The 144,179-nt window shown below is 42.3% G+C and overlaps 3 protein-coding genes across 9 annotated transcripts; all 3 read right to left on the bottom strand.

Moving 5' to 3' along the window:
- Window positions 1–3,191: 3,191 nt before the first annotated feature.
- On the bottom strand, window positions 3,192–70,612 carry LOC129859150 (nebulin-like). Of its 6 annotated transcripts, none has more exons than XM_055928554.1 (79): window positions 70,523–70,612; window positions 63,689–64,185; window positions 63,484–63,558; window positions 61,777–61,845; window positions 61,375–61,476; window positions 60,541–60,651; window positions 60,120–60,230; window positions 59,821–59,931; window positions 59,340–59,450; window positions 58,841–58,948; window positions 58,498–58,608; window positions 57,925–58,035; window positions 57,420–57,527; window positions 57,044–57,154; window positions 56,826–56,936; window positions 56,582–56,692; window positions 54,785–54,895; window positions 54,515–54,625; window positions 51,972–52,082; window positions 51,249–51,356; window positions 50,770–50,880; window positions 50,310–50,414; window positions 49,892–50,002; window positions 48,457–48,567; window positions 48,187–48,297; window positions 43,200–43,310; window positions 42,892–42,999; window positions 42,466–42,576; window positions 42,005–42,109; window positions 39,402–39,512; window positions 39,178–39,288; window positions 38,096–38,206; window positions 36,690–36,800; window positions 36,073–36,180; window positions 34,943–35,053; window positions 34,513–34,617; window positions 34,202–34,312; window positions 33,929–34,036; window positions 32,950–33,060; window positions 32,657–32,767; window positions 32,274–32,381; window positions 31,085–31,195; window positions 30,836–30,946; window positions 30,591–30,701; window positions 30,067–30,171; window positions 29,710–29,820; window positions 29,495–29,605; window positions 29,077–29,184; window positions 28,614–28,724; window positions 28,346–28,456; window positions 28,042–28,152; window positions 27,508–27,618; window positions 27,268–27,378; window positions 27,046–27,156; window positions 25,007–25,114; window positions 24,631–24,741; window positions 24,436–24,546; window positions 22,491–22,601; window positions 21,715–21,816; window positions 19,157–19,255; window positions 18,361–18,474; window positions 15,650–15,754; window positions 15,417–15,521; window positions 14,217–14,324; window positions 13,959–14,069; window positions 13,630–13,743; window positions 13,373–13,483; window positions 9,963–10,067; window positions 9,757–9,855; window positions 9,414–9,518; window positions 8,956–9,048; window positions 8,287–8,376; window positions 7,761–7,865; window positions 7,058–7,235; window positions 6,749–6,790; window positions 6,510–6,602; window positions 6,166–6,315; window positions 5,395–5,516; window positions 3,192–5,147 (listed from the first exon to the last, which is right to left on the bottom strand). In XM_055928554.1, the coding sequence occupies exons 2-79, from the start codon at window positions 64,175–64,177 to the stop codon at window positions 4,971–4,973; spliced, it is 8,895 nt and encodes a 2,964-aa protein (XP_055784529.1). In that variant the 5' UTR covers window positions 64,178–64,185; window positions 70,523–70,612; the 3' UTR covers window positions 3,192–4,970. The 6 variants fall into 6 exon arrangements, with proteins under 6 accessions (XP_055784529.1, XP_055784527.1, XP_055784531.1 ...); XM_055928552.1 differs by having other exon boundaries at window positions 63,689–64,188; window positions 70,523–70,604; XM_055928556.1 differs by lacking the exons at window positions 18,361–18,474; window positions 70,523–70,612 and having other exon boundaries at window positions 63,689–64,177.
- Window positions 70,613–71,668: 1,056 nt separating this feature from the next.
- Window positions 71,669–117,360, bottom strand: LOC129859151 (LIM zinc-binding domain-containing Nebulette-like). Of its 2 annotated transcripts, none has more exons than XM_055928560.1 (4): window positions 117,193–117,360; window positions 110,846–110,940; window positions 80,981–81,065; window positions 71,669–71,959 (listed from the first exon to the last, which is right to left on the bottom strand). In XM_055928560.1, the coding sequence occupies exons 1-4, from the start codon at window positions 117,247–117,249 to the stop codon at window positions 71,669–71,671; spliced, it is 528 nt and encodes a 175-aa protein (XP_055784535.1). In that variant the 5' UTR covers window positions 117,250–117,360. The 2 variants fall into 2 exon arrangements, with proteins under 2 accessions (XP_055784535.1, XP_055784534.1); XM_055928559.1 differs by lacking the exon at window positions 117,193–117,360 and adding an exon at window positions 116,876–117,186.
- An 11,079-nt stretch (window positions 117,361–128,439) lies between these two features.
- hus1 (HUS1 checkpoint clamp component) lies at window positions 128,440–140,997 on the bottom strand. Its single transcript, XM_055928561.1, has 8 exons — window positions 140,803–140,997; window positions 139,943–140,070; window positions 131,306–131,482; window positions 130,392–130,499; window positions 130,148–130,222; window positions 129,823–129,922; window positions 129,544–129,672; window positions 128,440–129,119 (listed from the first exon to the last, which is right to left on the bottom strand). Exons 1-8 carry the CDS (start codon window positions 140,852–140,854, stop codon window positions 129,037–129,039), a joined length of 852 nt encoding a protein of 283 aa, XP_055784536.1. The 5' UTR covers window positions 140,855–140,997; the 3' UTR covers window positions 128,440–129,036.
- Between the last annotated feature and the right edge of the window lie 3,182 nt (window positions 140,998–144,179).

The following is a 144,179-nucleotide window of genomic DNA, read 5'->3' on the forward strand; positions in this document are numbered from 1 at the left end:
GCTATCACTGCATTCTCTATTGCATCAGGATTAAAACTGAATGTTTCTAAATGTGAAATCGTATGACTGATGACAAAGAAATATAAAATATTCCTGTAAAGGACTGTGTTAAATATTTAGGAATACATCTGTCAAAAATACCTAGTCAAACAACATATGAATTTCTCTCCTAAAATTAAGAAAACCAGGAATGTATTTAATAATTGGCTACAAAGGGATCTTTCTATACTTGGGAGAGTGCTTCTGTCCACCCCTCATTATCTTAATTTGTAAATCCCTCTACCTTGACTTCATCTGGAAAAAATAAGTCTCACAAACTAAAAAAGTCAGTCCTCTAATAAAAGATCTGAAGGAGGTCTGGAAGTAAATAGGTCTGACATAAATACTACTTTCCAGATCAATTGGATGAAAAGATGTTTAGTCAATACTGAATCAATTTGGTATTTCATTCCAAATAATGTGTTTAATAAGTTGGGAGGTCTTCAATTTTTACTGAAATGTAATTATATCCTGAAAGATTACCCGCTAAATTGGCTAGGTGTCACCAACAAGCTTTAATGGCCTAGAAAATATGTTTACTGCACAATTCTTCCCCACATAAAGGTATTTTGTGGAATAATTACAAGCCTGAGTCTGTAATATCTACATGTTTCAAGCAGACCACCATAGTCCCTGTGCCCTAGGAAGCGAAGGTAACCTGCCTAAATGATTACCGCCCCGTAGCACTCATGTCGGTAGCCATGAAGTGCTTTGAAAGGCTGGTCATGGCTCACATCAACAGCATCCTCCCGGATACCCTAGACCCACTCCAATTCGCATACCACCCCAACAGATCCACGGATGATGCAATCTCAATCGCACTCCACACTGCCCTTTCCCACCTGGACAAAAGGAACACCTATGTGAGAATGCTGTTCATTGACTACAGCTCAATGTTCAACACCATAGTGCACACAAAACTCATCACGAAGCTAAGGACCCTGGGACTAAATACCTCCCACTGTAACTGGATCCTGGACAAACACGACTCCAACACAATCATTAAATTTGCTGACGTCACAACAGTGGTAGGCCTGATCACCGACAACAGCCTATAGGGAGGAGGTCAGGGAACTGGCAGTGTGGTGCCAGGACAACAACTTCTCCCTCAATGTGAGTAAGACAAAGGAGCTGATCGTGGACTACAGGAAAAGGCGGGCCGAACAGGCCCCCATTAACATCGACGGGGGCTGTAGTGGAGTGCGTCGAGAGTTTCAAATTCCTTGGTGTTCACATCACCAACAAACTATCATGGTCCAAATACACCAAGACAGTCGTGAAGAGGGCAGGACAAAACCTTTTCCCCCTCAGGAGACTGAAAAGATTTGGCATAGGTCCACAGATCCTCAAAAAGTTCTACAGCTGCACCATCGAGAGCATCCTGACCGGTTGCATCACCGCCTGGTATGGCAACTGCTCGGCATCTGACCGTAAGGCACAACAGAAGGTAGTGCGTGTGGCCAAGTACATCACTGGGACCAAGCTTTATGCCATCCAGGACCTATATAATAGGCGGTGTCAGAGGAAAGCCCAGAAAACCCTCCATTTGTTTTGTACACTGCTGCTACTCGCTGTTTATTATCTATGCATAGTCACTTCACCCCTACCTACATGTACAAATTACCTCAACTAACCTGTATCCCTGCACACTGACTCAGTATATATTCGTTTTTATTGTTTTTTACTTTTTATTATTCAGGTAAATATTTTCTTAACTCTTCTTGAGTGGCACTGTTGGTTAAGGGCTTGTAAGTAAGCATTTCACAGTAAGGTCTACACCTGTTGTATTCGGCGCATGTGACAAAGTTTGATTTGATTTTGAATTGACGTCTGTGCGCAGTGGGTGGGATATATCACGCTCAAGCTGTTGAGCGTGAAAATTCCAGCAGCGTCGCAGTTCTTGACACACTCAAACCGGTGTGTCTGTCACTTACTACCATACCTCGTTCAAATGCACTTAAATCTTTTGTCTAGCCCAATCATGCTCTGAATAGCACACATACACAATTCATGTCTCAACTGTCTCAAGGCTTAAAAATCCTTCTTTCTCCTCCACTTCATCTACAATGGTTGAAGTGGATTTAACAAGTGATATCAATAAGGAATCATAGCTTTTACCTGGATTCACCTGGTCAGTCTATGTCATGTTGCTAATGTTTTGTACACTCAGTGTACGTTGCCCTAAGCGTTGTGCAAAGTTCGTAGAATCTTATTCAAAATTATTCACAACTAATGGCTGCCAAAGGTGCTTCCAACTCTGGGCTGTGAAGACATACACAATCAAGACATTCATTTGGAAAATGTTATAATTGTTCTTTCACTTTAAAAATGTGTAGTAGGTTGTGTAGATCGGTAGGAAATAAAATCAAATGTTTTCCCTTTATAGATTTAACCTTAAGGCAGCAAAATATGAAGTGCAAAGGGTGTGTAGCCTTACGAGCGAATATAATAAGCTTTTTAATTTAAAAAAAGCTCCTTGCTGTCCCCAGTCCACCTGGCCATGCTGCTGCTCCAGTTTCAACTGTTCTGCCTGTGGCTATGGAACCCTGACCTGTTCACCGGATGTGCTACCTGTCCCAGACCTGTTGTTTTCAACTCTCTAGAGACCGCAGGAGCGGTAGAGATACTCTTAATGATCGGCTATGAAAAGCCAACTGACATTTACTCCTGAGGTGCTGACTTGCTGCACCCTCGACAACTACAGTGATTATTATTATTTGACCATGCTGGTCATTTATGAACATTTGAACATCTTGGCCATGTTCTGTTATAATCTCCACCCGGCACAGCCAGAAGAGGACTGGCCACCCCTCATAGCCTGGTTCCTCTCTAGGTTTCTTCCTAGGTTTTGGCCTTTCTAGGGAGTTTTTCCTAGCCACCGTGCTTCTACACCTGCATTGCTTGCTGTTTGGGGTTTTAGGCTGGGTTTCTGTACAGCACTTTGAGATATCAGCTGATGTACGAAGGGCTATATAAATAAATTTGATTTGATTTGATTGAATAAGTCATGCTATTACTAACATACAAGCTCAATAACCTTAGACAAATGGTGGTCTTGTCAATACATTAATATTGTACATTTATGCACTGACCATGTATAATCCTTTGTAACAAATTTCAAAGGGTGTTTGAATTAGCCAAATACAAAATCATTGTTGACAAAGCGTTTTTATTTTTCACACGTGACACTGCAGCTAATGACAAAAAAATAAAACAAATGGTTAACTCAGGAAAAAGTGGCATCTCACTAAAACTCAGTGATGGTGTACAAACTGAGTAAAACATTTTCTTTTACAGAGACATTTCAAAACGGAACTACTCGAAGCAATAAACCACTGGACAAAAAAAATCTATGATGTTTCTTGCTGTCCCATTATTTTCTCTTCAAGGCCAATAAATATTACCATTTTATAACTTAGCCATTTCTGTTTATTAGCTACCACATTCCATGATAACATGTAATCTACAATAACATGTTAAAGAGATCCCCACCTACCATGTATCCAGAAACCATGTCATTGAATGGCCTTAGTAGGCCTAGTATTCAATAATCTTTGCACCCCTCAAGATATTACAGTATAAACTATTTATAACATGCACCAATACATGTACTGTCATTAGTGTCTACAATCCTGAAGAGTAAAATAGGATCATCACAATACTGTTCACAATAGTTCAGAAATGTCAAGATTGCAATCCAACTTCATACACCATTCTTGGGTGTTATTTGAAACTGTGTACATAGCAAAATATAACAACCATGTTGCCAGTTAGCTCTACATTATGTGGACATAATCTAATCAAAGCCTGTGTGAGGCCTAACTGGTATATGAGATGTAGATAATCCACTAAAATCACAGAAAGAGGTGAGATTGTGTGACTCGTTGACTATAGATTGTATCAACTATATTTACTTGTGGAGCTGGTTTAAACCAAACCCTTATGTCATCAGACAGAAACAGTACGAAGCAACGTGTTAATGAGATAACAAAAGCTAAACAGCTAACTTTCTGGCAATCACTGTCAGGATATTATTGAAACATAGATTTCTCCTCAACTCCCTCTCCCCTTCCCTCCTTTGTACATAAAACACAGTTAGTGTGGATGTCTAAATGCGAAACATAATAATAGAAATGAAATACAAAGGAGTATAAGAAGGCCCCATTCTGGTCCTGGAGGACTGTGTTGGGCTCTATTCAAGCAAACCCGCTAAGCACTTTTCCAAGATAAGTCGAACACATTACTGTTCTTGTGCTGCAAAACTGCACTTTTGGGATCATGAAGTCAACACAACACTGTTAACTGTGTGAAACTAAAAGAAACTGCACTGCCTAACCAAATTCAAATGTACTTTCTATTGTGTGAAACATGTTTTCGACAGCATTCCATTGAATATGTATTTTTGTCTGCTAATGTTGTCTATTTGAGGGTTGCAATTCTCTGATTGAATTATATAAACAATTTTCATGAACTCTGATCACGTGGGGCAAGCCACCAATGCCTTAAGTGAAACCAAAAGCAAAACGTATTACATGATTACTTTAACACATAATTTTCAGAGGACAGTGTGGCTATGATAGTTTGTGCCTGTAGTCTAGACAAGGCAAATTGAACAACTCCATTCAATTAATGTATCTTACTGATGCAGCTCTCCAGGACCAAGCTTAAAACAGACACTTGCGGAATGGACTCTGCCTACACCATGGTAAGGCTAGCCCTTGGGTGCATCTCAATAATCTAGAGTAGCCTCCTTTCCTCATCTCCTCTCCTTCATCTGTACTGACATGAAAAGAACTGGACTGGTGAAAGTCAATTTCCCAGTAGGCATCCAATCCACCTTATCCCTTCCACCTATTCAATCAGTGCAGATGGAGGAGAGGAGACAAGGGGAGAGGAAAGAAAACCACTTGAAGACTATTGAGATGGATCCCTTAGTTGAAGCACTCCACGTAGTTGGCGGGGAGCATGCCTGATTTGCCGGTCCTCTGCACGGTGCCGTACATCCAGCCCTCGTCGATGGGCTGAGCGTTGACGATGACGTCACCGTCGCGGAAGGACACCTCGTCGTGGTCCTGCGCTGAGTAGTCGTACAGCGCCCGGTACACTCTCTGAACGGGAGGAGTGGGAACAATGTTAATCATGTGGGTTTGTGTCTACAATGTTAATAGTACAACATAAATATCACGGCACACAAGTAGTTGACTGTGTGAATATTTTTTGGTTTCTTTTTTGTTAACAAATATTTTACTGGCATATTTTGGATAATTTCCTAATTGAATTGACCATGGCATACAAATAAGATCCTGTAGGAATTTTAAAAAACGACAATAATAGACCGCTTGCATTGGAACTCACCATGGTGACAGATGGAGGGGACTGCACAGACCTCACAGAGGACATGCTGGTCTGGTGCATGTAGCCATACCCATGCTGCTGCTGCTGAGCACTCTGATGGTACGCCCCAGGTAGCACAGGAGCTTGTAGTCAAAGACAGACAGGAAGACAGACCTTGATAACAACATTTTGAGACCTTTCATTTAGTGCTCAAAACAGATTTTTTTGAGCAGGAATACCATCTCCTTTGAGTCACACTGCGCATACTAGGTGATTGTTAGAACATCACAAAGAAATCTAAACGGAACCATGCCATCCCCAGTTGACCTGCAAATCAATCAAATAGTTATTGACTGTTAAGTATGTCTGTGGGCAGGGAAGAAAACTGTGAGAGAGTTAGAATTAAGACAGTTAAACATCACAACCATCATCAAAACCCTAGGAGGCTTTCAAGCATTGGATTAGGGACTCCTGTGTACCTCATGTCAGTGGGCTGTTGGTCAGGTTGTATAGTGAAGGGCGAGGGAGGCATTCTGTTGGTCAGACACGTGCTGGGAGAGGAGTTAGGTAAGAGGGGAATCAGGAGTCACACTGATAGTCAATGGGTGAATGAATGATGTCTACTCCTTCCACCGTATGTGTGTGTGTGTGTATGTATGTGTGTGTGTGTACGCACGTGCTTGTTATTGGTGTGTTGACTCACAAGTCCAAGCATCTGTATGACCTAATATTTCCAAAATCTAATTTCTAAGTGTCTATATGTTTACATTTTTCTGACTGAGCTCTGACTACCTCTGTCCTGGGACTGCAGTGCAGAGCTGCTGCTGCAGACAGACAGGCTTTTGTCCCACAGGTCAGAGGCAGAGGCCAGTGAACTCACTGACTGGGCCTGCGAGTGCACCGACTGCTGAGATTGCTGCCGGGTGAGGCGGCTTACACGCTCTGATGCACAGCCACAAGAGGGCAACAGAGACAGTAGGAAAAACAACAGTGAGGAAAATAACAGAGCGAGGCAATGGAAAGAAAATAAACAGAGAACGTAAGGAATGTAGAATGTAGAAGAGATGAGTGGAGCAGGAGGAGGATACAGGAAAGTGTGGAGGGAGATGAAAGCATGTTGTAGGGTTTTGTAGTACCAGACAGTCTGTGAAGACTTTTAGACTGAATGTTATCCTCCACAGGGTCAAAGTCAAAGATGGAGCCTGGGTCCGTCCGCCACACCTTAAGGTCTTTGACATGGGAAAGGTCAGGAAAGAGTCATTTAGACTTACAGAGAAAAGACAGGAAGAACACAGGAAGAACACAGGAATACAAAGTAACGGAAAACAGAAATCCACAGCTTAAGTCATGTAGATTACAGAGAGTAAACACATACAGTTTCGGGCCAGGTGAGTAGAGTCCAATGTGGAGCTTCCGTCTGCAGAGTGAGAAACTTGTCACAATGGATCTTTTCTGTTTCCACAAATGTAACGTGGACACATCTGGGCTTGGATTCATTTTGTCACTGACACTAAACAACCTCTAATTGCTAGACACTAGACAGCACATGTAATTGAAAAACTTTGTTCAAAGGACATCACAATTTCCCCTGACTCTTCAAAGATTAGATTAATTAATTTCCCTGACTTTAAGGTCAAATCCTTTTTGAGGACGTGTGGTGCCTGCCATTTTGTGTGCTGCTCACCTACGATGATGCCGCCGGGTCTCCTGTCCATCTCCACCACCTGTGGGTGCACTCCCTTGTAGGCTGCCTCGCTCATCATCAGCTTGTTCCGGTGGTGCATTCTCTCCATACTTTGGTCCTCCATCACTGGGGTGCAGCCTCGGCCCCTAGTCCGCTCAAAGTCCTCGTGATATTTCGCCTGTCAAAGCAAATATGGGTGGCACATTTTCAGCTTCACGATAACAAGTCAGAGTTTTATGTGGCAGCTTAATGAGAGGAACATTATTGATGTACATTAACACATTTGTGAAATCGTGTCACACCAGGCAAATCGTCTGTCAAATGCACAAAAACACATGTGCCGATGCGCACGCACGCACGCACGCACGCACGCACGCACGCACGCACGCACGCACGCACGCACACACACACACACACACACACAGTGTGCATTTTGGTCAGACAGAAAAGGGTGCATCTTGGTCAGTATGCAAAAAAACTCCACACAAGCAACCATGTAAAAATATTTTTATTAGTAAAACACACACTCACAGACACGCTCACAAACACACGCTCATTAGGCCTCCCTCATGAATGGTAACAGCCATGCTGTTAACTCTTTAGCTCTGTGGGTTAAAAGTGCAGCAGTCCCATCCGCAGTGTGCTTGACACGTGTTAACTCGCTCCATGGTCTGCGCAACCGCCATGGTAACCTGAGCTCTACCATGGAGATATCGTTCTGGGACTTCCTGACACGCCTTAGTTCGGGCGTGTCCAACTCGTTGCAGGACCGGCCCTTCATCTCTTTCATCCCGCGCTGGTACTTCACCTGGAACACACAAAAGATAAGCATGGTCATCCTCACCAGCACACTTCCACCTGGGTTTGGTTGAATCTCTAACGTAGTGCCATTTCCACGACATAGGGCACTGCTTGCAGTCAGAGCCCATATACATGTTGCACAGGAGGTTACTGACCGATTTTAAGTGTGGCCCCACAGACCTCGGTGAAGACCTGATGCGGCCCACGGGCCAAAATGAGTTTGATGCCCCTGATATGAAAGCTCATCTGACCAGAATCAGTGGCACCTTAATCGGGGAGAATGGGTTGGTGGTAATGACTGGATTGGAATTTGTGGAATGGTTTGACGTCATTCCATTTGCTCCGTTTCAGTCATTATTATGAGCCATCCTCCCCTCAGCAGCCTCCCCTGATAGGTTGTCATTTCAGGTGCATCCTATGTGACTTGCCGAGCTGATGTTCTCCTGGTTCTGACGGACTCTCTCCAACTCTGGGGTGACTCCCACACTGGTGGCCTGCAGCTGCTTTTTATACTTCACCTGTGGTCACACGACATTCACACAACATTTAAAGAACATTCACAAGTCAGAGTTGTCTCTACAACCAAAATATTACATTATTATGACGTCCCATGCCAGATTTTGCCTCCTGGGTATCATTAGTGATTGGCAGCTGGGTGAAAACAGTGTCCCGGTTCAGTTGTCATGGCTCCAGAGGTCCTGGGCTGCCTGGCTGGGGCCCTGTGTCCCTCCCGTCTGCTCTGCTCCCTCAATGGGGGATTGTTCAGCAAGGTCCACTAATGGCTGTAATGACTTAGACTAGACCAGGGCCAGTGTGAAAGGCTGTCTGTGTCAGGCGGGACAGGACAGAGTTTCAGACCAAAATAGTGTTCAATAACAAACCAAGGGCCTTTATCTTTTGAGGAGTTTAAATGTAATGCCAGGAGCAAATTCAATGGTAGGCATTGTATCAGTAACTAAATGGTTGTTCAGTGTGTCTGCTGTTTGTCATTTGTAGTTTGCAGCAATGAAGCTGTAGAAAACCCAAACAAAACCAGATGAAACCAGTTTTCAAAACAAGCCCTTCCTGTGAGGTCAAAAGTCAGACAAGGTTCTCACCGAGCTGATGTTCTGCTGGTTCCTGCAGACCCTCTCCGTGTCAAGGGTTTCCATGACTGCCGTCCCGCTCCCCACCCCCTCTCTGTATTTCACCTGGACATGGAACAGAGCCGTCATACAATCTTACAGCGGCACTGTTAACTTGCTCACCGTACAAATGTCATAAAAATAATTCCCATCAACACTCATCATAATATTGAAGACCTTGTTAAAATAAGAAAGCCAAGTACATAATAGAGCTAGGTTCAGATCTAGATACAGATCTAGATACAGATCTAGGTTCAGATCTAGGTTCAGCTCTAGATACAGATCTAGGTTTAGATCTAGGAACAGATCTAGGAACAGATCTAGGTACAGATCTAGGTACAGTCTAACCTACAGCAACATACTGTAGTTCATAAGGTCCAAGGACTATATGTACTTTACATGGTTGTGTAGAACAAAGGATTGCATCTTACATCACTGATTTTCTTTGTGTTCTCTCTGGCGAGGATGATTTCTGGCGTGTCGGTGACAGAAGACATCAGGCTTCTGTGGAGCTTTGAGTCCCAAGCGTACTGACACTGGAGGTTTAGAGCAAAAGGGCAACTGTGTGGACAGATAATACTGCATGTTATAAAAGTGTGTGTGTGTGTGTGTGTGTGTGTGTGTGTGTTGTGTGTGTGTGTGTGTGTGTGTGTGTGTGTGTGTGTGTGTGTGTGTGTGTGTGTGTGTGTGTACTGTGTGTGTGTGTGTGTGTGTGTGTGTGTGTGTGTGTGTGTGTGTGTGTGTGTGTGTGTGTGTGTGTACTGTGTCCCTCACTGAGCTGATGTTCCTCTGGTTGTTCTTCACTCTCTCCATCTCGGGGGTGTCGAACCCATACGAACCCTTCAGCGTCTCTGCTTCATCCTTGTACTTCTTCTGCATAAAGCCGAGAGATTGTCACTCCATTAAAGCACATACCCCATTCATTAGTGTAACATAAAGGGCTACTCATGGTGGCATGCAGTACTGAGAGGTAGCCCTACCTGACTGTAGATATCTTTCATGTAGGCGGCATGCAGTAGTTCTGGTGTGTCTGTCACTGTACCGTACGAGCTCTCCCTCAGCTGGGCTGTCTGCTTGTAGGAGGTCTGAAAAAGTCAAACACAGACTAACACTTACAGTACACTAACAGACTTAGGTTAGCTTAGCAACAACAGGATATTAAAAGCATCATGACAGAAACACTGGTTTTCATTTCCTGTTGCATGAGGTTTTGCTACTGTGTGCCCCAATGAACACGATCAAGGTCTCAAATTAAGGTTTTGTTTTAGAGTGAAACTAAATAGACACAATATAGTCTCTAAAATGAATGTTTTATGAGGTGGTTTCATAAGACAGCGATGCAGACCGGCGATGCTTAGGCCCATCTATAAGTGATGAGGGAGGACCATACGTTGTCTGTGTGTGTTGCGGTTATGTAATGGAGCCCTGAGGCTGGACAGGTCCATCTGCTGCCTGTTATTTTACCTGATTATAATGACTGTGGAGCTGATTAGTATTACTGTGGGCAGGTCTGTAAAAGAGAGCAGGTGTTCTCAGATGGAAAAAATTGCCACAAAGCAGATGTGTTACTGCTGCGTCACATTTGAAATATTGAGAATTTAAAATATGACAAATGTGACTGGTTCCATTTCAGCCTCTAACCCTTTGGTCTCTCCTTTCTAGTTCAGAAGAGGCTGGTGGGAGCAGTTATTGGAGGAGAGGTTCATTGTAAAGGCTGTAAAGGAATTAATGGAACGGGGTCAAACACGTGGTTTCCATGTGTTTGATGCCATTCCATTTATAGCATTCCAGTCATTACCATGAGCCCATCCTCCTGTAACTCACCCCACCAGCCTCCTAGGGTCTACATATACCAAAGGCTTTGGATAGTTGTATGCAATATGATGATGGCACTACCTGGACTCCTATTAAGACTAAGCAGAGCTTCCATGCTTTTACCTGTGCAGAACAAAGTTGTAGGGGCTAGGTAGAGAAATGGAGCTGGGCCTAACTAGTGGTATGGGTTGGGCCCTACCTGGCTGGTTAACTAGTGGTATGAGTGGTGCCCTACCTGGCTGGTTAACTAGTGGTATGGGTTGGGCCCTACCTGGCTGGTTAACTAGCGGTATGGGTTGGGCCCTACCTGGCTGGTTAACTAGCGGTATGGGTTGGGTCCTACCTGGCTGGTTAACTAGTGGTATGGGTTGGGCCCTACCTGGCTGGTTAACTAGTGGTATGGGTTGGGCCCTACCTGGCTGGTTCACTAGTGGTATGGGTTGGGCCCTACCTGGCTGGTTAACTAGTGGTATGGGTTGGGCCCTACCTGGCTGGTTAACTAGTGGTATGAGTGGTGCCCTACCTGGCTGGTTAACTAGTGGTATGGGTTGGGCCCTACCTGGCTGGTTAACTAGTGGTATGGGTTGGGCCCTACCTGGCTGGTTAACTAGTGGTATGGGTTGGGCCCTACCTGGCTGGTTAACTAGTGGTATGGGTTGGGCCCTACCTGGCTGGTTAACTAGCGGTATGGGTTGGGCCCTACCTGGCTGGTTAACTAGCGGTATGGGTTGGGTCCTACCTGGCTGGTTAACTAGTGGTATGGGTTGGGCCCTACCTGGCTGGTTAACTAGTGGTATGGGTTGGGCCCTACCTGGCTGGTTAACTAGCGGTATGGGTTGGGCCCTACCTGGCTGGTTAACTAGTGGTATGGGTTGGGCCCTACCTGGCTGGTTAACTAGTGGTATGGGTTGGGCCCTACCTGGCTGGTTAACTAGTGGTATGAGTGGTGCCCTACCTGGCTGGTTAACTAGCGGTATGGGTTGGGCCCTACCTGGCTGGTTAACTAGCGGTATGGGTTGGGCCCTACCTGGCTGGTTAACTAGCGGTATGGGTTGGGCCCTACCTGGCTGGTTAACTAGCGGTATGGGTTGGGCCCTACCTGGCTAGTTAACTAGCGGTATGGGTTGGGCCCTACCTGGCTGGTTAACTAGTGGTATGGGTTGGGCCCTACCTGGCTGGTTAACTAGTGGTATGAGTGGTGTCCTACCTGGCTGGTTAACTAGTGGTATGGGTTGGGCCCTACCTGGCTGGTTAACTAGTGGTATGGGTTGGGCCCTACCTGGCTGGTTAACTAGTGGTATGGGTTGGGCCCTACCTGGCTGGTTAACTAGTGGTATGGGTTGGACCCTACCTGGCTGGTTAACTAGTGGTATGAGTGGTGCGCTACTTAGCTGGTTAACTAGTGGTATGGGTTGGGTCCTACCTGTCTGGTTAACTAGTGGTATGAGTGGTGCCCTACCTAGCTGGTTAACTAGTGGTATGGGTTGGGTCCTACCTGTCTGGTTAACTAGTGGTATGGGTTGGGCCCTACCTGGCTGGTTAACTAGTGGTATGGGTTGGGCCCTACCTGGCTGGTTAACTAGTGGTATGGGTTGGGCCCTACCTGGCTGGTTAACTAGTGGTATGGGTTGGGCCCTACCTGGCTGGTTAACTAATGGTATGGGTTGGGCCCTACCTGGCTGGTTAACTAGCGGTATGGGTTGGGCCCTACCTGGCTGGTTAACTAGCGGTATGAGTGGTGTCCTACCTAGCTGGTTAACTAGTGGTATGGGTTGGGCCCTACCTGGCTGGTTAACTAGTGGTATGGGTTGGGCCCTACCTGGCTGGTTAACTAGTGGTATGGGTTGGGCCCTACCTGGCTGGTTAACTAGTGGTATGGGTTGGGCCCTACCTGGCTGGTTAACTAGTGGTATGGGTTGGGCCCTACCTGGCTGGTTAACTAGTGGTATGGGTTGGGCCCTACCTAGCTGGTTAACTAGTGGTATGGGTTGGTCCCTACCTGGCTGGTTAACTAGTGGTATGGGTTGGGCCCTACCTGGCTGGTTAACTAGCGGTATGGGTTGGGCCCTACCTGGCTGGTTAACTAGTGGTATGGGTTGGGCCCTACCTGGCTGGTTAACTAGTGGTATGGGTTGGGCCCTACCTGGCTGGTTAACTAGTGGTATGGGTTGGGCCCTACCTGGCTGGTTAACTAGTGGTATGGGTTGGACCCTACCTGGCTGGTTAACTAGTGGTATGGGTTGGGCCCTACCTGGCTGGTTAACTAGTGGTATGGGTTGGGCCCTACCTGGCTGGTTAACTAGTGGTATGGGTTGGGCCCTACCTGGCTGGTTAACTAGTGGTATGGGTTGGGCCCTACCTGGCTGGTTAACTAGTGGTATGGGTTGGGCCCTACCTGGTTGGTTAACTAGTGGTATGGGTTGGGCCCTACCTGGCTGGTTAACTAGTGGTATGGGTTGGGCTCTACCTGGCTGGTTAACTAGTGGTCTGGGTTGGGCCCTACCTGGCTGGTTAACTAGTGGTCTGGGTTGGGCCCTACCTGGCTGGTTAACTAGTGGTATGAGTGGTGCCCTACCTGGCTGGTTAACTCTGTGGCCTTCTTGGCCCTCTGCATCTCCAACACGTCACCGCTGATCTCCATGCCTTTACCCATGATGTCATTCTGCAGGTCCTTGCGGTACTCTTTCTAGAGGGAAAAGATTCAACACTGCTTAATTCTCACATAATGTAATGATGGTGTGATATTGTGTATCACAAAAGTGTGTGTGTGAGAATTCCAAGAAGTAAAAAAAACTGTGAAAGTGAAAGATGAGTATAGAAGCAAAACTGTACCTCATTGAGGATGTGGCTGGCGTTTTTAGCCCGTATGAGGTCTGGTGTGTCCTCCAATCCCAGCCCTGAGAGCCCCCTCCCCTTCACCTCCAGTCCTTCCCTCCTGTACTCCTTCTGTAGGCACCAGCCATATAAATATCATTACTAGAATGGACATTCCCAATCAAGCAAATGTTTTTCAATTCTAACTGAATGTATGTGTAGATGGTGCATATCAGCAGATGGCAAAATGGACCATAGACTTAAGACCACATTTGAAGTATAGAGACATTTGATTTTGAAATGAAGTATCCCTTTAAAATATCATAGAGGGCTATGTTGGCACAGACCTCACTCAGGATGTTGCTGGCATGACGGGCAGTCAGGTATCCAGGGGTCAGGTCAACGTCCACTAGGGCCTTGCCCCGGATGTGGCCATCATATTCTTTCCTGTACTCTCTCTGATGTCAGTGGGAAGAAAAAGGCACGCCATCATCCTTCTGTCATTACCACGCACGCACGCACGCACGCACGCACGCACGCACACACTCACTCACACACACTTCAGCATGTTACATCATTACAGTAAAGGCAGGTGTGTCACCCACCTCACTTTGCATTTTCTGAGCCTCCTTGGACACTCTGTAAGACTGTGTGTCCACAAACTCCATCTGGGACTTGCCTTTGTTTCTCTCATACTCTTCCTTGTATTTCACCTGTTAGGGAAGCACATCCATTAAACCACAAGAGGCAGACATATTGACGATCGATAACGTGCGTGGGAGTTATAATATACACTGCTCAAAAAAATAAAGGGAACACTTAAACAACACAATGTAACTCCAAGTCAATCACACTTCTGTGAAATCAAACTGTCCACTTAGGAAGCAACACTGATTGACAATAAATTTCACATGCTGTTGTGCAAATGGAATAGACAAAAGGTGGAAATTATAGGCAATTAGCAAGACACCCCCCAAAACAGGAGTGATTCTGCAGATGGTGACCACAGACCACTTCTCAGGTCCTATGCTTCCTGGCCGATGTTTTGGTCACGTTTGAATGCTGGCGGTGCTTTCACTCTAGTGGTAGCATGAGACGGAGTCTACAACCCACACAAGTGGCTCAGGTAGTGCAGTTCATCCAGGATGGCACATCAATGCGAACTGTGGCAAAAAGGTTTGCTGTGTCTGTCAGCGTAGTGTCCAGAGCATGCAGGCGCTACCAGGAGACAGGCCAGTACATCAGGAGATGTGGAGGAGGCCGTAGGAGGGCAACAACCCAGCAGCAGGACCGCTACCTCCGCCTTTGTGCAAGGAGGCGCACTGCCAGCGCCCTGCAAAATGACCTCCAGCAGGCCACAAATGTGCATATAATAATAATATAATTTCCACCTTTTGTCTATTCCATTTGCACAACAGCATGTGAAATTTATTGTCAATCAGTGTTGCTTCCTAAGTGGACAGTTTGATTTCACAGAAGTGTGATTGACTTGGAGTTACATTGTGTTGTTTAAGTGTTCCCTTTATTTTTTTGAGCAGTGTATGTACCTTACAGTACATTTTTTGTGTGTGTATGTGATCACTGCAGGAGGTGAACCTACAACCTTGCTGCTAAGGCCCCGCTTATCCAACAGAGCCACACAGGCCAGTTATCTTTTAAAAAAACATCCGGGAGATCATACTGGAGATCCACGCCGTTCCACCTCAGGCTCATTTAGATGTTTTGACCCTCAGCGTTGAAACATTGTTTCAGTAAACCCCATGGTAGTATAGACCACAGCGTGAGGAGTCTCTTACTATACCCACCTGGCTGTGCAGTACCGCATTCTCCCTGTGGTGGAGCTGTTCTGCGGTGTCCAGTGCTATATGGTAGTGTCCCTTAGACTGCTCGTACTTCTTCTTGTACTCTACCTGAATAGACAGAGGACAGGTGTATGTTAGAGCCGGGCTGGATCAAAAGCCTGCATAGTGCATATCCATCGGCTCTGTAGGAGGGTTACTAGACGTTCTGATCTGTATCAGGGAGAGGGAAACATTACGTTGCTCTGCAGCTTGCTGGCGTGTAGAGCGTGTTTCAGCTGTAGTAGGTTGGGCAGGTCCACAGATCCCTCGATCACCTGGTTCTGGTTGGTCTTATACTTCACCTGTAGAGAACAAACAAACACAGATAGAAACCTTCCTGAAATGAGTGAACTCCCTCTCAGTGCAAGGCATGGACGAGGAAGCAATGTGAGGATTCTGTGAGGTACACAGAGGATTCACCTCACTCATCCCCACGGGAGTGGTACAACTGGCTTGGGGTCAATTCCCGTTTTAATTCAAGTCAACAAAAATGGCCCATTGTTTTTACTGAGGACGCTTTCAAATGTCAATTCACCTCCTGAATTGACTGAATTGAGATGACATTAACATCCACCCTGTTAAATACACCACAAATCTGTTCTCAAATCCTAAGACTTCTGACATGGGAACTTTCATCCTCACAGTGCAGGCTACAGCTTCTCATCCAAAGGGCCCCACTCTCTTTAGTTTCAACCAAACCCTCCATTTGCCTTTAAAAGGTTCCCATGGAAACTGCTAACACGGCAGCCTGAATTTTAGCTAAGTGCACGTTGAAAGCAATAAAACATAGGAACCTCAATGGAACAAACCCAGGAGACGGGAGAGGAGCTGAGGGGGGTGTCCCATTGAGGTTCCATTTACAGGCTGTTTCTGAAGGGACATTTGAGGAGTGTACTGTAATACCCCACTACTGAGCCAAGCACAGCTGAGCTGCCACATTCAGTAGCCAAACGTTGTTGAACGTTGCAGATAGAAATGCTACAAATAGAGCCGGCGTGATTCCTTATTCTACATGTCAGAGAGGCATGTAGAAAAAACATGACTGTTCTACATAGCTTTTTTCTATCTGAAAGTTGCGTCCTCCTGAACATGCCCCAGGTTACGCATCCACCATAATGGCCAGAACTGTGTTGGAAAGGACAATGTGGGAAGAAAGTCAGAGTCAGCACAGCACAGTTTGGGCCGGTGCAATAGTGTGAAAAGGGTATACAGTTGAAGTCGGGAAGTTTACATACACTTAAGTTGGAGTCATTAAAACTCGTTTTTCAACCACTTCACAAATTTCTTGTTAACAAACTCTAGTTTTGGCAAGTTGGTTAGGACATCTACTTTGTGCATGACACAAGTAATTTCTCCAACAATTGTTTACAGACAGATTATTTCACTTATAATTCACTGTCTCACAATTGCATTGGGTCAGAAGTTTACATACACTAAGTTGACTGTGCCTTTAAACAGCTTGGAAAATTCCAGAAAATGATGTCATGGCTTTAGAAGCTTCTGATAGACTAATTGACATTATTTGAGTCAATTGAAGGTGTACATGTGGATGTATTTCAAGGCCTACCTTCAAACTCAGTGCCTCTTTGCTTGATATCATTGGAAAATCCAAAGAAATCAGCCAAGACCTCAGAAAAAAAATTGTAGACCTCCACAAGTCTGCTTCATCCTTGGGAGCAATTTCCAAATGCCTGAATGTACCACGTTCATCTGTACAAACAACAGTACGCAAGTATAAACACCATGGGACCACGCAACCGTCATACCACTCAGGAAGGAGATGTGTTCTGTCTCCTAGAGATGAATGTACTTTGGTGCAAAAAGTGCAAATCAATCCCAGAACAACAGCAAAGGACCTTGTGAAGATGCTGGAGGAAACGGGTACAAAAGTATCTATATCCACAGTAAAACGAGTCCTATATTGACATAACCTGAAAGGCCAATTAGCAAGGAAGAAGCGACTGCTCCAAAACCGCCAATAAAAAGCCAGACTACGGTTTGCAACTGCACATGGGGACAAAGATCGTACTTTTTGGAGAAATGTCCTCTGGTCTGATGAAACAAAAATAGAACTGTTTGGCCATAATGACCATCGTTATGTTAAGAGGAAAAAGGTGGAGGCCTGCAAGCCGAAGAACACCATCCCAACCGTGAAGCACGGGGGTGGCAGCATCATGTTGTGGGGGTGCTTTGCTGCAGGAGGGACTGGTGCACTTCACAAAATAGATGGCATCATGAGGGAGGGAAATTATGTGGATATATTGAAGCAACATCTCAAGACATCAGTCAGGACGTTAAAGCTTGGTCGCAAATGGGTCTTCCAAATGGACAATGACCCCAAGCATACTTCCAAAGTTGTGGCAAAATGGCTTAAGGACAACAAAGTCAAGGTATTGGAGTGGCCATCACAAAGCCCTGACCTCAATCCTATAGAACATTTGTGGGCAGAACTGAAAAAGCGTCTGCGAGCAAGGAGGCCTACAAACCTGACTCAGTTACACCAGCTCTGTCAGGAGGAATGGGCCAAAATTCACCCAACTTATTGTGGGAAGCTTGTGGAAGACTACCGGAAACATTTGACCCAAGTTAAACAATTTAAAGGCAATGCTACCAAATACTAATTGAGTGTATGTAAACTTCTGACCCACTGGGAATGTGATGAAAGAAATAAAAGCTGAAACAGATCATTCTCTCTACTATTATTCTGACATTTCACATTCTCAAAATAAAGTGGTGATCCTAACTGACCTAAGACAAGGGATTTTTACCAGGATTAAATGTCAGGACTTGTGAAAAACTGAGTTGAAATATATTTGGCTATGGTGTATGTAAACTTCCGACTTCAACTGTAAGTGCACCACGTGACTGAGGTATGTGTGGGGACGGACAGGGCGCGTTGGAGACCCACCTGGCTGGTGAGAGCATGGGCAGCCTGTGTGTGTTTGAAGGACACACAGTTGCTGGGGTTGTACTGGGGCTTCTGACCCTTGAACTCCCTCTCAAACTTCTCCTTGTAGTGCACCTGATGTGTGTTATGAGTGTGTGTGTGTGAGAGAGTGAGACAGAGATAGAGATATGTGAGTGCACACAGCGACAGCAGAAATTATGAGGCACACACACCATTACCCCCTTATCCACCCATCTTTCTCCCCCTCAGCAATCCACCTCCCCCTCCCCCTCCTCTCCCTTCAGCTCTCTGCCCAGCAGTCATGACAAAGCACATCTGTAATTCTAAACCAGGGGACCCAGCAGGTCTGGGACCAGGCCAGGCATGAATGTCCTTTCATTAAACAGTGGCCGAAGGACAGAACACTAAACACTACACTACGTCTCAATAAAATTGTCTCCTTCCCTTGTCTCATTAACAGTGGCAGAAGGGTATGTCAGAACAGTATTGAGATGCATGGTTTTGTCGCAATACACTTAAGCCATCTCCTTTCATTGTATCCTTTCCTTAGCTCCTTCCCTTTATGGTTGGAGACAAACTAATTCTCCAGTCAATGGTTCAATACCTGGTTATAAAATGTAAAACAGTAGTAGACACACAAACACACACACATATATATATATATATATATATATATATATATATATATATATATATATATATATATATATATATATATATATATATATATATATATATATATATATATATATATATATATATATATATATATATATGGAATGTTTTATTATCTTACCAGGCTAGCGAGTTTGGAGGCCACTTTGGCATGCTCGATATCAGATCTTCCCAGGACATCATTGTAGATTTCATGCTTAGTTTTACTCCTATAGGACACCTGTGAACCAGAAGAACCAGAGAAACAAGGGCAAGCAAAGACACACTATGAAAGGGCTAACTTTGCTATTCAGTATGTATTCTCTCAGTGTTATGTTCATGGGCTTCTCCCTAAAGGACGCAGACTGTGTGTATGAGAGAGAGATGCCAGCTAGGGACCAGGACTGGGACTGTCGATGTGGTGGTAGAGCAGTGGAGGTGTTGAATATTTGATGAGTGCTGCTACCCACACACACTGCCTCCCCACATAGCACAAGCAAAGTTGTGTCCCCCGCTGTAAACAAACTGCCACTTTGAAGGCTTAATGAAGCCTTCATAAACCCTTTATAAGACCTATAAAGAAGTTTCAGACATTATTCACAAGCAGTTATCATATGCTATATAAAGGGTGGCAAGAAAGTTTACGGCAGAACAAACGATGAAAGGTCCTTTTATCACCATTATGTAGTCAGACTTTGCTTAGACATGAATCGTTAACAATCTAAAGTTCTTTTAGAGTGTGACCCTCGTCTAGTCTTGGGACTAGAGTGAGGTAAATCAACACCATGTCCAACACCTTTTCATTAAAAAAAACTAAAGACTAAACAATAGAATATATATACAGTTGAAGTCTTAAGTTTACATACACCTTAGCCAAATACATTTAAACTCAGTTTTTCACAATTCCTGACATTTAATCGTAGTAAAAATTCCCTGTCTTAGGTCAGTTAGAATCATCACTTTATTTTAAGAATGTGAAATGTAAGAATAATAGTAGAGAGAATGATCTATTTCAGCTTTTATTTCTTTCATCACATTCCCAGTGGGTCAGAAGTTTACATACACTCAATTAGTATTTGGTAGCATTGCCTTAAAATTGTTTAACTTGGGTCAAAAGTTTCGGGTAGCCTTCCACAAGCTTCCCACAATAAGTTGGGTGAATTTTGGCCCATTCCTCCTGACAGAGCTGGTGTAACTATTTATTTATCTGTTATTTTACCAGGTAAGTTGACTGAGAACACGTTCTCATTTACAGCAACGACCTGGGGAACAGTTACAGGGGAGAGGAGGGGGGTGAATGAGCCAATCATAAACTGGGGATTATTAGGTGACCGTGATGGTTTGAGGGCCAGAGGGAATTTAACTGAGTCAGGTTTGTAGGCCTCCTTGCTCGCACACGCTTCTGCCCACAAATTTTCTATAGGATTGAGGTCAGGGCTTTGTGATGGCCACTCCAATACCTTGACTTTGTTTTCCTTAAGCCATTTTGCCACAACTTTGGAAGTATGCTTGGGGTCATTGTCCATTTGGAACACCTATTTGCGACCAAGCTTTAACTTCCTGAATGATGTCTTGAGATGTTGCTTCAATATATCCACATAATTTTCCTACCTCATGATGCCATCTATTTTGTGAAGTGCACCAGTCCCTCCTGCAGCAAAGCACCCCCACAACATGATGCTGCCACCCCCGTGCTTCATGGTTGGGATAGTGTTCTTCAGCTTGCAAGCCTCCCCCTTTTTCCTCCAAACATAACGATGGTCATTATGGCCAAACAGTTCTATTTTCCCCCCCACCAGACCAGAGGACATTTCCCCAAAAAGTACGATTTTCGTCCTTGTGCAGTTGCAAACCGTAGTCTGGCTTTTTTATGGCAGTTTTGGAGCAGTGGCTTCTTCCTTGCTGAGCGGCCTTTCGGGTTATGTCAATATAGGACTCGTTTTACTGTGGATATCGATACTTTTGTACCTGTTTCCTCCAGTATCTTCACCAAGGTCCTTTGCTGTTGTTCTGGGATTGATTTGCACTTTTTGCACAAAGTACGTTAATCTCTAGGAGACAGAATGTGTCTCCTTCCTGAGCGGTATGATGGCTGAGTGGTCCCATGGTGTTTATACTTTCGTACTATTGTTTGTACAGATGAATGTGGTACCTTCAGGCATTTGGAAATTGCTCCCAAGGATGAACCAGACTTGTGGAGGTCTACAATTTTTTTTTTAAGTCGTGGCTGATTTCTTTTGATTTCCCCATGATGTCAAGCAAAGAGGCACTGAGTTTGAAGGTAAGCCTTGAAATACATCCACAGGTACACCTTCAATTGACTCAAATGATGTCAATTAGCCTATCAGAAGCTTCTAAAGCCATGACATAATTTTCTGGAATTTTCCAAGCTGTTTAAAGGCACAGTCAACTTAGTGTATGTAAACTTCTGACCCACTGGAATTGTGATAGTGAATTATAAGTGAAATAATCTGTCTGTAAACAATTGTTGGAAAAATGACTTGTGTCATGCACAAAGTAGATGTCCTAACCGACTTGCCAAAACTATAGTTTGTTAACAAGAAATGTATGGAGTGGTTGAAAAACAAGTTTTAATGACTCCAACCTAAGTGTATGTAAACTTATGACTTCAACTGTATCTATTATATTGTATTTACTGTAAATGCACTTCATAAAAAGTTTGATTTGACATGAACTCACGTCGCTGGCCAGTTCAGTGGCCTGTTTGGCGTTCAGGATATCAGGTCTGTCCGCCAACGTGGTGAAATTGTGGTGTTCCTGTTTCCCTGTCCTGTAGTTGACCTGAAGGCAGGGAGGAGGGAAGGACGGGTTAGGATTATTTGCGGAGCGATTCATTTTTTGCATTTCAGGGGAATTCATTCAATCATCATCATTTGTGTACTGTAACATTCTGTGTCAAAATGCAATGTCTCCTCACTGGCTGATATTTCTGTAACAGAGAGATTAAGCATAGTGATAGACATTAGAACGATCAATGGGAACGATCAGTCGGATCCTTTGGCCCACTTTTCCCTGGGTGATGTTGATGCATACTGACAACTCTCAAATGAGCAACGTGTCCAGAGGGCCCTCAGAATCCATTATGGGATATTGGCACACAAAAATCCCTGACCTCAACCAAGCATGCAGAATGTGAAATCTGCATTTGTGTGCACTTAATTTGTCCATGGATTCATATCCATGTTGACTAAAACTTCAGACAAATGTGTTTTATACAGCACAAGTGACAACTAGCTAGCCTAAACCAGAACATTTCACATGATTGTAGCTTGTGTGACCTACAGCGGTATAACAGTAACCGCTGCTGCCTTAGAGTACATGTAAGCCAGGTTCAAATCTGGCCAACTCCTTCCTAACAAACCCTCCTCCTTACTGTCATGTCTCTCTTATTCATTATTTCTGCATTATAAACATAAAACAGTTTGTATCAGAGGAAATGCAGTGCGGGTAATTACTTGACTCTGCTGTTTGTTGACTTCCATAGCGTGGGAGACCTCTGGTAAGGTCTCCATGGTGGTGTAACTGGACTGGCCTTTCTCCGCGTTGTACTTCTCCTTGTACAGTTTCTGGAGAGGACGACAGACCAGAGAGAAGGGCAAGAAAACCATTACATATTCAACGTGCTGACTACACAAGACCCTGGAACGGATACATCACCCACCCACACACAGTACACGAGATTCCCATCTGAGCGTGAATCATTTAGCAGGAGGGTGAACGTTAACAATATGCAGCTAAAGAATAACCGCTCGTTATCCAGGTATGATACCTCTGGTATGAACCAGTCACAGGGCACTGAGAGGTGATGGGCGCCAGTGTTATAGCTCTTTGGGAAATGGAGTGATGGAAGAATAGATCAAGTGGGTTGTGTAGAAATACAAATCTGAATAATACACTAAGCATAGGTTGATCACCTCAAACCTCTAATCGGTGTTAGGGAGAGAGATACAGACAGAGACAGAGAGCGGACTGAGAGACAGAGACATAGAGCGGACTGAGCCAGACTGAGACTGGGACAGAGACAGAGACAGAGAGACAGACAGAGACAGAGACAGAGAGACAGACAGAGACAGAGACAGAGAGAGACAGAGAGAGACAGAGAGAGACAGAGAGAGACAGAGAGAGACAGAGAGAGACAGAGACAGAGAGAGACAGAGAGAGACAGAGACAGAGACAGAGAGAGACAGAGAGAGACAGAGACAGAGAGAGACAGAGAGAGACAGAGAGAGACAGAGACAGAGAGAGACAGAGACAGAGAGAGACAGAGTGGACAAAGAGTGGACTGAGACAGAGAGTGGACTGAGACAGAGAGTGGACTGAGACAGAGAGTGGACTGAGACAGAGAGTGGACTGAGACAGAGAGTGGACTGAGACCGAGAGTGGACTGAGACAGAGAGTGGACTGAGACAGAGAGTGGACTGAGACCGAGAGTGGACTGAGACCGAGAGTGGACTGAGACCGAGAGTGGACTGAGACCGAGAGTGGACTGAGACCGAGAGTGGACTGAGACCGAGAGTGGACTGAGACCGAGAGTGGACTGAGACAGAGAGTGGACTGAGACAGAGAGTGGACTGAGACAGAGAGTGGACTGAGACAGAGAGTGGACTGAGACAGAGAGTGGACTGAGACAGAGAGTGGACTGAGACAGAGAGTGGACTGAGACAGAGAGTGGACTGAGACAGAGAGTGGACTGAGAGAGAGACAGAGAGTGGACTGAGAGAGAGTGGACTGAGACAGAGACAGAGAGTGGACTGAGAGAGAGTGGACAGAGACAGAGACTGAGCTAGAGAGAGACAGAGAGAGACAGACAGAGACAGACTAAGCAAATCAGAGAGAGACAGAGAGAGACAGTGGACTGAGACAGACAGAGACTGAGACAGATAAATACTGAGCCAATGAGAGAGAGACAGAGACAGACAGAGAGAGAGACTGAGCCCGACAGAGAGTGGACTGAGACAGACAGAGACAGAGCGAGACAGACAGAGACAGACTAAGCCAGACAGAGACAGACAGAGCCCGACAGAGAGTGGACTGAGACAGACAGAGGGGGTGTGTCTGGGTCTGGGCCAGTGGGTCTGCCTGCAGAACAGTAGACATCACAGCTGTTCCCCTCAGCCTCACGCCTGGTTGGGCACCTTGATACCCACTCCCCTGTCCAATTCAGTGGCACTGTAAAGTATTAGGGGTAAGGGATTGGTTGTGCTGTGTGATCCACTCAAATTACAGGGCATTCCACCTGGACTTCTGTATGAGCACTGATCCAGCATATAGTTATACTATCCTCCTTTAGCAGGTGTCTCAGACTTGATGATATTCAGGTATATCATAGCATCAAGCTGGACACAAAAAAACTGACAGAAACATGGACTACAGCTGTGGACCAGATACTGGCATGCTTACATCACTCTGGTGCTTTGCCACTTCTTTAGCAAATGCAGTCTCAATGGTCTGGGGCATCTGTGAGTACAGACTGTGGCCCGTGTCCTTCCTACCCTCTTCTTTGTAGCTTTTCTGAAACAAGAAGGGAACCTCATGGCACATACTGTTTGACAATATTTATTATAAACAAGGCACCCACCCACCCACACAGTATACCTGGCTGTAGAGCAGGGAGAGCTCTTTGGCATGCTGGATCTCACTGGTCTGGGGCATGAGGGAGTACAGAGAGTTGCCCATCTCTTTTTTCCCAGCTTCTTTGTATTTCCTCTGAAAACAACAACAACATTGTGAACTCTTCGTGGCTCTGATGATCCTTCCTCTCAACTCCACAAAGAACCCATCTAGAATCAATCAGCTTGAGAGAAAATTCAGAGCATAGAAGCAACATAGAAGCAATATTTTAGCTATTTGATGCTGGCTGCAGTAGTTGATAAGGTAAGTCTATGACTAACATAGAGCCATTCTGTAGGAGTGTGATTGAAGCTGCTGGTTTTTCATCACACAGTTAGTAGAACAACGCTGTGAGCCGCACCTGAGACATCTCTTGAGACATTTCTTTAGCAAACTTAGTCTCCATGGTTTCAGGCAGTAGTGCGTACAAGCAATTGGAATGTTCCTGGGTGTCACTTTTGTAATTTTGCTGAAAATCAAAAAGGATACCCCCCAAAAACCCAACGAGAATGTTTGAAAAATATATACCATCTTATGTACAGTTGAAGTCGGAAGTTTACATACACCTTAGCCAAATACATTTAAACTCAGTTTTTCACAATTCCTGACATTTAATCAGAGTAAAAATTCCCTGTCTTAGGTCAGTTAGGATCACCACTTTATTTTAAGAATGAGAAATGTCAGAATAATAGCAGAGAGAATTATTTATTTTCAGCTTTTATTTCTTTCATCACATTCCCAGTGGGTCAGAAGTTTACACACACTCAATTAGTATTTGGCAGCATTGCGTTTAAATTGGTTAACTTGGGTCAAACGTTTCAGGTAGCCTTCCACAAGCTTCCCACAATAAGTTGGGTGAATTTTGGCTCATTCCTCCTGACAGAGCTGGTGTAACTGAGTCAGGTTTGTAGGCCTCCTTGCTCGCACACGCTTTCAGTTCTGCCCACAAATTTTCAATGGGATTGAGGTCAGGGCTTTGTGATAACCACTCCAATACCTTGACTTTGCTGTCCTTAAGCCATAACTTTGGAAATATGCTTGGGGTCATTGTCCATTTGGAAGACCCATTTGCGACCAAGCTTTAACTTCCTGACTGATGTCTTGAGATGTTGCTTCAATATATACACATAATTTTCCATCCTCATGATGCCATCTATTTTGTGAAGTGCACCAGTCCCTCCTGCAGCAAAGCACCCCCACAACATGATGCTGCCACCCCCGTGCTTCACGGTTGGGATGGTGTTCTTCGGCTTGCAAGCCTCCCCCTTTTTCCTCCAAACATAACGATGGTCAATATGGCCAAACAGTTCTATTTTTGTTTCATCAGACCAGAGGACATTTCTCCAAAAAGTACGATCTTTGTCCCCATGTGCAGTTGCAAACCGTAGTCTGGCTTTTTATGGCGGTTTTGGAGCAGTGGCTTCTTCCTTGCTGATTGGCCTTTCAGGTTATGTCAATATAGGACTCTTTTTACTGTGGATATCGATACTTTTGTACCTGTTTCCTCCAGCATCTTCACCAGGTCCTTTGCTGTTGTTCTGGGATTGACTTGCACTATTCGCACCAAAGTAGGTTCATCTCTAGGAGACAGAATGCTTCTCCTTCCTGAGCGGTATGGTGATGACTGAGTGGTCCCATGGTGTTTATACTTGCGTACTATTGTTTGTACAGATGAACGTGGTACCTTCAGGCATTTGGAAATTGCTCCCAAGGATGAACCAGACTTGTGGAGGTCTACAATTTGTTTCTGAGGTCTTGGCTGATTTCTTTTGATTTTCCCATGATGTCAAGCAAAGAGGCACCGAGTTTGAAGGTAGGACCTTGAAATACATCCCCAGGTACACCTCCAATTGAATCAAATTATGTCAATTAGCCTATCAGAAGCTTCTAAAGCCATGACATCATTTTCTGGAATTTTCCAAGCTGTTTAAAAGCAGTCAACTTAGTATATGTAAACCTCTGACCCACTGGAGTTGCGATACAGTGAATTATAAGTGAAATAATCTTTCTGTAAACAATTGTTGGAAATATTACTTGTGTCATGCACAAAGTAGATGTCCTAACCGACTTGCCAAAACTATAGTTTGTTAACAAGAAATTTGTGGAGTGGTTGAAAAACGAGTTTTAATGACGCCAAGCTGAGTGTATGTAAACTTCCGACTTCAACTGTATATCTTTTTCAAGAACACATACATTAACATCTACAGTACATATGATCTGAAAATGCATATATTACACAGCATATATTTTCTTCATAAAATGTTTTGTAAAATATACCATGTATATATTTTCACACAAATAGAAATATAGAGTACATTTGATTTTTAAATGCACGTACAAAACGTATAGTGCATACACTCAGAGTCAAGACATATTGACACACGTGCGTGCCTAGTTTACCTCACTCTGCATTTCTGAAATCTGTTTGGCAAACTCTATCTCCTTTGTCCCCGGCAGCTGGGAGAAAATGCTGCTGGATATCTCCTGTTTCCCTTTCTGTTTGTATTTATTCTGAAAGACACAACAAGACTCCGCAGCTCAGAACAAAACTGCCATTTTGATCTTGTATCAGTCCATTATCATAGCCTGTTGTATTACAGTAACATCCATCCATCCACCCACCTCACTCTGCAGTTCTGTCACTGTTTTAGCAAACTGAATCTCAGTGGTTTCTGGAAGCTGAGAGTACAGGCAGGTCAAACTCTCCTTTTTACCGCCTTCTTTGTACTTATTCTGGAGAAGAAGAGGTGTGTGTATGCTTCAATTTCAATGAAAAATGATTAAGAAATGCTGTTTTATTGGGAATGCTAATTTCGTACAACGGAGGACACCTGAGACTGATAACATTGTTGACTTGTCTACCTCACTCTGTAACAGAGAAGCCTCTTTTGCGTGCTGGGTATCCATAGTCTCTGGTAACAGGGCGTAGAGACAACTGGAGGCCTCTTTCTTCCCTGCCTCCTTATATTTAGTCTGCGACGCAATGAAAACACTCATGTTATTTCTGAATTTCCTTGTCAGCACACTAACTGTTATCAAATAGAGATGATATCTACCATATCTATTTATCAGCTGTGTTTTCCAACTCCGGTCCTCCAGTATCCCAACAGCACACATTTTTGTTGTAGCCCCAGACAAACTCACCTGATTCAACTAATTGAAGGTTTGATGATTAGTTGACAAGTTGAATCTGCTGTGCTTGTCCTGAGCTACAACAAAAAATGTGTACTGTTGGTGTTACTGGAGGACTGGAGTTGGTAAATACTGCCATACAGTGTGGTCATTGGAACTTGCCTGAACATACCTTTTGTCTGTAATTATTATTGTTCAGTGTACTTGAGACAGCAACTAAATAGAAAGGAAGTGGCAAAACAATCAAGAGCGTCCAAGTCTAACCTCACTCTGAAGTTCGGTCACAGCCTTCACAAACTGGGTCTGTTTGGTCTCTGGTAGTTGAGAGTAAATGCAGCTAGTGATACTCTTCTTACCTTCCTCTTTGTACTTGTTCTAGGACACCAATGGGAAGAAACACAGAATAGGACTCAGTTTGACTTTTGGATTTAGACACTGGGGATCTGTAGAGAGGGTTGTTAGTCAGGTGTTATTGGGGGTGACTTAGAAATAATCAATAATATAATCAATAATAAAAACTTTCACTGTCACTAGTGTTAAGCCGAAGCTTTGGCTGTTTGTTCTTTACCTCGCTCTGTAGGTCCGAGACTTTGGCAGCAAACTGGGTCTCTGTAGTCTGGGGGAGCTGAGAGTACAGACTACTGGACTGGGTCAGTTTCACATTCTCCTTGTACTTGTTCTGGAAAGACAACAAATTGGAACCCTCATTAAGCTCTAGGATGATATTTTCACTTAGCACAGCATTTATTTCAAAATGAGTAAGTACGGTTAAAAACACCGCCTTTATGTGCATCTTAGAATTGGTGGAATATAGTATGAGGCACATAGACCTTTACCTCACTCTGTAGCTGGGAAGCCTCTTTGGCGTGCTGGGTCTCCAAAGTCTCTGGTAAGGTGGAGTAGAGAGAAGTGGAGGCCTCTTTCTTCCCTGCCTCCTTGTATTTAGACTAGAAGACAAAATACGACATGATATTATCTCACATAATAGGTAACGAGTAATTTCTTATTTCAACATTGACATACAACTTATGAATTATAATGTGCTGAATAAAATGTTCCTCTTTTCAACGACTTGCTGAATGCGCTTCCCGCAATAAACATTGTCACTGTATCTTATCACCGTCTCTTTCACCACTTAAGAAGAGAGCGTAGAGAGACATGCTTATCAATAAGGTAGGTTGTCTACGTCTATTTAAGAGAGGAGATAGAGGAGGCATCTGCTGTGATACCATGCAGGAGTGTGATGGAAGCTGCTGGTTTGTCATCACACAATTAGTAGAACAACACTGTGAGCCCCACCTGAGAGATTTCTTGAGACATTTCTTTAGCGAACTTGGTCTCCATGGTTTCAGGCAGTAGTGCGTACAAGCAATTGGACAGTTCCTGGGTGTCACTTTTGTAATTTTGCTGAAAGGTACAGAAAGTGTTGACAAAAATTAATAAAATATTTTTGTCAGGATTGAAAATCAAGATTAAACTGTTTCAGTTGGTAATGAGTGAATGCAAGGAGACACAAACAAATGATTCCTATAGTAACATGATCAAAATGAAGAACTACATGCACACACATTTTTTCTTTGTGAGTGTTTCAACTAGACATTAGAAGGAATATTTTACAACACATAACTTTTGTGGAACAGGTATAGATAGACATTCTACATTGACTGATCAAAGTGAAACAGTAAAGTAATCTGAGCAACAACAAAAAAAACTTTACCTCACTTCGGAATTCTGATTGCTGCTTGGCAAATTGTGTGTCCGCTGTTTCTGGCAGCAAAGAATACAGGGTGTTGGAAAGCTTCTGTTTACCATCCTCTTTGTATTTCACCTGAAAAACACATCTCTTTGATTTCTGTGGATCCAGGTAATGTGTCTTTTAAATGGATGTTTTTGCAAAAGGCTTGTTGGCATAAGTTTTTCATGATGCCTTACCTCACTATAAATATCACGGTGCTCTTTGGCTAGTTGGGTCTCTGTCGTTTCTGGAAGCAGGGAGTACAGAGAACTGGAGGCACCCTTTTTGCCACCTTGCTTGTATTTCAGCTAGAGAAGGAAAAACAACGTCTATGGTGATCATGATGATTACGATCAGAAAACATATTTATTCTGAGGGATACTAGAGGATCTGAATAGCTGAAGATATCTATATGAGGCATAACGTCTTAATGTATGGAATACTGTATGTGTAATAAACTATACCTTAACCATATTTGTACACTACATATTAAAGTATACTGTATATAAGTGTATATGTGACAGTAGATGTGTAAAAGTACACTGTTAATCTACCTCACTCTGTAGCAGAGAAGCCTCTTTGGCGTGCTGGGTCTCCAAAGTCTCTGGTAAGGTGGCATAGAGAGATATTTGCTTCTTTACTGCCTCTCTATACTTTTTCTAAAACACAAAGTTTTGTTTTTTTTGTTTAGTTTCCAAGGTCTGCTACATCTTTACGTGCTCCCTAAAAGATTCCCACTCAAATCTTGAGAAAGTCGGTTACATTTTACGTAGACCATCTGTCACGGTCTACATAAAATTGTCATAATCATGACAAACATAAACAATCATTACAGTTGATGTCAGTTTATTAAAACATACTTTACACTCTCATTACACAATACATTTGTTTGCTACGCCATTTAGCTGGTATAAACATCGTTGGTGTCATAACAGTGTAAAGTCAGTTGTCATAATCCGACACCAGCTGTCACGACTGTATTAATAATCTGTTGGGTGACATAAAACCTGACACTGTTGTTTAACCCATGATGAAAAGTTAAAGTAGTGTCACCAAAGTCTGTTATCTAAAGTCTTACCTCACTCTGGAGTTGGGAAACAGCTTTCAAAAACTGCGTCTCCTTGGTCTCTGCTAGTTGAGAGTAAACGCTTGTCGAAAGACTCCTTTTCCCATCTTCTTTATACTTGTTCTGATGGACATAAAAAAACATTACACTTGTTCCTTTAGATGATGTAACCAAATGATGACATGGATTGCATTGGTGCTAATAAGCCTAGTAGACAGAATCACAGTAAGATGATTTGAAGTGTTCTAGCTAGCTACCTCACTTTGGAGCTCTGTAAGCTCTCGGGCAAACTGGATCTCTATTGTGTCAGGAAGTTGAGAATACAAGGAAGTTGACATGTCCTTTTTGCCTCCCTCTTTATAGTTATTCTGTCAAAAAAAAGAAGTACTGAATGTTGTAAAAGCTCATTATCAGCCAGAAAAAAGTAATGATGCAAAAAAAGCACTGGTAGCATATAATGCACTTGAATACAGACCCCATGAATTATGTGTGTGTGTGTGACTCACCTTGCTCTGTAGCTGGGAGGCCTCTTTGGCGTGCTGGGTCTCCAAAGTCTCTGGTAAGGTGGAGTAGAGCGAAATGGAGACCTGCTGCTTGCCTGCCTCCTTGTACTTGGCCTGCCGCCCACACACACACATTCATTTGCAAATCTCAGTTCTAGAGTCAGTGGCAATTATTGTCACCAATGACATTCACTGTCATTGGTGGTTGTTATCAGTTCCATACACATGGGCCTCGACTGTCCATCCTCCCTCTAAGTGTCTCCTCTTATCTCTCGACCTGCCTGTCTTTAAACTGACCCCACAGCCCAAGCCAATACCCTACCACCAACCTGCCTGTTTTTAAACTGACCCCACAGCCCAAGCCAATACCCTACCACCAACCTGCCTGTTTTTAAACTGACCCCACAGCCCAAGCCAATACCCTACCACCAACCTGCCTGTTTTTAAACTGACCCCACAGCCCAAGCCAATACCCTACCACCAACCTGCCTGTTTTTAAACTGACCCCACAGCCCAAGCCAATACCCTACCACCAACCTGCCTGTTTTTAAACTGACCCCACAGCCCAAGCCAATACCCTACCATCAACCTGCCTGTTTTTAAACTGATCCCACAGCCCAAGCCAATACCCTACCACCAACCTGCCTGTTTTTAAACTGACCCCACAGCCCAAGCCAATACCCTACCACCAACCTGCCTGTTTTTAAACTGACCCCACAGCCCAAGCCAATACCCTACCACCAACCTGCCTGTTTTTAAACAGACCCCAATATCCTACCACCAAAATAGACCGTTCAACTTAGTCTCTGTTTAAAGTCTATGTTTTCATAAGGTCTCCATTTATGGCTATATTTCTTCCCCTATCCAAACTTCACCATGACATTCTAATAGCCTACAACTCCTTTATTAACTGTTTGCAATGCAGTAGTTTTGACTTAGCTACAACCAGCATAGTAAAGGCTTTCAGAAGAAATCAAGAAGAGGAATAATTCCACACACAAGCTACAAGTCACAAGCTACCCAATCAAATCTAAAAAGGTACATTTTTATATATATTTATTTTACCAAGATGGAGCAAGCTGTTACTGTTGGCCATGAAAAGCAAACGACATTTCAGGACAACAGCTTAGTTTGTGTGAGTGAAGTCGCTTTTTTTTAATCACACATTTTAAAACAACCCTGTGAGCCCCACCTGAGACATTTCTTGAGTCATTTCTTTTGCGAACTTGGTCTCCATGGTTTCAGGCAGTAGTGCGTACAAGGTATCGGGCAGTTCCTCGATGTCTCTTTTGTACTTTAACTGGAAAAGTACAAAACATATCCCCAGAAGTTGAAGAGCAAGTCATGTTCGGTACTGAGAAATTGAAAGGTTGTTAATAAACACAACTTGAAATGGAAATACATTAAGGAAATTACTAAATCATTTCAGAAAAGTAACTTTTTTTGTGACATTCGTAAAGAGAGGAAACAAATTCACAAGAACCTGACAACAACACACGCATAACATTTCTTTGCAAACGAGACTAAACTAGAAATAGTCAAATAGTTGATTTAGTGGTAAAACAGATGCTGTACCTCACTCTGTATTTCTGACATCTGTTTGGCAAACTGAGTGTCTGCTGTTTCCGGGAGTAGAGAATAAAGGCTTGAGGAAATGCCTTCTTTACCCTGCTTTTTATACTTCACCTAGAACAAAGTCATAATGCATGTTTCATGTCCCTATTTCAATAGGCACATAGGAAAACTATATTAAAATGCTTCTGTCTAATCCATAAATGTAATTGTTGACCAGTAAAATGGAGGACATGAGAGGAGGCAGAATCCACAGTATTTGGCTGTTGTGTTGGCCTGACTATACTATTTTGTACCTCGCTCAGCATCTCAGAGTGCTCTTTGGCTAAATGAGTCTCTGCCGTCTCGGGGAGAACAGAGTAATGAGAACTGGACATCTCCCTTTTCCCGGCATCCTTGTATTTGAGCTGGAAAAGAGGAAGCAAAATCATAGATGTTTTATAGCACCTGATTAAAATATAGCATTTCTAGCTACAACACAATATTGAATTACCAGAATTGAAATGTAATTACACCTCATAATTTTAACTTCATTAAGTCATTAGAAAGTGTGTAGGACTAAATGGCGAATCCTAACTTCTACTGAAGTCAAATTTTCACTTAGTCACCCATTGATGGGTTAGCTGACAACACCATGAAAATGATGCGCACGCTTCAAATGGGGCAGAAGTTCATATGTTGTTGTGATTCTGGATGGCCAGATATCTAGCAACAATGACAAGAAACTGTCATGTGGGGAATCGTAGGTGTCTCATTTCAGCTTGTCTTATCTTGTTCTTGATACCATGTCTTGTTTTGAGGTGTTTTGACTGATGTCATGTTAATGCTAATGATATTAATATTAGCATTGACATGAAATGAGTCAAAACATCTCTAAATAAGACATGGTATCAAGAACAAGATATTATGACCAAAATTCGTTAGCTAGCTAACCAACAACTGTAACGATGTATTTGAGAGACAACAAGTGCTCAATGTGCTAATGTATTTATGTTTTCAATAAACATTGGAGATAAAATATAGTTTACCTGTTGTCAACAAACTAAGACAACCCCGTCTGTTTTGCCCCATAGTTGAGAATGCGTCGGTTTTGTTGCTAAACAACCAACCCGTCTATAGACATCAATGCATGAATAAAATAAAATAATTGGAAGTCAGGATTCGCCCCTACAGTAAGTGCTTATTTTATTAGCCGTGCTACTGATAAAGCAGAGATGTCCTATAAGTGTGGTGAGGGGACGTCAGTGTTCGTGCTGTAGGCCTACTGTACTGTACCTGGCTCTGAAGCTGGGAGACCTGCTTGGCATGTTGGATCTCCAGAGTCTCTGGCAACACAGAGTAGAGAGACTTTGCCTTATTCTTCCCTGCCTTCTTGTACTTAGTCTGAAAGAAAATCATTCAAACCAATGCAGATAAACAACATATACTGTAATTGACTTCACCTCTATATCAGAGGTTTATCTTTGGCAAGAGCCATAAAATCTGGAAATTGCTTCTCTCACAAACATTGTCATTGAAGTACGAAAATCTATGTGAACCTCTTCTCACCTGACTTTGCAGTTCAGAAACATTTTTGACAAATTGGGTCTCCATGGTATCTGCTAGTACGGAATAGATGCTTTGGGACATACCCTTCTTCCCACTCTGTTTGTACTTGAGCTAAAGAAAAGACAATGAATCCATGACGGATTTTAACATTAACTTAAAATTATACTTCCACAAATGACACGATTAAGTCGTATTTAGTTACTCTGCGGATAACGCTGATATATTCATAAAGATTTCTAAGTAGTCCTAAAAAATCTGCAATGTTCCTATTAGCATTAATAATCATGTCTTTGAGGAAAATTTGTGCTCACCTCGCTCTGCATCTCTGTGAGCTCTCGAGCTCTCTCTGTCTCCATCGTCTCAGGGAGTTGAGAGTAAGCCGAACCAGAGAAGACTTTCTCACCTTTGTATTTGAGCTGGAAAACAAAGTAATGGATGTGAGTTGAGGTGGGCCTCCGTGCTTCAGCAAACAAAGTAAAGTAGAAGAGCTGCTGCTCAACAACAGAGACAGGAATAAAAAACTATGGCTTACCCTAAAGAAACTTCCAATAGTGTAGTTATTTATGGTAAAGGCATTGGAGCACTCAAATAACACAAGTAGAGATTTGCTTCATCTTAGAACGCTCAGGCTTTATTCCATTAGATGGACAGGTACACTGATGTTTGAAACTGATTTAATCTGAATTAGTTATGACGAAAAATGTAATGTACAGACATCAGATGGGCAGCTCATGTTCTTACCTCACTCTGTAGCTGGGAAGCCTCTTTGGCGTGCTGGGTCTCCAAAGTCTCTGGTAAGGTGGAGTAGAGAGAAGTGGAGGCCTCTTTCTTCCCTGCTTCTTTGTATTTTGTCTGGAAAACAACAGCAACAAAAGACACAGTGGTGTAAAAAGTATACAATTGTCATACTTGAGTAAAAGTAAAGATACCTTAATATCAAATCAAAATCAAATCAAATGTATTTATATAGTCCTTCGTACATCAGCTGATATCTCAAAGTGCTGTACAGAAACCTAGCCTAAAACCCCAAACAGCAAGCAATGCAGGTGTAGAAGCATTTAATAGAAAACGACTCAAGTAAAAGTGAAAGTTATCCAGTAAAATACTACTTGAGTAAAAGTATTTGGTTTTAAATATACTTAAGTATCATAAGTAAATGATCAAATATACTTAAGTATCAAAAGTAAAAAATCATTTCGAAATCCTTATATTAAGCAAACCAGACGGCATAATTTTCTTGTTTTTTATTTATTTACGGATAGCCAGCAGGACGCTCCAACACTCAGACATCATTTACAAACGAAGCACGTGTTTAGTGAGTCCAACAGATAAGAGGCTGCAGGGATGACCAGTTATGTTCTTTTGATGTGTGTGTGTGAATTTGACAATTTTATTGTCCTGCTCAGCATTCAAAATGTAATGTGTATTTTTGGCTGCCAGGGAAAATGTATGGAGTAAAAACTACATAATTTTCTTTAGGAATGTAGTGAAGTAAAATTTGTCAAAAACATAAATAATAAAGTACAGATACCCAAAAAACCTACCTAAGTAGTACTTCCAAGTATTTTTACTTTACACCACCGCTATTTTTGTAGACATAATACAAATGTACAGGTATTCTCTGACTAAAATACATTTTTTGTACATAAAGATTGATAAAGTAAAAGGATAAATGTTTCTGTGTTTCTCTTGGAAAGGGAATTCCTCATTCTCTGGCTTCAGTTATTGACAAAAGGCAACATCCAATTTTGAGAATCACATTTTGTATAAATCAATGAATTTATGTTAATGGGGGATTTACAGTAAAATAACTGAAGTTAGTACTGTATTTAGCCCATGTTGATGTTTGGTGATTTTAAACAGATATTTACCTCGCTCTGCATTTCAGACATCTGCTTTGCAAACTGTGTCTCTGCTGTCTCGGGGAGCAGAGAGTAGAGGTTGATAGAGTTCTCCTCAGTATCTTCTTTATACTTGATCTGGTATAGTAAAAATGGAAAGACAACTTAAGAACCAGAGATAGTTGAGACCAAGCCTACAAAAGCATTATTTATTTATTTAACTAGGCACATCAGTGAAGAACAAATTCTTATTTACAATGACAACCTGGACGACGCTGGGCAAATTGTGTGCCACCCTATGAGACTCCCTATCACGGCCAGTTGTGATACAGCCTGGAATCGAACCAGGGTCTGTCATTTTTCCTGGAGCACTGCGATGCAGTGCCTTAGACCACTGCGCCATTCGGGAGCCCGAGTGGCGCATTACCAAACAGCAGTAAGAAAACCTTGGTATAGTATGTGTTCTCTTCCCCTTTAGTTATTTAGATATATTGGATATGAAGAGGCGACATGAAACATTTACCAGCGCTGACCCACAAACCAAAATACGTGATAGCCTGAATGAAATTATTAATGCACATTTTTTGGGGGGAGAATGCACATTGTACTCCCTGTGTATTCGTACAGCATATACACACAGCATTTACCTCACTTCGCATTGCTGATTGTTGTTTCGCAAAATTAGTCTCAATTGTTTCGCGCAGTGTAGAATAAAAACTGGGGGAGGTGTCCTTTTTCAATCCTTCCTTGTACTTTAGCTGGAATAAAGGAAACATCACATGAAAACATTGGTTTGAGATAAATGTAATAGCACACAAATAGCATTAATCAAGCACCTGGTTTCCACTGGTTTCTCTTTTCATTCAACCTGGACTCATGGGTAGACGTAACGTACTGCAGTAAAAGTACATTTGGGACACTCCAATTAGTATGATATGTTACACTTCGTATGGTATGTATTAATTTGTGGATGTCCATCAGCCATTTCTTATGATATGTTATGAATTGCAATTTGTACAATATGTTACAAATTGCAATTCGTAAAATATATTACGGATTTGCAAAACATATGAAATGTTACGAATTCCAATTTTTAAAGTTAGCGAGGTAACTAGGTGGCTAATGTTAGCTAGGGTAGAGGTTAGGGTTTGGTTTAAGGTTAGGGTTATGAGTTAGGTTAAAGGGTTAAGGTTATGGTAAGGAGAAGGGTTAGCTTACATGCTAAGTAGTAAGTGCTAAAGTTAACCGTGATGATTAGAACAAGCAACCTTTGGTGTTGCTAGACGTTTGCATTATACACCCATCCCACCCACCTGCTTTTATTTTTGCCTTAATTAAGTAACCTGTTTTATGCAACCATACCAAACATATCACACTAATTTGAGTGTCTTGAATTTACACTGAGTATACCAAACATTAGGAAAACCTTCCTAATATTGACTTTAACCCCCTTTCGCCCTCAGAACAGCCTCAATTCTTCAGGACATTGACTCAACAAGGTGTCGAAAGAGTTCCACAGGGATGCTGGCCCATGTTGACTCCAATGCTTCCCACAGTTGTGCCACCTTTGAGTGGTTGACCATTCTTGATACACTAAGGAAACTGTTGAACGTGAAAAACCCAGCAGCGTTGCAGTTTTTGACACTCAAACCGGTGCATCTGGTACCTACTACAATAGGTAGTTCAAAAACACTGAATGGCACAGATAAACAATCCATGTCTCAATTGTCTCAAGGCTTCAAAATCTTTCTTTAACCTGTCTCCTCCTCTTCATCTACACTGATTGAAGTGGATTTAACAAGTGGCATCAATAAGGGATCATAGCTTTCACCTGGATTCACCTGGTCAGTCTATGTCATGGAAAGAGCTGGTGTTCTTGATGTTTTCTATACTCAGTGTACATTTACTATGTATGTTACATCTCTTCTATGAAATCAGGCTGTTTCATTGTACCACCACCATTCTTTTCTACATGCTAAATAGTCTGCAGATTTACTACATGTGTGAGATTATATGCAGGTAATTGTGAATACAGTATGTCTTTATACTCTACCTCACTCTGTAGCTGGGAAGCCTCTTTGGCATGCTGGGTCTCCATTGTTTCTGGTAAGGTGGAGTAGAGAGAACAAGAAACTCCCTTCCTCCCTGCTTCTTTGTACTTCATCTAAATTGAGGAAAAACAGATAAAGCATTTTATTCAGTATTTATATCCAATGAATTTATTCAAGGATCTGTATAATTTTAATGGGCATCGCCACACCGTAAAGAGGTTACCATGAATTTAACAGAAACTTACAGGCACCTCAGTGGCAAGTCAAATTCTGTATTTCATATTTCAGTACACTTACTGTAATATAAACATGATATCAAAGCAAGTACTGTGTAATGACTAAGTACAATATCGTAAAATTGACTATATTATACTGTAAAATAGTAAATGCTGCCTTAATCGGGATGAATAAATAAATTAATGGATGATTGACATTCATTGAGGGTAGGGATTGTATTTCACAGTATTTTACTGTAATTACAAGAGATTGGTGCAAGCAGGTTGGCTGCTAGGTAAAGTGTTTACATGTTACAGCATTTGAATTCATATACGGTGTTTTATATCACTTACACTTCTAGAGGACTTAAAAAAGGCTTCCAAACTAGTAGCGAAACAGACCAAAAGCTCATGGCAAAATGCTCAACCATTCAAGGTTGCATCCACCCCAATCTGTCCCCTATACATTTTAAATTAATAGGGCACTATAAACACATAGGAGTTAAATTGGTACCGTATTCTCACTCACGGGTGCAACAAATAGCCTCTTACAAAGCACGCCTCAAAATATGTTAATAAGCCAGAAACAACAATACCATGCATTTTGAATGGTACTGTATGGCACTAATGGTCAACAGGTTTTTGGAGCTTCAAAGATACGGTACTTTATTCTGTGGGGTGGAAATACAGTACCATTCGAAATACAGCAATTCTTCCCTTATACCCACAACATTTTCAGAAATAACTTACTGTTGATAATTCCCCCAAATACCACATAAATTACAGTTTTCCATTACAGTGCATCATTCCAAATGGAACAAACATGTTAGAACAATTTCCCTATACTGTAAGGAATAATAGTTGCTAACCTCACTCTGAAGTTCAGATACAGCTTTCGCAAACTGTGTCTCGGTGGTTTCTGGAAGCTGAGAGTAAACACTTGTGGAGATACGCCTTTTTCCTTCTTCTTTGTATTTATTCTGGAAAAAAGGAAAATTTTGTGATATATAATGAGTCAATTTTTTTGGTTAATTCTCAATCATTATACAGAAAAACGCCCAAAACAGAAGTTATGAACTAAATGTCTAGCCACCTCACTCTGCATCTCTGTCATTTCTCTGGCAAACTGGATCTCTGTGGTCTCTGGTAGTAGAGAGTAGAGAGAGGTTGAGTTGTCCTTCTTTCCACTCTCTTTGTATTTGATCTGAGAAACAGAGAGAGATGAGTAAGTATTAACACTCGTTTAATGATCTCAATCCAGGCACTTGTGTAGATATGAAAGTATTGGATACAATGCCTTCAGAAAGTATTCATACCCCTGGACTTATTCCACATTTTGTTGTGTTACAGCCTGAATTCAAAATGGATTAAATAGATTATTTTCTCTCACTACAAACAAAACCCAATAGTGACACAGTCAAAACATGTGTTTAGAAAATGTTGGCAAATGTTTTGAAAATGAAAATGAAATATCTCATTTACAAAAGTATTCACACCCGAATCAATACTTTGCAGAAGCACCTTTGACAGCGATTACAGCTGTGAGTCTTTCTGGCAATGTTCCCTCTAATGTTTTGGGGCACTTGAGCACATTTTTGGTCTGGTGAGCGGAAACTTGAATGTTGTGAGAATTTTGTGCAACTTCCGGCTCGCGTTTAGAGTGAACACTGAGGCTGTACCATTACAGTTTTAGACAGTAGCCAATAGGCTATCGTGGCTATTTGAGCATAATGTAGGCCTACCAACAAAACAAATGGCGCAAATCCCATCACATGGAAATAGCTTTTAATTTCTATGATATAGCCTACAGTAGCCTATACATTTTTACATTATGAAGGGCTTGACATTAATTAATGATTTTTTATTTAGTCTGTAACACCATGGGCCAAATAGGTGACTGTAAATTGCATTGTATTGTGTTGTATGATGCAAGAAACCACTTTACAAAATAAAATAAATTATTATTACCATACAGAGAATTAGACTACGTAGACTACCCCTCTGCCTATTGGCTTATTTACATATTCAAGCCTGTCTCAAAATACAACACTGCCCATTTAATTAAGACAAAAGGTTTTTTACCTGACTCCCTTTTCAAAGATAGCTTGAAATGTAGCTTACACATTTTGTGCTCTTGTAGGAAGCAGTAACTCCCCATTGCTGCCCTAGACGTATCTATAACTGGGCTAATAACTAGCTAACTAGCAAAGAATTTTAACGTTCACACGCGGCTCTGAACTGATCTGAAAAAAGTGTATTCATTCACTCGGGGTGATTGAAAGACCCCTCATGGGCTACCTGCCCAAATGTTACTTTGATGTGCTCTGGCTCTGCCTACAGCAAAATCACAGACTCAATCTTGCAAAGTTAGATTTGTTTTGGTTTGTTGCATTGAAAAGGGGCTGATATAATGTCGATTCGATCACAAAAAAACATTGATTTATATAGTGCAAACTAATGGGGTGAACTCAGTGAAGTTCAATCTCTTGCGTCTCTTGATACTTTGCTTTCTGGGTCTTGAGCTCTTCAAGACCCAGAAAGCAATGTTCCCTCACCTGGATTGTGCAACATTTGCCCATTATTCTTTTCAAAATTCTTAAAGCTCTCTCAAATTGGTTGTTGATCATTGCTAGACAACCATTTCCAGGTATTGCCCTAGATTTTCAGGTAGATTTAAGTCAAAATTGTAATTTGGCCACTCAGGAACATTTCCTGTATTCTTGCCCGAAACATAACAATTTGTATTCAGGACAAAAAGGGAATTGCTTTGCCACAATTTTTTTGCAGTATTACCTTAGTGCCTTATTGCAAACAGGATGCATGTTTTGGAATATTTGTATTCTGTACAGGCTTCCTTCTTTTTACTCTGTCAATTAGTTTAGTATTGTGGAGTAACTACAATGTTGTTGATCCATCCTCAGTTTTCTCCTATCATCACAGCCATTAAACTCTGTTGCTGTTTTAAAGTCACTTTTAGCTTCAAGGTGAAAACCCTAAGTGGTTTCCTTCCTCTCCAGCAACCGAGTTAGGAAGGACGCCTGCATCTTTGTAGTGACTGGGTGTATTGATACACCATCCGAAGTCTAATTGATAACTTCACCATGCTCAAAGGGATATTCAGTGTCTGCTTTTTGTTTTCTTTCACCCATCTACCAAATGTTGCCCTTTTTTTGCGAGGCATTGGAAAACCTCCCTGGTCTTTATGGTTGAATCTGAGCTTGAAATTCACTTTGACTGAGGGACCTTACAGATAATTGTACTGTATGTGTGTGGTACAGAGATCGGGTAGTCATTCGAAAATGATGTTAAACACTAACACTATTGCACACAGAGTCCAACTTATTATGTGACTTGTTATTTAGGCTTGCCATAACAAAGGGGTTGAATGCATATTGCCTCAAGGTATTCCAGCTTTTAATTTTTTATTAATTTGTAAACATTTCTAAAAACAAAATTATGGGGTATTGTGTGTAGATCAGTGACACAAAATCTGCATTTAATACATTTTAAATTCAGGGTGTAACACAACAAAATGTGGAAATAGTCAAGGGGTGTGAATTCCTTCTGAAGGCACTGTACTCAGGACAATTGTTTCTGAACCCGGATTATGTCTGAAGACATCTGGAGTGGCAATGGAAGTTGCTAGCAGAATGACTATAACGCAAATATATTAATGCCAGGAGCATTCGTGCTCACCTTGCTCTGCATCTCTGTGAGCTCCCGAGCTCTGTCTGTCTCCATCGTCTCAGGGAGTTGAGAGTAAGCCGAACCAGAGAAGACTTTCTCACCTTTGTATTTGAGCTGGAAAACAAAGTAATGGATGTGAGTTGAGGTGGGCCTCCGTGCTTCAGCAAACAAAGTAAAGTAGAAGAGCTGCTGCTCAACAACAGAGACAGGAATAAAAAACTATGGCTTACCCAAAAGAAACTTCCAATAGTGTAGTTATTTATGGTAAAGGCATTGGAGCACTCAAATAACACAGGTAGAGATTTGCCTCATCTTAGAACGCTCAGGCTTTATTCCATTAGATGGACAGGTACACTGATGTTTGAAACTGATTTAATGGATGTTTGTCAGTAACAGGAAGGGTTTCCTCTGAATTAGTTATGACAAAAAATTTAATGTACAGACATCAGATGGGCAGCCCATGTTCTTACTTCACTCTGTAGCTGGGAAGCCTCTTTGGCGTGCTGGGTCTCCAAAGTCTCTGGTAAGGTGGAGTAGAGAGAAGTGGAGGCCTCTTTCTTCCCTGCTTCTTTGTATTTTGTCTGGAAAACAACAGCAACAAAAGACACTGCTACTTTTCGAGACATAAAAATAGACAGGTATTCTCTGACTAAAATATTTTTTTTGTACATGAAGATTGATAAAGTAAAAAGGATAAATGTTTCTGTGTTTCTCTTGGAAAGGGAATTCCTCATTCTCTGGCTTCAGTTATTGACAAAAGGCAACATCCAATTTTGAGAATCACATCTGGTATAAATCAATGAATTTATGTTAATGGGGGATTTACAGTAAAATAACTGAAGTTAGTACTGTATTCAGCCCATGTTGATGGTTGGTGATTTTAAACAGATATTTACCTCGCTCTGCATTTCAGACATCTGCTTTGCAAACTGTGTCTCTGCTGTCTCGGGGAGCAGAGAGTAGAGGTTGATAGAGTTCTCCTCAGTATCTTCTTTATACTTGATCTGGTATAGTAGAAATGGAAAGACAGCTTAAGAGCCATTAAACAATTCTAATCACTGACCCACAAACCAAAATATGTGATCAAATTATTCATGATTTCTGAGATTGTAATTTTCTTGTAGTTATTTTGCAAGAATGCACATTGTACATACATGCTGTGTATTCTAACAGGATATACACATATACACACAGACATATATACCTGGCTCTGCATTGCTGACTGTCGTTTTGCAAAATTTGTCTCAATTGTTTCGGGTAGCGTAGAATAAAAACTGGGGGAAGTGTCCTTTTTCAATCCTTCCTTGTACTTTAGCTGGAATAAAGGGAACGTCACATGAAAACAATTTTTTCAGACACATTTCATTGCCAACTAATAGCCAATAATAAAGCACACTTTAACCTGCATATCTACCACAGCATTCTGCAGTGATACACCAACCCATCTGGTTTGCACTCACTGGGACTATCATTTATTTTTCAACATGACAATGACCCAAAACACACGCCCAGGCTGTATAAGGGCTATTTGACCAAGAAGGAGAGTGATGGAGTGCTGCATTAGATGACCTGGCCTCCACAATCACCTGACCTCAACCCAATCGAGATGGTTTGGGATGAGTTGGACGCAGAGTGAAGGAAAAGCAGCCAACAAGTGCTCAGCATATGTGGGAACTCCTTCAACACTGTTGGAAAAGCATTCCTCATGAAGCTGGTTGAGAGAATGCCAAGAGTGTCATCAAGGCAAAGTGTGGCTACTTTGGAGAATCTCAAATCTAAAATATATTTTTGCTTTGTTTAACACTTTTTTCGTTACTACCTGATTCCATATGTGTTGTTTCATAGTTTTGATGTCTTCACTATTATTCTACAATGTAGAAAATAGTAAAAATAAAGAAAAACCCTGGAATGAGTAGGTGTGTCCAAACTTTGGCTGGTACTGTATATATATATACAGTATATACATGATATTTTTATTGTACCATTTTTCTGTACAGGCTAAATAGTCAATAATACTGAATAATAGATATATGTGTGAGATTGCAAGTATGTGTGAGTACAGTATAGCTTTATACCAGTGTTGGGAAAGCTACTCTGAAAATATATTTTACCAAGCTACACTAAAGCTACCCTTAAGGAAAATGTAATTTACTTAGTAAAGTTACTTTGAAAAAGTAGTTCACTACATCCAAACGACAAAATTATTATACGAAAATCTGAAATGTCATAAACGAGAAATTGCAAGAACAGATCACTTTGAGGTCATACTTTAACAGAATGTGTAATTTAGCCTATTAGAATAAAAAACATGAGTTGGTGCACACCCAGAAAAATTATTTGGTGTGGAGGTGCTGACTAACGGCGAATAAACTCTAAAAATAAAGAGACTCCATATATAAACTCCCGTATATATATTCCCATTACTGTGCTGAGAGAAGGACAGTGTACCGTCTAGCCATTACTCCCAAGTACTTGAATGAGGTGACTACCTCAAGCTCTAAACCCTCAGAGGTAGTAATCACACATGTGGGGAGAGGGGCATTTTTCTTACCAAACCAAATTACCTTTGTTTTGGAGGTGTTTAGAACAAGGTTAAGGCCAGAGAAAGCTTGTTGGACACTAAGAAAGCTTTGTTGAGAGCGTTTAACACAAAATCCAGGAGGGGCCAGCTGAGTACAAGACTGCATCATCTGCATATAAATGAATGAGAGAGCTTTCTACTACCTGAGCTATGTTGTTGATGTAAATTGAGAAGAGTGTGGGGCCTAGGATCGAGCCTTGGGGTACTCCCTTGGTGACAGGCACTGGCTAAGACAGCAGATGTTCTGACTGTATACACTACACTCTTTGAGAGAGGTAGCTAGCAAATCAGGCCAAAGACCGCTCAGAGACACCAATACTCCCTAACCAGCCCACAAGACTGGAATGTTCTACCGTATCAAAAGCCTTGGCCAAGTCAATAAAAATAGCAGCACAACATTGCTTAGAATCAAAGGAAATGGTGACATAATTTAGGACCTTTAAGGTTGCAGTGACACATCCATAACCTGAGCAGAAACCAGATTGCATACCAGAGAGAATACTATAGACATCAAGAAAGCCAGTCAGTTGATTACTGACAAGTTTTTCCAACACTTTTGATAAACAGGGCAAAATAGAAATTGTCCTTTAACAGTTAGGATCAGCTTGATATCCCCCTTTAAATAAAGGATGCACCGTGGCTGCCTTCCAAGCAATGGGAACCTCCCCAGAGAGGAGAGAGAGGTTAAACAGGTCAAAAATAGGCTTGGCGATGATACGGGCAGCAACCTTAAAGAAGAAAGGGTCTAAAACATCTGACCCAGATGTTTTTTTGGGGTCCAGTTTAAGGAGCTCCTTTAGCACCTCGGACTCAGTGACCGCCTGCAGGGAGAAACTTTGTAGCATGGCAGGGTAAAAAGATTGAGGAGCATCGGGGCTAGTCGCATTAGAAAGGGTGGGAAATGAGAAAATGTTGGACGGGCAAAGAGGCATGGTTGAGTCAAATAGGAATCCTGACTTAATGAAGTGGTGATTAAAGAGCTCAGCCATGTGCTTCTTGTCATTAACAACCACATCATCAACATTAAGGAACATGGGCAGCTGTGAGGAGGAGGGTTTATTCTCCAGGTCTTTAACCGTTTTCCAGAACGTCTTGGGGTTAGATGCACAGAGAGAGAACTGCTCCTCAAAGTAACTAACTTTGGCTTTCTGGATAGCCTGAGTGCACTTATTTCTCATTTGCCTGAACGAGAGCCAGTCAGCCTGAATATGCGTGTGCCGAGCATTTCGCCAAATGGAATTCTTGAAGTGGAGTAACTCTGCCAGATCACGGCCGAACCAGGGGCTGAACCTGTTTTTAAATTCTCATTTTCTTTATGGGGGCTTGTTTGTTAACAATACAACTGAAAATATAAAAAAATAAGTTCCAAGCGACTTCGTCAGAGGGGATCAAGCTGATTCAATGCCAATTTACAGAGGCTAGGTCATGAAGGAAGGCTTACTCATGAAAGTTTTTTAGCAAGTGTCTATGACAAATCAGGACAGGTCGTTTCACCCTGCAGGCATTATGAACACAGGCTGTAAAACAGTGATCACTAAGGTCACACCAGACTGATACCTATCAGGATTATTTGTGAGGATAACATCAAGGAGAGTACCCGTTTCTGGGTGTTTAGAGTCATACCTTGTGGGATTGGTGATACTCTGAGAAAGATTTAGGGAGTCCCATTGCTTAGGACTTGGTCAGCTGGTTTAAGCATGTCCCAGTTTAGGTCACCTAGCAGGACAAATTCAGACTTAGTATAAGGGGCCAGGAGAGAGCTTAGGGCCTTTAGGGTACAGACCGGTGCTGATGGTGGACGATAACACCCAGCAACGTCATCAAAGAGCTATTTGAAAGTTGAATGCTTAAAACCAGCAAATCAAATTGTTTGGGGAGAGACTTGGCGACAACCGAGCCCTGAAGGTGTTCCTTGGTAAAGATTGCCACTCCACCACCTTCGAAAGATCTGTCTTGCCGAAAAAGGTTATAACCAGAAAGGGTAACATCAGTGTTCAAAACACTCTTTCTTAAACACGTCTCAGTAATGACCAACACAACTAGATTGGAGCTGTGTGCAATAAATATACAGTATATATTAAGTATTAAAGCACAATTGTACTGTATGCTAGCATGTTTTTCACACTGGCTTAAGCCATGGAGGGAGCAGGCCAGCCAAGGCAACTGTTGCCTAGCAACAACTGCCTCGCACAACCACCGCCACCGTTCAGTCCCTTCATATTTCACCCAATCACTTCTCATTGCACTTTCAGTTCATACGCAACAACTGTAGTTTAGACATCGACCACAACCACACAACTACTTACCACAACCACACAACTACTGACCACATATATTGACCAGAACAACACAGCTACAGGTCATAACTACTGAACACAACTCCTGACCATTACTGACCACAACTACTGTCCACAATCACACAACTACTGAACCACACAACTACTGAACTAAAGTACTGACCAAAACTACTGACCAAAACCACACAACTACTGACCAAAACCACAGAACCACAACTACTGACTACAACTGCTGACCACAACCATACAACTACTGAACCACATAACTACTGACGACAGCTACTGAACTAAAGTACTGACCAAAACTACACAACTACTGACCACACAACTACTGAACCACACAATTACCGACCACAACTACTGACCACAACCATACAACTAATGACCACAACAACACAATTACTGACCACAACTAATGACCAAAACTACTCACCACAACAACACAATTACTGACCACAACAACACAATTACTGACCACAACTAATGACCAAATCTACTCACCACAACTACTGACCAAAATTACTGACCACAACCACACAACTTCTGACTACAACCACACAACTGCTGACCACATCTAATGACCACAACCACAAAACTACTGACCACAACCACACAAATATTGACCACACAACTACTGATCAAAACCACACAACTACTGACCACAACCACAACTTCTTCCATTATCACAAAAATACTTGTAAAAAGCTAAAGCAAGCCCCACAACTTTATTTGTAATGTTACCATCTAGTTAACAACTGAAAACACTGCCAAGAGATTCAACCAGAGGGGACTGCTCAACTCAGTTTAGGTCCACCAAATTTGTCCAGATAGCTTTTTCAGTCAGAGGTGTCTGGATTATGGAACACCCTGCCAACCAGTGTGAGAGAGTGCAGTACCTTTGTTAGCTTCAAGGCAAATCTGAAATAGTGGCTAAAGGCAAACCAGTCATGTGAACATAAAAACATTCAGACTCTTAAGATGTCAGATACTGACAAAGGCTCATTTAAACTCTGATGTAATATCATTATATTGTCTATTGTATTTTTCAATGTTTTATATATAGAGATATTTGAATAGTGTTTTGTATTGTAGCATTGTAATGATATAGTGATGTTGATTGTTTTCTGCCCAGGGACTACAGATGGAAACTTGCTATCTATCTAAATCTGGTGCAATGGCATATTGTACATGGCCCCTGACAAATAAACACATTTTAATTTAGTTCAACTGCCACCAAGCTACAGCAAAATGCATTTAAATTACTAGTTGAACTACATGTAGTTCAGTACTCCCCATTACTGTTTATACTCTACCTCACTCTGTAGCTGGGAAGCCTCTTTGGCATGCTGGGTCTCCATTGTTTCTGGTAAGGTGGAGTAGAGAGAACAAGAAACTCCCTTCCTCCCTGCTTCTTTGTACTTTATCTAAATTGAGGAAAAACAGATTCAGCATTTTATTCAGTGTTTATTTCCAATAACTTTGCTCAAGGATCTATACAATTTTGATGGGCATTGCCATAATTCCAAATGGAACAAATATGTACGAAAATTGTCCATTAACTGTAAGGGATAATAGTTGCTAACCTCACTCTGAAGTTCAGATACAGCTTTCGCAAACTGTGTCTCGGTGGTTTCTGGAAGCTGAGAGTAAACACTTGTGGAGATATGTCTTTTTCCTTCTTCTTTGTATTTATTCTGTAAAAAAGGAAAAGTAGCCTATTATGAGATATAATACATGACCAAAAGTATTTGGACACCTGCTAATCGAACATCTCATTCCAAAATCGTTGGCATTAATATGGAGTTGGTTCCCCCTTTGCTACTATAACAGCCTCCACTCTCCTGGGAGGGCTTTCCACTAGATGTTGGAACATTGCTGCAGGGACTTGCTTTCATTCAGCCACAAGAGCATTAGTGAGTTTAGGGACTGATGTTGGGCGATTAGGCCTGGCTCGCAGTCGGCGTTACAATTCATCCCAAAGGTGTTCGATGGGGTTGAGGTTGGGGTTCTGTGAAACCAATCAAGTTCTTCCACACCGATCTCGACGAACCATTTCTGTAAGGACCTCGCTTTGTACAAAGGGGCATTATCATGCTGAAACAGGAAAGGGCCTTCCCCAAACTTTTGCCACAAAGTTGGAAGCACAGAATCGTCTAAAATGTAATTGTATGCTGTAGTGTTAAGATTCACTGGCACTAAGGGGCCTAGCATGAACCATGAAAAATAGCCCCAGACCATTATTCCTCATCCACCAAACTTTACAGTTGGCACTATGCATTGGGGCAGGTAGCGTTCTCCTGACATCCGCCAAACCCAGATTTGTCTGTCGGGCTGCCAGATGATGAAGCGTGATTCTTCACTCTAGAGAACGCGTTTCCACTGCTCCAGAGTCCAATGGCAGGGAGCTTTACACCATTCCAGCCGATACTTGGCATTGCGCATGGTAATCTTAGGCTGTGTGCTTGGCCTTGGAAACCCATTTCATGAAGCTCCCGACAAACAGTTATTGTGCTGATGTTGCTTCCAGAGGCAGTGTGGAACTTAGTAGTAAGTGTTGCAACCGCGGACAGACGATTTTTACACGCTACGCACTTCAGCATTCGACGGTCCAGTTCTGTGAGCTTATGTGGCCTACCAGCCGTTGTTGCTCCTAGACGTTTCCACTTCACAATAACAGCACTTACAGCTTACCGGGGCAGCTCTAGCAGGGCTGAAATTAGACAAACTGAATTGTTGGAAAAGTGGCATCCTATCACGGTGCCACGTTGAAAGTCACTGAGCTCTTCAGTAAGGCCATTCTACTGGCAATGTTTGTCTATGGAGATTGCATGGGTGTGAGCTCGATTTTATACACCTGTCAGCAACGGGTGTGGCTGAAAAAGCCAAATCCACTAACTTGAAGGGGTGTCCACATACTTTTGATTATATAGTGTATAATCTTTCTATTATTTGGGTGATTCGCCATCATTATACAGAAAAGCGCCCAAAACAGAAGTTATTAACTAAATGTCCAGCCACCTCGCTCTGCATCTCTGTCATTTCTCTGGCAAACTGTATCTCTGTGGTCTCTGGTAGTAGAGAGTAGAGGGAGGTTGAGTTGTCCTTCTTTCCACTCTCTTTGTATTTGATCTGAGAAACAGAGAGAGATGAGTAAGTATTAACACTCGTTTAATGATCTCAAGCTATGCACTTGTGTAGATATGAAAGTATTGGATAGGTATAAGAAATATGGTATAAAATACACCTAGAAAGACGGAAAGGTAGAGCTGCTACCTTATTGCTTATACTTATCTATTTATTTTAGAGCTACATCAAGTGCCCAAGGGAATTGTTTCTGAACCTGGCTTATGTCTGAATAAATGTGGAGTGCCAATGGAAGTTGCAAACAGAATGACTATAACAACATTATGTTAATGCCAGGGGCATTCGTGCTCACCTTGCTCTGCATCTCTGTGAGCTCTCGAGCTCTGTCTGTCTCCATCGTCTCAGGGAGTTGAGAGTAAGCCGAACCAGAGAAGACTTTCTCACCTTTGTATTTGAGCTGGAAAAAAAGTAATGGATGTGAGTTGAGGTGGGCCTCCGTGCTTCAGCAAACAAAGTAAAGTAGAAGAGCTGCTGCTCAACAACAGAGACAGGAATAAAAAACTATGGCTTACCCTGAAGGAACGTCCAATAGTGTAGTTATTTATGGTAAAGGCATTGGAGCACTCAAATAACACAGGTAGAGATTTGCCTCATCTTAGAACGCTCAGGCTTTATTCCATTAGATGGACAGGTACACTGATGTTTGAAACTGATTTAATGGATGTTTGTCAGTAACAGGAAGGGTTTCCTCTGAATTAGTTATGACAAAAAATTTAATGTACAGACATCAGATGGGCAGCCCATGTTCTTACCTCACTCTGTAGCTGGGAAGCCTCTTTGGCGTGCTGGGTCTCCAAAGTCTCTGGTAAGGTGGAGTAGAGAGAAGTGGAGGCCTCTTTCTTCCCTGCTTCTTTGTATTTTGTCTGGAGAACAACAGCAAAAAAAGCCACAGAGGTGGAAAAAGTACCCAATTGTCATACTTGTACTTAAGTACTTTACACCACTGAAAAGACACTGCTACTTTTGTAGACATAATAAAAACGTACAGGTATTCTCTGACTAAAAGGCGTTTTTTGTCAGACGGATAAAAGTTTTTCTGTGTTTCTCTCTGAAAGGGAATTCCTCATTATCTGGCTTCAGTTATTGACAAAAGAAAATATCACATTTTGAGAATCATATTTTGCACAAATCAATGAATTGATATCAACCGGAGATTTTCACGGTAAAATAACTGAAGTTAGTACTGTATTTAGCCCATGTTGATGTTTGGTGATTTTAAACAGATATTTACCTCGCTCTGCATTTCAGACATCTGCTTTGCAAACTGTGTCTCTGTTGTCTCGGGGAGCAGAGAGTAGAGGTTGATAGAGTTCTCCTCAGTATCTTCTTTATACTTGATCTGGTATAGTAGAAATGGAAAGACAGCTTAAGAACCAGAGATAGTTGAGACCAAGCCTACAAAATCATTGCCAAACACCAGTGAGAATAACTTATATGTGTTTGCTTCCCACACAAAAGCCTCCCCAAAGGTTCACTTATATATGTAGTTGTTTGGATAAATTGGATATGAAGCGACAAGAAAGATTTCTAATCACTGACCAACAAACTAAAATATTTGATAACCTGAAATCAAACTTCTCTGAGATCGTACTCAGAGCAAATTTAAATAAACAATCAAATAACTATTTTACTCGTAGTCATTCTGCGAGAATGCACATTGTACATGCATCTTATTATTTTATTTGTTATTTAACCAGGCAACTCAGTTAATAACAAATTCTTATTTACAATGACGGCATACACCGGCCAAACCCAGACGACGCTGAGCCAATTGTGCGCCACCCTATGGGACTCCCAATCACGCCCTGTTGTGATACAGCTTGGATTCGAACCAGGGTGTCTGTAGTGACGCATCTAGCACTGACATGCAGTACCATAGACCGCAGCGCAACTCGGGAGCCCATACTGCATATTGTATATTCTAACAGCATATACACGCATATGTATTCTTTACCTGGCTCCGCATTGCTGATTGTCGTTTCGCAAAATTTGTCTCAATTGTTTCGGGTAGCGTAGAATAAAAACTGGGGGAGGTGTCCTTTTTCAGGCCTTCCTTGTACTTTAGCTGGAATAAAGGAAACATCACATGAAAACATTGTTTTAATTCTAATTGAATTGTACTCATATAGCCAATAATAAGGCAATAGCGGATAGAGCGTTGGGCCAGTAACCGAAAGGTCGCTGGTTCGAATTCCCAAGTCGACAAAGTAAAAGATCTGTCTATGTGCCCTTGAGCAAAGCACTTAACCCTAATTTGCTCCAGGGGTGCCGTACTACTATGGCTGAAACTGTAAAACAACACATTTCACTGCATCTATCCAGTGTATGTGACAATAAAAAAACATATGTACTCTATATTTATAGATATGTTTTTTATGTACCATTTTTATGTGCAAGCTAAATAGTCAAAAATACTGAGTAATAGATAGCATATGTGTGAGATTGCAAGTATGTGTGAGTACAGTATAGCTTTATACCAGTGTTGAGAAAGAAACTCTGAAAATATAATTTACCAAGCTTGCAAGTACAGTACCAGTGAAATGTTTGGACACACCTACTCATTCCAAGGTTTTCATTATTTTTACTATTTTCTACATTGTAGAATAATAGTGAAGACATCAAATCTATGAAATAACACATATGGAATCATGTAGTAACCAAAAAAGTGTTAAACAAATAAAACAAATATGTTATATTTGAGATTCTTCAAAGTAGCCACCCTTTGCTTTGATGACAGCTTTGCACACTCTTGCCATTTTCTCAACCAGCTTCATGAGGTAGTCACCTGGAATGCATTTCAATTAACAGGTGTGTCTTGTTAAAAGTTAATTTGTGGAATTTCTTTCCTCAATGCGTTTGAGCCAATCAGTTGTGTTGTGACAAGGTAGGGTTGATAAACAGAAGATAACCCTATTTGGTAAAAGACCAAGTCCATATTATGGCAAGAACAGCTCTAATAAGCAAAGAGAAACAACAGTCCATCATTACTTTAAGACATTAAATTTCTTCAAGTGCAATCACAAAGACCATCAAGTGCTATGATGAAACTGGCTCTAATCAGGACCGCCACAGGAAAGGAAGAAACAGAGTTACCTCTGCTGCAGAGGATAAGTTCATTAGAGTTACCAGCTTCAGAAATTGCAGCCAAAATAAATGCTTCACAGAGTTCAAGTAACAGACACATCTCAACATCAACTGTTCAGAGGAGACTGTGTGAATCAGGCCTTCATGGTGCAATTGCTGCAAAGAAACCACTTCTAAAGGACACCAATAAGAACAAGCGACTTGCTTGGGCCAAGAAACAAGAGTAATGGTCATTAAACCGGTGGACATTTGTCCATTAGTCTGGAGTCCAAACTCTTGGATGAGTAGGTGTTCTAAAACTTTCAACCGGTAGTGTACATGTGTCACGACTTCCGCCGAAGTCGGTTCCTCTCCTTGTTCGGGCGGCGTTCGGTCGGTTCCTCTCCTTGTTCGGGCGGCGTTCGGCGGTCGACCTCACCGGTCTTCTAGCCATCGCCGATCCACCTTTCATTACATTATTTACATTTAAGTCATTTAGCAGACGCTCTTATCCAGAGCGACTTACAAATTGGTGCATTCACCTTATGACATCCAGTGGAACAGCCACTTTACAATAGTGCATCTAGATCTTTTAAGGGGGGGGGGGGGGGCAGAAGGATTGCTTTATCCTAGGTATTCCTTGAAGAGGTGGGGTTTCAGGTGTCTCCGGAAGGTGGTGATTGACTCCGCTGTCCTGGCGTCGTGAGGGAGTTTGTTCCACCATTGGGGTGCCAGAGCAGCGAACAGTTTTGACTGGGCTGAGCGGGAACTGTACTTCCTCAGTGGTAGGGAGGCGAGCAGGCCAGAGGTGGATGAACGCAGTGCCCTTGTTTGGGTGTAGGGCCTGATCAGAGCCTGAAGGTACTGAGGTGCCGTTCCCCTCACAGCTCCGTAGGCAAGCACCATGGTCTTGTAGCGGATGCGAGCTTCAACTGGAAGCCAGTGGAGAGAGCGGAGGAGCGGGGTGACGTGAGAGAACTTGGGAAGGTTGAACACCAGACGGGCGTTCTGCTGCCTGCAACATCCTCCAGCATGACCGGTTTGGCGATGCGTCAGTCATGGTGTGGGGTGGCATTTCTTTGTGGGGCCGCACTCTGTCACGTCTGTCACATCCCTTTCATTTTCCATTTGTTTTGTCTTGTTTTCCCACACACCTGGTTTACATTCCCTCATTACGTGATGTGTATATAACCCTCGGTTCCCCCCATGTCTGTGAGTGGAATTGTTTGTTGTAAAGTGTTTGTGCATTGCTGACTGGTTTGTGACAGGTTATTTCAACCCGTATTTTGTTGTTTCTGGGTGCAGTTTGTTTTGCCTAATAAACTGCTCCGGTTGTTACCCATGTCTGCTCTCCTGCGCCTGACTTCCCTGCAGCCAGTTACGCACCTCTTACAACATGTAGTTCAGTACTCCCCATTACTGTTTATACTCTACCTCACTCTGTAGCTGGGAAGCCTCTTTGGCATGCTGGGTCTCCATTGTTTCTGGTAAGGTGGAGTAGAGAGAACTAGAAAATCCCTTCCTCCCTGCTTTTTTGTACTTCATCTAAATTGAGGAAAAAAGATTCAGCATTGTATTCATGTATTTATTTCCAATGAATTTACTCAAGGATCTGTATAGTTTTGATGGGCATTGCCATCATTCCAAATGGAACAAAGATATAAGAAAATGATCCCTCAACTGTAAGGGATAATAGTTGCTAACCTCACTCTGAAGTTCAGATACAGCTTTCGCAAACTGTGTCTCGGTGGTTTCTGGAAGCTGAGAGTAAACACTTGTGGAGATACGCCTTTTTCCTTCTTCTTTGTATTTATTCTGGAAAAAAGGAAGTTTTGTGATATACACTGCTCAAAAAAATAAAGGGAACACTTAAACAACACAATGTAACTCCAAGTCAATTACACTTCTGTGAAATCAAACTGTCCACTTAGGAAGCAACACTGATTGACAATAAATTTCACATGCTGTTGTGCAAATGGAATAGACAAAAGGTGGAAATTATAGGCAATTAGCAAGACACCCCCCAAAACAGGAGTGATTCTGCAGGTGGTGACCACAGACCACTTTTCAGTTCCTATGCTTCCTGGCTGATGTTTTGGTCACTTTTGAATGCTGGCGGTGCTCTCACTCTAGTGGTAGCACGAGACGGAGTCTACAACCCACACAAGTGGCTCAGGTAGTGCAGTTCATCCAGGATGGCACATCAATGCGAACTGTGGCAAAAAAGTTTGCTGTGTCTGTCAGCGTAGTGTCCAGAGCATGCAGGCGCTACCAGCAGACAGGCCAGTACATCAGGAGACGTGGAGGAGGCCGTAGGAGGGCAACAACCCAGCAGCAGGACCGCTACCTCCGCCTTAGTGCAAGGAGGTGCACTGCCAGCGCCATGTAAAATGACCTCCAGCAGGCCACAAATGTGCATGTGTCTGCTCAAACGGTCAGAAACAGACTCCATGAGGGTGGTATGAGGGCTCGACGTCCACAGGTGGGGGTTGTGCTTACAGCCCAACACCGTGCAGGACGTTTGGCATTTGCCAGAGAACACCAACATTGGCAAATTCGCCACTGGCGCCCTGTGCTCTTCACAGATGAAAGCAGGTTCACACTGAGCACATGAGCACATGTGACAGACGTGACAGAGTCTGGAGACGCCGTGGAGAACGTTCTGCTGCCTGCAACATCCTCCAGCATGACCGGTTTGGCGATGCGTCAGTCATGGTGTGGGGTGGCATTTCTTTGTGGGGCCGCACAGCCCTCCATGTGCTCGCCAGAGGTAGCCTGACTGCCATTAGGTACCGAGATGAGATCCTCAGACCCCTTGTGAGACCAAATGCTGACACATGCACATTTGTGGCCTGCTGGAGGTCATTTTGCAGGGCTCTGGCAGTGCACCTCCTTGCACAAAGGCGGAGGTAGCGGTCCTGCTGCTGGGTTGTTGCCCTCCTACGGCCTCCTCCACGTCTCCTGATGTACTGGCCTGTCTCCTGTTAGCGCCTGCATGCTCTGGACACTACGCTGACAGACACAGCAAACTTTTTTGCCACAGTTCGCATTGATGTGCCATCCTGGATGAACTGCACTACCTGAGCCACTTGTGTGGGTAGTAGACTCCGTCTCATGCTACCACTAGAGTGAGAGCACCGCCAGCATTCAAAAGTGACCAAAACATCAGCCAGGAAGCATAGGAACTGAGAAGTGGTCTGTGGTCACCACCTGCAGAATCACTCCTGTTTTGGGGGGTGTCTTGCTAATTGCCTATAATTTCCACCTTTTGTCTATTCCATTTGCACAACAGCATGTGAAATTTATTGTTAATCAGTGTTGCTTCCTAAGTGGACAGTTTGATTTCACAGAAGTGTGATTGACTTGGAGTTACATTGTGTTGTTTAAGTGTTCCCTTTATTTTTTTGAGCAGTGTATAATGATTCTACTTTTTTGGTTAATTCTCAATCATTATACAGAAAAGCGCACAAAACAAAAGTTATGAACTAAATGTCCAGCCACCTCACTCTGCATCTCTGTCATTTCTCTGGCAAACTGTATCTCTGTGGTCTCTGGTAGTAGAGAGTAGAGAGAGGTTGAGTTGTCCTTCTTTCCACTCTCTTTGTATTTGATCTGAGAAACAGAGAGAGATGAGTAAGTATTAACACTCGTTTAATGATCATAATCCAGGCACTTGTGTAGATATGAAAGTATTGGATAGGTCAAATAAATATGGTGAAAATTAAATCTAAATGCTATATAGTACCTCATTCCGTAACTGGGACGCTTCCTTGGCGTGCTGGATGTCCTTGGTCTCAGGGAGTAGAGAGTACAAAGAAGTGACCACCTCCCTCTTGCCCACTTCCTTGTACTTGGTCTACAACAACACAAGAAAACTATCAATTCACATTGCAGGGCCCTTGTGTAGACAAGTGTTTACTGAACTTTAATGAAAGTTAGATTTTGTTTGGAATTAATGTTCACCTCGCTCTGCATTTCAGACATCTGCTTGGCCAACTGGGTCTCTGTGGTCTCGGGAAGCAGAGAATAAAGGCTTGTCGAGATCTTCTGCTTCCCCCCCTCTGTATACTTGAGCTGAAGGAGGAGACACAGAGACATGTGTTTCCTGATCCTGAATCTTCTTAAACCTTCTCTGAAGTTCATGATACATTTCTGTAATAGTTTCTAATAACTTTAATGACTTAGCATTTACATATTTATAAACTATAAATAAGTATTTAATTATTTGTAAACATGTACAATGAATAAGCATAATTATGTATAAGCATTACCCCAAATTCTTCTAATCATTCAGTGACTCATATCTATGAGTCATAGGCCTTCTGTGCTGTGAAATTACCTCGCTCTGTAAGTCGGAGACCTCTTTTGCAAACTGGGTCTCTGGTGTCTCTGGGAGAAGAGAGTAGAGGCTAAAGGAGTTCTCCTTCCTGTCCTCTTTATACTTTTTCTACAAAATGGTGGAAAATAATTTGAGTCAACATGATTGAACTTAAAAAGATTGGAGGATAAATCAATAACATTTATTTATTAAGCCCTTTTTACATCACTCGATGCCACAAAGTGCTGCATATCCTTGTGACTCATCAAGAAATATACTCCTTCTGTTTTGTTTTTGATAAATTGGATAATGAAGTGGCGACATGAAACATTTCCAACTCTTGATTCACAAATTAAAATACGTGATAGATTGAATTAAATTATTCATGATTTATCTGAGATTCTACTCAGGGCAATAAAAAAAAAAGAAAAGAACCTTCCCTTTTTTATGTAGTCATTCTGTGAGAATGCACATTGTACTCCCTGTGTATTCTAACAGCATATATACACACAGACATATTCTTTACCTCACTTCGCATTGCTGATTGTCGTTTCGCAAAATTAGTCTCAATTGTTTCGGGCAGCGTAGAATAAAAACTGGGGGAGGTGTCCTTTTTCAGTACTTCCCTGTACTTTAGCTGGAATAAAGGAAACATTACATGAAAACATTGGTTACCTCAAATGAAAACTAGAGAAAACTAGAAACTCCCTTCTTGACTTCCTTCTTGTACTTTATCTGACACGAAAACAATAACAGACATCCCAGGACAAGCTAAAAAAGACTTCCCTTTAAAAGGACCAAATATACAATGAAAGTAATCGGACAATTGAAATGGGCCTACATAAGGCTTTCATAACACATTCGTAACACACATACCACAAGTATATAAGTATTTCATAAACGCTGACGTCAAATGCCAACAACCGCAAGTTGATTTTTTTTTATTATGCTGTTTTTGACATATACAATTATGAAAGGCTTATGTCATTGCTTATGAATGTGATATGTGTGGGTTATGACGTCCTTATGTAAGTAATAACGTTCAAGTAAAGTGTTACCTAACATTTGGCTTTGATTTTTGTGTTATTGATGTCCATACCTCACTCTGGAGTTCTGACACAGCTTTAGCAAAATGGGTCTCAGGGGTCTCTGCTAGTTGAGAGTAAATGCAACTGGAGGAATTTCTTTTGCCACTTTCTTTGTATTTGTTCTGAAGGATGACAATGCAAAAATACTCAATTAATTAAACCCAGGCATAGACAATAAGCAAGCTTCAATCTGCACAACATGTAATATTGACTGAGGCTGAGCTTAACTTTAGACCACTTCTGAGGTACACAAAACATCTCACAAACTTTTATTTTGGAGTGTTCTAACCCTGAAATAGCTCTGAGACTATAGTTGCAGTAAATGCTTCCCTGACTTTACAAATGAATACACACCTCGCTCTGCATCTCTGTCATTTCTCTAGCAAACTGGATCTCTGTGGTCTCTGGGAGTAGAGAGTAGAGGGAGGACAGAGTACCTTTGCTTAACTCTTTGTATTTCATCTGAAAAGGAAGACACAGAGAACCGCAACTAATGACAACGTTCTAATTGAATTCAGGCTCAACACTTCAACAGTTGGCACATTTTCTTTCAAATGTACTGAGTAGAGGGCAGTGACTGTCTTGGGTTTAGGCGAGTATCACACTAAACACACTTTTTATAGGGCTAGAGCCTTTAATTCCATTATTTTCAAAGGTGTGGACACACTAGGAATGATCCTACACCGTAACACGCCTCCCCTCACCTCACATTTTATGGCTGTTGGTGTGACCTTGTGTCGTCATCAATGTCCATGTTGTTTGTAAATGTTGATTATAAATTATGATTGTCTTCACACTTAAGACACATTCCTGAATAAGGCCAATGAAGTGAAGTGGACTGAAGTTAGAATACCTCACTCTGTAGCAGAGAAGCCTCTTTGGCGTGTTGAATCTCCATGGTCTCTGGTAGCAGGGAATATATGGAAGTAGACAGCCTTCTCTTCCCTGCCTCCCTGTACTTGTTCTGCAACACAAGAGAAATAGCGTCAGTTGGTTTTTACTGCTCGACCCATTGTATTCTGGTCTCACCACTCTAGGCTGTGTTTAATACTGACAGTGGTATATTGATCATGCCTGGGGTCATGGGATTTGAGCGGTAGCTAACAGTCTGACTGGGAAGTAGACTCAGTTCATTGTTCATCAGACCGTGGAGGACTAGGTACCCGGAAGTCTTCGCCACTGGCCAACTCGGGTTGGCCAATCAATAAAGGGAGAATGTTAATATAGTGACCCCATGAGCGTAACACTAAAGCTACCGTACGGTCGTTAAATCTTTCCTCCTCATGATGAGAAGAGGAAGCGGAGGAAGAAGAGGAGGAGGAGGGTGGTATTACCTCACTCTGGAACTCTTTCACTGTTTTAGAGAGCTGCATCTCAGTGGTGTCTGGAAGCAGGGAGTACAGGCTGCTGGAGATCTCCCTTTTCCCCTCCTCTCTGTACTTGCCCTGGAAAAGAAACAAGCACATTCCAAAAACGCTGCCATTCCTAGGCATATTGCAAGACCAGTGCTAAGTGAATTCATTTTCTAGGCACTATGGTTGATGCGTCAGCCACTCAAGTGGATGATATCCGATTTGAATGTCGTTCATTCTCAATTTTACCAAATGGTGTTAGAAGTGGGAAAAGCTCTCACCTCACTCAGCATGTCCGAATGCTCCTTCGCAAACTGAGTCTCAAGGGTCTCCGGGAGCAGTGAGTAGAGGGAAGTGGATATCTCCGTCTTCACATTCCCTTTGTATTTGATCTGGAAAAAGACCAAGTTAGTATTGTATTAATATCAACTGTAATCCTTGTTATTTATCTGATGCCAAAGTGTTTCAGTGGCATTTAACATATTTATCGACTGAACGTATTCAACCTTAAGCCAGGTAAGTCTTCGCGCACACATGATCTTTTACAAGAACAATCCGTTTCAGAAATACTGTGAAGGGTGACTTCAAGCTCAAGATGATCAGGCTGGACATATGCAGCCAAGCAATTACACTCTATAACGCTTCTGTGTAGCTAAGTCAGAGAGGTTGAAATAACAAGGAGGTTTGGTGTGATGTCACTACCTCACTCTGTAGCTCGGAGGCCTCTCTGGCGTGTTGGGTCGCCATTGTTTCTGGAAGCACTGAGTAGAGACACATGGCTGTTTCCAACTTTCCTTCCTCCTTGTACTTGGTCTAAAACATAACAGAGATGGAAAGACAACACAAATAATCCCTACTAGCATCAATGCTAAGACAAATGCACAAACACAAAACATACCTGTGTCATAGTTTATGAACATAGCCTAAAATGACAAAGTGCTTGTGAGAAAAACTACTTAAAATGATAAGGAAATAACCAGAGGAAAGGATGCACTACTGTTTTTACGCTTTTAGGATGTTGGGCCAAGCGTAAAAAAATTACTTTGCTTCTATCGACTCTCCATGTTTAAAAGACCAGCCAAGCCTTTTTCACAGTGAAAGGTCACATTATATGCATCTATTAAGCTTGTGAGAGCTTCAGGTGAAGCATCAGTGTTGAATATTGATGTGAGTTTTATTCAGTCAACTGTTCGTCTTGTTTGTCTGCTTATGTGCATAATGTATGTGTGTGGGTGCGTGTATGTGTGTTATGAATGTGTGTGTTGACAGGAGCGGAATACACTATAAAAGTGCAACTAGGGCCTGTTGACAATCGACAGGACAGTCTATCCACAAGCAGAGCTCCAAAACAATACCTTTCTATCACAGGGCTGACAGACACTGTGACTGGAATGACAAAGCTCAGTGCTGAGGAATGTGTTGTGTCTCTGCGGTTTGCCAAGGTGCCAAGGACAGGGGAGAGGGAGAGCGATAGGGGGAGGGGGAGAGCGAGAGAGAGAGAGAGACAGAGAATGATGTCAACAACACACAACTCACCTCAGAGATGAAAGCGTTGATGTTCTTGGAATGCTGAAACTCTACATCGGGGATGAAGAGGTTCTGGGCCTTGGATTTCTCATAACCCTCCTTGTACTTCACCTACAGGGTAGCAGGTAGCAGTGTTATGTTTTGTTCTTTTGTCTTTCTTAGGCCCACCACCACCCACATTATTTGAAGGACAACTTTATTACTTTAATAACATGGTCATGACAAACCGTAAAATACAGGTCGATACAAAGCATACCGTTTTCAGCATATCGTTATCTACACAGGCTGCTTTTCCTACAAAACCTTTACAGGTGGCTACACCCCATTACTGGACACGGAGTCAATCCTGCCACATCCTCCCACAAAAAGAACAGGCTGTATCAAAAAACAGACAGGATGAATCCTACTTACGTCACTTGCCAGAACACTGCATCTCCTGGCAAAACCGGGTTCGGGTAAGACGGGCTTAGCAGCCGAGGCCTGACAGGAGAACAAAGCACATAGTTACAGTCTGCAGAGGGTTAAAACCTGTAGGATGACAGCTGATATGTTGGGCCTCATAATTGTTGAAAATAAGCTTATTGCAAGCTACAGTAATTAGGTAATGACACATTTATTTTACCAGGTAAATTGACTGATAACACATTCTCATTTACAGCAACGACCTGGGGAATAGTTACAAGGGGGGGAGAGTGGATGAATGAGCCAGTTGGAAGCTAATAAACTAATAAGGCACTTTATATGGGTGACCGTGCACTAAGAGCTCATTACTAATGAATACAGTAACTTAAGTGTATGGGTCTGCTTGGCACGTTGTCTGACTGTACCGGTTGTGTTACAGTGTCTATTGTAGCTACAACATGAAGCAGACAAAAGCTCAGCTAGACAAATGTTCCTCTGGCTGATACTGCTGATCAATGCTTTTCCATTTGGACACTGTACCAACCACTGGCATGGCATTACAATGGGGGCATATATTTGACCTTCTACATTTTACCAGCAAAAAGTCAGGCAAAAAAAGCTACTACATCTCCAGAACAGGGGGGAATAGAGATGATCTTTCCATTTATTCAACTAGAGGACTCAGACACTGAAGAGAGAGGAAAAGAGAACACAAAATATAATAAAACTACACGGAAGTAATATACTGTAGTGTCAGAATGTTAATTATTTATGTCCTGTAATCATGTTTCAACAATCATTTTTTTCCTGCCAAAAGTATTCAAATAGCCAGAGTGCTTCTCCGCTCGTGTGAAATTGTATGGCCAGCAGTTGCTAAAAGTTTTATCTCCACTAAGTGGTGGGTGTCATAATTAGAGAGCACTTTCAGACATGTCGGAATTATTCTACATCACAGATGGTTAATAAGTAATTATGCAGATTTATGGTGCAAAATAATTGGTTTATTATGTTGACGGACAACAAGGAAACATTCAAATGGCCAATCGCAAACCTCTCTAACCAGTCATCCCGCCCTCACTTTTTTTCTCCATATGACCAGAGGAAAAATTAGGAGGCGGGGGCTTCTGAATGATAAGCAGCTGAAATCCAAAATGGTTGCTACGTTCTTCTTTACTAGATATGGCTTCTTATCTAATGGGCAGGCAACACAAACTGTACTTCCTTCCCTTTGAAAGCCATAAAGAACTAATTTCATTTGAGGGATCATATCCCCATGGTTATTCAAAAGTAAAGTTATCTTCTGAGTTGGAGCAGAGGGAGGGAGTTCTGATCTAATCTATACATTTCTAGGCTTGTTTGGTTCCCATGTGCCTTTCCTATCTAGTTATAGAAGTACTATTTTAGGACACCTTCAGACGCCAGACTCACCTCTCTTTGAGCTTAGCATCCATAGTAATCTCTATCTCCTAGGGGTGTTGAGCACAAAAAAGGGTCCACCCTCTCATTTCATTCCAGATTAATTATCCCCAGATTGGCCAACAAGCCTCTTCATCTGTGGGGCTGTGGTCTAGGCATGACTAAATCCCTCAAGGGCTTTCCTCCAAATCCTTTACAGGTGGCTATAACCCATTACTGGACACTGCAGTGAATCCTGCCACAACTTTGCACAATTACAACAGGCTGTATTAGAGAACACAGAGGATGAATCCTACTTACGTCACTTGCTAGAACACTGCATCTCCTGGCGACATGCACACTGGGTCTGCGCAAGACGGGCTTAGCAGTCGAGGCCTGACAGGAGAACAAAGCACATAGCTACAGTAGGTATAAATCCCCCCGCAGCTTTAGAAAAGCGTGCCAGTCTGTGCCAAGGTCATCAGAAAGACACACAGGCCGGGGCAATGCCAACTGGCTTTCTCACCTCGACTGCCCCTTCTGTGCCATGCTCGTCCACCGCTGCTTCTCCCAGCACCGTTTCCTCCGATGGTTCTTCTATCCAGGTGACTCGTCCTGTAGCACGCTTGCCCACCACTGCTTCTCCCGACACGGTTTCCTCTGACATTCCTTCCATCAAGGTGACCATTTCCTCTGACGTTCCTTCCATCAAGGTGACCGTTTCCTCCGACGTTCCTTCCATCAAGGTGACCGTTTCCTCCGACGTTCCATCCATCAAGGTGACCGTTTCTTCTGACGCTCCATCCATCAAGGTGCCCGTTTCTTCCATCAAGGTGACCGTTTCCTCCGACGTTTCATCCATCAAGGTGACCGTTTCCTCCGACGTTCCATCCATCAATGTGCCCGTTTCTTCCATCAAGGTGACCGTTTCCACCAATGTTCCTTCCATCGAGGTGAGAGCTTTTTCCAACGTTTCTTCCATCAAGCTGCCCGTTTCCTCTGACGTTTCTTCCATCTAGGTGACTTCTGGGTAAAGAAAACAGTAAAACACACACAATAGATGGTTTTGAGGCAGGTAATGTAAATGTCGCCAAGCCTAAGAGTCAAAACGCTGTTCTGGAAGGATTTCGTTTTCTGGCTCAACTCTCCCTCTCGACTCTATGTTGGGTACTCCTTATCATCCCCGCTTTCCCGATTTAGACCCCACTTAGGGCGTTATCAATGGTGATGCCATACATGTGAATCAGAGGGCCAGTCCTAAGGGTGGGAGGGTGAGGAGGTTCAGGAAAGGTGTTGCACACTGGATGGAATGTCCCAATCCAGACGTGTCCTCTAATAACCAAAGTATTTTAGTTATTTGAGATAACAAGTGCAAGTCCAAAAAGGCAACACCCTCCTTAACCTTCAACCTTACAAAAAACCTTCACTGGCCTGACCTTAAGGGTAACCATGACAGAATGAAGAGACCAGTGGAGGGGAGTGAAAAGTTGAGGCCAATAAAGCAGATATGGAGGAGTTGGCATGAGAATAATATTACCAGAGCGCTTTACACTGCCATCCTCCCACTCAGTCTCCAAACAAGCTGATTGGATGCAGAACACAATTAATTAACGTTAACATTCAATATCCCTAATTTAGATCTGACTATTACCATAATTGACCCCTAAATATAGGGCTTTAGGCACCAATACTGTGGGAGGTTTTCTCCTCTTATTATATGTAGTGGAATAGGGTAGCATTGGGTTTGTATGGCACAAAGAAAGCTAGCTTTAACTGGATGACAGACCCATTTGGAACCAAATCTTTATACCAGTGACTCTATAGTGAGGAAATTCAATTTGGCCCAGTGACTCATGTTGCAACAAGCAGCACTTGTTGTTATTATGAATCCTGCCAAGATGGAATATGAGGAAATTCACTTGTAGGTGCAAAGTCGTCAGCATACAGTAAATTACAGTTCTCTAAAAGACAAAGAAATCAAGTTGTTTCGCATTGCTCTCAATGCCCTGGCTTCTATCCATTGAAATTACACAGAAAAGTCAAAGAGATGGCAAATAAATATAACACATTGACATTCTAATCTGAAGAATGCCTGTGTTTCAAAACTAGATCCTGTGGAACCGCAGTGTGCCAGTTAATAGCTCTAGCAACATGTCTGCACTCCCTATTAGCAGAGAGGTCGTCCATGGGCAGTCAGTTAAAGAAGGCCCTATTCTTCCAGCATGTGGTCATGTGCCTGGGCTCTTATCTCAAAGGCACTGAGCAGAGCTGTGGTAGCAGAGCCCTCACCTTTATTCAGCCTCAACACAATAGAGCCCTCACATTTTAGCTCAAACCACCCGCAGGCCGTATGTTTGACACCCCCGAGTTGTATAATAATTGTTTCGCTGTGTAGATGAATATGTGAATTTCAGGCTTGCTATACATATATGCTATACATATATTTTCATTCTCTGGTATACCTGAGAGGAACTGACACCAATGTGTTTACTTCTTAGTAAGTGTGTTAGGGAAAAAATTGTTAGGGATTTTGAAGACACAAAGGACAAAACAATTCAACATTGTTTGTAGAGCATGCAATGGCTATTAGTAAAATTGTTGTGTGGTGGTATTATACATTTTGTATTTTAAACATGTCATGGTGTAATAATGTTATATGATGTACTGTTTTATATGTAATGTAAGTGCCTTAATGTGTTTGGACCTTAGGAAGAGTAGCTGCTTGGCAGGAACTAATGGGGATCCATAATAAACCCCAGGAAGATACTGTGAATTTATAGGATACTGTGAAGGGTTAAGTTTTTCTGACTCAAATCAGTCAACACCCTCATTACCTCATGTCCACGCACCTATGCACAACTTCTACTCTGCAATCACTACAAACTAGATTCTAGGAAACAGCAAGAAATGTGCATGTTTTGGGGTACTCAACACAGTCGAGGCTATTACAGTGGAAAAACAATCACTGACAGCCATGTGTCATCCCTGGCCACTGTCTAATCTAATAGAAACAGACTTTTACAATTCTGCCACGACTACCAGCAAAGGTAAACTGGGATGATATTGCCAGCTCATGAATATTAATTTACAGTTGAGAGTACTGTCAGTGACCTAAACCTTTCTCCATCGCTGACAGAGTTATTCATATGGCCCAGGGAAGCCAAGGTTGTGGACTGTAGCAATTCAACCATCAATTAGTCAATCAATTAGAGTTCATTGAATTGTAGTACTATGGAGCAAATAACATCTTAGCAGTCCTTTAGGTTTGGAGAGGAGAAGCCTTATAGGTCTCTGGTTGGGTTCTCCTGTGACACACGACATTCCCGAGATAGATGAGCACCACATTGACTGTGAAAGTCATTCATTAGGCTTCTCGCCTAAATAGCACTGCAGGTCACTATGGCAGATTATATGTTGGAGGTAATGAGGTTTCAGTAATGTGGTTCACAATATGCACTGCTCTTTAGATGGTAATTTATGAAGACAATGATGTTGCACGAGAACTGGGTTCAATCTGTATTTGTTTTCTTTTAAACACTTCAGCTTCGCCAGATTGAGCTGGAATCAATGGAATGGTCCCAAATGTGCAAATCCCTACCATCTGGCACTCCAGGCAGGCTCAATTAAAATGCTCAAAGTATTTGGAAGAAAACAAAACCTCAGGTTTGGACTTTACATTGTGGAGTGAGGTTTGGGCTGAAAGAATAGTGCGCCCGTCCATACAGTAGCATGAACAGGCCCGTTCATACAGTAGCATGAACAGGGTGGCATGAACCAAAATTATTTGTATTCGTTTTTTTAGTAGGGTGTCAGATGCTGGCTTAATAGGGCAGCCATCTGGCCGCTAAGTTCACTCAACCATTTCAAAGGGGGACCAAACAGCCAAAATCGAGAGATAAAATGTGAAAGTTTCGACCCATCATTGTCTCCTTTGAAGCTCTGTCAACATCGCTTGCAGAAAAATCCAAAACAAACATACATGAGGGCCAATCATGTGGTCACGCTGTACTTCACCTCGTGTGAACACTTTCCATTTAGTCACATTTTACATCAGAGCCACAAAAGCCTGTGCTTTTGATACATCACATCAGCACTATTTATAAAGTACTGATTGCAAATCCACTGCCTCGGTCCGTTAGCAGTAAATTTGGGATGCAGTATGAGAACTAAAACCCTTGATTTACAGTAAGTCACCTTATGTTTGTTTCTTAACATGATCTTGACAAAAGCTAAAATGTATTTATTTATAACTTACTCATCCTGTATTCGCACAGGTGGGGCGGCAGGTAGCCTAGTGGTTAGAGCGTTGGACTAGTAACCGGAAGGTTGCTAGATCGAATCCCCGAGCTGACAAGGTAAAAATCTGTTGTTAACCCACTGTTCCTAGGCCGTCATTGTAAATAAGAATTTGTTCTTAACTGACTTGCCTATTTAAATAAAAAATATAACAGGTAATCCTACTCTTTTAGAAGGGGCACAAGTTCTAAATGCCACAGTGCAACACAGTTGCTGGGGGTATCAGGAGAGTAAGGGCTAAGAAATGCTTTAGATTGGCCATGGAGATCACAGAGGGGGGAAACATGGATGGGACAGCCTTTAGAGTGGGACTAGCACCCCTCCTATGGACAGCATTAACATAAACAACCAATCCCAAATAAAAATGTATTTTCTGGTTAGATTAAAAGGAAAAGGAGTCCCATAATCAACGCAACACAAAAGGGATTTCTATCCAGTTATGTTCAAATTAGGGATAATTCAAAACAGCTACTGCATGTCCGTGTACAGTTGAAGTCGGAAGTTTACATACATTTTAGCCAAATATATTTACACTCCGTTTTTCACAATTCCTGACATTTAATCAGAGTAAAAATGATTATGTCTGTCTTAGGTCAGTTAGGATCACCACTTTATTTTAAGAATGTGAAATGTCAGAATAATAGCAGAGAGAATGATTTTTTCAGCTTATATTTCTTTCATCACATTCCCAGTGGGTCAGAAGCTTACATACACTCAATTACTATTTGGTAGCATTGCCTTTAAATTGTTTAACTTGAGTCAAACGTTTCGGGTAGCCTTCCACAAGCTTCCCTCAAAAAGTTGGGTGAATTTTGGCCCATTCCTCCTGACAGAGCTGGTGTAACTGAGTCAGGTTTGTAGGCCTCCTTGCTCGCACACGCTTTTTCAGTTCTGCCCACAAATGTTCTATGGGATTGAGGTCAGGGCTTTGTAATGGCCAGTCCAATACCTTGACTTTGTTGTCCCTTAAGCCATTTTGCCACAACTTTGGAAGTATGCTTGGGGTCATTGTCCATTTAGAAGACCCATTTGCGACCAAGCTTTAACTTCCTGACTGATGTCTTGAGAAGTTGCTTCAATATATCCACATAATTTCCCTCCCTCATGATGCCATCTATTTTGTGAAGTGCACCAGTCCCTCCTGCAGCAACGCACCCTGACAACATGATGCTGCCACCCCCTGCTTAACCGTTGAGATGGTGTTCTTCGGCTTGCAAGCCTCCCCTTTTTCCTCCAAACATAACAATGGTCATTATGGCCAAACAGTTCTATTTTTGTTTCATCAGACCAGAGGACATTTCTCCAAAAAGTACGATCTTTGTCCCCATGTGCAGTTGCAAACCGTAGTGTGGATTTTTATTGGCGGTTTTGGAGCAGTGGCTTCTTCCTTGCTGAGTGGCCTTTCAGATTATGTCAATATAGGACTCGTTTTACTGTGGATATAGATACTTTTGTACCCGTTTCCTCCAGCATCTTCACAAGGTCCTTTGCTGTTGTTCTGGGATTGATTTGCATTTTTCGCACCAAAGTACATTCATCTCTAGGAGACAGAACACGCCTCCTTCCTGAGCGGTATGACGGCTGCATGGTCCCATGGTGATTATACGTGTGTACTATTGTTTGTACAGATGAACGTGGTACCTTCAGGTGCTTGGAAATTGCTCCCAAGGATGAACCAGACTTGTGGAGGGCTACAGTTTTTTCAGAGGTCTTGGCTGATTTCTTTTGATTTAACCATGATGTCAAACAAAGAGACACTGAGTTTGAAGGTAGGCCTTGAAATACATCCACAGGTACACCTCCAATTGACTCAAATGATGTCAATTAGCCTATCAGAAGCTTCTAAAGCCATGATATAATTTTCTGGAATTTTCCAAGCTGTTTAAAGGCACAGTCAACTTAGTGTATGTAAACTTCTGACCCACTGGAATTGTGATACAGTGAATTATAAGTGAAATAATCTGTCTGTAAACAATAGTTGGAAAAATTACTTGTGTCATGCACAAAGTAGATGTCCTCACCGCCTTGCCAAAACTATAGTTTGTTAACAAGAAATTTGGTGGTTGAGTGGTTTAAAAAACGAGATTTAATGACTCCAACCTAAGTATGTAAACTTCCGACTTCAACTGTATGTATGATGAAGTTGCTGATGCATATGGGAAGACTGTTTGTATAAATAACCCCATGCATGTTTTTCCATGTTATTTGGGATTTGATAACTGGGTAAGACTGGTAGGCGTGGTGCAGCTAAAAAGAGCCCGCAACAACCCATATGTGGTTGAAAACCACACCAGAGGATTCTGGGCCAGTGCGGTAGAAGTGGGGGAGTGGATGTGTATTTTGGGGGGCCACCGCTCTGAATTCTTAGCGTCATACTAGCCATGATGCAGAAACAGAAGACATTCAACCCTGTCTCAGTACTATAGCATTCATATACAAGTCAACCGTGTACATGTTGTTCTGAGGCTAATGTAGCTTTAGCAGCTAAACCTGAGGATATTGTCGCAATAGCTGCTAACTAGATTTAGCAGCTAAACCTGAGGGTAATGTAGCATTAGCCACCAACTAGCATTAGCAGCTAAACCTGAGCGTAATGTAGCATTCGCCGCTAACTAGCATTAGCAGCTAAACCTGAGGGTAATGTAGCATTAGCAGAAGAATAGATGTCTCATGCTCTGGCACGCTGCTTTTAGGCCCTGAAAACCTGCCAATAGTGCTAGATGGCACACACATGCATTTAATGGATGGTGTATAATAAAGATTTATTAGGCTGGTATTTGGATTAGACTAGCAGTATTGATATGCTCGTCTCTGATAGCACTTTTTAGAGTAAAAAACAACAGAACAAAGAATTTCCTATAGGTTTCAGTGTTCTCCTGGTAACAGAACCAAGCGTTGGTTTCAGAGTGTCCTCCACATGTGCTCTGATGTGTTAGTTAATGAAGGAGGTAGATGTATCCACGGTAATATGGGTGGGTTTACACAGGGTGGGTTTACACAGCAGGAATAATGCAATCACACGGTTAGGCGAGTTGGCCCTGGGCAGTGAGTGGGGCTCGCTTACCTGGATCAGCAGTGGGTCAATGTGCCACATCTGGGACGATGGCGCCCGTAACCCTATCCTCCCCCTGGAGGACCTGCGGGCACTAAAATCAGATATGGTGAGAGCAAATACAACAGGGGTGACAAACTCATTCCATGGAGGGCTGAGTGTCTGCTGGTTTTTGGGTTCTCCTTTCAGTGTGTCCAATTAAGACCTAGACAACCAGGTGAGGGGAGTTCCTAACTGATCAGTGACCTTATTTCATCAATATAGTACAAGGGAGGAGCGAATTAGTTAGACACATAACATACAGTATCTAGAAGAGTAAGGGCTGGATTCAATCCGTATCACTTTAGTGTCGCGGAAGACCTGCATTAAAATGTAAAGGTAATTCCTGAGATATGCACATTACCTTTAACTGTTAAAGCGGATGAAGCGGATCTTCAGCGCCAAGGACTGAATAGAGCCCCTAGTGTGTTGTATTTAAAGGGGACCCAAGACAAGAGACAACGTCATTAGTCTAAAGCAGTGTCCTTTCCTTGTCTCCTTTCCTTTGAACTGATGTGAAAACACTTGACAGCAGGACCTCCCTAGTAGGAATCCCCCATGTGGATTCACCCACACTGTCTTATGTAGCAGATAAAGGAAACGAGGAGAGGAGAGGAAGCCAAATTAGACTATTGAGATGCACCCGAGGATGATTTCTCACCTGATAGGAGTGTTGAATTCGTTTGGCGGCACATTTCTCAGCATACTCTTGAGTCGAGGGGTTGGGACGGGGATGTTCACTGGCACCGCTTAACTGTTATATGTCATCTACATAAACTGAGGCTGGCCGTGTGAAGGCCCCTCGTGCACTTCCACCAGTACTGTAGTGTGTGCATGTGTGGGTGTCATTATGAAAAGGTAGACATTCTGTACATGTATTATTTCAATGTAGCCTGTGATACAGAAGAGAGATTAGGAGTTGATAGGACCAGATAAGAGAAGAAAGAGAGAGAGGAGCATACTGTATGTTGAGTGTGTGTTTGTGTGTTGTGCAAACCCGTGATTTCACTCAGTGACCAAAATGCACCCTCTGATTCACACACTCGTCCAGCTTTCACGCTCCACTTCTCTCTCACACACACACAAACACACACACACACACACACACACATACACAGTTCAGACATTTTCCTCTCCTCCATTCCTCCACATTACGTAACATTGACAGACTCCCCACAACAGTACAAACAGGACACCCACACTAAGGTCAGGGGTGTGATGAGGGAACAAGGACAGGAAGAGGAAGGAGGGGTAACCATGGAGACCAGGGGATATAGAGGAAGTGACCACACAGAAGCATACATTACTGATCTGCTCCTGTGTCTTCCTCAGTCTCTGTTGCTCTGGTGTGTCAGATACAATGCTGAAGCCTCTGCCTTTGCTATCCTCAAAGTCCTTTTTGTATTTCACCTGAAACAAGAGACAGGGATGAGATTTGGAAAAACGACTTAGTCGTAAAACTTTGCCATTTGAAAATCCTTCCTTCCCACGGTGGTTCTAAGCTGCAACACAATAGTCTGACAAGTGTTGTGATGGGAAAGAGAGCCTGCTGTTTTGAACTGAATATACCGGGGTAAAAAGAGGCTGGTCTAAAACAAATTAAGTGTTAAATTAGTGTTAAATTAAATTTTGTTTGGAAATAAGCCGGTAAGTTTAGGTTTGTTCTTGGTTCCATTTAATCTCTGAAAATATTTAAAAATACAGTTGTTTTGTAGTCCCTCTCATCGCTAAAGAGCAAGACAACAATTCTGACAAAATGATTCTTGATTCAAAGCCATTCATCTTGTAGATACCCACACTATACAATAGCTTTGTGTAGGGAACATATTAAACGCAAATTAGAATTAAACCTTCATCTTTGACTATTGGAGTTGTGCGAGCTTTATTCTCCAACACTTTGAAGTCTCATATCATGACATAAGCTCTTACATAAAGTATTAATGTGGCACACCTGATCGTTTTCTTATTGTGTGGAATAATTATACTTTGTCAAGGGCACACTAGGAATCATTCATACATCACTGGACTGCTAGCTATATAGGATTGTAAAGAAAAGCAAAGGGTGATGTACAACAATGCATTCAACTGAAATGTGTCTTCCGCATTTAACCCAACCCCTCTGAATCAGAGAGGTGCGGGGGGCTGCCTTAATCGACATCCACGGCATCGGCACCCGGGGAACAGTGGGTTAACTGCCTTGCTCAGGGGCAGAACAACAGATTGTCATCTCAGGGAATCGATCCAGCAACCTTTTGGTTACTGGCCCAACGCTCCTACCCACCAGGCTACCGTTAGTCAAGGCTTCATGTTTATTATCTATGCATAGTCACTTTACCCCTACCTACGTGTACATGTTACAAATTATATTATTTTGTGTTAATACATTTTGTTTAACAAGAAACACAAAAATCTAAATAATGTAGGGGTCAAAATTATTGATACCCCTAAAGATTCTTATAAAGTAGTCAAAAGTTTTGTATTTGAAAATAAGACATTTGTATGTTTCTAAACACTACATAAACACTACAATACATTAATGTGGATACTACCATGATTACGTATAGTCCTGAATAAATCATGAATAAGGATGAGTAAGAGCGTTAGAGGATCAAAGATCATACCCCCAAGACATGCTTTTGACTACTTTATTTTGATTTCCCTACTTTATTTATAATAATCTTTAGGGGTGTCAATAATTTTGACCCCTACCTTTTGAGCAAATAAATTATTACATATTCAACAAAATCTCTTTCTATTATAAAATATAATTTCAACAACAAAAAAGTGCATACAGTATAGCTCAGTATTTGAATTATTTATTTTATAGAGTCATTATTACTCATCATTATCAAGGGTGTCAATAATTTTAGACCCTACTGTATAATTCATGCAAACACGAACAGACAAAGCTAGGCTACTGAGGCCTACAATAATGAAGAGTGTAAACCTCATGGACAGAATGGGTTATTCATTTATCAGTCTACCCAAGAGGCTTTAATGTACATGTTTCAGCTGATTTCTCTCAAAGTAGCCTATCAGTGGCGATATTCTGTCCTTCAGTATTAATAGTCTATTATTGCTACTGTTATGTAAGGCTCAACCTGTGATGTATGACTCATATCATTATCATGTCAAATTAAAGCTAGAAAAACACAGGTTGATAAATATCCCAGACGTTCATGTTTCTGGCTGAGGGACTGGCTGAGGTTCTCAGACAGCACAAGGGAATGGCTGGTACGAGGGGCAGTTCGTTCCACTAAGCTTGCATACTTAGCAGGGCTGGAGAAAAAGCCTGCATACCTACTACAAGTAGCTAGAAGCTCACCAAGAGCTAGGGTTGGCCACCCTGTTACACATCAAAAACCATATGAATTAAATCCAGCAGTCTTCTCAGCTCTGGGTTCTGCTGGGTGACTCCCTGAAAAGTGTCAGATGTACAGCAGCGGAGGCTGCTGAGGGGAGGACGGCTCAGAATAATGGCTGGAATGGAGCGGCATCAAACACAAACCATATGTTTGATGTATTTGATACCATTCCCGTCCTCCCCAATTAAGGTGCCACCAACCTCCTGTGATGTACAGATGTACATTACATAATAGATCCATTATGCAGACGTTTCATAGTGGACCAGTGTGCTTTGATGGAAACAGACAGGTAGATACGTTAACAGAGCATCTCAATTGATGTGAAGAGGCTCGTGTTTATTTGTGGCTCTAGGGCAGGTGCTGTACATGGTAAACAACAGTAGAATGGATGTGGTGAGAAAGGCATTGCTTTGCTCCTCCGTGATAGTCGATAAGCAGTCACTCACTCACACTGAATGCCAGAGAGACAGAGAGAAAGAGAGAGAGACAGAGAAAGAGAGACACCGGGGTAAATTACTCTAGTAAATCTCTGATGGTAAATTACACTGTCAGGTAATAACAGTTCCTTTTATTACAGCATCCATGGCTGGTGCCGAGAGAGACGGCAATAATACACACAGACCTGGCTGTTGCTCTACACTGAGGATGTCCTCAGTCGGGTTTGAGGACAGGGATCGATATGAGTAGGTATCACCGACTGGGTTTGCAAAGAATTGTGGGCTGATTATAGAGGGAGGCATGGCTACCTCACATGGTTTCTCTGACACATAGCATCTCAGACCATCTGGTAACAGAGCGGGCAACTGCACGGCCATTGTGGGGGTGCTTGGCCGCCAGACAATAATGGGCAGGGACCAACATGATCTCAGTGACTGTGTCAAGGTCACTCAGCCAGTTAGGACAGCACTCTGAGGGGACAGAGAGGGAGGATTATCCCAGGCCAGTTAACAGACAAAAGCTGAAAGTGCATCAGGAGTGAAGGCACCAATGCCACAACACACTCATAGGACAAAACACAAATGAGGATGAACACTCAATGTGCAAGAGCTAGTTCTGTCAGTGAGAGACTGGAGTGTTCGATAGACATCTATATTTTGTGTGTGTGTGTGTGTGTGTGTGTGTGTGTGTGTGTGTGTGTGTGTGTGTGTGTGTGTGTGTGTGTGTGTGTGTGTGTGTGTGTGTGTGTGTGTGTGTGTGTGTGTGTGTGTGTGTGTGTGTGTGTGTGTGTGTGTGTGTGTGTGTGTGTGTGTGTGTGTGTGTGTGTGAGTGACTGAGTGAGTGAGTGAGTGAGAGACTGTGAGAGTGAGAGACTGTGAGAGTGAGAGACTGAGAGTGAAAGATGCCCCTGTGAGAGTGAGAGATGCCCCTGTGAGAGTGAGAGATGCCCCTGTGAGAGTGAGAGATGCCCCTGTAAGAGTGAGAGATGCCCCTGTAAGAGTGAGAGATGCCCCTGTGAGAGTGAGAGATGCCCCTGTGAGAGTGAGAGATGTCCCTCTCCCTGGCCTGGGACATAGCCTGGCTCCTTCTGGAGACCACTGAGTGGAAAGCTGTCCATCAGTGAACCATCAATCTGCTGCCAAAACATGCTACCAAACATGACAGCTTCAGACAATGGTGATGTATAGTATGTTTTATGAAAATGTTCAGTTGCCAGACATGCCCCAAAATGTGGTCTATTTTGTACAGTATGTCTGCATTGTTGTTCAGGCTACAACAAAGGAGAAGAAGGAGAAAAAAAACAAGGGAAATCAAGCGTGAAAGGTGACATAAGAGTCAGACATTGTTGACCGACTCCTCTAGGGCATGGTCATTCCACCAGAAAGGCTGACATGTTGTGTCTAGAAATGACCCAGATGTGAGCCAGTTTCAGGCTAAAAGATAACAGTCATACCTAGAGAGCCTAGCTTAGAGGGAGTGAGTGCTGTATGACTGTCCCCTTGACATAGAAGACAACTTGTTCTGACAATGTCCTCTATACTACTTCATCTCTCCACCCTCACTTAACAGGCTGTCTGATTTTCTAGTGTAGGCCCAAGTTACAGAAAATATCACACCAAATGTTAGTGTACTTCACAGGAGAGGCATTTGATCGTAAACATGTATTTTTTATCAAAATGCGTTTTTGGGCAGAAATGCCTTCTGGAAGTTTCATGTGCCTTAATAAAACACTTGTATTCCGTAAATACAAATAAAAACATTAAATTATGAGCATAGTTGGTTTAGCCATGGAAAAAGACAGGAACCTTCCTGCTAGCCATGATTGGCTGAGATAATGGATGGGTTGGACATCCGGGAGATGAGTTTGGATTGGTCTGTCATGTAGCATGCTTCTGTCTATAACGTGAGCTGTTCAGTATGTGTTGATAGTCCTTTCTACTGTGCCGTTTTTGAAAGATTTAACGTTAGCCACCAAGAACTACAAAAGTTTTGCTACTTTTCTCAACAACATTGATGCCCTGAATTTAGCAGGCACTATTGACAATTGGAAAAAGTGATGGGCTACTTTCTGCACATGCCACGGTCAGTGTGAACCTGAGTGACTTGACACAACGCTGGCCAAACAAGATGTAGCTACAAACAAAACAGTTAAATGGTTCCAGTCTGCCGTGAGCGTTCATCCATGTATACAGGTAAGAGTCTAGCTACATTTATAGATATAAGTTTCAAATTTAGTCAGAAAGTCGTTTTCATTGCAAGTTAAAGCATACTGTTAGCTAACTAGCGAACGTTAGCTTTCCGGGTCGCTAACTAAAGTCACGTCTATGATCTGTGTAGTAATATTATTCTAATCAGAAATCCATTTGCATTGCTAGTTATAGCCTAATGTTAGCTAGCTAACATTGAACCTGGTTGTTTAGCTTTCGCTACCTACAGATTCATACTACAGCTATGACAATGTTTGTATTGGTAGTAGTATGAGGTGGGATTATGTCGGTTTATTGTTTAGCTAGCTAGCTAGCTACATGTCTGAACAAAAGACTCTACTTTGCAAGATGATTACATGACCCATCAAGTTAGCCAGGTGTGTCTGAGGGTGATTACGGCCATCTATTGAATTTCATGAACATGTGTACATGTCTAGACAATAGTGACCCATCCACTCAGCTAGATGTGGCTGGAGGGGGGGGGAGTTATAGCATTTCCTTCACATGACCCATCAATTTAGACAAGTGTGTCAGGTAAGCTTCATCTAATAATTATACAATATTTATACTATATTTTGGGCACACACTGTTTTTGATATTGCTACTGTGCAGGTAACAATTTCACTGCACCATTTACACCTTCTATATCCTGTGCATGTGATAAATAAACTTTGATTTTATTTGATATAGTGTGTGTTTACCAGACACATTAATGTGAAGAACAACATGATTTGCACCAAAGTCAGATTAGGATATAGGCCAAGGACTAGATAGTGTATTTTTACCTGGAGTTTTTCCTTATTGTAGGCTACTACTTTTACCACTTTAGTCCTAATCTTTGTTTGTTTACTAAACTATTCACTCTGTTTAGCACATGGCCCCATATGTGAATCATTAAAGAGATGGGTGGGGCTAAGGCTTAAGAGGGTGTGAACGATACTGATTGGGTTTAGACAAAGAAGATCTCTCCAGTAGGTGTACCAAACATTCAAGGGCCATTTTCTCAAAAGTGGGGTTGCAATTGTATCAACTTTCAAAAGCAGAAATACTTTCCCATTGTTTCTCAACTGCAGTGTATGATATACCATTTTCTAGCTTAGAGTCTCTACCGATCCCCGCATTAGCATCATGCTCCATCTACTTTGTCTCCCTGCTTTCTGCTCATATCCTGTCATCAAAATAATGAAAATACCTAAGGAGATCGGAATTCTGTTCTCCTTAAAAAAAAGATTGTGATGCACCGAAAATAAACAGGTAGAAACAATTACTGGTGTAGTTTGAAATTAGGAGTAGGAATGTTAAAATAGATACTCCAACAACAATTTTTTTTAAACACTTGATCCTATCTTTTTGGGGCCATGTAAAAAGAACCATAGGTTAATCAGGGAAATCTCCAGTGGAGCCGGAGCCCTATCGGCCCCTTAGATTAGTTACCTCAAGCTTAAATAACCAAATTACTGACGCGCCACCGCCTTTGAGAATGTGCTCCAAAAAACAGGCCAAAGAATGGATTGCTTGTGTGCGAAGCAGAGACAAGATGGTATTTTCCTATCCACTGGTTTTTACAGTGTGTGTGTGTGTGCAATAAACCCTAATGCACTGATACAGTTGGATGAATGTTGACATACAGTAAAGTGATTGTGTGTGGCTCAGTTGCATGGAAATTACAATATTAGGATTGTAGGTTCTATTCTCACTGGGGCCACCTACACAAAAATGTATGCGCGCACTACTGTAAGACGCTAAGAATAAAAGCCTCTGCTAAATGGCACGTATAAGTAACTAACAATGAAATGATCTGTAGTTACAGAGTACATAATTTGATCTGTGGCTATGGATACATGACCCTATGTGAGAGTATGGGAATGGAATCTGCTGATGATTAATACAAGTTATACAATCCAATAATCTGTATGAAGAGGATGATGAGAGTACCTTGATGATTCTGATAGTCAGAATCTCATCATTACAGAGGAATCGCTGAGAGCCTTGCTTGTGAATACATATAAAGCTATCCATGTCTCCAGACTAGAGGTCGACCGATTAATTGGGGCCGATTTCAAGTTTTCATAACAATCGGAAATCGGTATTTTTGGACACCGATTTGGCCGATTGTTTTTTATTTTATTTATTTTTTCACCTTTATTTAACTAGGCAAGTCAGTTAAGAACACATTCTTATTTTCAATGACGGCCTAGGAACGGTGGGTTAACTGCCTTGCTCAGGGGCAGAACGACAGATTTTTACCTTGTCAGCTAAGGGATTCAATCTTGCAACCTTACAGTTAACTAGTCCAATGCTCTAACCACCTGCTTTACATTGCACTTCACGAGGAGCCTGCCTGTTGCGTGAATGCAGTAAGAAGCCATGGTAAGTTGCTAGCTAGCATTAAACTTATCTTATAAAAAACAATAAATCATAATCACTAGTTAACTACACATGGTTGATGATATTACTAGTTTATCTAGCGTGTCCTATAATCGATGCGGTGCGCATTCGCAAAACAGGACTGTCGTTGCTCCAACGTGTACCTAACCATAAACATCAATGCCTTTCTTAAAATCAATACACAAGTATATATTTTTAAACCTGCATATTTAGCTAAAAAAAATCCAGGTTAGCAGGCAATATTAACCAGGTGAAATTGTGTCACTTCTCTTGCGTTCATTGCACGCAGAGTCGGGGTATATGCAACAGTTTGGGCCGCCTGGCTCGTTGCGAACTAATTTGCCAGAATTTTACGTAATTATGACATAACATTGAAGGTTGTGCATTGTAACAGGAATATTTAGACTTATGGATGCCACCAGTTAGATAAAATACGGAACGGTTACTTATTTCACTGAAAGAATAAATGTTTTGTTTTCGAGATGATAGTTTCCGGATTCGACCACATTAATGACATAAGGCTCGTATTTCTGTGTGTTATTATGTTATAATTAAGTCTATGATTTGATAGAGCAGTCTGACTGAGCGGTGGTAGGCAGCAGCAGACTCGTAAGCATTCATTCAAACAGCACTTTCGTGCGTTTTGCCAGCAGCTCTTCGCAATGCTTCAAGCATTGCGCTGTTTATGACTTCAAGCCTATCAACTGGTGTAACCGATGTGAAATGACTAGCTAGTTAGCGGGGTGCGCGCTAATAGCGTTTCAAACGTCACTCGCTCTGAGACTTGGAGTAGTTGTTCCCCTTGCTCTGCATGGGTAACGCTGGTTCGAGGGTGGCTGTTGTCGATGTGTTCCTGGTTCGAGCGGGCAGAGGGACGGAAGCTATACTGTTACACTGGCAATACTAAAGTGCCTATAAGAACATCCAATAATCAAAGGTATATGAATTACAAATCGTATAGAGAGAAATAGTCCTATAATTCCTATAATAACTACAACCTAAAACTTCTTACCTGGGAATATTGAAGACTCATGTTAAAAGGAACCACCAGCTTTCATATGTTCTCATGTTCTGAGCAAGGAAATTAAACATTAGCTTTCTTACATGGCACATATTGCACTTTTACTTTCTTCCCAAACACTTTGTTTTTGCATTATTTAAACCAAATTGAACATGTTTCATTATTTATTTGAGGCTAAATTGATTTTATTGATGTATTATATTAAGTTAAAATAAGTGTTCATTCAGTATTGTTGTAATTGTCATTATTACAAATAAATACATTTTTTTATTGTTTAAATCGGCTGATTAATCGGCATCAGCTTTTTTTGGTCCTCCAATAATCGGTATCGGCGTTGAAAAATCATATTCGGTCGACCTCTACTCCAGACACATGTTTGATGCCTTTAGATGATCTGCAGTGTTTATGACTGCAGAATGAAAGCAATACAGCTCTCTGTAGACTAGAGATTCAGGGCAAACCAAATCAGACAAATCCTGTGAGCTCCCTCCCTCCCTCCCTCCCTCCCTCCCTCCCTCCCTCCCTCCCTCCCTCCCTCCCTCCCTCCATCCCTCCCTCCCTCCATCCCTCCCTCCCTCCCTCCCTACCTCCCTCACGTCCCTCCCTCACGTCCATCCCTCACGTCCCTCCCTCCCTCCCTCACCTCCCTCCCTCCCTCCCTCCCTCTCTTTGACGTTCCTGTCTCTTCCTTTTGGCTGTGTTCTGAGCCAAAGGACTGGCATGTGGACAGACACCCAGTGTGTCTGTGTTTCTTTGACAGATGGGTCCTGGCTGTGTGTCCCTGTACAGGCAAGTTAGGGATCTGACAGCCAGATACAGGCAGAAAGGGAGGTATAGTAAAGGAGCAAAACACGGGAGTGGTGTTTCACTGGTGTGGCTACATATTACACCTCTGTGACGACATAGAAGTTTGGATCCTCTAGTTCCTTCATTATTACAATGTGTTTTCCAGCCCAGCACCTGAAAGTGATTTGAATTTGACGACATACATAAAAATTGAAGGCCATCTCACCTGGCTCTGCAATTCACTCTGATGTCTCAGTCTCAGGTTCTCTGGGGTGTCAGTCACAATGGTGAAGGACTGCTTGGGGTAGTGCCTGGAGAGAGAGAGGTTAGGGAGGTACATATGTGAATACTGAACTACTGCTATGAGAAGAAGATTCCTCTCCTTTGCACAAATTATTTTCTCTTATAATCTAATGGCAAAGAATGGAGACATTTTCATGTTTACCGTCCTTAATGTTAAAGTAGGAAGTCAGCTAATTGATTCCCAAAAGTCAAAGTGTCATGTATATTTGAGTGCAAGGTTGTCTCCTACATTTTGGTTATTCACAAAGGATCTAGCTTTTCAGACCCACAATTACAACAACTGAGCCCTATGAGCATATGGACAACTTTTAAGAACAATCATCAAGTAAAATGTTCCCAATAAACATCCCTCAAAAGCCCAGATATACACTGTGTTGAGAATAGAAAATGTAGAATGTGAATAGGACTTAAGAGGCACATGCAATACTTGCTAAAACACTTGCCTATTGAAAAGTCTAAAAGCTGAAAGTTCAGCTATGACCTGATGACAACATTGAAAAAGGGAGACTTTGAATGACCTGAACAAAGGTGACAAACATATCACTGTTACATGGGAAACACTAGGCTCTGCCCACAGCCTTTTGGTTTGAATGATAGAATGACAACTCAAAGCAAAAGAGAAAATTGCGCGCACACGCACGCACGCACGCACGCACGCACGCACACACACACACACACACACACATATATATTGGTCTTCTTGAGCTTCAAGATTGCATGTTTGGTCCAAGTAAAGTGCAAATTGGTTCAATAAAACTTATTGTTAAATGAATGTATGATGAAAACATAAAGTAAAAGTCTTTGGTTGGATAGGGTTCATGGAAATCACACCTAAACTATCCCTCTGATATGCCCCATGTCCAATGAGGAAATAGGAGGCTGAATCTGTGTCTGTGTTTGAGAGGGTGCTGGAAGGGGATGAAGGGCCCTTGAATGTGTTTGCCTGGGAGGGATAGAGGGACAGAGGTAGGAAAGAATGGAGGGATGAAGGGATGAAGTGGTTGACCACACTTCATCCCGCACAGGCTGTGACTAAGAATGCCAGGGGGAACTGGCAAAAGTCCCAGACTATACACATGGGAGTCTAGAGAACATCAAAAATAGAGAGATGGACAAAAGACTGAGAGAGAGAGAGGGCCAGATAGTGAGAGAGATGGACAGAGTACTGAGAGAGAAAGAGAGAGAGAGAGAGAGAGAGAGAGATAGAGAGAGAGGGCCAGATAATGAGTGAAATGGACAGAGTACTGAGAGAGGGCCAGATAGTGAGAGAGATGGACAGAGTACTGAGAGAGAGAGAGAGAGGAGAGAGAGAGAGAGAGAGAGAGAGAGAGAGAGAGAGAGAGAGAGAGAGAGGAGAGAGAGAGAGAGAGAGAGAGAGAGAGAGAGAGAGAGAGAGAGAGAGAGAGAGCGAGAGAGAGAGAGAGAGAGAGAGAGAGAGAGAGAGAGCGAGAGAGAGAGAGAGAGAGAGAGAGAGAGAGAGAGAGAGAGGGCCAGATAGTGAGTGAAATGGACAGAGTACTGAGAGAGAGAGAGAGAGAGAGGGCCAGATAGTGAGAGAGATGGACAGAGTACTGAGAGAGAGAGGGCCAGATAGTGAGAGAGATGGACAGAGTACTGAGAGAGAGATAGAGAGAGAGAGAGAGAGAGGGCCAGATAGTGAGAGAGATGGACAGAGTACTGAGAGAAGGTCAGATAGTGAGAGAGATGGACAGAGTACTGAGAGAGAGAGGGCCAGATAGTGAGAGAGATGAACAGAGTACTGAGAGAGAGAGGGCCAGATAGTGAGAGAGATGGACAGAGTACTGAGAGAGAGAGGGCCAGATAGTGAGAGAGATGAACAGAGTACTGAGAGAGAGAGGGCCAGATAGTGAGAGAGATGAACAGAGTACTGAGAGAGAGAGGGACAGATAGTGAGAGAGGTGAACAGAGTACTGAGAGAGAGAGGGACAGATAGTGAGAGAGATGAACAGAGTACTGAGAGAGAGAGGGACAGATAGTGAGAGAGATCAGTTGATTGTTGTAGATGACTGAGAAAGTGACAGAGGCTGAATGAGAGAGATGGAGGAGATCTCTTTCAGCACAGTTCCAACAGCTATGATGGATGTGTAACCAGGCCAGCTCCGCTCAGTAGTGTGAAAAGCTCTTAGTAGTTGCTAAAGTTGTTGAGTATACATGTTGATGAGTTTTTTTATGGTATGAATCATATTTGGTTAATTTATCTTTCATATTTCTTTTCAAATATTTAATATTTGCATGTTTTGCGATTTCCACAAATAAAATAAAAATAATATTTGTTCTAAGACATCAAAAACAAAAACTTACAATGGTAGATTGTAAACAACCATTCTCCTAACAATAACCACAAGGCTAAGGTTACATGGACCAAGTTTTTCACACTGAATGCTTGTTACTACTGTTATAAGCCCCATCTGTCTAACTTTCCTTATTTAAAACAGTCTGGCAGAACGCCAAGCAACCACTTGTGTAAACATTTTAAGTATTGGAATGAAGTTTGTGAACGGGAAGGTAAAAAGCAGCTTATTTAAGTTGAACATGCAACGTACTGGAACATCGCTCACTAAATGTAGGGGTAAAGAGAGGAACTAGTGGTAAAGACAGGTACTGGAAGTAAGAGGTTGGTGTCTACAGGTTCTTTACAGACGGGTTTCCCAGGTCTTAAAAACAGTAGAGCGACGTAGTCTCAATGGTCTAGCGATCAGTGCCGCTGCCCTCAGAACGCACACGTAACAGTGCCGGGGTGGGTTCAAATCTGACCCACTGCTTACACTCCCTACTCCAGTCTTCAACTGGCTGTCCTATTGATAAAATACCAACTCCTGGAGCTCTTGGTGTTTTGAGGGGCTCTGCTTCCCATTCTCTTTCAGCCTCATTCCCTGCCATCTCTCTCGAAGGGTTTTGCTGCCAATATACCCATCAACCTTTCATTTGTGGTTTTCCTACTTACACTGTACAGAATTTGATCCATGTGTTTTCCTGCTACCTGTCTAAAATACCAGACCCCTCAGCATGACCTCAGGATGACCCTAACGACCGCACAGAACACTCACTCAGCAAGAGCTATCTTGTGTTGTAATGAAACAAAACAGGCTTTGTCACTATGTCGCCACAGTTCATAAGATTTCCCAACTGGAGAGCAGAGAGCAGCTATAGGATGGGAGAGGGAATTTGAATAGATGTCTGTTAACAATGACGTTGTGGAAGCAACCATTCGGGGCATTATTCTACAACTACAGTACAAATTCAAGCCCCTGATTATTAACTTATCCATGTAGCTCAATGTGTTAGACATTAAACAAAGATTGTGGGTGTGATAAGGGTACATTGTAAGTTGTTCTGAGTAAGAAAGAACATTTGCTAAAATGGTAATCTCGTTGTATTTTAAATTTGTGTTACTGTTCTTGTCTATCAGTGTATCAGTGTTTTACTACTTGACATGTTTTATGTTTTTGTGTGGACCCCAGGAAGAATAGCTGCTGTTTCGGCAAAAGATAATTGGGATTTGAATAAACCAATGAACCATTTCCCCTCTCATACTCTGAACAGCAAAGGGAGCATGTCAGATGATGAATCAAGAGCTTCACCAGAGTACAGTATATTGACCTCACACTAATAGAGCTTCACTAGAGTACAGTATAGTGACCTCACACTAATAGAGCTTCAGAGTACAGTATATTGACCTCACACTAATAGAGCTTCACTAGAGTACAGTATACTGATCTCACACTAACATTACAGAGCTTCAGAGTACAGTATACTGACCTCACACTAACATTACAGAGCTTCACTAGAGCACAGTACACTGATCTCACACTAATAGAGCTTCACTAGAGTACAGTATACTGACCTCACACTAATAGAGCTTCACCAGAGTACAGTATACTGACCTCACACTAATAGAGCTTCACTAGAGTACAGTATACTGACCTCACACTAATAGAGCTTCACCAGAGTACAGTATATTGACCTCACACTAATAGAGCTTCACTAGAGTACAGTATATTGACCTCACACTAATAGAGCTTCACCAGAGTACAGTATACTGATCTCACACTAATAGAGCTTCACTAGAGTACAGTATACTGACCTCACACTAATAGAGCTTCACTAGAGTACAGTATACTGACACTAACATTACAGAGCTTCACCAGAGTACAGTATACTGACCTCACACTAATAGAGCTTCACTAGAGTACAGTATATTGACTTCACACGAATAGAGCTTCACTAGAGTACAGTATACTGACCTCACACTAACATTACAGAGCTTCACTAGAGTACAGTATACTGACCTCACACTAATAGAGCTTCACTAGAGTACAGTATACTGACCTCACACTAATAGAGCTTCACTAGAGTACAGTATATTGACCTCACACTAACATTGCAGAGCTTCACTAGAGTACAGTACACTGACCTCACACTAATAGAGCTTCACTAGAGTACAGTATACTGACCTCACACTAATAGAGCTTCACCAGAGTACAGTATATTGACCTCACACTAACATCACAGAGCTTCACTAGAGTACAGTATACTGACCTCACACTAATAGAGCTTCACTAGAGTACAGTATATTGACCTCACACTAACATCACAGAGCTTCACTAGAGTACAGTATACTGACCTCACACTAATAGAGCTTCACCAGAGTACAGTATATTGACTTCACACTAACATCACAGAGCTTCACTAGAGTACAGTATACTGACCTCACACTAATAGAGCTTCACTAGAGTACAGTTTACTGACCTCACACTAACATTACAGAATCATCATTGTCTGAAAAAAGACACAGACAGGTAGCCCCATGGGAGTACACAGTTAACCACAGCCTGGGTCAACTCAAACCAAGATAGCCACCCAAAAGATCCACTGCTTTTCAGTGTGTTGTTGCGGATAAGACATATCTATGGAAGGCTTTACCACTGTTATTGTGTATTGGTGACACTAATAAAGTCTGTCAGTATGTAACATCACTTTCCACACAGCAATTACTTCCTGGAAACAATCTGTTGAGATCCCTTAACACGTCTCTAGGGGACGAGCTACACAATACAGGAAGGATGAGGAACAAGAGGACCAATGAAGTACATCGACTCTTCTGTTTCTCTTCCTCTATTTCCAGCTCATTTTCACCACTGGTACCACAAATGAGATGTCAGTAGTGTTGTTTAACTCCTGGCCTAGAGGTTCCAAGTACTGCTGCTTGTTCTTTTTATCACCACACACCTGGTGTCCCAGGTCTGAACTAGTCACTACACCACTCTGTTTATGTCACGGCTCTCAATCAGTTCCTCATTAGAGGTTTGGCCCCTCAGGCCAGGAGTTGAATAGTCCTGCCACAGGGCATCTAAAAGACGTTAAAAAAAAGACAGGCAAACAACTTGGTCCCAGTGGTACTATTCCGGAAAACCAAACTTGTAGGTAGAGTGCCTTCAAAACAAGCATTCTCCCTCTCTGTCACAGGAGTGGAGGCTCAGAGAAAGGTTTCATGTGCTGCTTTGGTTACCGTCTCTTGGGCATGGACAGCTAAAAGACCTGGGGAGAGGAGAGAGTGTATGTGTGGGTGGCCTGTGTGGATAAGTGAGTATGTGTGGGAGCTCTGTCCTCTACAGGTCCTCTGTTTAGCTGCCTCTACCTCCCCCTCTCCAGGCCTAGAGTTACACTTCAGTGGCCCCAGTCTCCATTGACAACGCTGGACACTTTGTTTGGGCGGCGCAACTCAATCCCCTGAAACAAAGGCCCACTCTGTGGGATGTCATACACTCGCTCGGCAGCCAAGGTACCTCTTCCTTGGCCAGAATAAAAAAGAAAGGTACAATAAGCTATTTATCCCTGGACTACAGAATTAAAAAACCTCCTGGAATGTGAGATCCCCCATTTTTTCCCCCTGTTTGTATTTCATTTACTTTGAGGTTCTTACCATGTCCATTTTTGTCCATCTGGTAGGAATATTGCTATATTGGAGCAGAATGGAGACAACAATCAGTTTGACCTTGAAAGAAATATGTGATTGCCACAACAAAATGAGCACAAATAACCTCTGTTATATACGTGTTGCCATAACAGCTGAGAACAAGTAACCTCTTAATAAGGACCAACCTGGATATACAGACAGGAATATACAGGCCAAAGCACATCCACTCGCTATGGTAACAATGTTTTTACTTTAGCCACATCTGAAACAACTAAACAAACAGATTGCTTTGTGTGTCCTTGCGTCAGAAAAACAGTAAAAGATTTTAAAAAGTCATAAAATGTGGCATATCAAGAAACGCCTAGTTCCAACTACATTCAAACTTCTAGTTAAACCTCCCAGCATAGCCCCTGTCTGGGGAGTAAGGTGTGGCCTATAACATCAACTGCATGCCCGTTATACAAAAGATCACAGTAGGAATCAAACATTTGGTACTAGTTTTGGTATGCTTCAAAACAGTCAATCTCTAAGGTCTACTAATTCAAAGGGCCAGATGTACCAGGAGTTTTTCCAATAGGTGATTGAAAATGAAAACAAAGCTCTCCAGCCATTCCACTTATTTCATGTATTTCAGTCCGAGCCCATCTGTTTCAACCAATCATGACTTGATGATCAGGGGAATCTAGTATGTTAGGTCTGCAATAGATCAATATGTCTAAACTGGGGGTAGTTGAGGAGAGGTTTGGGACACACTATAGTATCTAATATAGGTATTTCAGTGAAAATCACAACTGTCACTTTCTCCTGCCTCATAACACAAGTTTCCAATTGGCTCATTCCACCCCTCTCCTCTCCACTGCGACTCTTTCCCAGGTTGTTATTCAGAAAGTGAACATTCTCAAACTGACCTTGTAAAATAACATTGAATGCATAATGTGTTGGCTCAGGACAGATCCAGAGAAATGGGATCGTTAAGAGGAGGGAAAGATACGATGACTTGGCTTGCTGCCATTTACTGTGGGAGGGATTCTTAACCCAGGAAACAGAGCAAAAGTCAGTTCAAACGAAGCATGAGTGCACACTGCTCACACTGCTCACACACACACACACACACACACACACACACACACACACACACACACACACACACACACTTTTCATGCTGGCTTGAACACAGACATATACATATATGTATATATATATATATATATATATATATATATTATATATATATATATATATATATACTATATATATATATATAGCATACTATATAACCACACCAACGCCCGCACGGACACACACAGTATTCTTCTGAGTGCTGCAGCCTGCATTATAGTGCATTTGGAAAGTATTCAGACCCCTTCCCTTTTTCCACATTTTGTTACGTTACAGCCTTATTCTAAAATGGATCAAATAAAACATTTTCCTCATCAATCTGCACACAATACCCCATAATGACAAATCGAAAACAGAAATACCTTATTCACATACAGTTGAAGTTGGACGTTTACATACACCTTAGCCAAATACATTTAAACTCAGTTTTTCACAATTCCTGACATTTAATCCGAGTAAAAATGCTCTGTTTTAGGTCAGTTAGGATCAACACTATATTTTAAGGATGTGAAATGTCAGAATAATAGTAGAGAGAATGATTTATTTCAGCTTATATTTCTTTCATCACATTTCCAGTGGGTCAGAAGTTTACATACACTCAATTAGTATTTGGTAGCATTGCCTTTAAATTGTTTAACTTGGGTCAAATGTTTCAGGTAGCTTTCCACAAACTTCACATGGGTGAATGTTGGCCCATTCCTCCTGACAGAGCTGGTGTAACTGAGTCAGGTTTGTAGGCCTCCTTGCTCGCACATGCTTTTTCAGTTCTGTCCACAAATTTTCTATGGGATTGAGGTCAGGGCTTTGTGATGGCCACTCCAATACCTTGACTTTGTTGCCCTTAAGCCATTTTGCCACAACTTTGGAAGTATGCTTGGGGGTCATTGTCCATTTGGAAGACCCATTTGCAACCAAGCTTTAACTTCCTGACTGATGTCTTGAGATGTTGCTTCAATATATCCACATACTTTTCCATCCTCATGATGCCATCTATTTTGTGAAGTGCATTATGCTATGTTGATATAGGACTCTCAGACTTGTGGAGGTCTAAAAAAAAAAAATCTGAGGTCTTGGTTGATTTCTTTTGATTTTCCAATGATGTCAAGCAAAGAGGCACTGAGTTTGAAGGTAGGACTTGAAATACATCCACAGGTACATCTTCAATTGACTCAAATTATGTCAATTAACCTTGTGATACAGAATTGTGATACAGTGAATTATAGGTGAAATAATCTGTCTGTAAACAATTGTTGGAAAAATTACTTGTGTCATGCACAAAGTAGATGTCCTAACCAACTTGCCAAAACTATAGTTTGTTAACAAGAAATTTGTGGAGTGGTTGAAAAACGAGTTTTAATGACTCAAACCTAAGCGTATGTAAACTTCCGACTTCAACTGTAACTATTTGTTCAGCACTTTCAGAATATGGGCCATTCTTACAGTGTTCTCCCTGTACACCAAGTCAGAACTGTAGGATAAATAAAGAGGGCATATAAGCAGACAATGAATGCTCTTCCAATATTCAATGATTACATTTCTCTAAAACAGGCTATAGGCTACATGTGCACCACCAAGTCAGAACTGTAGGTGAAATTAAGAGGGGAAAAGGTACCAAATTATTAGGGTGAGGCACATGGGCTACTAACAGCTTACTACAAAACATACACTTAATATTACTTTCTTAGCTACAGTATACATATCTCCCTGGCATATTACATCATTTATGCAGAAGCATACAATACATTTTTGGACTTGTTGTGCTGTGCTCACTTGAACAGGAAGGTGGCGCGGCGGTCCTTCGTGGGCAAATTGTGTCATCAAAATTTTGTCAACAAAATCTGTCATTCTCTGGATTTATGGTGCTTTCGAGACAACTGGGAAATCTGAAAAAAAACAAGGTTGAATCATGATGCCGTCAGTGATCTTCAGGTCGTAGTTCTGGAAAGAGGCCCGAATTGCCGACTTGCAATTCTGAGTTGGATGACTGTTCAAAACATATTTTCCCAGTCAGAGCTCGTTTTGTCCCCGAGTTCCCAGTTGTCTTGAACTCACTGAAGTCAGATTTCCCAGTTCCGAGTTTCCAGTTGTTTTGAGCACGGCAGAAGTCATGCTCGATGTTTATTCTTTTAAGCTTGGAAAAGAGACCCTTAAACCCAGACTTGGGACCACACACCCACTTCACAGAATTTTTATTTGATTTATTTCACCTTTATTTAACCAGGTAGGCAAGTTGAGAACAAGTTCTCATTTACAATTGCAACCTGCCCAAGGTAAAGCAAAGCAGTTCGACACATACAACAACACAGAGTTACACATGGAGTAAAACAAACATACAGTCAATAATTCAGTAGAAAAATAAGTCTATATACAATGTGAGCAAATGAGGTGAGATAAGGGAGGTAAAGGCAAATTTACTTCGCCATGGTGGCGAAGTAAATACAATATAGCAAGTAAAACACTGGAATGGTAGATTTGCAGTGGAAGCATGTGTAAAGTAGAAATAGAAATAATGGGGTGCAAAGGAGCAAATTAAATAAATACAGTAGGGGAAGAGGTACTTGTTTGGGCTAAATTATAGATGGGCTATGTACAGGTGCAGTAATCTGTGAGCTGCTCTGACAGCTGGTGCTTAAAGCTAGTGAGGGAGATAAGTGTTTCCAGTTTCAGAGATTTTTTTAGTTCTTTCCAGTCATTGGCAGCAGAGAACTGGAAGGAGAGGCAGCTAAAGGATGAATTGGCTTTGGGGGTGACCAGATAGATATACCTGCTGGAGCGTGTGCTACAGGTAGGTGCTGCTATGGTGACTAGCAGGCTAGTGATTGCTTTGCAATGCTTGCAGTTAGCTACTGATTCCTTCCAAACCACTCATTGTTGAATTTGCGATTTCCAACTTGTGTAATGTTTATGTCCAATGGCCGATGAGCACCGATACATTTTAGCTATAATTTATCTTCATTATTTTCCTGAATGATGGGTCACCAATGGTTGATTGCCATTGTGCATACCCACTGGGTACACACTAGTTGAATCAACATTGTTTCCACGTCATTTCAATGAAATTACGTTGCACCAATGTGGAATAGAAGTTGATTTGACATCTGTGCACAGTGGGTAGTCCCTGTAGAACTAAAGTATACTTTCAAATGAACACTAAGTGACAAATGATTGGGATGAAAATGGTCTCCCGTAGCAACGGCTCACACATACACGTCTCTTTCAACCCTGAGAATTCACTGGTGTGTATGCTGAATGGGACTATTTTAGAAACAAGTTTATTAGGCAGGGTAGGGGTGGAGTGGATTGGGTCTTGTAAGTTTCTCTTGTACCTCTGCACACACAATAACACCTTTTCTCCTCTCAGCAGGGCAGAAAAACATGGCTGCCAACCAGGTGTACGTGGTCTAATTACAAGAGTCAGGGTCAATGTGGGGTGCTGTTGTTGACATCGGTACCGCTCACCCCCCCCCCCCCCCCCTTTCTCTCTCTCTCTCTCTCCCTCACTGTCTGTCTTTCCCTCTGTCTCTGGGTCATCCATCTATCAGGGATGGCTCATTTACTCACCTCTCTCTCTGTGTTTTGGATGAATATGTGAGGAGAGTCTATGGGATACCAAGCTTCAGTCATGAATCAGCTTGCTACTCACTGTAAACAAATCTGGCAACCCATCTACCTCTGCCTCGAAACCAACACCTTGGGTTTGCGTCTCTCAATTGTCTAAGGTGTCTTGCTCTTTCCATATCTCCTCTTTCTTCTGCTTCATCAAATTACTGATAAAAAGATGTCTAGAAATAGATTTTCACTTGTCCAGTTCTTAAAGGAGCAGTAGGCAGCTTTTTGGGCAATCCTACCAAATTCACGTAGAAATGTGAACCATTTAAATTTTATCAACCAGGAAATGGCTGAGTGATTTCAGCCTATTGTACCTTTAAATATCAATGTACAGTAGATGGATGGAAGGAGACAAGGAGCAGAGGCTACTGTCAAACGGAACCACATTACTGATGAAGAGCCAAACTAACGTAGCTAAAGAGGAGCCAACAATGTGCATTTTGACATTTGACCTTTAGCAATGTGCATATTTCTCATCTTCAACATGCATTACTCTGTCGTAATCTAACAATGCATTACTCTGTCGTAATCTAACAATGCATTACTCTGTCGTAATCTAACAATGCATTACTCTCTGTCGTAATCTAACAATGCATTACTCTGTCGTAATCTAACAATGCATTACTCTGTCGTAATCTAACAATGCATTACTCTCTGTTGTAATCTAACAATGCATTACTCTCGTTGATAATTGGCACTGGAGAAGTGTTATAGCTAATTACACATAACGCACCACTTCCATTTGATAATGTTATTAATTTCTACTTCCAGGCTTTGCGTGAGTGTGCGCTCATAACCCCTGGTGAATAAATAAATAAAAACAGCACTGAGTAAATGACAAAATGCTAAATGGGTCTTTGCATCCCCCTGGTAAGACAGAAACTGATCCCAAACTGCTTGATTTACATGACTGAAGCATTTTGTTCTCACATGCACGTCAGACCTAAATATAACCCCTCGTGTCCTTTCAGACACCGTTTCCAATAATACACTCAGAGACATCCTGTTCACATCGAAAGTTTGCTTATTATTCGGGTGAAACGGCAGAGATTTACAATGCTCTGACGCTGGCGTATTGTGAGGACCGATGTGGAGGGCATTGTTTAAATGTTACTGTGGCATTATCATGCTGTCTGTGGGTGACCCTCCCAGTCTGCAGTAGCACTAGGTTGGTCCTATTCTGCACTGTTTTGGTTTGGTTTCCTGAGCGAGAGAGAAAAAATGGTTGCTTTGATGTCCGGCGGCGTGGGTTGGTGGGGGTTCCAACTTCCTGTTACCTTGGCCTGGTGGGATATAACAGAGGGAGCCGCAGACGGCCATCCCTGTCAATGTTCTTTTTTTGAACACACACAAAGACAAATGCATGTCCACGACACCACTGTCCATAACTTGTTAAACAATGCTGAGTGAATTATCACCGACAGGCTGGTGTTCTCCCTCTCTTGGCGGTTCTGTGACTGCACGCTGAGACAATTTATTTCAATCCTAATGCTGTTATCTCCCTTGTATGGAATATGACTTTCACATTCATCATTCAAAATGCCATGTCAGTGAAGCAACATTTTTCCACTGACCAGTCACTCTCTATAGGCACCTGATGGGAGAGGTGTTGATAAAACTGTGACTTCTAGCAGCTGAAATAAAAACCTTCCAAGGACGTGTCGTCTAGTCCAGGTAAATCCATCTGTACAAGATGGTCTCTTTGTACTCTTCTCACAAGCGAACCCTTCGTCAGTTGTGTGATGCTCAGCCAAGCGGAAACAAACATGGCGTCAGCTCCAAGTGTTGTTATACAGGTTGCTGCACAAAGTATCGAAAGAATAGCATTGTCTGGACTTTTAAAAACTGGCAGCCATGTTCCTAACTGCCACCCAAAAACATGGACACAACAGCGAGTATTCTTCCTGCCTTGTTACACTGACAGTGTGGTATTTCACCAAGCAGGAGTGCAGACTTACTCTTGAAAACACTGTATTGTGAAACAACTCTTCATTGTCTGCTGTGATTGTACTTTATACAGTAGGAGCCATAATATAATGGACCTTAGTTATGTTTCAGCCTCACTGTAGACTGTATATTACACATAACATTTATTATCTTCCCTCAGGTTTACAGCCAAAAAGCATGTGTCCCCCAAATCAGGGTGGATCCATGGCACCTGTGTCAGACTGTGTATCTCCCCCTGTCTGTGTAAATGGTGCGGCACATGTCCACCCCGGGGGCCCTTTCCCCACAACAGGCCTGTTCTGGAGCTATACTCTGTGCTAGTCCATATGTTCTACAACAGCCTCTCATCCCGGCTTTGACCCCAAAAACAGGCAGATCTCAGAACCTCCACTTATACAAATGAAGAAGAAGAAAGTCGCACAGACTAGTTTCTCCTTGCTGTGTATTTACAGTATATGACTGAGCTGTCAGCTAAAGAGCCTTCATCCGGGTATGAACATACATTTAAATATCTTTATAGATATACTCAGTGGCAACACGTCATTCAGGGCATTCTGTTTTGAGCCCCACATTTTTAGCAGAGCATGTTTTGCATGTTATTTTGGCATTAATACGTGTCACATATCAGCTTGCAAACAATAAAAAAATATATATATATCATTGAGTTAATAAAGCCACATACATACATGGTATCTTTACTTTATTGTTTTCTTGAGTAGGGCAGCTCCAAAATGCAGGTGTTTCAGCCTAGCTCAATGCTTTCAGTGGTGGGGCAAGCCAGCCAAAATACAGAGCGTTGCGCCGTAATTGGCTCAGTGTTCTGACACTCATGGGGACAATACGTCACCGCCAAGTCTAAGTGTAGAGCTCGAAAATGTAAGCCCCTTGGGTGCTGCCATAGAGTTACAATAGAAGTTCCCATCCAAGAAGGCTCAAGGTCATTGGCCACAGATAAAATGATGTCAAATCACGTTATATCTACAGTAGCTTTGATTGGACTGATGATGTGAACATCATACTTTTAAAATCTTAGCTAGCAGTCATAATGAATCAAGTCGACAATCTACTGGCAAATCCTTTTTAATCCTTGTCATATGAAGAGAAATAATGCGTATCGTTGCTCATCGGCCATAAACATTACACAAGTTGTAAATTGCAAATTCAACAATGAGTGGTTTGGAAGGAATCCGTGGCTAACCGCAAGCATTGCAAAGCAATCATTAGCCTGCTATTCAGTGGAGTGGCTATGTGGTCCTAAGTCTAAGATTAAGGGTCTCTTTTCCTAGTTTAAAATTATAAACATTCAACATTGACCATGCCGTCAATGAAGCATGACATGTGCCACGCTCAAAACAACTGTTACTCGGAACTGCAAAATCTGACTTTAGTGTGTTCAAGACAACTGGGAAATCGGGAAAAACCTTTTGAACTTTCATCCAACTCGGAATTGTAAATCGGGAGCTCGGGCCTCTTTCTAGAGCTACGACCTGAAGATCACTGATGTCATCATGATTCAACCTTTTTTTTCTTCTGAGTTCCCAGTTGTCTTGAAAGCACCATAAATCCAGAGAATGCCAGACTTTGATGACAAAATTTGCCCACGAAGGACTAACGCACCACCTTCCTGTTCAAGTGAGCACAGCACAACAAGGTGAGTCCAAAAATGTCTTGTATACTGCTGCATAAATGTGTATGTTGTGTAGTAAGATGTTAGTAGGCCATGTGTCTCACCCTAATAATTTGGTCTATTTTCCCCTCTTAATTTTGCCTACTGTTCTGACTTGGTGGTGCACATGCAGCATACAGTATAACCAGTTTTAGAGAAATGTAATCATTGAATATTGTAAGAACTTTCATTGTCGGCTTATATGCCCTCGTTATTTAGCCGACGGTTCTGACTTGGTCTACAGGGAGAACACTGTAAGAACGGCACATGACAAGGCTCTGCTGATAGCCAGGTGTAGCAGTGGTATAGTGCAATTAATGTATTGTTTAGTGTTGTGTAGTGTCTTTGCTGGCATGCATTCCACATCATTTTTTTGTTGTTGCCCCACCTAGATTTACATGTTAAAATTGCAACTGGATAAACTCTATCTATAGACTTTGTTTATGGCCAGTACATAAAACATATATTCCCACAGATTAAATGAGAACCTATGGTGCATTTGGAGAAGGCATATGTCGTTTTTCAATTTCCTTAAAACAAATATTTTCTTAGGCTACCCGGATTTACTAATTTCACTCTTCTTGAGGCAAACCAGGTAGAGTAACTCAAAAAGAAAAATATATGGCAAATAGAAATCAAAACTGGATGGTGTTTAGAGAGAGATGGGAGGGGTTGAGTGAAGCTGAAGGATGGGACTGAAAACAAAAGAAAGAAGTCGAAGTGTTGTTGTCCATTAGTTTACTCCAATTAAAGGGAGGGGTGATAGGGTTAGGGGAAAATAATAAAGGAAAATGTATAAAAATATATATATATAAAAAAAAAGAAAATTACGTAGGCAATTACATTGATGGAAGCCACAATATGTGCAATATTAAAGCTGATCTACCCCATAAAAAACAATCAAATAATAATTAAAAAATTAATTAATTAAAAACAGTTTAAGATAATTACTTTACGGCAAAGTTTTAGAGAACCAGGGAGATCTATTATCATCTACACGGCTGTCGAGGTGATTAAAAGCTGTTTTGGGCTCTTTTACTCAGCGATAAGACGTTAAAACTAAGACATTCACTGAATAATCCATCTTGCCCTTGGTGCTGGCTGAGTAGATCCTTTCCCTTAAAGCACAACCTCAGCAGTTGTAGAGTGAGAGTGAGTGAGTGAGTGAGTGAGTGAGTGAGTGAGTGAGTGAGTGAGTGAGTGAGTGAATGAGAGAGAGAGAGAGAGAGAGAGAGAGAGAGAGAGAGAGAGAGAGAGAGAGAGAGAGAGAGAGAGAGAGAGAGAGAGAGAGAGAGAGAGAGAGAGAGAGAGAGCGCGAGAGCGAGAGAGGTTCCAAGCAGGGTTCTTATCACTTAGCAATAACACTGATGGGAACTACATGAGAAATCTCTTTTAAGCCTTATAAGCATAATGAAAGGGTCAAATTAAATTGGTCAAATAAATTGGTGTGTCATTCGCTATTAAGGCTGCATCCTCATCATTGAAAGCGCCTTAGCTATTATATTAACTCAGAATAATTTTACAAAAAAATGCTATTCTATATACTTTCTATACGATGGAATTTAACATTCCACATTGTTTATATGATTGTCTCTGTTCTCCTTTGAAAGCCACAGAGGAGGATTTAATTTATTCATATAGGCCTCCATGAGCAGTCTTATTCTAAATTACACCACTAGGTCTACCTGAGCAGCCGGTAAGGATGATGACCTGACAATAGCTTGGACATTCTTGGCCAAATCTTATCTTCAGATCTGCACTACAGATGTAGGCTCTTCATTTGATCACCCTGTTGTGGGAGAACTTTCCTGCAATGTAGCAAATGTAAAACGTATCGTATTTGAGGTTCAAAAAGGGTTATGAAGTTTGAAATTTTCTCTTTTAAATTTCAAACTTGATCTTCCTTCACGAAATATTTAGCTTGGAGATCACAACATTAAATTAACCAACCTTTCCCATCAGAAACAAGCTGCAATGTTAAAGCCAGTGGTGGAAAAAGTACCCAATTGACATACATAAGTAAAGATACCTTAATAGTTAATAGAAAATTAGTCAAGTAAAAGTGAAAGTCACCCAGTAAAATACTACTTGAGTAAAAGTCTTTGGTTTTAAATATACTTAAGTATCAAACGTATATGTAATTGCTAAAACATTCTTAAGTATCAAAAGTAATTACACAAATCATTTCAAATGACTTATATTAAGCAAACCAGACGGCGCCATTTTCTTGTTTTTTATTTATTTATGGATAGCCAGGACAAAATTTACAAATGAAGCATGTGTGTTTAGTGAGTCCGCCAGATCAGAGGCAGTAGGGATGACCAGGGATGTTCTCTTGATAAGCGTGTGAATTGGACCATTTTCCTGTCCTGCTAAGCATTCAAAATGTAACGAGTACTTTTGGGTGTCAGGGAAAATGTATGGAGTTAAAAGTACATTATTTTCTTTCGGAACGTAGTGAAGTAAAAGTTGTCAAAAATATATAAAAAGTAAAGTACCAATACCCCCAAAAACTACCTAAGTAGTACTTTAAAGTACTTTACACCAATGGTTAAAGCCCATCACATTGAAAGCACCAGACATAAAGTCATTTTCAACACATTGCACCCACCCATGTCATTTCAATTTCCTTTCAATGGCTCGCTCGTCATCCCTGTTTTCTCACATTTCACACTGATGATAGAGCTCTGTGGCTGTGTTTTTGCTGTTATCACGGTGGCTGTTGGACGGTTTGCATTAGCTGTTGCTTTTAACCCTGTAAGATCCAAGCATTTTTGAAAATGCATTTTTATACCTGTAAAAATACCTCTAGCTCTGGCTTATGTTTGTTTCTCAATTTCCTTTTTTCTACATAATCACTACACCTTAAGACAGGACACACAACAAATGTTACTAAGAGATACATCTGGCTTTAAGAAGACAAACTATGTAGTGTTTGACATTAAATAAGGACCTGTTGTATTTTTGGAAACGGGGGTCTCACAGATGATTTCAGGCCTCAATAATACAAATGAGCATGATAAAGCAGTCTATAGCGAAGCTCTGATCATTGATCTCAGGCTCAGCCATCAAGTGAGCCACTTCACTGGTACTTCCGTTAGTACCCAAGTGTTTCTCAATTGACTTAAGTGGCATCCTCTCCTCGTCTCCTTTCCTTCATCATCCCCCCTTCGTAAAATCAGATCATGACTCCATACTCCTGCTTCCTGTCTACAAGCAGAAGCTGCTTCTTGACACACTGCTCGCATAACCCGGAAGCCAGCTGCACCAATGTGTCGGAGGAAACACCGTACAACTGGTGACCGAAGTCAGCTTGCAGGAGCCCGGCCCACCACAAGGAGTCACTAGAGTGCGATGGGACAAGGACATCCCGACCGGCCAAACCCTCCCCTAACCCAGATGACGCTGGGCAAATTGTGCGCCGCCACATGGGTCTCCCGGTCACGGCCGGCTGTGACACAGTGCTTTAGACCGCTGTGCCACTCGGGAGGCTCTCCCCTCCTGTACTCGAGAGGCCCTCCCCTCCTGTTCACCCACGACTGGTTATTAGTAGATTTGGATAGAAAACACTCTGAAGTTTCTAAACTGTTTGAATGATGTCTGTAAGTATAACAGAACTCATATGGCAAGCAAAAACCTGATAAAAAAATCCAACCAGGAAGTGGGAAATCTGTTTTTCAAGTCTTTGCCTATCCAATATATACTGTAAAATTTGGTCCGATTGCACTTCCTAAGGCTTCCACTAGATGTCAACAGTCTTTAGAACAGGGGTGTCAAACTCATTTCGCATCGTGGGCCACATACGGCCTAGGGAGATGTCAAGTGGGCCGGACCATTAAAATTATACCATACTCTGCTATAAATAACCAAAATATCATGTCTTTCCTTTGTTTTGGTGTAAAGAAGCACAAGAACATTAGGAAAATATTGAAATTTAATGAACTATCCTTTTACAAAACATTTCATGAAACACCTCATATTTCCTTAGACAAATGTGCAATTTACTTTTATCATTCACAAATATGCATTGCAACTGATCCCACTGATTGTACAAAGGCACAAAACTTTAATTGGTACTGAAAAATATAGTAATGCAGTTTAAGATTAAATGAGACTTTTAAAGAAAGGAATTTTTAAACCACTTACACATACGCATATAAAATCTAAATGTAATCCCTGCGTACACCTTACAAACTAAGGAGAGTGATTTTAAATGTGTAATGAAGAAAGTGTTCACCTGTCCTGTAAATCTGTAAACTTCATACATGAAACATACATACACATACAATACATACTGAAAATTTATGGAGTTGTATGAACAGTAGAATTCCATCACACAACTTTTGTTTTGAAGCTGCTGACTAACATTAAAGTGCACATTTTTTAAATCACCACAGTAAGGATTCATCTTCACAGAGCTGTATTCTTTCAATGCAAACAGTATCTAAGGCAGCATTTTAAAGGTGTTAGTCTAGTCTGGACTTGTATTTGTTCCTGAAACTTGGCATCTTTTGGCCTGTACAAGTGCATCAACACCAGGTGTCATGTCCTGACTAGCTGTCACTTTCAGAATGTCATTTAAGTGCTTGTTTGTGAGCCTTGAACGCATTTTTGTTTTATTGATATTCATCACTGAGAAAATTTGTTCACAAAGGTAGGTTGTCCCAAACATGCACAAAATTTTAGCAGCCAGGGCTGTTAATTTGGGGTACCCTGGTAGTAGATACTGATAAAATCTGTCCAGACCTACAGAGGCAAATTTGCCCTTCAAATCTGCATCACACTGCAAATCAATTATCTCTAGCTGAATTTCGACCGGCAGATCAGAAGCTTTAACTGTGAAAGGTGAGCGAAAAACTGAAAATTCTGTCTCAAGTTCACCAAATACCTGAAAACGTTTCTCAAACTCCCGCAGTAGTCCTGCAATTTTGTCTTTGTACCGTTTCATGTCTGCATCAGGTCTGGTCACACACACATCTCTCAGACAGGGGAAATGAGCAGGGTTGCCTTTTGCCAGTTGCATCTCCCACAAAGTCAGCTTCAACTTAAATGCATGTATGTTGTCAGAAAACTGTGTGACAACTTTTTTGCGGCCTTGCAACATTTTGTTCAGATTGTTCAAGTGTTCAGTAATATCAACCAAGAATGCAAGGTCCCGTAGCCATTCCTGAGATTGTAATTCCAACACCGGTTTTCCTTTTTTCTCCATGAACTGTCCGATTTCCTCTCGTAGATCAAAGAAATGCCTCAGCACAGCGCCTCGGCTTAACCATCTCACTTCAGTGTGGTACGGCAGGCTGTGGGTAATGTTGCTGTCGCTGAGAAGTTTGTCAAACTGACGATGGTTCAGACCTCTGGACCGGATGAAATTTACAGTGCGAACAACCACCTCCATGACGTGGTCCATTTTCAGCGACTTGCAACACAATGCCTCCTGGTGCAAAATACAGTGAAATGTCCAGAAACGATCTCCTCCATTAAGGGCTTGTACTTTGTCTTTGAACTTTGTCGCGACACCTGCTTTCTTTCCGACCATGGATGGCGCGCCGTCTGTAGCCAGGCTGACAGCGCGGGACCAGTCCACTCCAACTCTGTCCAATGCAGCAACGACAGAGCCGAAAATGTCCTCGGCTGTTGTGGTGTCCATCATTGGCACCAACTCAAGAAACTCTTCAGTAACAGTCAATGTCTCATCAACTCCTCGAATAAATATGGCCAGTTGGGCCACGTCTGTGATGTCAGTGCTCTCGTCAATTGCCACGGAAAATGCAATAAATGACTTGACTCTCTGTTTCAATTGACTGTCTAAATCTGCCGATAGTTCCGAAATCCTCTCTGCTATAGTATTCCTCGTCAGGCTAATATTGGCAAAAGCTTGTCGCTTCTCGGGACATACAAGTTCAGCCGCCTTCATCATGCATCGTTTAACAAAGTCACCGTCGGAATACGGCTTCGATGCTAATGCTATTTCGCTAGCAATTAGGTAGCTGGCTTTTACCGCTGCTTCACTGACTTCTCGGCTCTGGATGAAAGTTGACTGCTGTTTCCTCAGACCCGCCAGCAATTCGTTAATCTTATCTCTTCTCAGTTGTCCTTGCAAGCCGTCATATTTTTCGCTGTGATGAGTCTCGTAGTGGCGTCGAATATTATATTCCTTCAATACCGAAACTTGTTGCAAACACACCAAGCACGAAGGTTTTCCGTGCATCTCTGTAAATAAATAGGACGTGGTCCATTTTTCTTTGAAAATTCAACACTCCTTATCTACTTTTCTCCGTTTGGATAACGACATTTTGGCTAATGAGGGTGTAGCGGAGAGGTAGAGACCAAGGTATTAACAACGTCGTAACAAGCAGCAGATGGCGCATTGATACCGTCTGCTGTTTTCAGTCTGTCTCAGTGATGCGGCTTGTCTTCTACTCTGATGGAAATAGTGCGCCCCTTAGCGGATAATCCATGAATTGCAGCGAATTAAAAATATTAATTCCATGTCTTTTATGCATTTTTTCCACTTTCAAATTATTCTGCGGGCCTGATCGAACCTCCTTGGGGGCCGGTTCCGGCCCGCGGGCCGTATGTTTGACACCCCTGCTTTAGAACCTTGTTTCAGGCTTCAACTGTGATGGGGGAGAATAAGAGCTATTTCAATCAGGTGTTAGGCGGAATGCCATGAGCTCAGTCAGGCGTGCGCCCGTGAGAGTTAGCTGCGTTCCTTTTCCTTTCTAAAGACAAAGGAATTGTCCGGTTGGAATATTATTGAAGATTTATGATAAAAACATCCTAAAGATATATTTTATACATCGTTTGACATGTTTCTCCGAACTGTAATGGAACTGTCGTCTGAACTAAGTGCCTGCGCCGTGTGAATTTGGATTTGTGAACTAAAAGTGCGAACAAAAAGGAGGTATTTGGACATAAATTATGGACTTTATCGAACAAAACAAACATTTATTGTGGAACTGGGATTCCTGGGAGTGCATTCTGATGAAGATCATCAAAGGTAAGTGAATATTTATAATGCTATTTCTGACTTCTGTTGACTCCACAACATGGCGGGTATCCGTATGGCTTGTTTTGGTCTCTGAGCGCTGTACTCAGATTATTGCATGGTGTGCTTTTTCCGTAAAGCTTTAAAAAAAAATCTGACACAGCGGTTGCATTAAGGAGAAGTTTATCTGTAATTCCATGCATAACACTTGTATCTTTAATGAATGTTTATTATGAGTATTTCAGTAAATTGATGTGGCTCTCTGCAAAATCACCGGATGTTTTGGAAGCAAAACATTACTGAACATAACGCGCCAATCTAAACTGAGAATTTTGCATATAAATATGAACTTAATCGAACAAAACATACATGTATTGTGTAACATGAAGTCCTATGAGTGTCATCTGATGAAGATCATCAAAGGTTAATGATTAATTTTATCTTTATTTCTGCTTTCTGTGACTCATCTCTTTGGCTGGAAAAATGCCTGTGTTTTTCTGTGACTAGGTGCTGACCTAACATAATCGCATGGTATGCTTTCGTCGTAAAGCCTTTTTGAAATCGGACACTGTGGTGGGATTAACAACAAGTTTATCTTTAAAATGGTGTTTAATACTTGTATGTTTGAGGAATTTTAATTATGAGATTTCTGTTGTTTGAATTTGGCGCCCTGCACTTTTACTGGCTGTTGTCATATTGATCCCGTTAACGGGATTTCAGCCGTAAGAAGTTAATTCCCCTACCCATTATTACAGTTCCTTTCAGCAGGATCGCAATGGACCTGGTGGGACCTCTACCCAAGAGCAACCGAGGGCACCAATACATACTGGTGATTCTGAATTATGCCAACAGGTACCCGGAAGCCATTCCCCTGCACACCATGGCCACCAAGGGAATCACACGTGAGTTGGTCATGCTGTTCTCCCGAGTAGGCATTCCCAACAAGATATTGACCGACCAGAGCACCCCGTTCATGTCATGAATCATGAAGGAACTATGCAAGCTAATGAAAATAACCCAGTTGCGCACCTCATTGTATCACCCTGATGGATTGGTGGAAAGATTCAATCAAACCCTGAAGCAGCTGATAAAGGTGGTGATGGAGACTGATGGAAAGAATTGGGACCAGATGCTACCCTACCTGATGTTCTCAATCCGAGAAGTGCCCCAGGCTTGAACAGGATTCTCTCCCTTTGAACTCCTGTACGGGAGACGACCCCGAGGACTGCTGGACGTGGCTAAAGAAGCCTGGGAACAGCAACCGTCACCCCAACAAACCTTGGTAGAGCATGTGGGAGACATGAGAGATCGGATGGCAACCCTGTGGCCCCTGGTACGGGAACACATCCTGGAGGCCCAGGTGGCCCAAGCGAGGTTGTACAACAGAGGGGCACAACGAAGAGACTTTCAGCCAGGAGACAAAGTGTTGGTGTTGGTCCCCACCTCAGAATGTAAGTTTTTGGCCCAATGGAACGGGCCATACGAAGTAATTGAGAAGGTGGGTGAAGTTAACTATAGGGTCAGACAGCCGGGACGTAGGCATCTGAAACAGATTTACCATGTGAAACTGCTAAAGAAATGGAATGCAGGTGATGTACTCTACTCTATGCCCCCGAAGAAGGCTATCACGGAGACCGAGCCGGCGGAGGTGCCTATGGGGGAGCAGCTGAGCCAAGCACAGAAGCAGGAGCTGAGGGAGTTGGTCGGCCGAAACCAGGATGTGTTCTCCAGTGAACCAGGGAAAAAGGGGAAGTTGAGACCCTACCGCATACCGGAAGCAAGGAGAAAGGCTGTCAGGACCAAGGTAAAAACGATGTTGGAAGCTGATATAATCGAAGAGTCGAATAGTGAGTGGTGCAACCCCTTAGTGTTGGTACCGAAACCAGATGGCACCATTCGATTCTGTAATGATTTTAGAAAGGTAAATGAAATCTCAAAGTTCGACACCTACCCCATGCCCCGATTTGATGAATTAATCGAACGGCTAGGACCGCCCGATTTATCAGCACGATTGACCTGATAAGGGGTTATTGGCAGGTGCCCTTGGCTCCCGAGGTACGGGAGAAAACTGCTTTTCCCACCCCGGACGGTCTGTTCCATTACAAGAAGCTGCCCTTTGGACTGCACTGGGCACTGGCCACCTTCCAGAGGTTGATGGACCGGGTTCTCCGACCCCATCGGAAGTACGCTGCGGCATACATCGACAATATTGTGATCCATGCGAGTGAGCGGGAGACACATCTAAACCAGGTGAGCGCGGTAGTGCAGGCCTTACGGGAGGCGGGGCAAACAGCGAACCCAAAGAGATGTTGGCTCGCCCTGCGGGAGGCTGAGTACCTGGGGTACACGATCGGGAGAGGATGTGTCATACCCCAGATTAAGAAAGTGAAGGCGATTTGGGACTGGCCCCGCCCCCTCACCAAGAAGCAGGTACGCACGTTTGTGGGGTTGACTAGTTACTGCTAGAGATTTATTCCCCACTTTGCCTCCCTAGCCAGCCACCTGACAGATCTGACCAGGAGCCGTCTGCCCGCCCATTTGACGTGGACCAAGGAGACGGAGAAAGCCTTCCAGGACCTAAAGGGAACACTGTGTTCTCGACCCGTGCTGGTGACACCGGACTTCTCCAAACCAGTGTTGGTACAGACCGATGCATCCGAAGGGTGCGTGCCGTCCTATCACAGCTACAAGAAGGTAAGGAACACCCAGTCATGTACATTAGCCGGAAGCTGTTACCGCGCAAACAAAGATATTCCACGGTGGAGAAAGAATGTCTAGCAATCAAGTGGGCGCTGGAAAGGCTGAAATATTATTTATTGGGACGGCACTTCACCCTCGTAACAGACCATGCACCACTGGTATGGATGTCACAAAATAAGGACAGTAACGCCTGGGTCACCCGCTGGTTCCTATCCTTACAGCCCTTTGCTTTCTCTGTCGTCCACAGATTAGGTTTAGCCCATGGAAATGTCGATGCCCTCTCCAGGAGGGACGCTCTAGGGAGCTGGACCGCCCCTCCGAGTGGGGGGGGGGGGGGCAGACCGCAGGGACGCAGGGAGAGGTGAGGGGAGTGGTTATGGAGGGGAGATATCTTGCAGCCCGCTGGCTCCACCCCCAAGCCTTATATGGACTTCCTGCCCCAACAAGGTGAGGTTGTGGTTTGTTAAACCAGGGAATGCTTGGGGATAAAGGAGGAAGCAGCCTGCACAAAGGGGCAGAGTAAGGAGAGAACAAAGTACGTTATGAAGAGTGGGAGAAGAGAGAACAACCTGGACTGTCGGACTACCCCCCTTGTGTACCGAACCGGATTGGCTGAGGACCCGAGGGTGAGGATTACCCATGGAGAACGGAACGGACAACGAGAACGGCGTGTGGACTGGGAAGTGATTGGTGAATTCTCCCTTCTTCCCCAGTGTACCAAAATCCCTATTAAACTCCCTATTTGCATTCTAGTTGTGCTCCTGGTGCATGTTTTGTTATTGAACTTGGTGACGTGTGAAATCCCACGCCCTTGAGCCTGCTACAATATTTATTATGGTATTGGCACTGACCCTAGAACTGACCCTGTATATAGCTTACTTACTTTTCTTATTTCTATTTCTTGTCTTTTTTTGTCCTACTTTACTTGATTTTATAGTGCTATACTGTATATTGATATTGATTATTGCATTGTTGGGAAAATAAAGAAAGACAGTTTAGGTGATAGCAATATAGAAAACAATGGAACTGAATGACCTGGAAATCACTTTCACCTGTCCTGTTCTTTGATGTTACTGTAGAAAAGGCAATGAGGTGAGGAGAAGATGCAGCGCATTTGACTATTAAGATGCACCCTTTGGGTTAAGACAGCAGGTAAACCTTTGTGACAGAGAGGCTTATCAAATGACATGCTTTGATGCAACACATAACTAATGGTTTTGCTTTTGTTTTTCAACTATTCATGCATAACATTCTTCTTCCATAAAATATACTCTGCTTTAGATCTATGCCTTCACAGCTTTTCAGTTCTGGGCCATCTCATAAAGGATTAGTCAGAGAGTTACATAAGTTTCCCTCATATTTCTTGTCTGCATGACAAATGACGTTGTCTCTGTCTCTGTCAGACAAAAGAACATTGTCAACCCCTGTATGTGTTGAGTCCAATGAAACGTCCTCTTATCTTGTGTGTTTGAAATGCTACTTAGCTTTTGGGGCATTTATCATGTCCCTCAATAGCAGTAGTTACAAAATGGCACGACACGAAAGGCTCAGAAATGGGGTACATCTTTGCATCATCCCTTTCTAATGAGCTTCAGACATCAGATAACATACTGTTAATTATTCTAACTTAAAAATTAAATATGAATATTTTAAAGAAAATTGTATTTAAAAGATGGAAATGGCATGACTGACTATAAGCCTTCCTCTACACTGCAATACAAGAGCGGTTAAATATTAGTAATCTGCTTAAATATTAGTGATGAAATGGGCACAGTGTCACACAGGTTTATTTTAAAAGAGCCAGGAACGGCAGATTAAAAACGTCCTCTTCCCCTGACATATAATTGACCATGTGCTTTCCCTTGACCTGCAGTGAGCTCAAAGCATTGTCTATTAAAAGGAGCAATCTGCAGTTGCTACATCCATTTTTGGACTTATAAATTAATGATATGTACCCATTGATTCTTGATGAATATAACTTATAAATGCCTCATGAGCTTAGTTTAACTGTCATACTATATAGCTTCAAAACATTGTTAAAACTATACTTTTTATATCATGGATGGTCAGTCCTTGCATCCATAGCTCTGTCTATGAATTTGAGATTGGTTACATTTCTCCAGCCCCATCCCTCAGTTTTTTACCAAAACAGGGGTGGGGAGTACGCGTTGTTATTGTTTCTACTGCTGATTGCCACTTTAAGCGGAGGTGAACGCTGCACAGAGTGACTCCAGGGTCTCACTTGATTCATCATACTACCCCAGGACTGACTGTACGTCGCTCGGTATAAGACTAACATGTAAATGCAAGACACAATCTGTAAGATTTGAGAGTTTATTACAACTGTATTACTGTATCATGACCCAAAATCTGACAACATATGCGTGTAAACAGGGAGATACTGGAGAATCCCAAAGTCTTCCTGTTTTCTCTTATGATAGAGAACATAGACACAGAGGAAGCCAGTGGGAAAAGTTTCCATTAATGCAACTTTGTAGATTCTGTCCTGAGACTCCGGAAGAGAAGCTTTACCATGGAGGTCAAAGGCTAAGTAGCATTCCTTTCCCCAAAATGTTGAAAGAGAAACAGAGAGCAACATAGAAAGGGTGAGGGAAAGCAAAAGAGAGAGAGCAGTAGAGAGAGAGAGAGAGAGAGAGCAGTAGAGAGAGAGAGAGAGAGAGAGCAGTAGAGAGAGAGAGAGAGAGAGAGAGCAGTAGAGAGAGAGAGAGAGAGAGAGAAGTAGAGAGAGAGAGAGAGAGAGAGAGAGAGAGAGAGAGAGAGAGAGAGATGAACACTGCACCAATGTGTAAATGAAGGTACACAGGGCTGAAAATTAATTGCACTAAATAACACACAGAATTCTAAGAGGGTTAAGCATGTTGATGTTGGGGGGAGGCCTGAATCCCAGCACAATGCTGACAATGTGCTTTTCTAATCCTTCCGCAATTTTCTCTTTCATCTTCCCACTGTTAAAAGACGGGGCAATTGAGGAGCATGGGATACAGAGAGAGAGAGAGAGAGAGAGAGAGAGAGAGAGAGAGAGAGAGAGAGAGAGAGAGAGAGAGAGAGAGAGAGAGAGAGAGAGAGAGAGAGAGGGAGATAGAGAGAGAGGGAGAGAGAGAGAGAGAGAGAGAGAGAGAGAGAGAGAGAGAGAGAGAGTCCCAAGAACATTGATTATTGTACGAACCTTTGAGGAACTGACCCAAGGTTTGGAACCCGTGGAGGTGGGCTTAATTAAAAGAATGCACCACCCTAACACATTTAGGAACACCTTCCTTTCAGGAATACTGAATATCACTTAAAGAATTTAGGGAATTCCACATAGGGAATATAGTCAGAACACTAAGGGCTTCTAGAGGCTATGGAGAGGTGTAGTATCATCATGAAATAGGTGGCCTATTCTACAAGTCTATTAGCCAGTGAGAGGAAATGTTTGTATGGCCCTAAGGGATCAGAGGTCATTTTCACCCAAAGTAGCCATTAATTAAATGCTATTGGGTGTGTGACAAGGGTGGGACAAAGTGTGTTCTGTTTGTAGACTTGGAGGCTGTGTTTCGGTAGGCTTTTCTGTATACATTTATAATGCAGTCTTTTCTTGGGGATTACTCTAAACAAATGTGTTGAAGCGGCATGCAACAGACAAACAAGATATTTGCTGAAAACATTTATTGGGCATTTCTACTGTGTGTGTGCGCGTGCTGATAATACAGCAAAATAGATTGTGTCTATGCTTTATATATTGTTCAAATGAAGGCTACATTGAAACCCTATCAATAACAACACAAGGACAGCAGATTAAATATATTTTAAAATGCTGTTGTTGAAATGCTGGCGGTGTTCCTCTTCAACAAATTGCACTATACTTCCACACTAGCATCAGACCCTTGAACGGACCCACACTTGTTCAGGTAAGTGGGTTTACACACACTCCTTCCCTGCAGATCTGAACAAGAGCTCGGTAGAGGTAACCAAGCACATGAGCTGTGGTTTATGTAAGGGATAATCAACGAGGGGCTATGTGTTCTATGGAAAATAATGAACTGTGTGGAAGGTGTGTTCCACAATGTGCTAGCGGAGTGGAAGGTGTGTTCCACAACGTGCTAGCGGAGTGGAAGGTGTGTTCCACAATGTGCTAGCGGAGTGGAAGGTGTGTTCCACAATGTGCTAGCGGAGTGGAAGGTGTGTTCCACAATGTGCTAGCGGAGTGGAAGGTGTGTTCCACAATGTGCTAGCGGAGTGGAAGGTGTGTTCCACAATGTGCTAGCGGAGTGGAAGGTGTGTTCCACAATGTGCTAGCGGAGTGGAAGGTGTGTTCCACAATGTGCTAGCGGAGTGGAAGGTGTGTTCCACAATGTGCTAGCGGAGTGGAAGGTGTGTTCCACAATGTGCTAGCGGAGTGGAAGGTGTGTTCCACAACGTGCTAGCGGAGTGGAAGGTGTGTTCCACAACGTGCTAGCGGAGTGGAAGGTGTGTTCCACAATGTGCTAGTGGAGTGGAAGGCATGTTCCACAATGTGCTAGCGGAGTGGAAGGTGTGTTCCACAATGTGCTAGCGGAGTGGAACTGACTTTCAATGGAGTTGCATTATTTTCTAGAGATTATCCCTTTTATAAACCACAGCTCATGTGCTTGGTTACCTCTAACGAGCTCTTGTTCACCACACAAACAGTCCTTGCTTGCTATTATGAAAATCAAATTCAACAACTTTTGCTTTCAAAAGCAGCTCAAATAAAACTTTTAAAAAGGAACTATAGCCATAAAATTATACCATGCAAATACACTGTGTGTTATAGGGAAATAATGATCGCTCTAGAATGCCTTTCAAGCCAATCAGAAAAGAGTATTCGACAATGCCATGGTATAAATAGAACGAAGAATGTATTATGTCCTGTGCTCTTAAATGTAAATGACAGTAATTGCACTCCTGTAATTGTGTGTGTGTGTGTGTGTGTGTGTGTGTGTGTGTGTGTGTGTGTGTGTGTGTGTGTGTGTGTGTGTGTGTGTGTGTGTGTGTGTGTGTGTGTGTGTGTGTGTGTGTGTGTGTGTGTGTGTGTGTGTATGTGTGTGTATATGTGTGTATATGTGTGTATATGTGTGTCTGTGTGCGTGTGTACGTGCGTGTGTTCGTCCACGTGAATTAATCTTCTGTGCGCTACTGCAAAAGCCTCTAATAAGCCAAGGGCCGTTTATCTGAGAAGTAAAGAGAAACGCAAAGCAGAAAACCAGGCAAAAGCGTTGGCCCTCCATCTGCTTTCATGCTGGGGGACAGAAATAGACTTGTTGTGCTCTCTTATAGAAGGCCCTACTTGCCATGTTGCTCTATGCATCAGGCCAGTCTCCAGCCTACACTTCAGATTTCTCATCTGAAAGCTTTGCCAGACACATCTGGATGTTATGAGTGTGTTTCAGAAGTAACAAGCCTGACATTACTAGTAGATTAATCAGGCTTTGGAGACGAGGACAGACATGGGTTCTGTACTGTAACACTGTCTTGTCAGGAAATTCTCATTTGGACTCAACTCCATTTTTCTATGTTCATGTGGAACCGGTGGGAATCGAACCTGGGTCTCGCACACACCAGCCCAACAACTTAACCATTAGACCAAGAAGATATCCTCATGGCCAAGAGTGAAACAGTGTCAGGCAGGTCCACCTTATCACAAGAGCAGGATTCCAAATCAGCTCCACTATAAATGCATTGCCCATGAATGCCCACTGCTCATACCCTACTTCTGCCACTTCATCAACAAAACTGTTTGAGACCACTGACTTAAGCCCTAAAACCAAAGCATATAAATAACTGAAACAACAAATGTACTCACGCATTGCAGTAGGGCTTCTTATCGTAGCCTTTGTAGTTCTTCATGTTCAGGGTCATCTTACACACCTCGCAGTGGAAGCATCCTTTATGCCAATTCTGGAAAGGAAAATACAAATGATATTTCAATTCAGTTTGGCATTCTGCTGGTGCTCAAATTTGAGAATTGTGAATGAATAAGTGCCTTTATTAGTTGAAAGGCATCCGAGACATGACTAATATTCCAGATTTCTATTACCACAACCAAGAGAAGTGATTCTAAACAATTAAGTGAAAAAGAAAATAAGAAAAGTTTATGAATTAAACAGAGGTTACAGTATCAAAACAAATCAAATGCGCCGAATACAACAGGTTACATCTTACAGTGAAATGTTTACTTACAAGCCCTTAACAATTATTTTTCTTAACTGCATTGTTGGTTAAGTTTAAAAAAAAGTTTAACATTTTTTATTTATTTTTTAAACAACAAAGAATTAAAGAGCAGCAGTAAAATAAACAGTAGCGACTCTATTTACAAGGGGTACCGGTACAGAGGCAATGTGCAGGGCACAGGTTAGTCAAGGTAATTGAGGTAATATGTACATGTAGGTTGAGGTAAAGTGACTATACATCGATAATAAACAGAGGAGCAGCAGCATAAAAGAGGGTGTGTGTGTGTGGGGGACAAATCAAATAGTCCGGGTAGACAATTGATTAGCTGTTCTGGAGTCTTATGGCTTCGGGGTAGAAGCTGTTAAGATGCATTTTGGACCTTGACTTGGCGCTCCGGTAACGCTTGTCGTGCAGTAGCAGAGAGAACAGTCTATGACTAGGGTGGCTGGAGTCTTTGACAATTTCTAGAGGTCCTGGATGGCAGGAAGCTTGGCCCCAGTGATGAAATGGGCCATACACATTACCCTCTGTAGTGCCTTGCGGTCGGAGGCCAAGCAGTTGCCGGACCAGGCAGTGATGCAACCAGTCAGGATGCTCTCTGTGCAGCTGTAGAACTTTTTGAGGATCTGAGGACCCATGCCAAACGTTTTCAATCTCCTGAGGGGGAATAGGCTTTGTCGTGCCCTCTTCACGACTGTCTTGGTGTGTTTATACCATTCTAGTTTGTTGGTGATGTGGACACCAAGGAACTTGAAGCTCTCAATCTGCTCCACTACAGCCCCGTTGAGGAGAATGCTCGGTCCTCCTTTTCCTGTAGCCCACAAACATTACCTTTGTCTTGATCACGTTGAGGGAGAGGTTGTTGTCCTGGCACAACACGGCCAGGTCTCTGACCTCCTCCCTACAGGTTGTCTCATCATTGTCGGATGATCAGGGCTATCACTGTTGAGTCGTCAGCAAACTTAATGAAGGAGTTGTTTTCGTTCCTGGCCATGCAGTCATGGGTGAACAGGGAGTACAGGAGTGGGCTGAGCACGCACCCCTGATGGGCCCCCGTGTTGAGGATCGGCATGGCAGATGTGTTGTTACCTACTCTTACCACCTGGGGGGTGGCCCGTCAGGAAGTCCAGGATCCATTTGCAGAGGGAGGTGTTTAGTCCCAGGGTCCTTAGCTTAGTGATGAGCTTTGAGGGCACTATGGTGTTGAAAGCTGAGCTGTAGTCAATGAATAGCATTCTTACGTAGGTGTTCCTTTTGTCCTGGTGGGAAAGGGCAGTGTGGAGTGCAATAGAGATTATAATCACCTGTGGATCTGTTTGGGGCAGTATGTAAATTGGATGGGGTCTAGGGTCAGTAGTTATTTAGGCAGGTTACCTTAGTGTTCTTGGGCACAGGGACTATGGTAGTCTGCTTGAAACATGTTGGTATTACAGACTCAGTCAGGGACAGGTTGAAAATGTCAGTGAAGACACTTGCCAGTTGGTCAGTGCATAGTGCATGCTCGGACTACATGTCCTGGTAATTCGTCTGGTTCTGTGACCTTGTGAATGTTGACCTGTTTAAAGGACTTACTCACATCGGCTACGGAGAGCGTGATCATACAGTCGTCCGGAACAGCTGATGCTCTCATGCATGCTTCAGTCTTGCTTGTTTCGAAGAGAGTGTAGAAGTAATTTAGCTCTTCTTTGTAGTCTGTAATAGTTTGCAAGCCCTGCCACATCCGACGCGCGTCGGAGCCGGTGTAGTACAATTCAATCTCAGTCCTGTATTGTCACTTTGCCTGTTTGATGGTTCGTCGGAGGGCATAGAGAGTCCTGCTCGTTGGAAGTGGCAGCGCTACCCTTAAGCTCAGTGCAGATGTTGCCTTTAATACATGGCTTCTGGTTGGGGTATGAACGTATTGTCACTGTGGGGACCACGTAATTGATACACTTATTGATGAAGCCAGTGACTGATGTGGTGTACTCCTCAATGCCATCGGAAGAATCCCAGAACATATTCCAGTCTGTGCTAGCAAAACAGTCCTGTAGCTTAGCATCTGCGTCATCTGACCACTTCCGTATTGAGCGACTCACTGGTGCTTCCTGCTTTAGTTTTTGCTTGTAAGCAGGAATCAGGACAATAGAATTATGGTAAGATTTGCCAAATTGAGGGCAAGGGAGAGCTTTGTATGCATCTCTGTGTGTGAAGTAAAGCTGGTCTAGAGAGTTTTTCCCCCTCTGGTTGCACATTTAACATGCTGTTAGAAATGAGATAAAACAGATTTAAGTTCCCTGCATTAAAGTCCCCGGCCACTAGGAGCGCCACACCTGGATGAGCATTTTCTGTTTTCTTATGGGCTTATACAGCTCATTAAGTGCGGTCTTAGCACCAGCACCGGTTTGTGGTGGTAAATAGACAGCTACGGAAAATATAGAAGAAAACTCTTGGTAAATAGTTTGGTCTACAGCTTATGATGAGATACTTTACCTCAGGCAAGCAAAAGCTCAAGACTTCGTTAATATTAGATTTCATGCACAAGCTGTTGTTTACAAATATACACAGATAATCTTGCAGATGCAGCAAAAACCCCGCCAGCTGTATGCTATCCATGTCGTCATTCAGCCATGACTCTGTGAAACATAAGATATTACAGTTTTTAATGTCCCGTTGGTAGGAAATTCGTAATCGCAGCTCGTGCATTTTGTTATTTAATGAATGTACGTTGGCAAATAGGACTGATGGTAGAGGCAGATTACCCACTCGCCGTCGGATCCTTACAGTTGAAGGCGGAAGTTTACATACAGTTAGGTTGGAGTCATTAAAACTCGTTTTTCAACCACTCCACAAATTTATGGTTAACAAACTATAGTTTTGGCAAGTCGGTTGGGACATCTACTTTGTGCATGACACAAGTCATTTTTCCAACAATTGTTGAGAGACAGATTATTTAACTTATAATTCACTATCACAATTCCAGTGGGTCAGAAGTTTATATACACTAAGTTGACTGTGCCTTTAAACAGCTTGGAAAATTCCAGAAAATTATGTCATGGCTTTAGAAGCTTCTGATAGGCTAATTGACATCATTTGAGTCAATAGGAGGTGTACCTGTGGATGTATTTCAAGGCCTACCTTCAAACTCAGTGCCTCTTTGCTTGACATCATGGGAAACTCAAAAGACATCAGCCAAGACCTCAGAAAACAAATTGTAGACCTCCACAGGTTTGGTAATCCTTGGGAACAATTTCCAAACGCCTGAAGGTACCACGTTCATCTGTACAAACAATAGTACGCAAGTATAAACACCATGGGACCACGCGCCGTCATACCGCTCAGGAAGGAGACGCGTTCTGTCTCCTAGAGATGAACGTACTTTGGTGAGAAAAGTGCAAATCAATCCCAGAACAACAGCAAAGGACCTTGTGAAGATGCTGGAGGAAACAGGTACAAAAGTATCTATATCCAAAGTAAAATGAGTCCTATATCGACATAACCTGAAAAGCCGCTCAGCAAGGAAGAAGCCACTGCTACAAAACCGCCACAAAAAAGCCAGACTGCGGTTTGCAACTGCACATGGGGACAAAGATCGTACTTTTTGGAGAAATGTTCTCTGGTCTGATGAAACAAAAATAGAACTGTTTGAACATAATGACCATCGTTATGTTTGGAGGAAAATGGGGGACGCTTACAAGACGAAGAACACCATCCCAACCGCGAAGCATGGGGGTGGCAGCATCATGTTGTGGGGGTGCTTTGCTGCAGGAGGGACTGGTGCACTTCACAAAATAGATGGCTTCACGAGGAAGGAAAATTATGTGGATATATTGAAGCAACATCTCAAGACATCAGTCAGGAAGTTAAAGCTTGGTCGCAAATGGGTCTTCCAAATGGACAATGACCCCAAGCATACTTCCAAAGTTGTGGCAAAATGGCTTAAGGACAACAAAGTCAAGGTATTGGAGTGGCCATCACAAAGCCCTGGCCTACAAACCTGACTCAGTTACACCAGCATTGTCAGGAGGAATGGGCCAAAATTCACCCAACTTATTGTGGGAAGCTTGTGGAAGGCTACCCGAAACGTTTGACCCAAGTTAAACAATTTAAAGGCAATGCTACCAAATACTAATTGAGTGTATGTGAACTTCTGACCCACTGGGAATGTGATGAAATAAATAAAAGCTGAAATAAAATCATTCTCTCTACGATTATTCTGACATTTCACATTCTTAAAATAAAGTGGTGATCCTAACTGACCTAAGACATGGATTTTTTTACTAGGATTACATGTCAGGAATTGTGAAAAACTGAGTTTAAATGTATTTGGCTAAGGTGTATGTAACCTTCCCACTTCAACTGTACGTCCCCGATATCTCCGTCTCTTCTTCATGCGAATGATTTGGGTGTCTGAACTAAATCCTTTGCGTCCGGCTCGTTAAAGAAAAAATCTTCATCCAGTACGAGGTGAGTAATCACTGTTCTGATATCCAGAAGCTATTTTCGGTCATATGAGACGGTGGCAGAAACATTATGTACAAAATAAGTTACAAATAACGCGAAAAAACACACACAATATCACAATTGGTTAGGCACCCGTAAAACGGCAGCCATCTCCTCCGGGCATTGCCCTGAGGTAATTACTGATTCTAAATTGAGCAAATAATTTAACTAAGAATATGTCTCTGTATGTGGTAGGTGTCAGAGCTGTACAATAAGCCATGCATTTTGTTGCAGATACGCCTGTGCTACAACTGTCCACTGGCGTTTCGGCCACAGACTTGCTTGGATAGGTGACAGAAAGTAGTCAATGTCCATGATGTGTTCCCTTTGATTGCATGTGTATGATGTGATGTAATGTGTGATGTCCTTAGAAAGTGGGCCACATTGATACCATATGGCCATAAAGCAGGACCAGGGTTTGTGGTTTAGATAATGTGTAGGCCTGCAGGAAACGCAGGGCACAGGCCTGAGTGGTCAAGATAAAGGCTATAGCGTTGGTTTAGCAGACATAAGATGCTCACTTCTAAGTTACCTTTTTACTATTAACCTGTAGTAGTAGTAGTAATTGTATCCTAGTATAGACCTAGGTCTGATTTAGACATCAATAATACAAAGGCGCTATTAAACAATAATGAACTAGTATTATTATATTTCAACATAAATCAGCATTCATATTTTGATCTAGTGAAAAGAAAAGATCACACTCAAGAAAATGCCACAGTCATTCCCTATTGAGCAAATCTAAATAGCCTATGTCCTTCAGGGGATAAAGGCTAAACTTGCAGGCTATTCCGTCCCCTTGTCATGTCAATATGATCATAGGCCTACACTCATAGCAACATTTTTTCTATCTATAACCTATCATAAGCTAAAAGGGTTGTTTGGCTGTCCCCATAGGAAAACACAAAAGGGTTATTCAATGGGGAAAGCCAAAGAACCCTGTTGGAACGCGTATTTCTTAGAGTGTATGATACAACAGATAGGCTACTATAATACACCTATAAACTTTTGGCATAATCTGGTCTTGTGTGTAGCAGTGCACTCACTCTTGTGACATTAGGCTATGTGGCCAAAGAGAAGTTTGAATCAAAGTTTAGAAATCTACCAACAGACTCCTGAAATACAGCGCAGTCAATTCTGTTATAGACAACTGCCTAACAGTGCATTAAAATTGTGATCTGACCTTATCAAGGCAGTTGACTTTCTCTGTCGGATAGACAATTTTCCCACAGCGCGCGCACGGCGGGTTCATTTTCAAATATGCGTCTTTATTCCACACGACAATAAATCCAATATATTCGTGCGCAATAGTTGTTCAAAACCTGGCAACAGCTCTGTATCATATCCCGAGGTCAAGTCGGTCAAAATAAAGTAGCGCGTCTCTCTCTGAGTGGTGCGTCTCGCAAGTGCGTTCGCACAGTCACTATGCTGTCCTGAGTGGATGCCGCATTAAAATTGCACAGACGTAAACTGTAGCTGCTTGTGTGACACAGCACCTACCACGATCCAAGCTGTTTGATTCAGCAACGAGACGACAGCGCCAAACCAGGACCACATGATGTTCGTGCATTCGTAAAGAGCGAGAGAGAGAGAAATGGGGATGGATGGAGAGAGAAAGACAGAGACGGAGAGAGATATCCCTTAGACCAAAATCCCATTCATTTAACATGCCTGCTTCTTTTTGCCTGCTTTTTCGCATATCTGAAAAGCGTAGGAGATAAAAAAAAAAACACTGCAAATTAGAATACACCTAAAGACCTCGTCATGATTCAGGTATTTTCACAGACCACATAACCAAAATACAGCTAGCAGGTCTGTGTAAATGGTTCTCTGCTTTTTTGCAGGTAAATTCATGAACACTTCCATTGTTTAACACCTCCCTAATTTGAAAGGCAAACATCCCCCAGAGCAGGGTTGGGGTGGGTTTGTGTGCGTGTGGGGGGGGGGGGGGGGGGGGCATAGCTACCAGATCAGGCAAAACTAACTTAACCAACACTGGACCCTAGTTGTATGGTATGACATAGTAATTAATCAGCTGTAAAAGTCAGTTTTATATGGGCTACGATGGGACCAGATTATTTTTCTAATCAGGTCATGTTTTTTTTTTACTCCTGGCCCTACGGAAGATGAATGCATTAAAACCCTGTCGAACTGCAGCAACCTTGTACTTGTTCATACACTACATGACCAAAAGTATGTGGACACCTATTCATCGAACATCTCATTCCAAAATTATGGGCATTAATATGGAGTTGGTCCCCCCTTTGCCGCTATAACAGCCTCCGCTATTTTGGGAAGGTTTTCCACTAGATGTTGGAACATTGCTGCGGGGACTTGCTTCCATTCCATTCAGGCACAAGAGCAAGAGCATTAGTGGCTGATGTTGGGCGATTAGGCCTGGCTTGCAGTCAGCGTTCCAATTCATCCCAAAGGTGTTCAATGGAGTTGAGGTCAGGGCTCTGTGCAAGGCCAGTCAAGTTTTTTCACACCGATCTTGACAAACCATTTCTGTATGAACCTCGCTTTGTGCACGGGGGCATTGTCAGGGCCTTCACCAAACTGTTGCCGCAAAGTTGGAAGCACAGAATCATCTAGAATGTCATTGTATTCTGTAGCATTAAGATCTCCCTTCACTGGAACGAAGGGGCCTAGCCTGAACCATGAAAAACAGCGCCAGACCATTATTGGAGACAAGCTTTACACCACTCCAGCCGACGCTTGGCATTGCACATGGTGATTTTAAGTGTGTGCAGCTGCTCGGCCATGGAAACCCATTTCATGAAGCTCCCGTCGAACAGTTATTGTGGTGAAGTTGCTTTCAGAGGCAGTTTGGAACACGGTAGTGATTGTTGCAACCGAGGACAGATGATTTTTACGTGCTATGCACTTCAGCACTCGGCGGTCCCGTTCTGTAAGCTTGTGTGGCCTACCACTCTGCGGCTGAGCCGTTGTTGCTCCTAGACATTTCCTCTTCACATATAACAGCACTTACAGTTGACCGGGGCAGCTCTAACAAGGCAGAAATTTGATGAACTGACTTGTTGGAAAGGTGGCATCCTATGACGGTGGCACGTTGAAAGTCACTAAGCTCGTCAGTAAGGCCATTCTACGGCCAATGTTTGTCTAATCAGATTGCATGCCTGTGTGCTCGATTTTATACACATGTTAGCAACGGGTGTGGCTGAGATACCCAAATGCACTAATTTGAAGGGGTGTCCACATACTTTTGTATAGATAGTGTATGAATTATATTGTAAAACTTACATGTAGACCTTTGCATCTGTAATTAAAAAGTTGTTTGTACAGTATGTCATCCCTATTGTGTTGAATGATTAATTACATTGTCATTTTGGATTCAAAAGGCCTATGTAATCACTCAAAGTTTGAATATAAACCAAATTTGACCACATTAACATGTTCTCAGAACACAAATAAATGTGCTTATATTAGTCTATAAATACATGACGTTATTGCTTTGTTTCCCCTGACCAGGCCCAGATCGGATCAGAAGGAATTTAGGCTACCTGCATCTGTGGTTGTTATAGGCTGCAGTTGATCAGACTAAGGCACAGATTAATTGTGCATGTGTCGACAAATCAAGAGGTATTTCAATGTATACATTTTTGGGGGTGGCGGGTATGAACTTTCATATAAAACAGCTTGCTGCAACTCCCCAGTGAATTCACATGATATACTATACCAACGTTTTCAGTCACAATTTGATTTGACCACATGTAGGCTGAATGATTTGCAAGGCATTGATAAAAATGAAGCCTGACTTGCTGTAATGTTGTAAGTTAGGCTTACTGTACTTTTATATTCGTATGAGAGGGGTAGTAGGTCTAACTGTTCATTTTTTATAGGCTAACGTTACTTGATGAAGACATGCTGTTAGCAACTCAGTGCTTTTGTCCTGAAGCTAAAATGTAATGAGTGTAGCAGCCTACAGACGAGAAAATAAACCCTTTATGTCTGCACATGCTTGTGAATTATTGCATCATTCAAAATCTGGAGGTAGCCTAGCGGTTAAGAGCATTGGGCCAGTAACCGAGCAGGTAAGGTGGAAAAATCTGCCGTTCTGCCCTTGAGCTAGGCAGTTAACCCCCAACAACAACAGGAGCCGAAGACATGGACATTGATTAAGGCAGCCCCAGGCTCCTCTCTGATTCAGAAGAAGACACATTTCGGGTTGAATGCATTCAGTTGCGCAACTGACTAGGTATCCCCTTTAATATGGTTTGGTTCCGTTTTTCAAACGTGTAATATGGTTAAAATCCTTAAGAGTCTATTCGTCAATCTAAGTAACATAATAAAAAAAATCCCCATAAAAATACGCCAGTTTAAGCTAGAGATATCAGTTTTTGGGCTACGTCTCAATCCACCTCACCGCCTATGTCTATGCCTTCCGAGACATCCCGAAAATCGGTCTTTTCACAAAAATCAAATCAAATTTTATTTGTCACATACACATGGTTAGCAGATGTTAATGTGAGTGTAGCGAAATGCTTATGCTTCTAGTTCCGACAGTGCAGTAATATCCAACGAGTAATCTAACCTAACAATTTCACAACAACTACCTTATACACAAGTGTAAAGGAATGAATAAGAATATGTATATAAAAAATATATGAATGAGTGATGGTATAGAACGGCATAGGCAAGATGCAGTGGATGGTATAGAGTACAGTATATGCATATGAGATGAGTAATGTAGGGTATGTGTCACGTTCCTGACCTGTTTTCCTTTGTTATGTATTTGTTTTAGTTGGTCAGGGCGTGAGTTGGGTGGGTTAGTCTAGGTTTTCTATTTCTATGTGGGGTTTTGTGTTCGGCCTGGTATGATTCTCAATTAGAGACAGGTGTGTATCGTTTGTCTCTGATTGAGAGTCATACAAAGGCAGCCAGGGTTTCACTGGTGTTTTGTGGGTGTTTGTTTCCTGTCACTGTGTTTGTGTTCTGCACCGGATAGGACTGTCTCGACTTTCACATTTGTTGTTTTTGAATTGTTGTAAGTGTTTCACCGTTTATGTTCAATTAAACATGTTGAACACTAACCGCGTTGCATTTTGGTCCTCTCCTTCACCTCAGGAGGAAAGTCGTTACAGAAACACCCACCAAACCCGGACCAAGCAGCGTGGCAACGGGCAGCAGCAACAGCAGCAGCAGTACAAGGAGGAATGGACATGGGAGGAGATTCTGGACGGAGAAGGACCCTGGGCAGAGCCAGAGGAGTGTCGCCGTCCCAAAGCGGAGCTGGAGGCATCAAAAGCGGAGAGGCGTCATTATGAGGCGCTTGCAAGGCAGAGTGGCTGGAAACCCGAGAGGCTCACCCAAAAATTTCTTGGGGGGGGGCTAAAGGGGAGTGTGGCGAAGCCGGGTTGGATACCTGAGCCAACTCCCCGGGCTTACCGTGGAGTGAGAGGGCGTCGTACTGGTCAGACACCGTGTTATGCGGTAAAGCGCACGGTGTCCCCAGTACGCGTGCTTAGCCCAGTGCGGGCTATTCCACCTTGCCGCACTGGGAGGGCTAGGTTGGGCATCGAGCTGGATGTCATGAAGCCGGCCCAACGTATCTGGCCTCCAGTATGTCTCCTCGGGCCGGCGTACATGGCACCAGCCTTACAGGTGGTGTCCCCGGTTCGCCTGCATAGCCCAGTGCGGGCTATTCCACCTCGCCGCACTGGCAGGGCTACGGGGACCATTCAACCTTTTAAGGTTGGAGAGGCTCGGTGCTCAAGAGCACGTGTCCTCCTTCACGGTCCGGTATATCCGGCGCCACCTTCCCGCCCCAGCCCAGTACCACCAGTGCCTACACCACGCACCAGGCTTCCAGTGCAGCACCAGAGCCCTGTTCCTCCTCTCCGTACTCGCCCTGAGGTGCGTGCCCTCAGCCCGGTACCTCCAGTTCCGGTACCACGCACCAGGCCTATAGTGCGTCTCAGCCGGCCAGAGTCTGCCGTCTGCCCAGCGGTGCCTGAACGGCCCGTCTGCCCAGCTCCGTCTGAGCCATCTGTCTGCCCAGCGCCGTCTAAGCCATCTGTCTGCCCAGCGCCGTCTGAGCCATCTGTCTGCCCAGCGCCGTCTGAGCCATCTGTCTGCCCAGCGCCGTCTGAGCCATCTGTCTGCCCAGCGCCGTCTGAGCCATCTGTCTGCCCAGCGCCGTCTGTGCCATCTGTCTGCCCAGCGCCGTCTGAGCCATCTGTCTGCCCAGCGCCGTCTGAGCCATCTGTCTGCCCAGCGCCGTCTGAGTCTTCCGTCTGCCACGAGCCATTAGAGCCGCCCGTCTGTCCCGAGCCAGTAGAGCCGTCCGTCAGTCAGGAGCCGCTAGAGCCGTCCGTCAGTCAGGAGCCGCCAGAGACGCCCGCCAGTCAGGAGCCGCCAGAGACGCCCGCCAGTCAGGAGCTGCCAGAGACGCCCGCCAGTCAGGAGCTGCCAGAGACGCCCGCCAGTCAGGAGCTGCCAGAGACGCCCGCCAGTCAGGAGCTGCCAGAGACGCCCGCCAGTCAGGAGCTGCCAGAGACGCCCGCCAGTCAGGAGCTGCCAGAGACGCCCGCCAGTCAGGAGCTGCCAGAGACGTCCGACAGTCCGGAGCTGCCCTACAGTCCGGAGCTGCCGTACAGTCCGGAGCTGCCCTACAGTCCGGAGCTGCCCTACAGTCCGGAGCTGCCACTCAGCCCGGACCTGCCGGAGTCCCTCAGCCAGGACCTGCCGGAGTCCCTCAGCCAGGACCTGCCGCCCCTTATCCCGGTGCTGGTCCTTATCCCGGTGCTGGTCCTTATCCCGGTGCTGCCCCTTGTCCCGGTGCTGCCCCTTGTCCCGGTGCTGCCCCTTGTCCCGGTGCTGCTCCTTGTCCCGGTGCTGCCCCTTATCCCGGTGCTGCCCCTTGTCCCGGTGCTGCCCCTTGTCCCGGTGCTGCCCCTTATCCCGGTGCTGCCCCTTATCCCGGTGCTGCCCCTTCATTTAGGTGGGGTTAGTGGGAGGGTGGTCATTGGGCGGGGGATACGGAAGCGGGGAGTGACTATGGTGGGGTGGGGACCTCGCCCAGCGCCAGAGCCGCCACCGTGGACAGACGCCCACCCAGACCCTCCCCTAGACTTTGTGCTGGTGCGCCCGGAGTTCGCACCTTAAGGGGGGGGTTCTGTCACGTTCCTGACCTGTTTTCCTTTGTTATGTATTTGTTTTAGTTGGTCAGGGCGTGAGTTGGGTGGGTTAGTCTAGGTTTTCTATTTCTATGTGGGGTTTTGTGTTCGGCCTGGTATGATTCTCAATTAGAGACAGGTGTGTATCGTTTGTCTCTGATTGAGAGTCATACAAAGGCAGCCAGGGTTTCACTGGTGTTTTGTGGGTGTTTGTTTCCTGTCACTGTGTTTGTGTTCTGCACCGGATAGGACTGTCTCGACTTTCACATTTGTTGTTTTTGAATTGTTGTAAGTGTTTCACCGTTTATGTTCAATTAAACATGTTGAACACTAACCGCGTTGCATTTTGGTCCTCTCCTTCACCTCAGGAGGAAAGTCGTTACAGTATGTAAACATTATATAAAGTGGCATTGTTTAAAGTGGCTAGTGATACATTACATCAAGATGCAGTAGATGGTATAGAGTACAGTATATATATATGAGATGAGTAATGTAGGGTATGTAAACATTATATGAAGTGGCATTGTTTAAAGTGGCTAGTGATACATTTATTACATCAATTTTTCCAGTGGCTGGAGTTGAGTCAGTATGTTGGCAGCAGCCACTCAATGTTAGTGATGGCTGTTTAACAGTCTGATGGCCTTGAGATAGAAGCTGTTTTTCAGTCTCTCTCCCTCCCTGCGGTCCCTGTCTGCAGTGTCCGAACGGTTTGGCCTACAAACTATTATCACTACTCTATGGAAAGGGGAGATTATCACGAACACGACCCCCACAAGTGACACGTCTGAAGGTAACCCATACAAACTAATGGAAGTATGGAGGTAGTTTGTTACTGCCAACAAATATAAGGGATTAAATGTGTCCAAAAAAACGAAAAGATTTCCTGAGCTTTCTTATATCTTCTAGATATTGGAAAGATACTTCAAAACCTTATTCCTTATTCTACATTTGTGTACAATTTTTTTTGCCATCTATGAATGTGTTAATTAGTGCATTTCTATGAGGTAGTAAAGGCCAAATTCAATATTTTATATATCTAATTGATCAGCGGTTGTCAAAGCTGAAATTAGTGTAACAGTGAGGCATTTAAAGAATACTCAATTTTCGAAATATCACATACTATAAAACGTTATTCTTCCGCATACTCAAATGTAATACTATTTAGGATGCAAGTACGGGTATTTGGACACGTCCAGGGTCTCAATTTACTGTTGAGAATAGTTGAATACACAATTTGTAAGTTCAAAATTTGGTTGTGCATCAGCAGTTTCTCTCTTGTTTTGTCAGTCACAGCGAGAGAGAGAGAGAGAGATGGAAAGGAGAGAGACCAGACTAAGCAAATTAAATGCAACAGAAGCTTAATTATCTAATTAAAGCACTGTTTAAAGCTGATGGATACGCTACAATTGTTGTCAAAGGCCACTAAAACGAAGCACGTTGTGACTTGTTTATGTTGTGTCAAAGACAAAGCATCATATGAACGGTTATCTTTGTATCAATTATCTTCACAATATTTAATTTAAAAAAAACATTCTCTTTGCAATCTTTTCATTTAAAAATGCTCATAATTCACAATCATAATAATTGTTTCCACCCGAGTGGCGATCCTTAATCTGTAGACCAGCATCACAACTGTATCAGCACAGGCACAACATTTCACATGTTCATTTGTGTAAAGAGAAAGAGACTGGCAGCCTTACATAACACATTCAGTGGGAAGAAGATCAAAGGGTCCCATCCTAGAGTTTTTGTTCATATGATTGCAAGTTAGTCATGAACTATAGCTCCGCCCACATAGCCTGCACAACAACAGCTCTAGAAATCCTGTCATACTCTTTTTGGCCAGACAGAATAAGATACATGGGCTGAGGACAACGAGGGCTATGTGCTTGCGGTCTCCACGGAGGACGTATGTAAGTCATTGAAACATATTAACCCTCGCAAGGCTGCCGGACCAGACGGCGTCCCTAGCCGCGCCCTCAGAGCATGTGCAGATCAGCAAGTTGTTGGGTTTTCGGACATTTTCAATCTCTCACTAGCTCAGGCCGTTATCCCCACCTGGTTCAAGATGTCCACTATCATCCTCGTGTCCAAAAGAGGGAAAGTAACTTAACGACTACCGACCCATAGCACTCACTTCCGTCATCATGCTGTGGTTCGAGAGGCTAATCAAAAATCACATCACCTCCTCCCTCCCTGACCCTCTCCAATTCACCTTCCGCCCTGACAGATCCACGGACGATGTAAACACCATTGCAATGCACACTGCCCTCACCCACCTGGACAAAAGGAATGCATATGAACAGGAATGCCTGTTCTCTCCGCTTCTATCACTCAGACACGGGCAGTACAGGAGCATCATGGGGGAAAAAACGGACAGAATGGCCAATAGCTTCTACACCCAGACCATCAGGCTGCTAAATAGCAATTGGCTAATAGCTTCTACCCCAGACCATCAGGCTGCTCAATAGGCATTGTTTCATTATTGTTTCATTTACTTCTCTTTGACCTGCACTGTTGGAGCTTAAAAAGGCCACTGTACCACGAAAATACATTTGCGACCCTGTACATGTGACAAAGAAACTACCAACCATCTACACATATTGAGACATAAGGGTGCCGTTTTGCTCGTTCGGATGCTTTCTCCGGTGAGATTAATGTGTCTTGCTGTCGGCGCGCGTCTTTGTCAAACTATCAATAATAAGAGACCCCCCCCAAAGTTGGACTTTTGTTCAAATTAGAGGAGCTCATGTCTCTGGTTCATGTCTTTGGCTTTCCAGCAGAGGAGCTCATGTCTCTGACTTCCTTTTAATTGGCCTATTGATTGTAACAGGCTGCATGTGTTTCAATTGTTTGGTGAGTGCATTGAGAGGCCAGACCAGAGCAGCAGGATCCAAGGTACGCAAGATGTCAGAAGCAGAACGGTCTACTTAGATTTTTTTTATAGCCAATTTAAAATCAAGACAAAGCAAAAGTCTATCCCTATATTATTTTAAGCCGTCTGTTCCTAAGACTTTAATTTGTAATTTGACTCATCACCACTGGTGTAAAAGTACTTAAGTAAATATAATTTAAAGTACTACTTTAGTAGTTTTTTGGGGTATCTGTACTTTACTAAACACACATGCTTTGTAAATGACGTCCGAATGTTGGAGCATGCCCCTGGCTGTCCTTAATTTAAAAAAAAAAAAATTTTTTTTTTTAAATGGTGCAGTCTGGTTTGCTTAAATTATTTTGAAATTATTTATAATTTTACTTTCCATACTTAAGTATATTTTTGCTATTACATTTACCTTTTGTACTTAAGTATATTTTAAACCAAATACTTTTAGACTTGTTTTACTGGGTGACTTTTACTTTTGTCATTTTCTATTATGGTATATATAATTTTACTCAAGTATGACAATTGGGTACTTTTTCCACCGCTGCAGCCCATGATAGCAATGCCAGTTTCAGAGACGGTAGAGACGATGTTCTCCAGAAATATCACGGATGTGGTGCGCCGCCGAGTGGCTAAAAATGGTAAAATAATAATGGCGCCTGATACATTGTATAAGTCAGTCTGTTAACAGCATATGGTTCGTTCAACAGTTCAAATTACAGCATCTTCCTATTTGCGTGCCTCGGAAATAGTGTCGTAAAAATCTGGGAATTAATTTGAGTGGTTCAGTCTGTCCTGCTATTATATTCAACACAATAATGATGTTTCAGCTTTTTGGGATATCCCATAATGCACTACCAATTTCTACAAAGAACATACAAATTATTTCTCAAAATATTGCCTCTATTTCAGCGAGCAATCATTGTACTAAATGCAATGGTGGAACACATATGTTGTTCGCATAAGGTTTCTACAATGTCACTAACCATGATTAAAAACGATATGTATTCATGTCTATATTAATACGTTTGGCGAAGTGACCATTAGTTGACTGGTCCGATTGTAGTGGGTACAAACGATTGATAAAGTTCACATTCAACTACGTAGAGTCCACATTTGTGATGCCAACCTGCGCACTACAAAATTTGACTAGTCTTTTGTAAAAACAGAAGAAGCGTGTTTCTCGTAACTTGCATATACATATATTTCTATTATCACACATCTTGTAATACTTGCTAGTTGTAACCATGATCAGAAAAGGAATATACAAAAATATTTGCCTGAACTCAATCTAACAAAATAGAACTAGACCAAAAGCAATATAACTCAACCCATCAACTATCCCAACTAACGAAACACAACTCGGATTTCACTAATTCATTTTACTGCCCAATGAACTCTTGTTTTATGAGCTCATGAATATTCAAAATAATTCCCAGCGTACACCGCGGCCCTACAGTTGTGATTGCACATTTCTAAATTACGTGCAGTAAACAGTATATCACTCAAAGCGTGGATATATCAAATTAATATACGATATTCTGCACACTACGTGAGAAATGTACAATCACAAACCATCGTCCAAAGCGTCGAATCCGTACTACCGTATAAGTAATGTGCAACAAAGCAAAAAAGTTTTCCTGGTTGGTCCGAAAACAGTAGAAATGACTCTTGATTGGTTCAGTCAGTTTAAGAAATCCTGGTTTCTTCTCTGCACCCTCCCACTGTAGACTTTGACTAGCCTTTTGCTTGGCAAACATTCTTATGGTACCACTATCCAAACACATTAAATAGCATTAGAAAAGCATACAAGATACCGATCGCTGCAGCTGTACACAGCCCATCTGTAAATAGCCCATCCATCCAACCAACTACCTACCTCATCCCCATATTTGTTTTGGTTTTTCTGCTCTTTTGTGCACCAGTATTTCTACTTACATTTACATCATTTACATTTAAGTAATTTAGCAGACGCTCTTATCCAGAGCGACTTACAAATTGGTGCATTCACCTGCACATCCTCATCTGCACATAACGTAAACTCACATTTGTACGGAATGGGGTTAGCGTACGTTATATCACTCCTGTGTAAATTGTTAAATTGTAATTACTTCGCCATTGGCCTATTTATTGCCTTACCTCCTTACTTCATTTGCACATACTTTATACAGATTTTTCTATTGTGTTATTGACTGTACGTTTGTTTATCCCATGCGTAACTTAGTTGTTTTTGTCGCACTGCTTTGCCTCATCTTGGCCAGGTCGCAGTTGTAAATGAGAACTTGTTCTCAAATGGCCTACCTGGTTAAATAAAATAAATAAAAAACAAGCATCTTCCAATCCAATCAAAATAAGCATTTCCCATTTTCCAGTAATCTCTTTGTGTATGTCTAAGGTCCATCTGTGTGTCCAGCACCAAATGTGCAGGCAACCATCTAAAAACAACAATAGTCATATTCAAATTAATCTAGGGACCCAAAAAAAGACAAATTAATTCCTTTGCAAAATAATCTTGTGGTTATTTAATTTTTTGCACTATCGAAACCCAACCTAACTGCCACCAATCTATGCCTATGCTATTACAAGATACCATGCATTGTACAGACTGGTAGCACATCTTTTGCAAGGGGTCATTTAAGTGTCCCTATCCTTCAATATGCCTCTATATTACTATATGCAATGACTTGAACACATTTTTCACTACAAATAACACAAGTGTTCTAACAATTTAAAAAAAATGTTTTTATCAACAGTACATACAATGCATGAAGGCTGAGCGTGTAGCTACATCTTGAGTGGAATTATTAAACTATGTACAACAATACAATAGCAACATACATAGACAATACATTTAAGGCCTTGAGATTTGTAAGCGTATTAAATCAAATACTAAACTATAATACACAAACTTTGTTCGAGGTCTAAGAGTACACCTTTTACATTTTAAAGATGAAATTCGAGCTTCCACAGAGAATAAGTTATACTTTTGGAAGTGCATGACGGCAGTGTTGATTTACAAGCTTTTCACACGTTTTCATGTAATCTTAATCAACCACAACTTCTCAAATGAATGGAATGTGTAGTCTAGGATCGCCCATCCCTCCTGGAGAGCTACCCTCCTACAAGCTTTCTCTCCAGCCCTTAGCTAGCACACCTGATTCTACTGCTCATTAGCACCTAGATTAGCTGAACGAGGTGTGTTACGATGGGGTTGAATCAAAAGCATGCCTACACACTAGCCCTCCAGTAGGAGGGATGGTCAATTTGATCCTGAAGAAAACAAACCTTCTCAGCTGACTTTTGTGTTAGACAACGTTTGTCTTGCTAGGCCACCGCTGGGATGAAGTATTGCAGAGACACGTCTTCGTGCAGCAGAATCAAATGAATGATCCTCTTGTGGACAATATCTGGTGGGAATAGAATGCTCATCAGTGATCTGCAATCATGGAGTTTACAGTGGATCTTTCTTATGACAGTCTAACAATTTTTTCCCCTCTCTCACACAATTCAATTCATGTCCACATCATTACTCATAATATAGTGATGAATCTGATAAAGCATCACAGAAGATGATGTAACCGTAACTCACTGGTACAGTCAAGGCTTTCTGTCTGTCATCAGATGGTATAATCCAATCTTCACCGACCCTGGTCCTAAAGAGATACATGGCGTGCAGGTATTGTGCGGCAAATCGTTACTTTAGGGCTGGAACAAAAGCCTGCATCACCTTGTGGGTCTTTGGGACCAGTGTTGGTGACGTTGAAATTAGAGGAGCTGATTGATTGGTCAATATGGTTAATATTAGTAAAAAGTCGTTGAGAGTTGACTCACTGCACATGGCCTTGCTGGGGTTGACCTGCTGGCCCATGAGGAACTGTTGCAGCTTGCGTATGTCCACGCGGGTGTGGGCCATGACCTCAGGGTCCCTGCTCTGACTGCGCCCCTGGGAACCATCGTCACCTGAGGGGGGCCAAGAGAGACGAGACTGAAATTAGTAAAAGCCCTGAGACAGGCTCCAGTTTGTTGCCATGGCTAACATGAGATTTTTCAAAAAGTTTTTGCTACGGTGTGCCTTAATGAACACGACACAAGTAAAGGGGATGCACCTACCCCAGGGAGGATTACCCAGGTCTTTGAAGTGGGTGGTGACAGACACCAGGTCAGTTTCAATCTTCAGGTTCATCTCTCCATTCAGGTTGGCCTCCATCACCTAGGACAGAGGGCAACGTGACTTTGTATTGAAAGCAAATAATCCAATCTACAAACAGCTCTATTTTATGTTACTTTAAAGGACATTGTGACATACCGGTGACTTCCAATGTTTTACTTTATTTTTAAAATATTAAACCTACACCGAAGATATTATAACAAATATATCATAGTATGTTGGGGGCGTGTGTAAAATTATCTGAGCTCATAGTAAACGGTCTCTTACCAGAAAGTTAGAGAGATTCTTCATTCGATCCACAACATTTTTCATAGTTTTCAGTGGAGGCAAATATATGCTCACCTGCAAAGCATTTAGATATAGTTATCATTACAACAAATTAAATAACAGTACACCTGACGTGTTAAACTGGCATTACTTTAGAGGACTTGGATACCAGTCTGGTTCTGCTTTAGAGTCGGCTTCGGCAGAACGAGACTGGGATCCAGGCTAGAGTGGCTCTGGTACTCACGTCAAAGTCTGGCATTCTGGGCTCTTTGAAGTCATGCCAAAGCCTTCTGGGTATCACGTCCACCGGGATGTCATGGGTGACAACACGACTGACGCTGGAAAGTGTTGGCTAACAAGGAAGAAGAGGCAGGGAAAGATAAAATTACTGAACTTCTGACGTATCCAAACTTCTAGCCAGCCAGCTAGGAGGATGAGCTGCGTCTATGAAGTTTGGTTCCTCTCAAAGTTATTTACTACCCGGAGAAATTTTCTTTGCCACGGTTGGGTTCTGAGAATATGAAAATAAACATATTCATGTCACTGATGGAGTGCTGAGGTTTAGAGGGTCTACACCAGAAGTTAATGGTTATAGGAGGAAGGTATATAGTGTGTGCAATTAAGCTTTGAATGTGTTGAGTGCAGGGAAGCGATTACATGTGGCAGGTGGAGAGAGCCATGGATAAGTGATGGAAAGGGGTTGAGGTCAGGTCAGCTTACCTTAAGGGAGAAATAAAACTTTATGGCCGTATAACTAGTGTCCTGCCTAGCAGTAAAGAACGATGTTTGTACAGACGACTAGGAGGTTAAACGGTTAAATATCAGTGCTTGTGTGAAAATGTTTTTGTCTAATACAGCTGTATTGATCCTCTGGGAAGAATAAACTTGGTTCAGCTTTCATAATGTCCATTGAGTGTTTTAGGGAAGGTCTTGCTTTTAGGGGGGTTAAGACATAGTTTCATTTGTAGGTGTTAAACATAAACCTGTTTGTTAGAAAAGTGTTACATACTGACTGACCGCTTGAGATGCCAAAGTAGTCACTAACAAACATGGACAATATAGTCAACAGAATTACACATCATATTCAACACAGCCCAGTGAATGTTGACAGTTTTCCCTTGAAGCAGACACATTGGATATAATTGCTGTAGCTCTTACCAGTTCTGCAACGAAAGTGAGACAAGGACAGTGCTTCTTGGTCAGTTTGATCTTCACACACTTGGCATTCTGAGAGGTTCTCAGAGCCCTGGAAAGGTTCTCGGGGGTCACCTCTAGGCAGATCTCATTAGCGTCGGGCGCCACACCTTCCAGCTGATACTCATCAAAGAAGTTGGCCTGGTCAAATACAACACAAATAGAGAATGGCTTGTTGGATAAGTATAGAGCAGACACCAGTGAACACAAGCCAGAATGTCTCTCTTACAAGCCAGAATGTTGAATAAAATTATATTTACTTTACAGGTTGTCCATGCTGTTAGTTTTGCTGTTAAGAGGTGGAGATGGGGTATCCACAGGAAAGTGTTTACCCGACTTTTTGCGTCGCCAGTAGGTTCTGTGGTTTGAATTTGCAATCTTCTGACACGTTGCACATCATGCACAATATGTAAACAATAGCCGAATGAAACCGAACGTAGTTGACCAAAGCACGTTTCCTCGCAATCAGCTGGAGGTGGTTGTGAAATTTGCCAACTAATTGCGTGGGACAATGTTCGGTCTGTGGTTTGGTTACGCTCAGCCATATTGTGGAAGTGTTTGTCGCGTGCGATAAACCGATATACAGACCAGCAGGTTGATAACGCTTCCCTGTGGTTATTTTGTCCCAGATTACCGCCAACATAAGGACAAAATCGGCAGACAACCGGTCAAGTGAGTTAAAATTAAGTTATCACCATTTCAACATTCTGACTTGTAATGATTGGAGAATAAACTGGATGAGCTCTGTTCAAGACTATCCTACCAATGGGATATTAAAAACTGTAATATCTTATGTTTCACCGAGTCGAGGGACCTAAACCCCTCACAAACTTTTACAGATGCACAATTGAGAGCATCCTGTCGGGCTGTATCACCGCTTGGTACGGCAACTGCACCGCTCACAATCGAAGGGCTCTCCAGAGGGTGGTGCGGTCTGGCCAACGCATCACCGCGGGCAAACTACCTGCTCTCCAGGACACCTACAGCGGCCGCTGTCGCAGGAAGGCCAAAAAGATCAAGGACAATAACCACCCGAGCCACTGCCTGTTCACCCCGCTATCATCCAGAAGGCGAGGTCAGTACAGGCGCATCAAAGCTTGGACTGAGAAACCTTGGACTAAAAAACAGCTTCTATCTCAAGGCCATCAGACTGTTAAATAGCCACCACAAGCACATAGAGGCTGCTGCCTATATACATATACTTGAAATCACTGGTCACTTTAATAAATGGAACACTAGTCACTTTAATGTTTACATATCTTGCATTACTCATCTCATATGTTTATACTGTATTCTATACTATTCTACTGTATCTTAGTCTATGCCACTCTGACATTGCTCATCCACATATGTATATATTCTTAATCCCATTCCTTATTTAGATTTGTGTGTATTGGGTATATGTTGGGAAATTGCTAGATATTACTTGTTAGATATTATTGCACTGTCGGAGATAGAAACACAAGCATTTCGCTACACCCGCAATAACATCTGCTAAACACATGTATGTGATCAATACAATTTGATTTGATATGAATGACATGCATAATATACAGTTGGCTGGGTTTTCTGTGCATCGGCAAGACAGAACAGCTGCCTCCGATAAGACAAGGGGTGGTTGTCTGTTTGTCAATAACAGCTGGTGCGCAAAATCTAATATTAAGGAACTCTCAAGGTTTTGCTCGCCTCATGATAAGAGTTTCCATCTATATTTTTCAGAGCTGTGTATTTACCACCACAAACCGATGCTGGCACTAAGACTGCACTCAACGAGCTGTGTAAGTTCATTAGCAAACAAGAAAATGCTCATCCAGTGGCGGCGCTCCTAGTGGCAAGGGACATTGAGGCATGCATGGGAGCAACACCCGTTCCGGACGACTGTGTGATCACGCTTTCCGTAGCCGATGTGAGTAAGACCTTAAATCAAGTAAACATTCACAAGGCCGCAGAGACAGACGGATTAACAGGACGTGTATTCAGAGCATACGCTGACCAACTGGCAAGTGTCTTCACTGACATTTTCAACCTGTCCCTGACCCAGTCTGTTACACCTACATCTTTCAAGCAGACCACCATAGTCCCTGTGCCCCAAAACACCAAGGTAACCTGCCTAAATGACTACCGACCTGTAGCACTCACGTCTGTAACCATGAAGTGCTTTGAAAGGCTGGTCATGGCTCACATCAACACCATCATACCAGATACACTAGACCCACTCCAATTCGCATACCGCCCCAACAGATCCACAGATGACACAATCTCTATTGCACTCCACACTGTCCTTTCCCACTGTTACGTTCCCCAGTTTCTGTGTTCTGTTTTGTATTTGAGTGTGTGTTTCAGGAGATGGCTTCCTGAAGTACTCCCCAACCAGCTGATTGGTCAACCCCAGGCTAATTGGTGATTGGAGCTGACCCCGCCCCCTCGTCAAGAAGCAGCTGACACTAATCACCATTGCCACCTGAAGATAAAAGCCAGTGTTCTGGCCCAGGAGTTTTGGAGAGAGAGGAGAGAGAGGAGATGAGATTTGGAGTAGAGATTTGGAGTAGAGATTTGGAGATTGAGAGAGAATTGAATATTTTGGAAAGATCGAGAGAAATTAGATTGTGATATAGTGTTGGTTGTGTATCAGAAAGTGTGGTATGTACTGTTGTTGTTGGTAGCAGTTTTTCTATGTCCTGTGTTTGTGAAATCGTTAATAATTACTCTGTTTCGTTTGTTCCCAGGGGGGGAAGGAGAAGGCACTTTGGGAGTGCTTAGGCAAGAGGCCCGCGGGCATACATATACCCGTAGTATATTTACTGTCTAGGCACACTAGGTAAGACCTGGGCGGACCACCCCCTGTATTTTGGTTAGGGCACCAGGCGGTGTTAAGTTAGGTAAGTTAAGTGGGTAGGCAGGTTAGATAGGAGAGGGGGAACTTTGATATTTACTTTCTTTGCTTTGGTTCCGTCCAGCCCCTTTTCCCCATATTACCGTGTATGAAAATAAATCCTAGTAAACGGTAGATTCTGGTTTTGTGTCATCCTTACTTGCACCTACAGTCCATACCTCTTGCACTTCAGAGAGTTGAGTTGTAGCAGGGAGTTGCGTTCCCTCTTCTCAGAGGCGTGCGTAACACCCACCTGGACAAAAATAACCTGTCCCTGACACAGTACCAGTCAAAAGTTTGGACACACCTACTCAATCAAGGGTTTTTCTTTAGTTGTATTATTTTCTACATTGTATAATAATAGTGAAGACATCAAAACTATTAAATAACACATATGGAATCATGTAGTAACCAAAAAAGTTAACAAATCTAATTATATTTTAGATTCTTCAAAGTAGCCACCTTTTGCCTTGATGACAGGTTTGCACACTCTTGGCATTCTCTCAACCTCCTTCATGAGGAATGCTTTCCCAACAGGCTTGAAGGAGTTCCCACTTGTGCTGAGCACCTTTTGGCTGCTTTTCCTTCACTCTGCGGTCCAACTCATCCCAAACCATTTCAATTGGGTTGAGGTCAGGTGATTGTGGAGGCCAGGTCATTTGATGCAGCACCAGCACTCTCCTTCTTGGTCAAATAGCCCTTACACAGGCTGGAGGTGTGTTTTGGGTCGTTGTCCTGTTGAAAAAAACAATAATAGTACCACTAAGCGCAAACCAGATAGGATGGCATATCGCTGCAGATTGCTGTGGTAGCCATGCTGGTTAAGTGTGCCTTGAATTCGAAATAAATCACAGTGTCACCAGCAAAGCACCCCCACACTTCCTCTTCAATGCTTCACGGTGGAACCACACAGGGGGAGATCTGTTTACCTACTCTGCGCCTTACAACAAAAATCTCAAATTTGGACTCATCAGACCAAAGGGCAGATTTCCACCGGTCTAATGTTCATTGCTCGTCTCTTCCACCTAGTCTCTTCTTATTATTGGTGTCCTTCAGTAGTGGTTTCTTTGCAGCAATTCAACCATGAAGGCCTGATTCATGCAGTCTCCTCTGAACAGTTGATGTTGAGATGTGTCCGTTACTTGAACTCAGTTAAGCATTTATTTGCGCTGCAATTTCTGAGGCTGGTAACCCTAATGTACTTATCCTCTGCGGCAGAGGTAACTCTGGGTCTTCCTTTCCTGTGGCGGTCCACATGAGAGACAGTTTCATCATCGCGCTTGATGGATTTTGCGACTGCACTTGAAGAAACTTTCAAAATTCTTGAAATTTTCCGGGATGACTGACCTTACACACTTTTTTTTTAATTATTCCCCGCAAAACCTACCACCCCTCCCCCAATTGTAGTTAACTAATAAACAATAACACTTAGGCTTCTACCTTTAGTTTATACATACTAAACACATCTTACAGACACAATCTATTTTACAATCGTTATACTTTGTTTGTTTTTAGTCCTGGCCTTCCTCTACTTCTGATGTCCATTCAGGTTGATTTCTATTTGTAACTGTGCTATTTCACAAAATTTCTGAACCTATATACATTTTACAGACCCCGTATGTTTTACATTGTCATCTTGTTGTTATTAGTCCCACCCTTCAGCGCCATTCAACCCCTCCCACCTATCTCTTAACACCATCCATTTTGGATTTCTATTTGCCATATATTTTTCAACTGTGCTGTGATGCTTCACAAAGTACTGAACCTTTCTATTCTCATAGCTTCTACAGATTGTAAATTAAAGATATAATAATTATTTTCAATTTTTTTTTTTTTTTTAATTATTGATCGATTGACTGACTTTTCAAATCACCCAGTATTGCTATCTGCAGCGTTAGTTCTAGGTAAATGTTGCAATTCTTCAGCCATTCCTGGACCTGTGACCAAAAATGAGCTACACATGGACAGTACCAAAATAAATGATCTAATGACTCTGTCTCCTCGCAGCAAAATCTGCAGAGCTGGGAAGATTGTATCCCCTATAAATATAACATTCTATTGGTTGCAAGATTTTTGTATAATAATGTAATTTTTAAAAAAAATTGACGTTTTGAGTCCTGCGTCGTTTTGCGTGTCAATTCATAAACCATGTGCCATGGAATCGGTACATCGGGAATCTCTTCCAACTATTTTGCAATTTATATGGCACAGCTGTAAATTTTTTGGACCTGAAATGAAATTGGTATATATATTTTTATCTATCACAATTTTCTTTAACAATTTTTGGTCTTTAATGCAGACCTGACAGACAAGTTCCTTACTTTTTCTGCTAATGCTGTAATTAGTTGGTTGTAATTTTGGGTAGAGCAGACATTTCCATATATCTGTGTTAGCTGCATGTGTGACATAACTCCACCAGTCCTATTTATTATATAATTTACAAGGATAATACCTTTTTTAAACATTATATAAAAAATAGAAAAATGTTTTAATCAATTTGTATATTTGAGTTTAACCACAAGATTTGTTGTATTATTTGTTCTGTCTTTTCAGGTAGATTAAAATGAAATTGCAACCAACTTTCTAAGGGTTGTTTAAAAAATAACAATATTTTGGAGATGATTTCGTTTTCAAATAACCGAAAGTGAGCAGTTGTAATCTGAATAAAGAAAAAAAGGCCATTCTTGAACATGGGTTGAGATTCTTAGTAATTTACTAGAGAACCATTTCGGATTTAAGTATAACTTTTGTATGACCGATGCCTTTAGTGAGAGGTCTAATGCTTTAATATTTAATCATTTCTGCCCTCCGAATTCATATTTGTTATATAAATAGGCCATTTTAATTTTGTATGGCTTGCCATTCCAAATAAAATTGAATATTTTTGGTTCATATTATTTAAAAATAATTTCACTAGGTGTAGGCAAAACCATAAGCAAATAGGTAAACTGTGATATGACTAAAGAGTTGATCAGGGTGATTTTTCCACAAATAAACAGATATTTTCCTTTCCATGGTAGCAAGACCTTATCTATTTTTTGCTAACTTTCTATTAAAATGTATTAGAGTGAGATCATTTCTTTCTTTCGGGATATGTATACCGAGTATATGCACATCCCCATCAGACCATTTTATTGGTAAACTACACAGTAATGTAAAAGTTGAATTTTTTTGTGATCCAATACGTAATATAGTACACATCATAATTTGGTTTTAAATCAGAGAGGTTAGAAAAAGTAGATCATAGATCCTCTGAGGCTGTGGAGGGATTCTAATTGTGGTTTTAAAAGAAACCATGAATCATCAGCGTACAATGACACCTTTGTTTTTAAGCAATGGATTTCAAATCCATTAATATTGCTGGATCTAATTTTAACAGCTAACATTTCAATGGCAATAATAAATAGATATGCCGATAGTGGACAACCTCATTTTACTCCTCTTGACAGTTAAACATTTTCTGAGAAGTAGCCACTATTTACTATTTTACACCTAGGGTTACTATACATAACTTTAACACATTTTATAAGAGATGCTACAAAATTGAAATATTCCAGGCATTTATATATAAACTCCAGTCGTACTTTATCAAAAGCCTTTTCAAAATCAGCTATGAAAACCAGGCCAGGTTTCCCCTATATTTCATAATATTCGATTGTTTACAGTACTTGTCTTATATTACCTCCAATGTATCATACATGTCTGATTCGGATGAATAATATCTGACAATGCATTTTTAATTCTATGCGCCAAGCATTTAGCTAGAATTTTTGCATCACAACACTGAAGTGTAAGAGGCCTCCAATTTTTTTAATGGACTGGATCTTTATATATACCACTTGGATCCTGTTTCAGTAATAATGAAATCAGACCTTCTTGTGGCGTGTACAATAATCTACCGTTTATATACACTACCGTTCAAAAGTTTGGGGTCCCTTAGAAATGTCCTTGTTTTTGAAAGAAAAGCACATTTTTGGTCCTTTAAAATGACATCAATTTGATCAGAAATACAGTGTAGACATTGTTAATGTTGTAAATGACTATTGTAGCTGGAAATGGCAGATGTTTTATGGAATATCTACATAGGCGTGCAGAGGCCCATTATCAGCAACCATCACTCCTGTGTTCCAATGGCACATTGTGTTAGCTAATCCAAGTTTATCATTTTAAAAGGCTAATTGATCATTAGAAAACCCTTTTGCAATTATGTTAGCACAGCTGAAAACTGTTGTTCTGATTAAAGACGCAATAAAACTGTCCTTCTTTAGACTAGTTGAGTATCTGGAGCATCAGCATTTGTGGGTTCGATTACAGGCTCAAAATGGCCAGAAACAAAGAAATGTCTTCTGAAATTCGTCAGTCTATTCTTGTTCTAAGAAATGATGGCTATTCCATGGAAGAAATTGCCAAGAAACTGAAAATCTCATACAACGCTGTGTACTACTCCCTTCACAGAACAGTGCAAACTGGCTCTAACCAGAATAGAAAGATGAGTGGGAGGCCCCGGTGCACAACTAAGCAAGAGGACAAGTACACTAATGTGTCTAGTTTGAAAAACATACCCCTCACAAGTCCTCAACTGGCAGCTTCATTAAATTGTACCTGCGAAACACCAGTCTCAAAGTCAACAGTGAAGAGGCGACTCTGGGATGCTGGCATTCTAGGCAGAGTTGCAAAGAAAAAGCCATATCTCAGACTGACCAATAAAAAGAAAAGATTAAGATGGGCAAAAGAACAGACACTGGACAGAGGAACTCTGCCTAGAAGACCAGCATCCAGGAGACTGAAAAGATTTGGCATGGGTCCTGAGATCGTCAAAAAGTTCTACAGCTGCACCATGGAGAGCATCCTGACTGGTTGCATCGCAACCTGGTATGGCAACTGCTCGACCTCCGACCGCAAGGCGCTAGAATGGGTAGTGCGTACGGCCCAGTACATCACTGGGGCCAAGCTTCCTACCATCCAGGACCTCTATGCCAGGCGGTGTCAGAGGAAGGCCCTAAAAAAAAAGACTCCAGCCACCCTAGTCATAGACTGTTCTCTCTGCTACCACACAGGACGCGATACCGGAGCACCAAGTCTAGGTCCAAAAGGCTTCTTAACAGCTTCTACCCCCAAGCCATAAGACTGCTGAACAGCTAATCATTAATTGCATTAATTGAACCTCTGCCCCTTTTTTGCGTTGCTGCTACTCGCTGTTTATCATCTATGCATGGTCATTACCCCAACCTGTACCCCCACACATTGACTTGGTACCGGTACCACCTGTATATACCCTTGTTATTTTATTGTTACTCTTGTATTTTTTTACTTTAGCTTATTTACTAACTACTTTAACTTTATTTTTCTTAAAACAGTATTGTTGGTTAAGGGCTTGTAAGTAAGCATTTCACAATAAGGTTGTATTCGGAGTATGTGACAAATATAATTTGATTTGATTGGAGTGGGACTGTTCCGGAATGGCGAGCCTACATGTTAGACGAGACTAAGTATTTCACTTTTGGATAAGAGGTTATTTCCATATAATGGAAACAGACAGACTGGCCTCTCCCTGGAGTTTCTGTTCTGCTCCCTTCACATGCCAAATTTAAAATAATGGGCAACAGTGTCCAATTCATAATCCCTAGGCCTACATGTAACAATTGAGAGTATTAAAAACATAATTGTGTGAGCTATCGAAGTACAACTCATTGGTAGAAATAGACATATTGTATTGAATGGGCATGTACCTGAGATAATTCACACCACATGCCGACTCCTCCGCTGGCTACCTTACCAGACAGTACAAAATATAGGTTGTTTGGAGTAAGTCGCAGGATGCATATCTTCGTTAGTTTAGAGATGGTATTCACCACACCTGATGGGGAGAAATGAAAGGTAAAATACTACGAAGTGTTGCATGTTCGACTCGCAAGAGAAAATTCACGAGAGGTTCTGTCCATCTCTAACCATGTCTGGACCTTAAGCATAGAAGTTGCCTGTTTACCTCTTGGTCGGTTCCGGGTTCAATTGATAAACATGTAATCTCTCAAGTCGCGAGGTCATCTTCCAAATATCGTCTCGTTGAACAAAGGATTTTTGTTGTTGCTGCATTTAACTAACCCTTTCCCCAACCTGAACACAATTACCCTTACCTGCTACGTTAATTCACCTAACCTACTGCGAAAGTATTCTATCACGAAAAGTCCATTCTGACAAAGGCTGTATCCCATATAACCAAAACCGACTCAGAAGTTTGGTCATGGTATATCCTCTTTGGCAAATTGTGTTCTATCAGTCACAGATAGAAAGATGAAGGTTAACGTTAGTTATACAAATCTTTGTATCAGTGTCTTTGGGCTAGTTTAGTAAACAGCCAACTTCTTTGCAGACAGCACCCGCACCAACCATATATTTTCTCTTGCAAGTGAAACACGCTTGCTAGCATGTAACAGTAGTTGGTATAATTATTCAACTTTATGTGAAGCCTAGAGAAGGACTTTGCTTAAATTGTTAGTCTAGCTGCTAACGTTATTAGCTAGCTAGCAATGAATGCTTAATACTAGCTAGCTACACAAGAGCAACATTACAGTATTAACGTTAGACTTACGTGTGAAATGGTTAAGGCAACCAACATCAATCATTTTTGCTCGGAACTTCATGTTAAATTTTATTTTTACTGACAAAAATCTAATATTTTCTTTAGGGAGTAGTTTAGAGCAAAAAGTGTTGTTGTGGCGTTCAATTTGGCCCGCGCGCCAATGGTACAGCCCTGTTATACTTTCCCTGGGAAACAAGTATTTTGCCTTTTCAGTTCCTATTTCATTTGTCTGCGTTGAGACGTTTCTTCTTCTTCGATGAGGTTTAACGGCGGTTGGCATCCAATAAATGTTGCACTACTGCCATCAACTAGACTGGAGTATAAGTCCCTTATACTTTGCTTGGGGAAAAAATCTTTAAAAACCCACCACCCTACTCCACTAAATCTATCTAGTCGTATCTCAGGCCAACAGCCTGAAAGGACGGGACACCACCACTCAACACACAATGTAACTCTTCTGACGGCAAATCTCGTACACCAAAATACTTCTCTGCAGCTGCCACCACAACCTCAATTTTCTGCGTGTTGCAGTACAGTTGATAACCATTGCTGTAAACACTAAAAATCCAAACTTACTGAAGCATATATCACTTGTTGGCCTATCCCTCTGTACTGGTTCAGATCTACTACTCACACCACTCCTCTCAGGATCCCTCCCCCCTCACCCATCTTCCTCTACCTCTTCACTACCTCAGCACACTCTAACCCTGGTAACCTCAACTTGCCTCTAACCTGACATTCTGATCCCTAGCCCCATGAGCACTCCTACAATTAGCACACACCTCTTCTTTCCCCAATGCTACACATACAATTGAAGTCGGAAGTTTGCATACACCTTAGCCAAATACATTTAAACTCAGTTTTTCACAATTCCTGACATTTAATCGTCGTAAAAATTCCCTGTCTTAGGTCAGTTAGGATCACCACTTTATTTTGAGAATGTGAAATGTCAGAATAATAGTAAAGAGAATGATTTATTTCAGCTTTTATTTCTTTCATCATATTCCCAGTGGGTCAGAAGTTTACATACACTCAATTACTATTTGATAGCATTGCCTTTAAATTGTTTAACTTGGGTCAAACATTTTTGGTAGCCTTCCACAAGCTTCCCATAATAAGTTGGGTGAATATTTGGCCCATTCCTCCTGACAGAGCTGGTGTAACTGAGTCAGGTTTGTAGGCCTCCTTGCTCACACACACGTTTTCAGTTCTGCCCACAAATTTTCTATAGGGTTGAGGTCAGCGCTTTGTGATGGCCACTCCAATACCTTGACTTTGTTGTCCTTAAGCCATTTTGCCACAACTTTGGAAGTATGCTTGGGGTCATTGTCCATTTGGAAGACCCATTTGCGACCACGCTTTAACTTCCTGACTGATGTCTTGAGATGTTGCTTCAATATATTGTTATGGAGATTCATATGTTTAAGGTAATGGTAAGATAATGACTAAAAGATTAATACGTTCAAATTAATGTTAAGGCCATAACTAACAGCATCTGGATAATTCACAAACAAATTGGTTTGACAGTATGTTTGGTGAATGGAAAAATGTCATAATCACTGTGTTATGGGCAACTTTGACCTGTATGACTGTGTTGGTGTTATGTGGGTGCTGTTTGATTCCCTGTGTGAGAGGTCTCATTTCCAGGACTCTGGAGAGGTCGATGACGCAACAGATGGTGAGATACGGACCGATTCCGAGCTCTGGCCAGTGGGATGATGAATACATGCCTCCAAACCTAGTAGATGATTCTAGTTCCTTCACTTACGAGGAGCCCATGTTGGATGAGACCATTTTTAATGTTTAGACTGTTTTTTGATGAAGATTATGATGAAAATCTTGACGGGAAGAGTCATGATTGGATGTAGGCCTAAGGCAGTCATTAATGAGGATAAGATGTAAATACATATATTGGTTTTGTGTGGTTGATTTTGAGTGACATTGATAATTTTAATAAAAATAGATGTAATTGTGTGTGTATAATATTTAGTCAAAGGGTAGATTGTTATGGAGATTCATATGTTTAAGGTAATGGTAAGATAATGACTAAATTATTAATACGTTCAAATTAATGTTAAGGCCATAACTAACAGCATTCCACCCTGTCACTTTATAATGGAGTGAAATGTGTTTGAAACATAAGACTAGTATTCTTGAATGTATGTGCATAAGAAAAGAGGAACTGTTAGCAGACAATGAACTGTGGCAGACAACTTGTGACCACTGTGAAACTGTTATAACAGGGAAGGAGGTCTCCCCACTCAGGGAGGGGAGAAACCGTTAGGCTTGCAGAAGATTGTGTAACATGTTGCAGGATATGATAAGCAATGTATGTGTTGGAGAAAACTTGTAAACAGCATTGACAAGGTTAGAGAGGAGGAGGGGCATGTATATGACCAAATGTGAGGTATAAAAGGCTATGTGCATTGTATGATTTTTAGAGCTCTCGTAAATAAACATTCTGGCTATTGTAGGCTGGGACTATGTCTGTTTCATTCAACTAGAATCTTACAAATTCTGGGTTGCAGACTGAGCAGTTTAATTGAGGTTCAGTTTATGAACATTGAGAACATAATTCTCTTAACATATATCCACATAATTTCCCTCTTCATGATGCCATCTATTTTGTGAAGTGCACCAGTCCCTCCTGCAGCAAAGTACTCCCACAACATGATGCTGCCACCCCTGTGCTTCACGGTTGGGATGGTGTTCTTCGTCTTGTAAGCATCCCCCTTTTTCCTCCAAACATAACAATGGTCATTATGTTCAAACAGTTCTATTTTTGTTTCATCAGACCAGAGGACATTTCTCCAAAAAGTACGATCTTTGTCCCCATGTGCAGTTGCAAACCGTAGTCTGGCTTTTTTATGGCGGTTTTGAAGCAGTGGCTTCTTCCTTGCCGAGTCACCTTTCAGGTTATGTCATTATAGGACTCGTTTTACTGTGGATATAGATACTTTTGTACCTGTTTCCTCCAGCATCTTCACACGGTCCCTTGCTGTTGTTCTGGGATTGATTTGCACTTTTCTCACCAAAGTACGTTCATCTCTAGGAGACAGAACGCATCTCCTTCCTGAGCGGTATGATGGCTGCGTGGTCCCATGGTGTTTATACTTGCGTACTATTGTTTGTACAGATAAACGTGGTACCTTCAAGCGTTTGGAAATTGCTCCCAAGGATGAACCAAACCTGTGGAGGTCTATAATATTTTTCTGAGGTCTTGGCTGATTTCTTTTGATTTTCCCATGATGTCAAGCAAAGAAGCACTGACTTTGAAGGTAGGCCTTGAAATACATCCACAGGTACACCTCCAATTGACTCAAATTATTTCAATTAGCCTATCAGAAGCTTCTAAAGCCATGACATTTTCTGGAATTTTTTAAGCT

Source organism: Salvelinus fontinalis, chromosome 7 (assembly GCF_029448725.1).
Source record: "Salvelinus fontinalis isolate EN_2023a chromosome 7, ASM2944872v1, whole genome shotgun sequence".
Classification (NCBI taxonomy): Eukaryota; Metazoa; Chordata; class Actinopteri; order Salmoniformes; family Salmonidae; genus Salvelinus; species Salvelinus fontinalis.

Bases quoted from the DNA above. Each gene is read 5' to 3' on its own strand.
- LOC129859150 (XM_055928554.1), bottom strand. From the start codon at position 64,177: ATGGAAGAAACGTCAGAGGAAACGGGCAGCTTGATGGAAGAAACGTTG. The intron at 34,313-34,512 runs GTGAGCACAAAT...TCTTTTCTTTAG, and splicing joins TCACAGAGATGCAGAGCGAG to CTCAAGTACAAACAGAGTGG. The intron at 22,602-24,435 runs GTAAGCATGCCA...CGTCCTCTCCAG, and splicing joins TGGCAAAGCACCAGAGTGAT to AAACTGTACAAGGAGAAGTA.
- LOC129859151 (XM_055928559.1), bottom strand. From the start codon at position 116,944: ATGAACCCGCCGTGCGCGCGCTGTGGGAAAATTGTCTATCCGACAGAG. The intron at 81,066-110,845 runs GTGAGTACATTT...CTCTCTCTCCAG, and splicing joins AAGAAGCCCTACTGCAATGC to GCACTACCCCAAGCAGTCCT. The intron at 71,960-80,980 runs GTGAGATGGCCT...CTCTTGTTTCAG, and splicing joins AGAGTGAATTGCAGAGCCAG to GTGAAATACAAAAAGGACTT.
- hus1 (XM_055928561.1), bottom strand. From the start codon at position 140,854: ATGAAGTTCCGAGCAAAAATGATTGATGTTGGTTGCCTTAACCATTTC. The intron at 140,071-140,802 runs GTAAGTCTAACG...TCTCCCCATCAG, and splicing joins TTGCCTTAACCATTTCACAC to GTGTGGTGAATACCATCTCT. The intron at 129,923-130,147 runs GTAAGAGACCGT...CCTCTGTCCTAG, and splicing joins AGAATCTCTCTAACTTTCTG to GTGATGGAGGCCAACCTGAA.